At 42.2% G+C, this 117,836-nt stretch overlaps 2 protein-coding genes across 4 annotated transcripts; one reads left to right on the top strand and one right to left on the bottom strand.

Annotated features, from left to right (window-relative positions):
- The first annotated feature begins 3,696 nt into the window (after positions 1–3,696).
- b4galnt1b (beta-1,4-N-acetyl-galactosaminyl transferase 1b) lies at positions 3,697–45,699 on the top strand. Of its 2 annotated transcripts, none has more exons than XM_034166682.1 (11): positions 3,697–3,811; positions 21,683–21,978; positions 22,057–22,237; positions 31,090–31,196; positions 34,330–34,367; positions 34,453–34,633; positions 43,411–43,503; positions 43,605–43,792; positions 43,884–44,024; positions 44,115–44,352; positions 45,355–45,699. In XM_034166682.1, exons 2-11 carry the CDS (start codon positions 21,768–21,770, stop codon positions 45,570–45,572), a joined length of 1,596 nt encoding a protein of 531 aa, XP_034022573.1. In that variant the 5' UTR covers positions 3,697–3,811; positions 21,683–21,767; the 3' UTR covers positions 45,573–45,699. The 2 variants fall into 2 exon arrangements, with proteins under 2 accessions (XP_034022573.1, XP_034022572.1); XM_034166681.1 differs by having other exon boundaries at positions 21,683–21,982; positions 22,061–22,237.
- Positions 45,700–56,471: 10,772 nt separating this feature from the next.
- On the bottom strand, positions 56,472–65,725 carry arhgef25b (Rho guanine nucleotide exchange factor (GEF) 25b). 2 transcript variants are annotated; one of them, XM_034166677.1, is made up of 7 exons: positions 65,398–65,725; positions 65,243–65,320; positions 64,937–65,128; positions 64,676–64,850; positions 62,285–62,487; positions 62,077–62,202; positions 56,472–56,628 (listed from the first exon to the last, which is right to left on the bottom strand). In XM_034166677.1, the coding sequence occupies exons 2-7, from the start codon at positions 65,303–65,305 to the stop codon at positions 56,527–56,529; spliced, it is 861 nt and encodes a 286-aa protein (XP_034022568.1). In that variant the 5' UTR covers positions 65,306–65,320; positions 65,398–65,725; the 3' UTR covers positions 56,472–56,526. The 2 variants fall into 2 exon arrangements, with proteins under 2 accessions (XP_034022568.1, XP_034022569.1); XM_034166678.1 differs by having other exon boundaries at positions 65,243–65,725.
- Between the last annotated feature and the right edge of the window lie 52,111 nt (positions 65,726–117,836).

The raw sequence follows: 117,836 nt of genomic DNA, 5'->3' as shown, positions 1-117,836 counted from the left end.
TCTTCTTTCTCCTTCATCTCACAACCTACCTGTGGGGCATATGCATTGATGATATTCATCATCACCCCTTCAATTTCCAACTTCACACTCATCACCCTGTCAGACACTCGCTTAACCTCCAACACACTTTTAACATACTCTTCCTTTAAAATGACCCCAACACCATTTCTCTTCCTGTCCTCACCATGGTACAACAACTTGTACCCACCGCCGATGCTCCTGCTCTTACTTCCCTTCCACTTGGTCTCTTGCACGCACAATATGTCTACCATTCTCGTCTCCATCATATCAGCCAGCTCTCTCCCTTTACCAGTCATACTACCAACATTCCCCACTCTCATTTCCACCCTTCAAGTTTTCTTCTTCTCCCGCTGTTTGTGGAAACATTTTCCTCCTCTTCTTCGTCGTCTCTAATTAACAAATACAACCCCTGGCAAAAATTATGGAATCACCGGCCTCTGAGGATGTTCATTCAGTTGTTTAATTTTGTAGAAAAAAAAGCAGATCACAGACATGACACAAAACTAAAGTCATTTCAAATGGCAACTTTCTGGCTTTAAGAAACACTATAAGAAATCAGGAAAAAAAATTGTGGTAGTCAGTAACGGTTACTTTTTTAGACCAAGCAGAGGGAAAAAAATATGGAATCACTCAATTCTGAGGAAAAAATTATGGAATCATGAAAAACAAAAGAACACTCCAACACATCACTAGTATTTTGTTGCACCACCTCTGGCTTTTATAACAGCTTGCAGTCTCTGAGGCATGGACTTAATGAGTGACAAACAGTACTCTTCATCAATCTGGCTCCAACTTTCTCTGATTGCTGTTGCCAGATCAGCTTTGCAGGTTGGAGCCTTGTCATGGACCATTTTCTTCAACTTCCACCAAAGATTTTCAATTGATTAAGATCCGAACTATTTGCAGGCCATGACATTGACCCTATGTGTCTTTTTGCAAGGAATGTTTTCACAGTTTTTGCTCTATGGCAAGATGCATTATCATCTTGAAAAATGATTTCATCATCCCCAAACATCCTTTCAATTGATGGGATAAGAAAAGTGTCCAAAATATCAATGTAAACTTGTGCATTTATTGATGATGTAATGACAGCCATCTCCCCAGTGCCTTTACCTGACATGCAGCCCCATATCATCAATGACTGTGGAAATTTACATGTTCTCTTCAGGCAGTCAGTCATCTTTATAAATCTCATTGGAACGGCACCAAACAAAAGTTCCAGCATCATCACCTTGCCCAATGCAGATTCGAGATTCATCACTGAATATGACTTTCATCCAGTCATTCACAGTCCACGACTGCTTTTCCTTAGCCCATTGTAACCTTGTTTTTTTCTGTTTAGGTGTTAATGATGGCTTTCGTTTAGCTTTTCTGTATGTAAATCCCATTTCCTTTAGGCGGTTTCTTACAGTTCGGTCACAGACGTTGACTCCAGTTTCCTCCCATTCGTTCCTCATTTGTTTTGTTGTGCATTTTCGATTTTTGAGACATAGGAGGGCTGTCCGTAAAGTATAGGTCCTTTTTATTTTTTTCAAAAACTATATGGATTTCATTCATATGTTTTTACGTCAGACATGCTTGAACCCTCGTGCGCATGCGTGAGTTTTTCCATGCCTGTCGGTGACGTCATTCGCCTGTGAGCACTCCTTGTGGGAGGAGTTGTCCAGCCCCTCGTCGGAATTCCTTTGTCTGAGAAGTTGCTGAGAGACTGGCGCTTTGTTTGATCAAAATTTTTTCTAAACCTGTGAGACACATCGAAGTGGACATGGTTCGAAAAATTAAGCTGGTTTTCAGTGAAAATTTTAACAGCTGATGAGAGATTTTGAGGTGATTCTGTCGCTTTAAGGACTTTTCACGGTGCGAGACGTCGCGCAATGCTCTCAGGCAGCGTCATCAGCCTGTTTCAAGCTTAAAACCTCCACATTTCAGGCTCTATTGATCCAGGACGTCGTGAGAGAACAGAGACGTTTCAGAAGAAGTCGGTTTCAGCATTTTATCCGGATATTCCACTGTTAAAGGAGATTTTTTTAATGAAAGACGTGCGGACGGGTCCGCGCGTCGGGACGCAGCCGACGCGGCGCGGCGGCACAGGAAAAACACCTCCGTGTTGATAACCATTTGTTAAAATCCAGTTGGCTTTTGATGGCTTTCAGTGGAGTGAGTATATGAGAAATTGTTTATCAGCTGGAGATGTTCCAACTTGTCCTCAAGGCTTCCAACAGAGGTGTTTTTCCTGTGGCGGAGCATCGCGGCGGCTGCGAGCCGACACTGCAATCCACCCGCACGTCTTTCATTAAAAAAATCTCCTTTAACAGTGGAATATCTGGATAAAATGCTGAAACCGACTTCTTCTGAAACTTCTATGTTCTCTCACGATGTCCTGGATCAATAGAGCCTGAAATGTGGAGGTTTTAAGCTTGAAACAGGCTGATGACGCCGCCTGAGAGCGCTGCGCGACGTCTCGCACCGTGAAAAGTCCTTAAAGCGACAGAATCACCTCAAAATCTCTCATCAGCTGTTAAAATTTTCACTGAAGACCAGCTTAATTTTTCGAACCATGTCCACTTCGATGTGTCTCACAGGTTTAGAAAAAATTTTGATCAAACAAAGCGCCAGTCTCTCAGCAACTTCTCAGACAAAGGAATTCCGACGAGGGGCTGGACGACTCCTCCCACAAGGAGTGCTCACAGGCGAATGACGTCACCGACAGGCGTGGAAAAACTCACGCATGCGCACGAGGGTTCAAGCATGTCTGACGTAAAAACATATGAATGAAATCCATATAGTTTTTGAAAAAAATAAAAAGGACCTATACTTTACGGACAGACCTCGTATTGCTTTAAGTTTTCTGTCTTGACGCTTTGATGTCTTCCTTGGTCTACCAGTATGTTTGCCTTTAACAACCTTCCCATGTTGTTTGTATTTGGTCCAGAGTTTAGACACAGCTGACTGTGAACAACCAACATCTTTTGCAACACTGCGTGATGATTTACCCTCTTTTAAGAGTTTGATAATCCTCTCCTTTGTTTCAGTTGACATCTCTCGTGTTGGAGCCATGATTCATGTCAGTCCACTTGGTGCAACAGCTCTCCAAGGTGTGATCACTCCTTTTTAGATGCAGACTAACGAGCAGATCTGATTTGATGCAGGTGTTAGTTTTGGGGATGAAAATTTACAGGGTGATTCCATAATTTTTTCCTCAGAATTGAGTGAGTCCATATTTTTTTCCCTCTGCTTGGTCTAAAAATGTAACCGTTACTGACTGCCACAATTATTTTTCCCGATTTCTTATAGTGTTTCTTAAAGCCAGAAAGTTGCCATTTGAAATGACTTTAGTTTTGTGTCATGTCTGTGATCTGCTTTTTCTCTACAAAATTAAACAACTGAATGAACATCCTCTGAGGCCGGTGATTCCATAATTTTTGCCAGGGATGGTAGTAGTAGTTTTCGCTTCAGTCTGTTAAGCAAAGGTGGGAATCCTGTTGATTTCTTATTAAAAAATATGTCATGCAGCGAACACGCCCGTGAACGTGCACGCCACACCCACTGCACATGCACGCTGCTGTCTTCACGCGCGGGCGCGGTATGAACCGTGGCACACTGCGCGGTGTCGGGTGAACCCGGTCCTCCGGTTGCGCTGCGCTCTTTGCGGTGTTCTGCCTACGGCAGCATCTTTCCAGGATCCGCCAGGACCTGATCCACCACAGGAGATCTCCGTGACGGAGCCCGTGCGCGCGTCTGTGCACGCAGCCGGATGCTGAGTGTCTGTTTCTTCAGAAGCTACAGTCTGGTGAGCCTTTGAATTTTTTTCTCTCCAAGATACGACCTCGACGCATGACCGATTTACGAGCTAAATACAAACTGTGCAAGAGGGTTTTTTTTATTTTTCATTAACCCAAATTAGACCCATGAAGCATTTTTATTTATTTTTCTGCAGCCTTTTATTTGTCAGTTCAGGCTGATAGGCCTTCAGAGGATCACCACATATCTGCAAACAGGCTTTACTGTCGGAATTCTGGTGCAGCTTATTGAATCACTTTGTTTTTCATGAGGAAAGAAAGCGGGGAAAAGAAAAGAAATGCAGTGTTTTTGGACTGGGGCAGCGGATCAGTCAGGCACACTTTGGGAGGGACCGAAACAGCAGCACCGCCTCACACCGGCCTAGAATTGTATTTTTCCTTCTTTTTTGCAGCTCTCTTAAACGGTCCGGGTGGTTATACAACCGTTAAAAAATGTTAAATTTACAGGTTAGATGTTGCACCTGCAGAAAGCCTGCCAGCTGTGTTTGTGGAACTGTTATTTATTTATTTTCCCAGTCGACACAGAGCGGTGTTCGGAAATTTGCAAAGGTACATTTAGCTTGCTGATTCAATTAGAAAGAGGAAATGGCAGCGTGATTCTCAGGAGAAACGGCCCCAGAGAACGGCACAATAAAAACATCTGTGTTAATCAGGGAACAGCTCCCTCTGCTGCACAACACAATGTTAAAACAAAACGCTGTTCATGTGAACTAAAGGTTTATATAGATTCTATGGAGAACACACGAAAAGGAAGGTTTGGATGTAATGTTATACTGTTGTATATGTTAGGTTGCATTGTTCCTTAACACAGTGATTTCCAAGGTGTGGACCGTAGCCCCATGTTGGACCGTAATGGTACTGTGGTCAGGTCATTAAAAATCCATTTTAAAAAAGTCATTGTCTATTTTGTAATAAAGCTTAAAATAATCTATAATAACTAGAAATTTAAAACAAATCCATGAGATTTAAATGTGTTATTCTTCATTTATATAGCACCTGACAAGATCTTTGTCATTTGATTGGTGGTTTGTATGTCACGCGACATGCATTATTCATACCATTTGCCACTGTGTTTCATGTAACGTTAATGTTGGTGCTATTTAGCGTGCAATTTTGGTGCTATACATTTTGTGCATTTTATACATTTTGAGAATTTTGCCCGTTAATAATAATCGAAATCAACTTACATACATACACACACACACACACATATATATGCAGGGGTGGTGGTTAATGCACTTGTTTTCAGTGCAGAAGGTTCCCAGTTCAAACCCCATCCCTACCACATTTCTCCATGTAATGTGGAGTTGCAGCAGGAAGGGCATCCGGCATAAAACTTGTGCCAGTTAAACATGCAGATCCACCTCGGATTTGCTGTGGTGACCCCAACAAGGGAGCAACTGAAGGGACTTACGTTTACATTTTGTACTGCATGCAACAACCACCGGGCGCGTTCACACTAGCAGCGATGGCGCTTACCTTTAAAACACACATGGCGAGGTTTGTTTTGCTGAGAGACGACAATTTGAATGAGATTATTATTATTATTATTATTATTATTATTATTGTTATCAGTGTGCCGTAAACTGTCTGGAGGCATTTGCAGTATTTGCTGGTACATCTGTAGCTGAAGTACAAGCGCTGTCGAATGAAAGCGCTTCTGTCGCAAGTTTTCATTGGACTGAGGAAAGCAGACAGCAGTCTGTACATGAAGACATCAGTACACAGCATCAGATACGGACAATATCATCAGGATTGTTCTTGGATTGGACTGCTTTTTAAACTTTGTGTTGGACTATTTGGAACCTCTTGACCTCAAAGGACAGGTGATGCACACCAAAATGTAAGTCCATTTTCTCTTATTTATAAATTAATAAAATACCAAATGACAAGGATCCGTTTTAGGTGTTATATAAAACAAATAATGATTTTTTTTTTTTGTTCGTGTAATGGAAAGAATATTTCATGAGGTGAAATATGAAATGTTCCAGTCCACTCTGCTCGCCTCTTTCACCTCATGAAATATTACCATTGTCCTTGAAAACATTCATTATTTGTATATTATCCAACCTTTAACATAAACATATGATTTTCAGATGTCAAGTGGACTCAGGCATTTTCAATTTTGGAATGGCTGCTCGGTGGAGTGTCTTTGCCTCAAGTGGAGGAGTTTAAGTATCTCGGGGTCTTGTTCATGAGTGAGGGACGGATGGAGCGTGAGATCAATAGACGGATCGGTGCAGCGTCTGCAGTGATGCGGTCGCTGTATCGGACCGTCGTGGTGAAGAGAGAGCTGAGTAGGGGGGCAATGCTCTTGATTTACCGATCGATCTACGTTCCGATCCTCACCTGTGGTCATGAGATTTGGCTCATGACCGAAAGAACGAGATCGCGAGTACAAGCGGCCGAGATGAGTTTCCTCCGCAGGGTGGCTGGGTGCTCCCTTAGAGATAGGGTGAGGAGCTCGGTCACTCGGGAGGAGCTTGGAGTCGAGCCGCTGCTCCTCCATGTCGAAAGGAGTCAGTTGAGGTGGCACGGGCATCTTTTCCGGATGCCCCCTGGACGCCTCGCTGGAGAGGTGTTCCAGGCACGTTCCATTGGGAGGAGGCCTTGGGGAAGACCCAGGACATGCTGGAGGGACTATATCTCTCGGCTGGCTTGGGAACGCCTTGGGGTTCCCCCGGAGGAGCTGGGGGAGGTGTGTGTGGATCGGCAGGTCTGGGCGGCTTTGCTTGAGCTGCTGCCCCGCGACCTGACTCCGGATAAAGATAAGATATTTAAATGGCAAATGGACTGAATTAATGTAGTGCTTTTCCATGTGCATCAGACGCTCAAAGCGCTTTACAGTAATGCCTCACATTATGATTCACCCCAATGTGAGGGTGCTCACTACACACCAGGAGCAACTAGGGGATTAAGGACCTTGCCCAAGGGCCCTTAGTGATATTTATTATATGGTATGGTCATACAGCTTATGATCATGCCAAAAAGGTTTTGATCTCTGATTTAAAGGCTTTTCTCTCAAAAATTCTTGAAAGGGTAGTTGTAAAACAGCTAACTGATCATCTGCAGAGGAATGGTCTATTTGAAGAGTTTCAGTCAGGTTTTAGAATTCATCATAGTACAGAAACAGCATTAGTGAAGGTTACAAATGATCTTCTTATGGCCTCGGACAGTGGACTCATCTCTGTGCTTGTTCTGTTAGACCTCAGTGCTGCTTTTGATACTGTTGACCATAAAATTTTATTACAGAGATTAGAGCATGCCATAGGTATTAAAGGCACTGCGCTGCGGTGGTTTGAATCATATTTGTCTAATAGATTACAATTTGTTCATGTAAATGGGGAATCTTCTTCACAGACTAAAGTTAATTATGGAGTTCCACAAGGTTCTGTGCTAGGACCAATTTTATTCACTTTATATATGCTTCCCTTAGGCAGTATTATTAGACGGTATTGCTTAAATTTTCATTGTTACGCAGATGATACCCAGCTTTATCTATCCATGAAGCCAGAGGACACACACCAATTAGCTAAACTGCAGGATTGTCTTACAGACATAAAGACATGGATGACCTCTAATTTCCTGCTTTTAAACTCAGATAAAACTGAAGTTATTGTACTTGGCCCCACAAATCTTAGAAACATGGTGTCTAACCAGATCCTTACTCTGGATGGCATTACCCTGACCTCTAGTAATACTGTGAGAAATCTTGGAGTCATTTTTGATCAGGATATGTCATTCAAAGCGCATATTAAACAAATATGTAGGACTGCTTTTTTGCATTTACGCAATATCTCTAAAATCAGAAAGGTCTTGTCTCAGAGTGATGCTGAAAAACTAATTCATGCATTTATTTCCTCTAGGCTGGACTATTGTAATTCATTATTATCAGGTTGTCCTAAAAGTTCCCTAAAAAGCCTTCAGTTAATTCAAAATGCTGCAGCTAGAGTGCTGACGGGGACTAGAAGGAGAGAGCATATCTCACCCATATTGGCCTCTCTTCATTGGCTTCCTGTTAATTCTAGAATAGAATTTAAAATTCTTCTTCTTACTTATAAGGTTTTGAATAATCAGGTCCCATCTTATCTTAGGGACCTCGTAGTACCATATCACCCCAATAGAGCGCTTCGCTCTCAGACTGCAGGCTTACTTGTAGTTCCTAGGGTTTGTAAGAGTAGAATGGGAGGCAGAGCCTTCAGCTTTCAGGCTCCTCTCCTGTGGAACCAGCTCCCAATTCAGATCAGGGAGACAGACACCCTCTCTACTTTTAAGATTAGGCTTAAAACTTTCCTTTTTGCTAAAGCTTATAGTTAGGGCTGGATCAGGTGACCCTGAACCATCCCTTAGTTATGCTGCTATAGATGTAGACTGCTGGGGGGTTCCCATGATGCACTGTTTCTTTCTCTTTTTGCTCTGTATGCACCACTCTGCATTTAATCATTAGTGATCGATCTCTGCTCCCCTCCACAGCATATCTTTTTCCTGGTTCTCTCCCTCAGCCCCAACCAGTCCCAGCAGAAGACTGCCCCTCCCTGAGCCTGGTTCTGCTGGAGGTTTCTTCCTGTTAAAAGGGAGTTTTTCCTTCCCACTGTAGCCAAGTGCTTGCTCACAGGGGGTCGTTTTGACCGTTGGGGTTTTACATCATTATTGTATGGCCTTGCCTTGCAGTGTGGAGCGCCTTGGGGCAGCTGTTTGTTGTGATTTGGCGCTACATAAAAAAAAAATTGAAAAATTGAAATTGATTTGTTTGTTTTGTTTGGGCTTGTTTTTTTTGGGGGGGGGGGGGGTTAGTTGGGGTTGAAGCTGGGGAGTGTTCTAATTTCAGTAACTGATCTAGCATTAGTGCAGTTGTTATTTGGCTGGTATGGCTGGGATGCTGGTCTTTACCTCTATGTTGTCCTTTCAGGCTGTCTGTCATTGTGAACATTGAATTATTTTTGTTTATTTGGCTGCAGCATTTCTATTACTGCATGAGCTGACAAGTTTGTGTTATTCTGTTTTATTTTGTTTGTGTGGCAAAAGCAGGTGGTCACTCCACTGTGTCTGGTCTGCTTGAGGCTTCTCTCTGTAATCAAAAATAATATTTGAGGGCATGTTTCCTTTCCCATCTTATCACTGTGTGTGCTCATGGACAACTGGATGTCGTACCAGTTTGTAATTTAACCAATTATTTTGTGATACCATCATGAAGTGCATCACATTTTCATGACTGTCTCACAAAATTAATTAGTGGTAGTATCATGTAATTTGGGGAGTTTCAGGGGTTATGGTTAGGGTTTTGGGTAGGGTTAAAAATAGTTAACTAAACTTGACTGCATCACAAAAATGTGATGTATTTTTCAATGTTATCACAAAAAAAAAAAAAAAAAAAATGCGTGATTGGCTGTCATGGGATGCCTACAAAGTCAAATTGGCTACAAGCTACCATTAGCGAAAAAGGTAAAGCGACAACTTGTCATTTATTTTCAATCAGAGTGGGAGTTTTAAAGCAACAAGAGACAACCGTTGCTATGCCACCAGCTAGGCAGGTCCAAAACAAACCAGAAGTCTGTTTTATCCAAAAGGTGAGCAACTACCAATCTGAGTGAAGGCAGTGTGACGACAGCTGGTTGTTCGCTCATACAAAACAATCCAGGATGGTAGAATATGCTCAGAAACAGCTGTATTTCTATATAGATCTAAAATATTTGCCCTTTTTCTCATATATATTTTGTGAAAGTTAGCATGAAATAAACACTTCTAAATCTTCTTCTAAAATGCTGTTTTGTAATCAGATAATACCTTTGAAGTGGTTAATTATATATTATGCAGTTGTCAGCATATCAGTGCCTCTTTTCTCTGTTGTGGGAGCTGGTTAGCTTGGTACTGCAGCTAATGTGTAGCTAATGGAGAGCTAATCTATGGATTTTATTGCAGCACCTTACATACACAGTATACGAGGTCTCTTAGATAATAAACCGACCCTTTTATTTATTTTTTTTTTAACTATATGGATTTGAATAACGTGCGATTCCACCAATCATGCTTGAACCCTCGTGCGCATGCGTGAGTTTTTTCACGCGTGTCGGTGACGTCATTTCCCTGTGGGCAGGCCTTGAGTGAGATGTGGTCCAGCCCTCTCGGCTGAATTCCTTTGTTTCACACGCTGTTCGAGACGGCGCGCGTAGCTTTATCAAAAAATTTTCTGGACCTGTGAGGAATATATCCGAGTGGACACTATTCGAGAAATTAAGATGGTTTTCGGTGAAAAGTTTAACGGCTGATGAGAGATTATGGGGTGTTTCTGTCGGTGTAAGGACTTCCCACGGAGCGGGACATCCTGCAGCGCCTCCAGGCGCCGTCGTCGGCCTGTTTCGAGCTGAAAACATCCTAATTTAAGGCTTAATTCACCCAGGACGTCGTGAGAGAACAGAGAAGATTCAGAAGAGGCCGGCATGAGGACTTTATGCAGACATTCCACTGTTTAAGGACATTTTTTAATGAAAGACGTGCGCGCCAATTCGCCGAGTCATTTCCGTGATGACTCGGCGAATCTGTGTGCGCCGCGAAAGGAAAAACACCTCCGTGTTGAAAACCATTTGTAAAATTCAGGCGGCTTTTGATGGCTTTCAACAAGTGAGTAACTGAGAAATTGTTTAACAGCTTGGGCATGTTCCAACTTGCCCGTTAAGGTTTCCAACGGAGGTGTTTTTCCTGTCGTGACCCCCCGCGGTTGGGTCCGGCCCGACATGCAACTCTGCCCGCATGTTCTTTCATTACAAAATGTCCATTAACAATGGAATGTCCGAATAAACTCCTCATGCCGACTTCTTCTGAAAGTTCTCTGTCCTCTGATGACTTACTGGGTCAACAGAGCCTGAAATGTGGAAGTTTTCAACTTGAAATGGCGAGACACTGCCGCCTTGAAGCGCAGATCGTCGTCAGGCACCATGGGCCGTCCTTACGGCGACACTACCAGACCAAAATCTCTCATCAGTCGTTAAAATTTTACCGAAAACCAGCTGAATTTATCGAATGGTGTCCACTCAGTTGTGCCTTACAGTTTTGAAAAAAATTTTGTTCAAACAAAGCAGCAGTCTCTGAGCCATTCCTAAACAATGAAAAAAACGACAAGAGGGTGGGCGACTCCTCACTCAAAGACTGCCCACAGGCGAATGACATAACAGACAGGCGTGAAAAAACTCTCGCATGCCCACGAGGGTTCAAGCATGTCTGATGTAATCACACGTGATTCAAATCCATATGGTTTTTGAAAAAAATAATAAGGTTGGATACTTTTCTAATAGACCTCGTATAATGTTACTACTGTAACATGGCATTGTCTAATCACTAGCTGGGCATAACAGCCTCATGTTATCCATTTAGTACATAATGGTAGAAGTCATTATATGCTCACAAAGTTAGCCGACACATTTCGATGGCAACTACATGCTAACTAGCTAAACTCATGGAAATATAGACCTGGAATGGATGTGCGCGCCTCAATCTATTAGCGTCACTCAGGACAGGAAGGCGCCATTACTAAGGGTGGAGGTGTGCTGATCATCAATAATAAACTGACCACTTTTTTTGCACTAGTGTCGCTATTTCTTAACAGATTTTAATAAATGTAGGCTTGTTTTAAAGCCATTTGAAAGCTCTTTCCAATGAACCTATGCATGTGTGGGTGAAAAAAAAACTTTTATGTAAAATGCAGAAATTTGGGGAAATTATGACAAACTGTGCTGCTTTTCTCTCTGTCGCTATTTGTTAACAGATTTTAATAAAAGTAGCCTTGTTTTAAAGCCCTTTAATTGCTCTTTCTAATGAACCCATACATGTCTGAGTAGAAAAAAAAATGTTTTATGTAAAGTGTGGAAATTTGGGGAAAATATGCCATTCTGTTCATTTACTGTGATAGTTTTTTTTTTTTTCTATCATAATTCTCGATGGATTTTTATAAATGAAGCTTTGTAAGTTGTATTCAAGCTGATTAAAAGCTCTAACGAACCCATACATGCCTGGATAAACGATCCTTATGTATTAAAATATAAATCTGAAGTATGCTTAATATTCACCATGTTACTTTGTAGTGTATGAAAATTGCTTAGAATCTTATGTTTGTATTTCCAAATGTATTTATTATTTCAATTAATCTGCTTTATATTTCCACATGTATTTATTTTCAGTGGAGGTGCTAAGGGTTTTCCTGTGCCCATTGTTGGTTCAGTCACTGTCGTTACTCATATGTATATCTTTTTATGTTCTCCGTATTCTCTTTGTCTATCAGTGCAACAATTAAACAGTTGCCACAAAAGCCATTTGTTATCGTATAACCCTTCTAGGTCTAAGAGCTGATTAGTCAAAGGGAGACTGAAGGAACACTGTCACAGTGAAACATTAAGGTCCCTTTGTCACTAGCAGTAAAAGCCATATTGTTGTGTGGGCCGCTGAAGAGGAGGTACTGCTGGCCCACCACCACCAGATGGCGCCTGCTTGAACTGAAGCCCGAGGGCGTCATAGCAACCGGGAGTGACAGCTGTCACCCATCATCAGCCCCAGCTGTCACTCATTTCACATCATACCACCACCACCATAAAGGCCGGACTGCAACTCCACCTCCCCGCCGAGAAATCAGCTACCTTGGAGGTAATTTCTCTGCTGAACGTGAAACTGCATTATAGTCTGAACTCTTTTTGCAGCCGTATTCCTGTGGTGTTCCTTATTCGTTGGATTGGCGTTAGGTGTGATCAGCGACGGCTTCGCTCCACACTCCATCCAGATAAGTGGTTAGACAGGAGCTGCACGAGTGTGTGATTAGAGGTGGAGGTGCTCCCTCCCAAAAGAACACAGACGGTGGAATTACTGAGTGTGCGAACTCACACTCATCAAAACTGTTTCTGTTCTCTGCCAGCAGTACCCGGTCTGACAGCTGGAGACAGTGGCCACCTGGGGCTCCAGGACTTGGCGGCTCCGGTGTTCTTCAGATCCGTTGGCGGTGGAGGCTGTGTGGGATCCGGCTCGGTTCTAGACAGAGGTCTCCTATCTTCAAGCCTGCCCACACGTCACTTAACATTTAATTGTCTGTGGTACCAAAACTGTGTTTGTCTGTATTCCGTTGTGCATTTCACAACATTAAATTGTTACTGTTTGGCTTATCCATTGTCCGTTCATTTAGCGCCCCCTGTTGTGGGTCCGTGTTCCTACACTTTCACAACACACATCATCTTACAGTATTCTGTTCTGGCTTTATGTTTGAAAAGAAGATGTGGAGAAATCAACACATTGTATCCAAACAATTAATACACTCAACAAAAATATAAACGCAGCACTTTTGGTTTTGCTCCCATTTTGTATGAGATGAACTCAAAGATCTAAAACTTTTTCCACATACACAATATCACCATTTCCCTCAAATATTGTTCACAAACCAGTCTAAATCTGTGATAGTGAGCACTTCTCCTTTGCTGAGATAATCCATCCCACCTCACAGGTGTGCCATATCAAGATGCTGATTAGACACCGTGATTAGTGCACAGGTGTGCCTTAGACTGTCCACAATAAAAGGCCACTCTGAAAGGTGCAGTTTTGTTTTATTGGGGGGGATACCAGTCAGTATCTGGTGTGACCACCATTTGCCTCATGCAGTGCAACACATCTCCTTCGCATAGAGTTGCTCAGGTTGTCAATTGTGGCCTGCGGAATGTTGGTCCACTCCTCTTCAATGGCTGTGCGAAGTTGCTGGATATTGGCAGGAACTGGTACACGCTGTCGTATACGCCGGTCCAGAGCATCCCAAACATGCTCAATGGGTGACATGTCCGGTGAGTATGCCGGCCATGCAAGAACTGGGACATTTTCAGCTTCCAAGAACTGTGTACAGATCCTTGCAACATGGGGCCGTGCATTATCCTGCTGCAACATGAGGTGATGTTCTTGGATGTATGGCACAACAATGGGCCTCAGGATCTCGTCACGGTATCTCTGTGCATTCAAAATACTATCAATAAAATGCACCTGTGTTCTTCATCCATAACAGACGCCTGCCCATACCATAACCCCACTGCCACCATGGGCCACTCGATCCACAACATTGACATCAGAAAACCGCTCACCCACACGACGCCACACACACTGTCTGCCATCTGCCCTGAACAGTGTGAACCGGGATTCATCCATGAAGAGAACACCTCTCCAACGTGCCAAACGCCAGCGAATGTGAGCATTTGCCCACTCAAGTCGGTTACGACGACGAACTGGAGTCAGGTCGAGACCTCGATGAGGATGACGAGCATGCAGATGAGCTTCCCTGAGACGGTTTCTGACAGTTTGTGCAGAAATTCTTTGGTTATGCAAACCGATTGTTTCAGCAGCTGTCCGAGTGGCTGGTTCCTGATGATCTTGGAGGTGAACGTGCTGGATGTGGAGGTCCTGGGCTGGTGTGGGTACACGTGGTCTGCGGTTGTGAGGCTGGTTGGATGTACTGCCAAATTCTCTGCAACGCCTTTGGAGATGGCTTATGGTAGAGAAATGAACATTCAATACACGAGCAACAGCTCTGGTTGACATTCCTGCTGTCAGCATGCCAATTGCACGCTCCCTCAAATCTTGCGACATCTGTGGCATTGTGCTGTGTGATAAAACTGCACCTTTCAGAGTGGCCTTTTATTGTGGACAGTCTAAGGCACACCTGTGCACTAATCATGGTGTCTAATCAGCATGTTGATACGGCACACCTGTGAGGTGGGATGGATTATCTCAGCAAGGGAGAAGTCCTTACTATCACAGATTTCGACTGGTTTGTGAACAATATTTGAGGGAAATGGTGATATTGTGTATGTGGAAAAAAGTTTTAGATCTTTGAATTCATCTCATACAAAATGGGAGCAAAACCAAAAGTTTTGCGTTTATATTTTTGTTGAGTGTAATTGCACACAAGTCTTTAATCATGTAAATTAAGTAGAAATACGTATAACCCTTCCTTGAGTGTTTTATGTTTATGTTTGAGAAATGCACTAATATGGGAAAGTGAGTTTGCATTAACTAGTTAATTTTCATTTAATCAAGTACAGTTATTTAAATCAGACTTCAGATTTTGGTCTACAAGGAGGAACAAATCATTTAATCAACAAAAATACAATCAAACAAGGTCCAGTTAAATCATATCCACATTGTATCAAGTAAAATTCTACTTCTAATTAGTCCTGGGGGTGACTGTGTTAATGGCTGTATTAACACACGATACGTTTCTTGAATATTTCCAGCAGCATAAATGCAGTACAGAATATTAGCACACTTCCATGTGATTTTACAGAGGATTATTAGAACAAAAGCAACAATACAACTCTTAATGACTGACAAGTTACGTATGAATTTTCTCAGCTGGAGATTGAAACATCATTCATGGGGAACATTTGCCATTTTGCCAGTCTTTCATGAGCAGGGTGGAAAAACTGAAGTAAAACCCATGTTAAATATACCCAGGTGAATGAATTTGTATTTTATGTCTATGTTTTCTTGGAAAGTCTGGCAAAAGGTTTCCCAAATTTTTAAAGTAAATTTAACATGTTATAATCTGCAGTGTAGCATAAAGCTTTCCTCCACAACAGCATGTTTGCATCACAGCAAGTTCATGCTTCATGATCTAAGCCTAGACGATGCGTTGACACTACTAAAATGGACTGCATTTATATCGCGCTTTTCCATCTGTATCAGATGGAAAAGCATTTTACACATCAATGCCTCACATTCACCTGATGTGAGGCTACTGCCAAGGTGCCCACTACACACCAGGAGCAACTAGGGGATTAAGGACCTTGCCCAAGGGCCCTTAGTGATTTCCCGGTCAGGCTGAGATTTGAACTGAGGATCCTCTGGTCTCAAGCCCAACGCTTTAACCACTAGTCCATGTATTACTCAGCCCAGTCTCACGTTTTTTTGTTTGTTTGTTTTTTTGTGCTCCCATCACAAAATGAGTCAAATTTTTGTGATGGTTTTTTTTTTTTTTTTTTTTTTTTACTCACTATTACTAACCCTACTCCTACCCCCAACCCTAACCTTAATCATAACCAACCCTGACCCCCCCGCTTCACTTTTAATTTTGTGCAGCCATCATGGAATGAATTAGAATGAATTTGTGCTGCCGTGACGAAAATGAGGCGCTTTTCATCACAATATCACGACCCAATAGATTAATGTATATTTTGGGCTGCTGAATCACGACTTGCCGTGAGACCAGGTTGGTATTACTATCAATCAATCAATCAATTTTTTTATATAGCGCCAAATCACAACAAACAGTTGCCCCAAGGCGCTTTATATTGTAAGGCAAGGCCATACAATAATTATGTAAAACCCCAACGGTCAAAACGACCCCCTGTGAGCAAGCACTTGGCTACAGTGGGAAGGAAAAACTCCCTTTTAACAGGAAGAAACCTCCAGCAGAACCAGGCTCAGGGAGGGGCAGTCTTCTGCTGGGACTGGTTGGGGCTGAGGGAGAGAACCAGGAAAAAGACATGCTGTGGAGGGGAGCAGAGATCGATCACTAATGATTAAATGCAGAGTGGTGCATACAGAGCAAAAAGAGAAAGAAACAGTGCATCATGGGAACCCCCCAGCAGTCTACGTCTATAGCAGCATAACTAAGGGATGGTTCAGGGTCACCTGATCCAGCCCTAACTATAAGCTTTAGCAAAAAGGAAAGTTTTAAGCTTAATCTTAAAAGCAGAGAGGGTGTCTGTCTCCCTGATCCGAATTGGGAGCTGGTTCCACAGGAGAGGAGCCTGAAAGCTGAAGGCTCTGCCTCCCATTCTACTCTTACAAACCCTAGGAACTACAAGTAAGCCTGCAGTCTGAGAGCGAAGCGCTCTATTGGGGTGATATGGTACTACGAGGTCCCTAAGATAAGATGGGACCTGATTATTCAAAACCTTATAAGTAAGAAGAAGAATTTTAAATTCTATTCTAGAATTAACAGGAAGCCAATGAAGAGAGGCCAATATGGGTGAGATATGCTCTCTCCTTCTAGTCCCCGTCAGTACTCTAGCTGCAGCATTTTGAATTAACTGAAGGCTTTTTAGGGAACTTTTAGGACAACCTGATAATAATGAATTACAATAGTCCAGCCTAGAGGAAATAAATGCATGAATTAGTTTTTCAGCATCACTCTGAGACAAGACCTTTCTGATTTTAGAGATATTGCGTAAATGCAAAAAAGCAGTCCTACATATTTGTTTAATATGCGCTTTGAATGACATATCCTGATCAAAAATGACTCCAAGAGTTCTCACAGTATTACTAGAGGTCAGGGTAATGCCATCCAGAGTAAGGATCTGGTTAGACACCATGTTTCTAAGATTTGTGGGGCCAAGTACAATAACTTCAGTTTTATCTGAGTTTAAAAGCAGGAAATTAGAGGTCATCCATGTCTTTATGTCTGTAAGACAATCCTGCAGTTTAGCTAATTGGTGTGTGTCCTCTGGCTTCATGGATAGATAAAGCTGGGTATCATCTGCGTAACAATGAAAATTTAAGCAATACCGTCTAATAATACTGCCTAAGGGAAGCATGTATAAAGTGAATAAAATTGGTCCTAGCACAGAACCTTGTGGAACTCCATAATTAACTTTAGTCTGTGAAGAAGATTCCCCATTTACATGAACAAATTGTAATCTATTAGACAAATATGATTCAAACCACCGCAGCGCAGTGCCTTTAATACCTATGGCATGCTCTAATCTCTGTAATAAAATTTTATGGTCAACAGTATCAAAAGCAGCACTGAGGTCTAACAGAACAAGCACAGAGATGAGTCCACTGTCCGAGGCCATAAGAAGATCATTTGTAACCTTCACTAATGCTGTTTCTGTACTATGATGAATTCTAAAACCTGACTGAAACTCTTCAAATAGACCATTCCTCTGCAGATGATCAGTTAGCTGTTTTACAACTACCCTTTCAAGAATTTTTGAGAGAAAAGGAAGGTTGGAGATTGGCCTATAATCAGCTAAGATAGCTGGGTCAAGTGATGGCTTTTTAAGTAATGGTTTAATTACTGCCACCTTAAAAGCCTGTTGTACATAGCCAACTAACAAAGATAGATTGATCATATTTAAGATCGAAGCATTAAATAATGGTAGGGCTTCCTTGAGCAGCCTGGTAGGAATGGGGTCTAATAAACATGTTGATGGTTTGGATGAAGTAACTAATGAAAATAACTCAGACAGAACAATCGGAGAGAAAGAGTCTAACCAAATACCGGCATCACTGAAAGCAGCCAAAGATAACGATACGTCTTTGGGATGGTTATGAGTAATTTTTTCTCTAATAGTTAAAATTTTGTTAGCAAAGAAAGTCATGAAGTCATTACTAGTTAAAGTTAATGGAATACTCAGCTCAATAGAGCTCTGACTCTTTGTCAGCCTGGCTACAGTGCTGAAAAGAAACCTGGGGTTGTTCTTATTTTCTTCAATTAGTGATGAGTAGAAAGATGTCCTAGCTTTACGGAGGGCTTTTTTATAGAGCAACAGACTCTTTTTCCAGGCTAAGTGAAGATCTTCTAAATTAGTGAGATGCCATTTCCTCTCCAACTTACGGGTTATCTGCTTTAAGCTACGAGTTTGTGAGTTATACCACGGAGTCAGACACTTCTGATTTAAAGCTCTCTTTTTCAGAGGAGCTACAGCATCCAAAGTTGTCTTCAATGAGGATGTAAAACTATTGACGAGATACTCTATCTCCCTTACAGAGTTTAGGTAGCTACTCTGCACTGTGTTGGTATATGGCATTAGAGAACATAAAGAAGGAATCATATCCTTAAACCTAGTTACAGCGCTTTCTGAAAGACTTCTAGTGTAATGAAACTTATTCCCCACTGCTGGGTAGTCCATCAGAGTAAATGTAAATGTTATTAAGAAATGATCAGACAGAAGGGAGTTTTCAGGGAATACTGTTAAGTCTTCTATTTCCATACCATAAGTCAGAACAAGATCTAAGATATGATTAAAGTGGTGGGTGGACTCATTTACTTTTTGAGCAAAGCCAATAGAGTCTAATAATAGATTAAATGCAGTGTTGAGGCTGTCATTCTCAGCATCTGTGTGGATGTTAAAATCGCCCACTATAATTATCTTATCTGAGCTAAGCACTAAGTCAGACAAAAGGTCTGAAAATTCACAGAGAAACTCACAGTAACGACCAGGTGGACGATAGATAATAACAAATAAAACTGGTTTTTGGGACTTCCAATTTGGATGGACAAGACTAAGAGACAAGCTTTCAAATGAATTAAAGCTCTGTCTGGGTTTTTGATTAATTAATAAGCTGGAATGGAAGATTGCTGCTAATCCTCCGCCCCGGCCCGTGCTACGAGCATTCTGACAGTGTGACTCGGGGGTGTTGACTCATTTAAACTAACATATTCATCCTGCTGTAACCAGGTTTCTGTAAGGCAGGATAAATCAATATGTTGATCAATTATTATATCATTTACTAACAGGGACTTAGAAGAGAGAGACCTAATGTTTAACAGACCACATTTAACTGTTTTAGTCTGTGGTGCAGTTGAAGGTGCTATATTATTTTTTCTTTTTGAATTTTTATGCTTAAATAGATTTTTGCTGGTTATTGGTGGTCTGGGAGAAGGCACCGTCTCTACGGGGATGGGGTAATGAGGGGATGGCAGGGGGAGAGAAGCTGCAGAGAGGTGTGTAAGACTACAACTCTGCTTCCTGGTCCCAACCCTGGATAGTCACGGTTTGGAGGATTTAAGAAAATTGGCCAGATTTCTAGAAATGAGAGCTGCTCCATCCAAAGTGGGATGGATGCCGTCTCTCCTAACAAGACCAGGTTTTCCCCAGAAGCTTTGCCAATTATCTATGAAGCCCACCTCATTTTTTGGACACCACTCAGACAGCCAGCAATTCAAGGAGAACATGCGGCTAAACATGTCACTCCCGGTCCGATTGGGGAGGGGCCCAGAGAAAACTACAGAGTCCGACATTGTTTTTGCAAAGTTACACACCGATTTAATGTTAATTTTAGTGACCTCCGATTGGCGTAACCGGGTGTCATTACTGCCGACGTGAATTACAATCTTACCAAATTTACGCTTAGCCTTAGCCAGCAGTTTCAAATTTCCTTCAATGTCGCCTGCTCTGGCCCCCGGAAGACAATTGACTATGGTTGCTGGTGTCGCTAACTTCACATTTCTCAAAACAGAGTCGCCAATAACCAGAGTTTGATCCTCGGCGGGTGTGTCGTCGAGTGGGGAAAAACGGTTAGAGATGTGAACGGGTTGGCGGTGTACACGGGGCTTCTGTTTAGGGCTACGCTTCCTCCTCACAGTCACCCAGTCGGCCTGCTTTCCCGGCTGCTCGGGATCTGCCAGGGGGGAACTAACAGCGGCTAAGCTACCTTGGTCCGCACCGACTACAGGGGCCTTGCTAGCTGTAGAATTTTCCACGGTGCGGAGCCGAGTCTCCAATTCGCCCAGCCTGGCCTCCAAAGCTACGAATAAGCTACACTTATTACAAGTACCATTACTGCTAAAGGAGGCCGAGGAATAACTAAACATTTCACACCCAGAGCAGAAAAGTGCGGGAGAGACAGGAGAAGCCGCCATGCTAAATCGGCTAAGAGCTAGTAGCTACGCTAAGCTAGCGGATTCCTAAAAACACGCAAAGTGAATAATGTGTAAATAATTTAGAGGTGATTCAGCAGAAGGAGTGCTTTAGTTAAGGCACGTAAAGATTACACTGGGAAACAAATCGTAATCTAGATAACTAGATCAATCTAACTGCGCAGATTAAACAGCTAACAGATACAGAAAAACACCGCTGTGCTCCGGAACAGGAAGTGATACAATACCGCAGTGAGAGCCAACCACCAGTGGTTACTAGCCTACCACCTACTATTACTAGGTAATAGTACCACAACTATGAAGACAGTAATGGCTACGTCAATTTGACATTTGACCCCAGTGACCTTCAGCCACATGATTGACCTCTGGCTAAGTGCCAGCCTTAGTCCAAAATGGGTTGAAAATCAAATTCTTTAAACTTTTCCAAAATAATTTTGTTTTTTAATGGCGATTTTTATGTCAACCTTAATTGATATACCAAGTTCGTTAGACCTTTAACCCCAATGACCTTAATTCCAATGATTGACCTTTGGAAAATTTGACTTGATCCAGATCACCTCCAAAATTTAATGGGGTCTTCCGTGGCCTAATATCTATATGTGGTGAAAAGTTCGTCAAAATCTGTGCAGTAGTTTTGACGTAACAGACAGACAAATAAATAAATAAATACTAATGATTATATTACATCCTTGGCAGATGTAAAAATCTGAATTTTGCCCTATGTCCCCAGTGACCTTGACCTTTGTCCAAACAAGCCCTTTTAAGGGCATTTCTAAGGGTTGATTGTCATCCACATATTAAATTTGGTGGACCTAGGAGGATTAGGGAAACAAACAGATAACACAAAATGTAGATTTTTAGCTCCTGTGACCTTGACATTTGCCAAAACAAAACCCCTTAAGGGCAGTTCAGAGTTCAACCTACATGCACACAGCAGATTTGAAAGAAATTAACCAAAGCACCTCTGAGGAGTAGTGGAACACAAACACACACACAAACTAAGAAATGTTTCTCAAATTATCATAGTGTGGTTCAAAAGAACTCATATGAGTGAAATTTATGCAGCAACAATAAGGCTGTGAGAAAGACCAATCACCAAAATGGTGCAAGGCAGTGGGGAGTGGTGACATTATGCTAATCCAGTGTATGCTGATTACAATATTTAATTTGACTAAAATTGCTGTGTGTCTGCATCTCTTTAAGCTGTGCCACTAATTTTTTAATATCGTTTTACCAACAGAGTGGCTAAAGAATACCATACAAAGTAGGAGCCATGGTGAGGTTTACATCTTTTTTGGGCTTCGTCCACTACGGCAGATTTTAAGATGCGTTCCCTGAAAAAGAGGGTGCTGCTCGCCATCTTGGTGTCAGTGGTGCTGGTGTTAGCTGTCATCCATTCTTGGCCCACACATTCTTACACCACTGTGGATGTGTGGCAGCGACACGGGCCCATAGTACAGCGCCATCTGGAGGAGAGGCTCCTAGAACCAGACCACAGATTAGGCAACATCCCATATCGCATGAGAGACAGCGTGGTTGGGTAAGAGTTAAGAGAGAACATCTAATTGGCTTTTTTATTCCATGCATTTGTATCACATATGTCTCATTGGCTTTTCAGTTTATTGGCACGTAATGGATGTGTCTGTGAGGGTGAGAGTGGCGGCGTAAACTTTCCATTTGCTCAGCTCTTATTCCCACGAGTGTCCGCTCATCCACTGCATACCGCCTTTGAGGCCTCTGAGTTGGATGAATTAAAGCAAAGACGGGCCAAGGAGTACCAGAGCTTCCAGAAGAGGTAAGCAGCACCAAAGAAAAAAGGTCAGTGATGTAACAAAGCAAGAAGCATTTTTTTAATGACATGACATTAACAACAGAGACAAAAAAAATCATTTAGAAGCTGCTGATGAAGTAGCACCCAGAAAGCGATTAACCTCCCTGCTGAAGCTGGCCCTTGATCTAATGGGTGGAATTTGCGCAGGAAGAGACTTCCATAATAGGGCCGTAGATGGTAGAAATGATCTTGCATGGCTGACAAGGTTTGATCTTGGGATTGGGACAGCTGGCATAACAACTCAGGGGCCTCCCTGTAGAACATATGATGGAAGAGGGTAGCTGCTCCAACTGCCCTGCGTGTGGCTCAGTGGCTAAATATGGTGATCTGCATACTCATTTTTTGGCAGACCAATGACTCGCTTAGCTCTGTTTTGGATGGAGTCAAGCTAAAATGGTAAATGGACTGCATTTATATAGTGCTTTTCCATCCTCATCAGACACTCAAAGCGCTTTACAAATAATGCCTCACATTCACCCCGATGTGAGGGTGCTAACATACAAGGTACTCACTACACACTGGGAGCAACTAGGGGATTAAGGACCTTCCCCAAGGGCCTTAGAGATTTTCCGGTCAGGCAGGGATTTGAACTGAGGATCCTCTGGTCTCAAGCCCAACACTTTAACCACTAGACCAGGGGTGGCCAAGTTCGGTCCTCGAGAGCCACATTCCTGACACTCTTAGTTGTCTCCCTGCTCCAACACACCTGAATCCAATGAAAGACTCGTCTTGTCAGGAATATGGCTCTCGAGGACCGAACTTGGCCACCCCTGCACTAGACCATCACCTCCCCTAGTGAGCTAGTGAAATGGAGGTTGCACCAATCCAGGCACTGCTAGCATATTCCATTTTTGCTCGTATCGTGGCCTTGTAGATGATGGCTCTCTGGGCAGGTAGAATGTAGATGGAGAAACTCTTCTGAGGAGTCCCAGTCGTTGGCCAGCTGTCTTAGGCCTAATCTCAATTTTCTTTTGTTCCCCACCCCTTGGCCCTACCCCTTTATAACAAGAGGTAAGGGGAAGGGGTAAGCCACTAGCCCTATGAATTGAGACACCCCTCCGCCTTCCAGAAAAAAACTGCCTTCTCCACTGTTTGTTAACATGGCAACCGAGGCGCAACTTGTTGCAGTAGCCTGTTTGCTCTTTTCATGTTCTCGCCTTTCTGTGTAAATGCAAAGAAATAGAAGTCTCAGATTTCTTCGACGCATCGCAATCATGTCGGAGAATTTTGTGGTATTAATAATTAATTTAATTAATTAGTAATTTATAATAATAATAATAATTATTATTAGTAGTATTAATAATTAATTAATTAGTAATTAATTGATGTTAATAATACTAATAATAATCATTAGTAATAATTAATATTGTTAATAGATTAATCATTAATTGATTGATTAGCAATTAATTAATTAATGAACTAGTAATTAAAATAAACACTTGAAATATATCAGTCTGTGTGGAATGAATGTATACATTATACAAGTTTCACTTTTTGAATGGAATTACTGAAATAAATCAACTTTTTCATGATATTCTAATTATATGACCAGCACCTGTATGTATCTTATGGGCTGCATCTAGTTCTGTTAACCTTATATTTCTTTTTCACATTCTCCCATTTTTTGCATCCAGCCCTGTTTCCTTTAGAAATTTCCTTGACAAATAATAGCAGGACGTCAGGTTATGTGTTACACATATCCAGAGGTGTCAAGTAACGAAGTACAAATACTTCGTTACTGTACTTAAGTACACTTTTTAGGTATCTATACTTTACTCCTTTACTTATTTTTCTGCCTACTTCTGACTTCTACTCATTACATTTTCACACAAGTATCTGTACTTTCTATTCCTTACATTTTTAAAACAAACAGCCTCGTTACTCTTGCCTTCAGTTTAATGTTTATATATGCTATATATATATATATGCTATATATATATAGCATATCTATATATATAGCATATCTATATATATAGCATATCTATATATATTGCTATATATATATATAGCCATAATTATATATATATATATATATATAGACTATATATATCTATATATATAGCAAGATATTATAATATAATATATTAGCATAAGTATATATCATATATATAGCATATACTATATATATATTATATGCGGATAGCTATTATAGTATATATATATATGCTAGCATATAAGTATATTTATCTAAATGATAGCATATATATATATATATATATATAGCATATATATATAATATATATATATAGCATATATATATATAGCATATATATATAGCATATATATATATATATATAGCATATATATATATATATAGCATATATATATATATATATAGCATATATATATATATATAGCATATATATATATATATGCATATATATATATATATGCTATATATATATATATATGCTATATATGCTATATATATATGCTATATATATATAGCATATGCTATATATGCTATATAGCATATGCTATATATATATATATGCGCCTGTAATCAACTTTTCTGCAGCGCGGCTTTGCTTTGAACCGTGAACCAATCCAAGCAGTGGTTCGCAGATTGAAGCAATGCTTCGACCTATTGCTTCGTTTATTCTTTCGTTCTTTCGCTTAATTTTCCCCCGCTAAAACCCTAAAGAGCATACGTCTGTGAGTATTATTTACCTTTTCTATGTTAAACCCACCTGTTATGGTCTTCTGAAACAGTTGATTGATGTATTTTATAACTTAAAAACGGGAGCGACGCTAACGCGTTAGCATGTCTATGGCATTTTCAATGTTAAAACTTAGCATTAAGCAGTTGCAGCTCTCATCACGTTCAGGTGCATTTGTTTTCAAATTGTAATTTCTTAAATTTATTTTTGTTTATATATTAATAATCTAATGATTATTATATACAATTTTAGAGAAAGAGGCAAAAAGAACCTGAATAGAAACACAACAGAAAATATAAAAGCAACTAACAATGAACATACATAAATAAATACATACATACATAAATGTTTCCTGTGAACACCTAGTGACTCTTACACCTCCACTTCATCCCTGGCTTATTTAATGACAGTTTGTTTCGGTCAAACCATATTTTCAGTTTGTTAATTTCTTCAGTGATTTCCTCCAGAACTATCTGCCAAACTAGAAAACTGCTGCATCCTAGTAAGAGCAGAATACTACTGGAATGAATCTGAATAAGGAAAGTTGTTTTTTCTCACTAAATGGATGCTGCACTCACTGCAGTTTATTGTCTGAAATAGTCCCAGATTGCATTTCAGAGCTTCTAGAATTGAAACATTTTCGTGCAGGTGGTGTTGGGGGGTAATTTTGGGTTTTGGGTCTTGGGCCACATGTAGAACGAATAAGATTTTAAATTAAGCTTTCAATTCATCTAGTGGCATCTACTTTTTTTTTTTTCTTTTTTTTTAAGGTTACTTTATACTTTTATACTTTAAGTAGGTTTTGGAGCACATACTTTTTCACTTTTACGTGAGTAAAGAGGTCAAGTTGATACTTCAACTTTTACCAGAGTGTTTTTAAACTGCAGTATCTATACTTCTACTTAAGTAACAAATGTGTGTACTTTTGACACCACTGCACATATACATGTGGGTATATATTTTCCAACTTATTCCCATTGATAAAACTTATCATTTTCTGCCTGAAAGCTTATTAGGAGACGAGTGTGTTCAGGGCTCCCTGTTTGTTTACAAAATACACACACGTTACAGACCTTGAAATCCAACAGCAGGGATTGATATTATCCAAAGATGTATGAACATACAAATTAACGTGCTTATCCTTTATCCTGATTTTCTCCATTGTGAGATATAAAAGTGTCTTATCGTAGTGTTCGTGTGTATGTGCATTAAAACGCCTCAGCGCATGAGCGAAGTTATGATATTCTTCAGAATGAAAATATACGCAGCATGCATCCAGCAGCATACACGTTGCTGTTATAAACAACTGCCTGTAAAGATTTTTGGCAAGTTATAACTTTCTAAACACCGTATTTTGTAATGAAAGCTGCTTACATTTGTGCAGCTCTTTCGGCGCCATGTTTGTTTCTTTGGAGACAGCAGTAAGCTCCTCCTACCCCTCCAAACAGAGTGTGCATCCAGATTCACTGTTTGGAGGGGTTTGTAGCCCTCCACCTACACCTGTGCCTTGCTCCAAAAAGAGAATTGAGACACCCCTCTGTCTCTCTTGCCCGCGCAAAATGGAGGGGAAGGGGTAAGGGGAAGGGCCGAGGGGTAGAATTGAGATTCAGCCTTAGACATTTTGGTGACTACTTGGTTCCAGGACAAGTTGTTATTCAAGGTAAGACCAAGAACGTCCACGCTGTCAGCTTCTTCAAGAGTAACACCAAAGAAGTGGAGTGGTGGATGGTTCCCATCAGCATCTCTCTGGTTGGAGATGACAGTGCTTTTGCATTTTGCAGCACCAAACAGGACGTTCCATGTCTTAGCCCATGTCTCTATCTTAGCTAAGTCCTAATAGAGAGATATAGCAGCAAGAAGGTGGCATCATCTGCATACAGGATGGACTGGTTTTCCAGATCTTGCGAGATGTTGTCTATGAAGGTGATAAACAGGAGGGGGCCTAGTATGGAGCCTTGAGGTACTCCAGCATTGATGGTGCATAACGCCTTCCCAAGACTGATGAGTTAAAGGGAACATATTTGTCCATAATACATGGTGGCTATAATCCCATGGCCACATTAGCTGCAAGCGAGAGGCAAACCGACGAGCCACCATTCATTTTCAATCAGAGTGGGCGTTTTAGTGACAAGAAACAAGTGGACACTTTTCCGCTAGGTAGGCAAGGCCAAAATAGACGAGAAGTCTATATTAAGTATATTATCTATATTAAGTCTCATTTTAAAGCTGAGTAATACGACATAGTGACTGACAATCTGAGTTAAGCAGCGTGACATCAGTTTGATGTACATTTGTTGCTCACTCGGACAAAATAATCCAGTGTAGCAGTATACACTCTGAGACAGCTGTATTTCTATATAAATCCAATGTTTGACATTTTTCGCTTGTATTTTGTAAAAGTTAGCAAGAAATAAACATTTCTGCATCTAGAAATGTTTTTGTAATCCAATAAGACATATGAGGTTATGGAATGATACTTATGTTGATGCTAGCATGCTAACTATTGACACAAGAATGTCACCGTTACACACATTTATACTGAAACATGTGTTGAGTTGTGCCAGAAAAAATTTTATTTTAACGGCACAAATCAACACAAACGAAGCACTTAAAAAGTAGACCAGTCTGGTTCATTTTGGAGCAAGCCGGGGGGATGTTGACCTCTGAATGACCTAAAAAAATAATCTTCAATATCTCATCATCATCATCATCAAACTTTATTGCAGACTCCAACGTCCAAATAGACATACCATCACATACAAAACATAAAACAAACATATAGTATAAAAAAGGCATAAATAAAATAACATTTTATATATATATATATATATATATATATATATATATATATATATATATATACGAGGTCTGTCCATAAAGTATAGGTCCTTTTTATTTTTTTCAATAACTATATGGATTTCATTCATATGTTTTTACGTCAGACATGCTTGAACCCTCGTGCGCATGCGTGAGTTTTTCCACGCCTGTCGGTGACGTCATTCGCCTGTGAGCACTCCTTGTGGGAGGAGTCGTCCAGCCCCTCGTCGGAATTCCTTTGTCTGAGAAGTTGCTGAGAGACTGGCGCTTTGTTTGATCAAAATTTTTTCTAAACCTGTGAGACACATCGAAGTGGACATGGTTCGAAAAATTAAGCTGGTTTTCAGTGAAAGTTTTAACGGCTGATGAGAGATTTTGAGGTGACACTGTCGCTTTAAGGACTTCCCACAGTGCGAGACGTCGCACAGCGCTCTCAGGCGGCGTCATCAGCCTGTTTCAAAATGAAAACCTCCACATTTCAGGCTCTATTGATCCAGGACGTCGTGAGAGAACAGAGAAGTTTCAGAAGAAGTCGGTTTCAGCATTTTATCCGGATATTCCACAATTTCTCATATACTCACTCCACTGAAAGCCATCAAAAGCCGCCTGGATTTTACAAATGGTTATCAACACGGAGGTGTTTTTCCTGTGCCGCCGCTCCGCGCACGTCTTTCATTAAAAAAATCTCCTTTAACAGTGGAATATCCGGATAAAATGCTGAAACCGACTTCTTCTGAAACTTCTCTGTTCTCTCACGATGTCCTGGATCAATAGAGCCTGAAATGTGGAGGTTTTCAGCTTGAAACAGGCTGATGACGCCGCCTGAGCGCGACGTCTCGCACCGTGGGAAGTCCTTAAAGTGACAGTGTCACCTCAAAATCTCTCATCAGCCGTTAAAATTTTCACTGAAAACCAGCTTAATTTTTCGAACCATGTCCACTTCGATGTGTCTCACAGGTTTAGAAAAAATTTTGATCAAACAAAGCGCCAGTCTCTCAGCAACTTCTCAGACAAAGGAATTCCAACGAGGGGCTGGACGACTCCTCCCACAAGGAGTACTCACAGGCGAATGACGTCACCGACAGGCGTGGAAAAACTCACGCATGCGCACGAGGGTTCATGCATGTCTGACGTAAAAACATATGAATGAAATCCATATAGTTTTTGAAAAAAAATAAAAAGGACCTATACTTTATGGACAGCCCTCGTATATATATATATATATATATATGTATATATATATATATATATATATGTATATATATATATATATATATATATAGACATACATAAAAAAGTGCTTGTGCAAATTCAATAAAAGGGATCTAATAAATAGAAGCAGTAAAAGATGCCATTAAAAAAAAAAAAAGTGCATACGCATTCTATAAAAGGCACAAATACCAGTATTTCCACATATGGGATTGGTATCTGACAGAACTGCACCTGGGATTGGTGAGATTATTATGAGATTATTCTGGGACCCCTGCAGTCTACATATAAACTTGTACATCAGTCTTCTTAGGGTAGCCTGGAAGGTGTTTAACCCTAAATCACAAAAAAGCTTGCTGGCACTGCTACCCCTGGGCTTCTTGAACAGGATTCTGAGACAGTCATTATACGCAACCTGAAGTTTGCGTAAACTCTCCTTCTTATACCTCACCCAGAGGGGGCCGTGTACATAGGGGTACAGTACGCTCTAAACAAGTTCACCTTCACTTCATCAGAGCGGTAGTGAAATTTTCTCACTAAGACATTGGCTTGGACGTACAGCATTCTTCTCTGTCTGAGCATGTCAGCATCATCCTCCATCATATCATTAACAGTGTGACCTAGATATTTTACATTGGTGCACACAGACAGGGTTTGACCAGACAAATAGAAACCTGGGAAGTTAAGATGTTGATCCTCCTTGGTCCTGTCATTATCATGCTTTTTTTGGTGTTCTACTTGATGTCAGACTTGACCCCATAGTCAGAACATATGTTGAGAAGCTGTTGGAACCCTGCACTACTGGGAGATATAATCAAAACCATAACAGCACAAATTAAAATTTTAACGTCACAAATCTGCACAAACGAAGCACTAACCACTCAGTGTGTTTGCTTGGATATTTTTATGTAGGTGGGGGTCAGCTTCACTTGTAACCTGCACTGACGCCACCACTCACACTGGTTACTTCTTCTTTACTCAATTTGACGAGCTGCACGTATTGTTGGCGAGTAGATTGTGCAACGTTCACAACCACTTCACGTTTATTGCACGACATTTATGCGTGAAAGATTTTCTGAACCTTTCAAAATTCTATTTTCACAATTGTACGCGCCAACGCCCCTCTTACGTTCAGTCTCGTACACCCATTAACGATGAGTTTACTCTGCTGCACGACAGTGTGTGCAAATGCATGCATCAAAGTCATGCAAGTGTTGGGGGCCTAAACAGAAGTCTCTGCCAAGAGGACTTTAACTGACTTCTACTCTTTATTGCATTGCAAATAAAATAATACAACATGAAAATATAGCTACTGTAATAATAAAATCATGAATAAGTAAACTTACTCAGCTGTCCTGACCAGGTGATAAAGAGTGGAGCACCACAGAATGGTCTGTCCTCTGGGCAGAAACCAGTGTTTGTGTTGTTACTGCTGCCGTTGTGTTGTGGAGCTTTACAAAGCGTTTCTGTGTTTGGGGGAGTTGTGTGAATTTGCAGCAGACATTATCAAATTAAACTGTTGCAGTTGCAGTTACTGTGGGTTATATTTGTCTGTGTTCTCAAGAACTTTTTTATATGCAAATACTGGTACCAATTGTTAAATGGATGCAGATTTTTCTGCTTTTGCTGGTGTTGTCTTAATTTGTTAGAATGGGTTGATTTAAAGTATTATTTTACTGAAGGATTTTCAGGGAGGGGTTGTGGGGGGTGGGTAGAATTAAAGCAGCACACAAGAAAAAAACCCTGGTTTGTAAAATTTTTCTATTCTTTTCTGTTTATAATTAATGCTTATTTTTAATTAATTTTATTTGAATATTTTGTGCTATTGTATGTGTGTTTGCATTCGATGTTAGTTGTTTTATTATTTTAATTTTTATTATGTAATTTAAAAAAATATTGGTATTTTGATGTCAAATTGGTATTGTAAAACACATTGAAATGTATTTATCCTCAAAGTGCTATATAAATAAAGTTATTGTTGTTGTTTTATTATCTCCCTTGTGACTTCCAGTGAACATAATCAGGTCACACAGGACTTTTCAGTAATCACTTTGGAATTTCTTGGAATGTTTCAGCCCACTCAAAATTCCTAAAGACATCCTGTGATCACGGGATTTTCTCTGCCCTCAGGTCTCACACAGCTGCTGATGTTCTCATGATTGCAGAGGCCAACAACCCTCTCCAGTATCCAACACAGGGCGTGGAGGTACGGCCACTGAAGACAATCATCATTCCAGGTATCAACAGGTTGACTGATTATTGTTATTATTATTTTGATCAGTTTAACTGACAGAACCACAATCATAATGAATCACCAAGTTATTACTCATAAAACTAACATATCAATTACCAAGACAGAGATGACCCATTCTTACTGTATGTTGACTGTTAGTCAAATACATACATTGCAATTCTTAGGCTTTTGGAAAAGCCTTGACATATCCCCTGATAAATGTGATGAGTGAATTGTAAGCAATGAGTGTATTAATTGTTGCAGGGATTAATGAGTCATTCTAATCCAAATACATTTTTTCCGCAAATCTGATTGGTTAATCGTGTGAGATTTCAGACCATAAAATATCACGTGGACGGTGGCAAAATATTAAAACCGTTTCACATTTGAGGTGTTACTCCGCCCCCGACCGCGTTGCTGCACAGGTGTCACTAATAGTGCAGTGGATAACTGAGAAAAAAAAAAAAAGCTTCAAATGGTGATGCAAGCACCAAATTTGGCAGACATACTCCTTAGAGATTGCTCTTTTAAAAATGCTGAGTGGCCACATGAACTTTCAATAGCCGGCCAAGTAGGGGTCAATTGAAGAATTACACAGGGGTCAAAATTAAAAGATGCTCCAATCATATTGAAAGGTACTCCATATTATTTGTCTGATCATAAAGATTCCAAAAAGGTATAGTTTGGACTATCTGTGAATGAATGTTCTGGAGTTATGGGGTAAAAACAGCAAGAATGGTGACAAAGGTCAATTTCAATTTGTACAGGGGTCAAAGGTTAAAGTTGCTCCAAGTTTGGTAAAAAGTGATGCGAATTATTAGTTGAGTGAATATGGTTTTAAAAAGGAATAGTTTGCATCATGTATCATGCTTAGTTATCATGTTACAGGGTAGCATATGTCACATGTCATAGAATCCAATGGATGCCAACATTGTTTAACGTTTACTTTGCAAACCAAGCACGCAACACAGTCAAAACTATTCCATTTATTAATCTTATTAGCTCAACCAGTAATTTGAGCCACGTTTTACCCAAATTGGAGCAACTTAACTTTTAATCCCTGTGCAAACTGAAATTGACCTTTCTCAGTGTTTTGCTGTTTTTACCCCATAACTCCATAACATTCATTCACAGATAGTCCAAACTATACCTTTTTGGAATCTTTATGATCAGACAAATAATATGGAATACCTTTCAATATGATTGGCGCATCTTTTAATTTTGACCCCTGTGTAATTCTTCAATTCACCTCACTTGGCCACCTAGTATTGTCTAAGGAGTACGTGTGCCAAATTTGGTGCTTGCATCACCATTTGAAGGATCCCTCAGTAAATATTCACTTATCTGCTGCACTATAATGGCGCTGTCAGCTGAGAGCGACAACAACTAGTGCTGGAACAACAGTGCCGAAATGCGTGGATTTAATGGATTTAACTGGATTGATTGATGGATTTACCATGGAGTTAACTCAATGCAGCTGACGAGATGGAGAAATCTGTGGGTCTGCTCACAGAATTTCCAATTTTGCATGAAGACACTGTTGTTATGGTAAGTTTTGACAAGCCAACCACACCTTTTCACAACGATTCGCAGACCGATTTACTTACAGAAAAATAAACCGTGCAAACAATGGAATTGGATTAGAATGGGAATAACTCCCTACGCGTCGCCGGTAAAACTCAATTTGCTATCATAAAATCCAGCATGAACGTCCGCAAATCATCAGACACAACACAGTTATTCCCTAAATCCCCTCTGGATTGTTAACCCAAATTTTGGCTAAATTTGATGCATCAGATCAATCAAAAAAGCAACTTTGCTTCACTTAATATACCTGTCAGCCACCTGCTGGACATGTCTGAAAATGTTGTAAGAAATAATGCTATTACACAATGATGGAAATTAGGAGCAGGTGTGGTTGAAATTACATGAGGTTGTTTTCCAGTTTGTTTCATTTCCAAAGCATACAGTTGTATGCAAAACTTTACCAGGGAACTTTAATTTCTTTTTTTGTGTGTTTTGGCTCACATCAGCAGCACAACGCAACTCTGAACACCTCGATGGTTGGATTATCACAGGTGATTTATTTTTGTCGTGGTTGATTCCAGCACACAGCAGCCGGGTGAGAGGATTTTAACCGTCCCAGCTACACGTCCACACTGCACTCCTGGACCGCTGTTGGAGGTGATATTCATGTTTATTAATGCTGTCACGGCCTGGCACAACAGTTCCACGTCATATGTCTTACAGAGTTATAAGGTGATCACATATTACAACGGTCAGATCCATTCAGCTTCGAGCCCGATGCGTGCAATGACATGTTAATGTGCACCACGGAGAGGCGGAGCTGCCCGTGTTATATACAGTTATGATGGAGACAATAATTCACATTATTTACCTCGCCTATGGGAAGGAACAGACAAATAGCTGTACTGTAAGGTCTACTGTGGATATAGCAGCCTGTGCAGATTTGCGGCAACGTGCGCGCAGTAGCGCACAGTGCTTTTGGTTGATAGCCGCTGTTCGCATTGACTGTACATGATAATTCATAATTATTATCATGATGAAGCGTGCCACATACATTTCAACAGTTCCTTTGCACTCTGGTGGGGGGGCATTATTATACGTGGCACGTGCAGGTCATACCGGCAGGCTTTGCCGTATCAGATCCATCTCGAGGTTCCCTCGTAATCATTTCGGATCCTGTTTTGCCACCATCAGAATATGTAAATTGTGGTTAGATGATCCTCAGATTGCACATGGACCGACCTCGGATAGGTTTCCCATCTCATCAGCGCCCAGAGGGTTTTGAACATGTGCATCACACTCGGGGCTGCCAGCCGATTTTGACCAACTGTGTGGACTCTTGCAGATGGCTGTCAGAACGTTTTGGAAGTGAAATCCGACACTTTTCCGATGCGCGCCACTTCATCATTCTGACACCACTCAAAGAAGCAGTTTTTCTGTCTTGAGGTTTTAGTCCTGATGGACCTCAGCTGTCTGCCAGAGGGGAGGGTAACAAAAAGTTTGTGTCCTGCGTGAGAGGGATTGGCCACAATCTGCATTTTTCCATCTGCTGGCAGACAACTGATTGTGGCTGCAGTAAACATGACTAAATTGTTCCTATGTGTTTTCAGGTTTAGCTTTACAAGACCACCCCAGAGAGAATTACTTGGTAAGTATTTGACAAAATGTATCTGTACCTCACTGTTCCCCTCCACTGAATCCTCTGGGCTTCCACTTGCTGTGTTTTCCATCAGATTAACATCACTGCCACGCTGGGGACGCTCAACGTGGCAGCAGAGGTGGAGGCCGTAAAAATCAAAGGTGATGGTGACATGCACATGACTCTGTCCAGCCGCCTCCTGCCGAACCTGAACCGACAGCTGCAGTTTGTCACCTACACCAACACCCTGTTCCACCCAAACACAGCAGACACAGGTGAGGCCCACGGAAATGTTTACCTCCTCAATGGTGGACTCTCAGAGCCTACGCTTCAACAGGTGCAAGTGCCACAATTTAATATGGAACTAATTTATGATTAAAACAAAAAAGTGGTGTATGATGAATAATAATAACTGTCAATTTGTGACTAACAATTGTTTAGTGGGGTACCATTCTGGGCGACAGCACAAGGATGCGAATATCTGCAAATAATGTAATAATAATCATAATAATAGTAATAATAATAATAATATACTGTTTTGGAGATGACACTGACAGAACATTGAACCTAATCTATCCTGACGTACCTGAATGTTCCAACAAATAAAGAATTATGTTTTTGTATAACAGACTGCACAGACGGTTGAGTTGAGATGCTTCCCAGTAAGGAATCTGACGTGGAGATCCACAATTGCGCCAACTTTTTTTCTTTCTTTCCTTGGCGGGGGGGGGGTCCTCTTGAGTAGAAGGAGGCACTGGTTCTACAGGTCGGCCCTTTGATACAGCCTCATTTAATTATACTCTTATTATGCAAATCAGCCATTCAGGGACTTCTAAAAGGAGAACTTTTGTTCCTAGCTGAGGACTAGTGTTCCTAGTTCAGCCAATCTTGTTAACTACAACATTAGTTAAACCTCTGTCCCACCGAATAATAAGCTATGAATAATGAGTCACGCATGGGTGTGTCAGTGATTATTTGAAGAATGATCCATGTTTTAAGCCGTCACATATCTGCTACTAAGGTGCCTCTATGTGCCTCTCTGTACCTCACATATGCCAGGTCAGCCTCTACTGAGCCACGACCGACCTATCATTTGAGCCCCGTCCAGCCTCGAATGGCTCGTGTTGCCGCATATGATCCATGTAACATGACGTTGGTGCACGTTTAGGTATGGGTTTAGTCCAAACCTCCAGCCCTCCTACACTTGGTCCCTTTAAAGTGTGGGTTTTCAATTCACAGCATCCATTCAAGATGTTATCACTTTTTTTAAACGCAGCCCAAAAAAGATGCTCTAGTACAGTCTGGCCGGTGTGCACATCCATGCACCAGGCTGCAGTTTACCTGTGTTCCAGAGTCATTAAATGCACCAGACTAGCTAGAACTGAACCACAGGTTCCTGGACAGTCATCTCAGCGCTTCCTCTCGCTGGCTTCCTTTCTGTCCGTGGCTTCGCTGGCATTATTTCTTCCATGGCTTTAAACACAGTCATTTTGACACCAGGATCTAACTTTTAACTTTGTGTTCATCCGTTATTGACTGCAAAATCACTCTTTTGCACACTCGCGTTCTGTGTAAATGCTCGTCTTGGGTGCCAGTCATGGCGTTAGTGTGCACACACAGCAGAGCTCATCTGATCCACTAAAACAAGATGCTAAATCTATCATAAACATACTTTTACAGCTGCTTATAAGAAGAAATGAACATGCAACTCTTTTACCAAGCTATTACAATAAAAACATTCCAAATACTTACCTTTTAATCTGTTCCAAATATGTTCTCCACCTCAGTCCACGAGACAGAGACAGGAAAAAAGCTCTAAATGTCCTCTGTGATTCCAGAAGCGATTAGAGGTGTTTTCAACATCCAAGCTCTGACAGAACATGATTAATCTGTTACAAAATAATTATTTTATATACAGCGTCCAGCGCACAAAGCAGGTGGGATTGTAGTTTGAGGGCTGAGCCTGTCTAATATAGCCTGTCTGGTCCTTGTAGTCAGAAAATGGACCTTTAACAGCCTTGTCCTCACTACAAACATGCCTCTAAAATCCTCATTTGTCCTCGTAGAACCTCGTACACAAACTGCCCCACGCTGTTGTTGCTAAATTTTCCCTCATTACCCCATGCTCGTAGCACGGGCTGAGGCGGAGGATTAGCAGCAATCTTCCATTCCAGCTTATTAATTCATCAAAAACCCAGACAGAGCTTTAATTCATTTGAAAGCTTGACTCTTAGTCTTGTCCATCCAAATTGGAAGTCCCAAAAACCAGTTTTATTTGTTATTATCTATCGTCCACCTGGTCGTTACTGTGAGTTTCTCTGTGAATTTTCAGACCTTTTGTCTGACTTAGTGCTTAGCTCAGATAAGATAATTATAGTGGGCGATTTTAACATCCACACAGATGCTGAGAATGACAGCCTCAACACTGCATTTAAGCTATTATTAGACTCAATTGGCTTTGCTCAAAATGTAAATGAGTCCACCCACCACTTTAACCATATCTTAGATCTTGTTCTGACTTATGGTATGGAAATTGAAGACTTAACAGTATTCCCTGAAAACTCCTGTCTGATCATTTCTTAATAACATTTACATTTACTCTGATGGACTACCCAGCAGTGGGGAATAAGTTTCATTACACTAGAAGTCTTTCAGAAAGCACTGTAACTAGGTTTAAGGATATGATTCCTTCTTTATGTTCTCTAATGCCATATACCAACACAGTGCAGAGTAGCTACCTAAACTCTGTAAGTGAGATAGAGTATCTCGTCAATAGTTTTACATCCTCATTGAAGACAACTTTGGATGCTGTAGCTCCTCTGAAAAAGAGAGCTTTAAATCAGAAGTGCCTGACTCCGTGGTATAACTCACAAACTCGCAGCTTAAAGCAGATAACCCGTACGTTGGAGTGGAAATGGCGTCTCACTAATTTAGAAGATCTTCACTTAGCCTGGAAAAAGAGTCTGTTGCTCTATAAAAAAGCCCTCCGTAAAGCTAGGACATCTTACTACTCATCACTAATTGAAGAAAATAAGAACAACCCCAGGTTTCTTTTCAGCACTGTAGCCAGGCTGACAAAGAGTCAGAGCTCTATTGAGCCGAGTATTCCTTTAACTTTAACTAGTAATGACTTCATGACTTTCTTTGCTAATAAAATTTTAACTATTAGAGAAAAAATTACTCATAACCATCCCAAAGATGTATCGTTATCTTTGGCTGCTTTCAGTGATGCCGGTATTTGGTTAGACTCTTTCTCTCCGATTGTTCTGTCTGAGTTATTTTCATTAGTTACTTAATCCAAACCATCAACATGTCTATTAGACCCCTTTCCTACCAGGCTGCTCAAGGAAGCCCTACCATTATTTAATGCTTCGATCTTAAATATGATCAATCTATCTTTATTAGTTGGCTATGTACCACAGGCTTTTAAGGTGGCAGTAATTAAACCATTACTTAAAAAGCCATCACTTGACCCAGCTATCTTAGCTAATTATAGGCCAATCTCCAACCTTCCTTTTCTCTCAAAAATTCTTGAAAGGGTAGTTGTAAAACAGCTAACTGATCATCTGCAGAGGAATGGTCTATTTGAAGAGTTTCAGTCAGGTTTTAGAATTCATCATAGTACAGAAACAGCATTAGTGAAGGTTACAAATGATCTTCTTATGGCCTCAGACAGTGGACTCATCTCTGTGCTTGTTCTGTTAGACCTCAGTGCTGCTTTTGATACTGTTGACCATAAAATTTTATTACAGAGATTAGAGCATGCCATAGGTATTAAAGGCACTGCGCTGCGGTGGTTTGAATCATATTTATCTAATAGATTACAATTTGGTCATGTAAATGGGGAATCTTCTTCACAGACTAAGGTTAATTATGGAGTTCCACAAGGTTCTGTGCTAGGACCAATTTTATTCACTTTATACATGCTTCCCTTAGGCAGTATTATTAGACGGCATTGCTTAAATTTTCATTGTTATGCAGATGATACCCAGCTTTATCTATCCATGAAGCCAGAGGACACACACCAATTAGCTAAACTGCAGGATTGTCTTACAGACATAAAGACATGGATGACCTCTAATTTCCTGCTTTTAAACTCAGATAAAACTGAAGTTATTGTACTTGGCCCCACAAATCGTAGAAGCACGGTGTCTAACCAGATCCTTACTCTGGATGGCATTACCCTGACCTCTAGTAATACTGTGAGAAATCTTGGAGTCATTTTTGATCAGGATATGTCATTCAGTGCGCATATTAAACAAATATGTAGGGCTGCTTTTTTGCATTTACGCAATATCTCTAAAATTAGAAAGGTCTTGTCTCAGAGTGATGCTGAAAAACTAATTCATGCATTTATTTCCTCTAGGCTGGACTATTGTAATTCATTATTATCAGGTTGTCCTAAAAGTTCCCTGAAAAGCCTTCAGTTAATTCAAAATGCTGCAGCTAGAGTACTAACAGGGACTAGAAGGAGAGAGCATATCTCACCCATATTGGCCTCTCTTCATTGGATTCCTGTTAATTCTAGAATAGAATTTAAAATTCTTCTTCTTACTTATAAGGTTTTGAATAATCAGGTCCCATCTTATCTTAGGGACCTCATAGTACCGTATCACCCCAATAGAGCGCTTCGCTCTCAGACTGCAGGCTTACTTGTAGTTCCTAGGGTTTGTAAGAGTAGAATGGGAGGCAGAGCCTTCAGCTTTCAGGCTCCTCTCCTGTGGAACCAGCTCCCAATTCAGATCAGGGAGACAGACACCCTCTCTACTTTTAAGATTAGGCTTAAAACTTTCCTTTTTGCTAAAGCTTATAGTTAGGGCTGGATCAGGTGACCCTGAACCATCCCTTAGTTATGCTGCTATAGACTTAGACTGCTGGGGGGTTCCCATGATGCACTGAGTGTTTCTTTCTCTTTTTGCTCTGTATGCACCACTCTGCATTTAATCATTAGTGATTGCTCTCTGCTCCCCTCCACAGCATGTCTTTTTCCTGGTTCTCTCCCTCAGCCCCAACCAGTCCCAGCAGAAGACTGCCCCTCCCTGAGCCTGGTTCTGCTGGAGGTTTCTTCCTGTTAAAAGGGAGTTTTTCCTTCCCACTGTCGCCAAGTGCTTGCTCACAGGGGGTCGTTTTGACCGTTGGGGTTTTTACGTATTTATTGTATGGCCTTGCCTTACAATATAAAGCGCCTTGGGGCAACTGTTTGTTGTGATTTGGCGCTATATAAATAAAATTGATTGATTGAATTGATTAAATTTTGAACGTCTTGAAATTAGCACCACGCTCAGAGATGAGCCTCGTTAGCCAAATATTCAACCTCTAAAGCCCAGGTTACACATAGACGGTTTTGTCCGCGGGTAGTACGTAGACCGAAGTTTGCAGTAGTTCTGGCTGTTTTCGCGGTGGAAAGGGGCGGAGCATTTCGCCGGCGTTTTGAGCGCCGTACTAGCCGCAAATACGCGGATAAAACGCCGCTAAATCTGCCGAATAAAGTGGAGTTTTGACGCCGTAGCATCCGGCATACATCAGGCAATGGGGGTTAATACTCAGTTCTATCCTTTACAATCGCAGGTTAAGACGCGCGTGAGAACGGCGGTGTTCTGCTGCCGCCGATAATGCCCTGTGTACCGCTGGATTTATCCAGGCAAATCCTGCGTTACTCCAGCAACTTTTGCTTATAGGCACCGCCCCCAGAGTATAATAAGCTGAAGCAGCTGTCAGTGCAGGGGGAGGGAGTGACAGGGAGCTCACCTCTCAGCCTTTTCTTTTCTCTCTTTTTCCCCTCCTCAACGTGTTGCTCGTTTCCACCACAGGGCTACCCCTGAACCAGACCTCTTGGTAATTCCTTGCCGCTGCCAATTTTATTTTAGGAGGTATACTGGAGCTTCTCTGCAAAAAATATCTGGAGCTGGCCGTGAATGAGAGACCTGCATGCAGCGCGCTAGCGTTTTTATACTGACCGCCGCCTATCGGCCGTTTGGAACACCGTTAACCGGGAGGTGGCGTTTAGAACAGCGTACTGTCCGCTAGCGCCGCCGTTTCGTCTGCCTCTGTCGCCAGTTAAAACGCCTTTGAGGATGCCGATGTGGGCTCTGTCGCCGTTTTACATGCCGTTGGTTAGGGATACAACGCTGGCCGCCAATTACGGCGGTGTAAACTGCGGCACTACAGGAAGGGGCGGGATGACACAGCGATTAAAAAGTATCAAACGCCGTTGTTTGCGTTGTCTCCGTCGTCAGGCCACTTCTCCAGGAGCGCTCCCGGAATTATTCGACATGTTGAATAATTTTTTCGACGATTCCCGGTGAAGCCGGAACCAAACCACGCCCCCGTGCGCTGGCATTAACTACGGCGTTTGATCCCTAAAGCGGCCCGGAGGGGGCAAAATCTCTGCCGGGACGCTTCTGGGAGAGTTTACCGTCTATGTGTAAACGGGTCTAAAGAGCCTCTCAGAGCCACTATTCTCCCACAATTGAATAACTGAACCCGTAACAAAAAAAACATGCTACATGGCTCATTATTCATCCTTTATTATTCAGTGGGACCAGGGCTTTACAGACTATAACAGAGTAAAATCTAGCTTATGCCAAAAGACATAGATATAATGCTGCGTTTACACATAAAGACGACAAGTCACGAATGCCACGAAGTACACATTCTTGGCCACTGATCACAAATGTGATGATTCGGGGCAGAGGCATCAGGTGTCCTCAGGAACTGCTGCAACCTGTTACCACACGTTACGATTAATGGCACGTGTTGCTGGAGAATTATCAGGAACCATTACGCACGGTCAAGAATAATGTTCCGCGTTGTTGCACGCTATTGCGCGTAACAGCGCATCGTTAAGTCCTGTCACGTTGTGAACGAGGTGAATTGTCTCCACACACACACCCATAATCATCTATCCGAATTCAGATCGCTCCAGTTTTTCAGAAGAACTTTGTGACTGCATGCGTAATTGCGCTCTGTGCCATGGAGTGGCGCAGAAAGGAGGAGGAGGAGGAGACGGACAGAGCCAGATGTGTGGCTTCATGCGGCTCTCATCTCGCACGTTTTCCTAAACATCAGGCGCATGCAGCAGGTGCAGCAGGAGCGCACTGAAGAGCTTCAGCAGGAACTGCAGATCGACACTTGGCTGACTTTGCGTCACTGTTCTTCTTCGGCATACTGCATCAAACTGAACGCTGTGGAGCCGCGTTTAGTTGTGTGCACGTGACAGAAAACTGATTCGTCGTGGCGCGCAGTGAAATGTGACGCCACGTTACAAGTCGTGTCAAAACTTTACAGTTTCCGTGTCACTTCATAATAACGCGTGACAGTTTGGGCTCCAAGAACCATCACAGGAACCACTACGATCGTTGTCACATTCTATTAAGGATCACTACTCATCAAGACGGATCAATACGCTCAGTTGTGACCTCCACGACGTGAGACGAAATGAGGGTGGTGTGTGACATTCGTGGAAGATTTTTTTTGACAGGCAAAAACATGCTTCACGAATATCAACAATATCACGCACCAACACGCACTATTAAGAAACCTATTCAGATGCGTTAAGTCACGTTAAGAATGTCAGGAATGTGTCATGAATGATAGAAAAATGACATTCGTAACGCCTCTTGCTTATGTGTAAATGCACCTTAACATGCAACATACACATATTATTATGATACATTGATTTACATAGAATGTTATTTTCTGATACTTCAGTTGGTGGTGGCATGGTGGTTAGCACTGTTGCCTCATAACATGAAGGTTGTGGGATTGCTTCCCACCCTTTCTGTGTGGAGTTTGCATTTTCTCCCCATGTTTGCGTGGGTTCCCTCTGGGTGCTCCGGCTTCCTCCCACATCCAAAGACATGCAGGTTAGGTGGACTGGAAACTTTAAATTCACCGTAGGTGTGCGTGTGGGTGTGAATGTGTTTGTCCCTATGTGGCCCTGCGACAAACTGACGTCCTGTCTGGGGTGCCCCACCTCACCCAATATGACTGCTGGGATAGGCTTCAGCCCCCAGTAACCCTTAATTGGACTAAGCGATATAGAAAATGGATGGATGGACTTCAATTGGTCCAAACCAGCAGAACCCCAAACTGGAAATGTGTAAACTTTTATCCCATTGAAAATCTGTCATGGTCAATAAAACTGAAATATGTATTTGTTAAATATCAGAGGTGGGACAAGTCACCATCAAGTGACTCTCAAGTCATCAAACTGCAAGTCTCAAGTCATAATGACCACCAGTTGTTTGCAAGCTGACTTGAGAGTTGACTTGGGACTTGCAGATTGATGACTTGACAGTGACTTCGTCCTACCTCTCTCATTCATCTTCAGCCTCTTTTCCGGGTTCGGGTCGCGGGGGGCAACAGCTCCAGCGGGGGACCCCAGACTTCCCTCTCCCGTGCCACATTGACCACCTCTGACTGGGGGATCCGGAGGTGTTCCCAGGCCAGTATGGAGAAATAATCTCTCCACCTAGTCCTGGGTCTCTGTTAAGTAATATTGTAAAATAACCTTATAGGTATGTAAATGTTTGGCTTCAACTGTAGATGTGCACTATACATTGAAAAATCCTCAATGTTCATTTAACTTACACAGTGTTAAATTTAACACTATCCCACAGTTTATCAAATTTTCACCGGCTCTAAGTTAGTTACACTTTTGATGGTACAGTATTAAAATATTAACTCTTTAATAGTGTAAGCTTTACGACACTCATAGTGTTACTTTATAAGATATGAAAGTGCTATTTTCAACACTACAGAGAACATTTTAACACTTCGGGCTGGTTATGAGGTGAAAGTGTTGTCAACTGATGGACAGAGATAAAATGAGTCTTTCAGAGAGTTAAATTGTAGAGAGTGGAATCAACACTAATAAGATCCACTCTGACAAGCGTTGTTCAAAGTTTAATAAGGAAGATGTCACAATGACACTTAATAAAAAACAATAAATCAATTCTGAAATATTGACTGAGATTTTAACTCTCGTATTTCTCAATATAATTATCATCACAGGCATTATTACAAATGGGTCTTTTTCTTGTGCTTTCAGTGCAGTTAGAGACAGATGGACATCAAGCCACCTTCAGTATCAAGATCCGTCATGGAGTCACGCCCAAATTGTACAACACAGGATCTAAAGGAGGTACAAGGTTCTACTATTTTTTTTTAATACAGTTTCAATATTGATTTTTTTTTTTTTTTTTTTTTTTTTTTTTTACAAAACCTTCCCTGCTGTCTATGCAGATTACAACATCACTGCCCTAGTTACCATAGCCACCAAGACTTTCCTACGTTATGATAAACTTCAAGACCTTATCGACAGTGTCAGGAGATACTATCCTACTGTAACCATAGTGATCGCCGATGACAGTAAAAATCCCAAAACCATCTCTGGGCCTTACATTGAACACTACATAATGCCTTTTGGGAAGGTATGGACCCACAGAAAGCTTTGTAGAAATTCAAAGAAATAATGCAGGATTTGGCCTGTTTTTCATTCTCGCTCACTGTATCGTGGCATAGGGCTGGTTTGCCGGGCGCAACCTGGCTGTCTCCCAGGTGACCACGAAGTATGTTCTGTGGGTTGATGACGACTTCATTTTCACAGCGAACACCAAGCTGGAGAAGCTGGTGGATGTTCTAGAAAGGACCACTCTGGATCTGGTGAGAGACGGACCACTGTGATTGAGGCCATGTCTGTGTTTTGGACTTTGGACTGGTAGTGTAAGTGTGTGTGTGTGTGTTTGTGTTCAGGTGGGAGGTGCAGTGCGAGAGGCAACAGGGTATACTGCCACTTACAGGCAGACCATATCCATCGAGCCGGGGGAGGAGGACGGTGACTGTTTACACATGAGGAGAGGATTTCATCACATCATTCAGGGCTTCCCAAACTGCGTCGTCACTGACGGCGTCATTAACTTTTTTCTGGCTCGCACTGATAAAGTGCAGCAGGTCGGCTTTGACCCGCGTCTCACCAGAGTCGCTCACCTGGGTGAGTACAAAGTGGGATTAATAATTTTTTAAAACAACAAAATGTTAAAGCTTGTTACTCTATGTACACCACACGATGCAGGACGCGCGATTAACCTGAAACTTGGTCCAAAAAATTCCTGCATGAAAAATCATCTCGCACAGTGTAAAGCACGTTTTACAACATCATAAAACGTGTGCACATTCTCTCTACATGCAAAACATTTTGTGATGACACATCCAGGGCTCCGTAAAAATGCCTGATTTTACAAATAAAAAAATGAACACCAACACACGACAGACGTCACATTAATGTGTTGGTTTACATAATGAATGAATGAACCAATCAGTGTTTAGCAGAGGCACTTTTACCCAGAATCCTTTGCGATCTGTGTTTGTTACAAAACCTCAGAATTAGTGCATTATTCAACATTAAAACATGTATGCTATATTTTAACTTTGTACAAATGACAGAATTGACATTAATGGAGTTATTCTATTGGTATTAATGTTATTTATAAATCAAAACCATAAGTCAGCATGACTTTATTTTTCAAGACCTCCGCCTGACCGGAGCGTTGTAATTGATAGAGAGCTGGCTTTAGGGCTGCTCTCAGAGTGCCTCTGTGCTGGAAGCTGTGTAGTAAACAAGAGCTTTTAGCAGGGGTAGAATGTTCAAAGGCAAAAGTGTGGTCTCATTGTTTGGGTCTGTTGTTACTTTTAATATTAGAAGTTATTGTGGCATTAAAACTTAAATTCATTTTACTAGTAGTTGCAAATGTACCAGAGACAATATTAGAATTTATCGCTTATCTGTAACTTCCGATACATTTTTGGGTGGTTTGTTTTATCTTTATTGGAGATAACTTTTCAGTTATGATTATCTGTTATCGAAGTTAAATTTTTGGTTATCTGTGCCCACCACTGGTTGTAAGTGAGTCATTCTTTTGGGTTTGTTTTAATATAAATCGACTGATGTTTTTGACACACAACATTCGTCTCAGTCATTTTGTTTGCTTCACAGAATTTTTCATCGATGGCCTTGGATCTCTCCACGTAGGCTCTTGTGATGACGTGATCATCAATCATGCAACTAAAATCAAACTTCCCTGGGTCAGCCAGTCGGAGAGCGACAAGACTTATGCTAAGTTCCGCTACCCATCAGCCTCCTCTGATGCTACGCACACAAAGAATGGCCTCCTGTTCTTCAAGAACCGATTTCAGTGTTTGACTCACAATTAGTTCCTCTGCTCCTCCTGAGTTGCCAAAGAAGTTCTCCTCCACTGTTAGATAAGCTTTATGTTGGCATTTCCTGGACAACCCTGGCTTTGGTTTCCAGGATTCGCCTTTAAGAAAACTTCATCATGCCAATGGGGCAACTTTAATTAATTTATTCCACCCTCTGCAGGAAGCGTGAAAATCTTGGAAAGAGGGTAAATAGAGTTCAGGTGTTTCAACAAACATGTTGCTTTGTTTTACTAATGATTGACTCAAGCTGAGTGATATGTCCCCAAGTCATTGAGAAAACCCAACATGTAGCTGGAGTCATTTCTAAAGTAAGTCAAGGGTTGTGCATTCTCCTTCAACGTGCACATGAGATAATAGCCAGGAGGTGAAACCTCACTGTTCAACACCAAGAGGCTTTAGTCTCCGTCTTAGAGCATTCATCTTCCAAGCTCAAGGTTCTGATGTCAGGCCTGGTGCAAGACTGTGCAAGAAACCTTAAGCTTTTGTTTTTCTTCACCATACCCAGGATCCTTTTTTCATTTTAAGAGTGGCTTTGAGGAGAAGAAACATTGAGTCGTGTCCACCTGGAATCAGACCTGAAGTGGAAGCAGCCTTGTCACCCATCTGCTCTTTATCCCAGTCCAGCTGGACAAGCAAGAATCTAAGAACGTTCCCCTCCACGCACACTGACGGATGAAGCTCAACATGAGTACAATATTTTGTATGCTGCCTTTAAAAAAAAAAGTTAGACCAACCAAAATGCATGTAAATATTTCATAATGATAAAAGAAGGAAACCGATGTGAGCTGCACAGTTTGATGATCTTCATTGTAGAAAAGCATGAAAGGAAAACTGTAAATGGACCAGGTGAGATTTACTGACAGGCTATCCTTCACTCATACATCAGTTGAGGATGTTCTTTTATATCACAACCTATAGATGGCACTCTTGTTCTCTTCTCATTTGTGAATATTTCAGCAATGAGAGTGCAGAGATTTAACTGATTTTTTGCTGTTTGTTTGTTTGTTTTTTTACATTTTTCTTATGTGATATTTTGTCTGTTGTCTTTTCTTTGTAGTCTCTATTTTACATCAGCTCTGCAGACCAGGAACCTCATCTATAGACCCCGTGCAGCTCATGTCATTAGGTCATGTGACTGCTGTTTATGTATCATCTTTGGCACAGAAGGTTCCCGCTGGTTGTTCCCAGCAATATTCTTAACAACCTGACTGATTTCCCTCATGATAAATTGTTTTCAAGTTGTTTTTGTTTAACGCGCATCAGATAATGCAAGTAGAGCAAGAAAGTGGGTATATTTATTTTATTTATGTGCTGTATATGGTTCCTTAATGCTGCATTCACATGCTGACATTAGAAAAACAGTCAGAGCAGTTGTTATAGCAGAATTTTGCTGGATTAATGAAATGAAAAATTATTACACTCAATTGAAAGATGCAGCAGAATTATAATGGAAAAGCAAGAGTTGGCTGTGATTTTAAAAGGAATTGAGTTTTGTTTATTTTTTTCTTTGTCAGTTTCATTTCTGTGCACTGTCACACAACTCGCTAAAGCACTAAAACAATTACGTTATTACTGTACATCTTTGATCATTGTTAAGGACAAATGGACATCTTTTTTTTCCTTAGTACTGTTGCAAGCAGAAAAATGTGAACCTTTTTTTTATTTTTTAAGTCTAGACCGCACATACCATCATGGACATCCTTTGTCCTCTCATTGAAAACAATAGAATATCTGGTTTAATGTGCTCTACCCAACACGTGAATGCAGCATTGTCCTCAACATGTAGGTGTTGGGAAAGGCAGATTTGTGTTTTGTATTCTGGTTACAATAGGAGGCTGACATGTGCTGAGTGGAAAAAGTGTGGTCTGTTCTGTCAATCAGCATAAAGGCATTGTCATTGAAAGTCATGTGACTGTACAGGGTCTGTACGGTAACCCCACTGGTCGGGGGCAGAAATGCCTGCTTTAATTTGACTTGTTAGGAAACAGTTATGTAATCTGATCATGAAACATCTGTAATGCAAGATGGACAGATTATTAATTAGAAAGAGAAAATACAGGGTGACCCCAAAAAGTGCCACAAAATTCAGTTTTTGTTGTTGTTTTTTCAGACATCAAGATATATGTGAGGAATATCTTCTGATGTAGTTTGAGCCTGATGCAATGAGGACGCTGCTTACAATTGAGAGAAAAAAGGAAAGTGCTGGAATTTTATTTGAGACCAAGTCGATTGTGCAAACTCAACGACAATATCAGTCATTTTGTAGTTAGAAAAGCTCCAGACAGAAAGACAACATGGGGGATTGTAAATAAATTTCAAACTGATAGAACTGTTCACAATGTTAACAAATGGAGATGTGGCCAAACCAGAGGAGAGGTGCACATATTGAGCACATCTTGTGAATGCCAAAAAACTTGAGGTAAAATTAGAGATATCAGTATCCAAAAGTGTATAGATTTTCTATGGCTTCATTTTTGTGGCACTTTTTTGGGGGAACACCCTGTAAAACCAGTTGCTGTTATAGCTCTTTCTTGTCAATGGTTTGAAAACTATGGATCAGTCTGTGCAAATACAGTTTTCAGAATCCAGATTACATGAAAAGTAAACATGCAGGACATGCTCTGTTGTTTCAACTAAATCATTTTGGGTATTTCTTTCTGTTTAAATGAGTTTGGGGGTGTGCATCTGGAAGGACCTGAATGTTTTTAAGGCTCCCAAATACAGAATTATTGGAGCCACTGCTGTAACTCAAGATACACGTATCATATGAATATACGTATAACCGTTTTGTGTAACTGCAGACTTTTTTTTGGAAGAGTACTTCTTGGTCTTGCCCGCTTTACCCAGAAACCACTACTGTACCATGTTCATCAGCCTGATGAATTATTGTGACTTTTGCTGCATTTCAAATACCAACATTAAAAACTGTTTAATTTCCAACATGCCTGTTGTACTCTGATTCATGGATGATTTACAGTCAGAAGTGACAGAAGTGCAGATTTTCAGCTTTAAGGGACTTCACAAAAATATTGTGTTAACAATTATGGAATGCCAGTTATTTTTCTCTGGGTTCTTTATTTCCAGAGGCCATTAGAATCTGGACAAACAGGTATAATTCTGAACATAAGGATTTTTATTCATGAAGATCCTTTGCAGTCAATGACTGAATTCTGGTGTCCATGGACCAGTAAATCAATTTTATTTATATAACGCCAAATCACAACAAACAGTTGCCCCAAGGCGCTTTATATTGTAAGGCAAAGCCATACAATAATTACAGAAAAACCCCAACGGTCAAAGCGACCCCCTGTGAGCAAGCATTTGGCGACAGTGGGAAGGAAAAACTCCCTTTTAACAGGAAGAAACCTCCAGCAGAACCAGGCTCAGGGAGGGGCAGTCTTCTGCTGGGACTGGTTGGGGCTGAGGGGAGAGAATCAGGAAAAAGACATGCTGTGGAGGGGAGCAGAGATCAATCACTAATGATTAAATGCAGAGTGGTGCATACAGAGCAAAAAGAGAAAGAAACACTCAGTGCATCATGGGAACCCCCCAGCAGTCTAAGTCTATAGCAGCATAACTAAGGGATGGTTCAGGGTCACCTGATCCAGCCCTAACTATAAGCTTTGGCAAAAAGGAAAGTTTTAAGCCTAATCTTAAAAGTAGAGAGGGTGTCTGTCTCCCTGATCTGAATTGGGAGCTGGTTCCACAGGAGAGGAGCCTGAAAGCTGAAGGCTCTGCCTCCCATTCTACTCTTACAAACCCTAGGAACTACAAGTAAGCCTGCAGTCTGAGAGCGAAGCGCTCTATTGGGGTGATATGATACTATGAGGTCCCTAAGATAAGATGGGACCTGATTATTCAAAACCTTATAAGTAAGAATAAGAATTTTAAATTCTGTTCTAGAATTAACAGGAAGCCCATGAAGAGAGGCCAATATGGGTGAGATATGCTCTCTCCTAGTCCCTGTCAGTACTCTAGCTGCAGCATTTTGAATTAACTGAAGGCTTTTCAGGGATCTTTTAGGACAACCTGATAATAATGAATTACAATAGTCCAGCCTAGAGGAAATAAATGCATGAATTAGTTTTACTGAGTTTTCTCCCTGAAGCTGCTTTGTCAGGCCTATTAATGCAGCCTCCTTCACTTGTTGCTTGTTTGTGGGTCTTTCCGTCTTCATTAAGTGAAAATCATGCTCTGTTGGGTTGGTAGGTACAGTGTTGCCAAAATGCTTGTGTACCCTTGAGGTTTTACCCCTTTTGAATTTGGTAATATCAATTTAAAATAATAATTCAAGCTTCTTTGTATTAAAATTTCTTAAATGATGGCTTTTAAACTCACACTGAAAACTAATCTCAAATCCAATTACCTATGGCCGGGGGTGCCAAAAAGGGGAGACTAAGGAGAAGGATTTTAGGGGCCCAGAGAGGCCCCTAATACAATTATAATACCTACAAAATAATATGGGGGTGGATCAGTAAGCTTTCTTTTCATGGAGCCCAAAATCTCTGGTGGCACCCCTGCCTATGGCCTCTGGAAATGAGGTGGGGGGGGGCTGTGTATTTAGTAATTCCTAAATAGGTTGCATTATACAGTGAGGAAAATAAGTATTTGAACACCCTGCGATTTTGCAAGTTCTCCTACTTAGAAATCATGGAGGGGTCTGAAATTTTCATCTTAGGTGCATGTCCACTGTGAGAGACATAATCTAAAAAAAAAAAAAAAAAATCCGGAAATCACAATGCTGGTTGGTAGGGGGTCAAATACTTTTACAGCAGTAACATACAAATAAATTATTTAAAAAAAAATCATACATTGTGTTACTAACACAATACTAACAACTTTAATGTTTGATCCCTGTACAAACTGAAATTGACCTTTGTCACCATTTTTTGCTGTTTTTACCCCATAACGCCAGAATATTGCATCATAGATAGTACAAACTATACCTTTTTGGAATTGTTTTGATCAGACAAATAATGTGATATAGTTTAACATGATTGGAGCATTTTAAAATTTTGACCTCTGTCTAATTCTTCATTGACCCCCAGCTGGCTACAGCTACCACCCTATGATGGCTATCATACATTTTTGTGTAGGCCATGGTACACTGAGGCTGGATTCTAAGTGTCATTTGGTCACCATCAGTGGTACTAATCAGGTCAAAATTGATGACTGGCTCATAGACTATTAAAGGCATTTGTCAAAAACAACAAATGTTACCCGTGACAGATCTCAGAAGCCACCTGTGTAGATTTTGGACTTCATTGACCATAAGCTTAGATATCCAGGCAAATATTGTCTGTGCTCATGTAGTCTGTCAGTGATCTCTTCAAACAAAGTCATCTCAAGAAGACCTTAGGCAAGTTCAGATGTTCTATGTTTTGATTGTAACTGTGGTAATGATGAGACTTTGTATACACTAGGGGTGTAATAGATCATAAAACCTACAGTTCGGCTCGGATCACTGTTTGTAGTCATGGATCTGATAATTTTCTGCCTTAGAAACAAAAACGAGGGAGACAAATAACATTTCTTTTTATTTTAATAATAACTTAAAGAGCACTGAAACCAATGATGTTTGTCCATGTTCTTGGACGAAAACAATGTGCCCAATGTTTAAATATGTTCAAATAAAATAATTCTTATACTAAATTGCAATATGAACAGTACTAATGAATAAAAATGGACCAAAAGTATTAAAAATAAAAACAATATAATAAAACAAAGTAGACTTGAATTTATAACTTCCAAAGTCTTTTTTCAAAAGATGAGGATGGAAAAAGGAATAATAACTACATTTATGAAACACTTTTAGGATAAATATTATTTCTCTCAAGCAGGCACACCCCTTGACAAACTCTGCTCAGTGGCCTATCAGCCACATTGGCTCCACCCACGCTCAGCTCATAGGCTCAGGACAACATGGAGAAAATGCAGAGCACATACTACCTACTGAACTACTGAAAGTTCAGAGTGATTCTTTCTGTACTTGAACCCTGACATGTATCAAGGCTGCATGCTGAAATGAATGGAGTGCAAGGTAACAGCAAATACGAGGTCTGTCAATAAAGTAACGGTCCTTTTTATTTTTTTCAAAAACTATATGGATTTCATTCATATGTTTTTACGTCAGACATGCTTGAACCCTCGTGCACATGCGTGAGTTTTTCCACATCTGTCGGTGATGTAATTCGCCTGTGAGCACGCCTTGGGAAGGAGTGGTCCTGGCCCCTCGTCGGATTTTCATTGTCTGGAAATGGCGGAATGAAAAGGACTTTTTGTTGTGTGGGCCGCCAGAAGAGGAGGTACTGCTGGCCCACCACCAGAGGGCGCCCTGCCTGAAGTGCGGGCTTCAGGCACGAGAGAGCGCTGCCGCCACGGACACAACCGGGAGTGACAGCTGTCACACATCAACTCATGACAGCTGTCACCCATCATTTCATCACTCCATAAAAGCCGGATGTCATCTCCACCTCGCTGCTGAGATATCATCTACCTGTGAAGGTAATTCTCTGCTAAACTGAAAACATTGACTAACAGTCTGAACTTCTTTGCAGCCGTTTTCCTGTAACTGTTTCCTTATCTGTGGGATTGGCATTTGGTGTGATCAGCGACGGCTTCGCTTCGCCCCCCAACCAGATAAGTGGTTGACAGGAGCTGCACGTGGGTGTGATTAGAGGTGGAGGTGACTTTCTACCTTCTGACTGTTTTTGTTACTGGGTGTGTGAACACACCCACATCTCACTGTTTGTGCTCCTCGCCAGCAGTACCAGATCCGACAGTCGGGGACGGTGATCACCTGGGAATTCGGGACTTGGCGGCTCCAGTATTCTCCGGGTTCTCTGGCGGTGGAAATCGTGTGGTTCCGGCTCTTATCAGGACAGACGTCTTCTATCCTCAAGCCTGCCCACACGTCACCTTGGTGTATTGACTGCTGTCAGATTCTGTGATTGTCTGTATCATCGTTGTGCACATTCACAACATCAAATTGTTAACTTTTGGCTCATCTATTGACCGTTCATTTGCGCCCCCTGTTGTTGGTCCGTGTTACTACACTTTCCCCAACACTTTTTTCCATCAGAATTTTTTCAGAAGCTGTTAGAGACTGGCACCTGGAAACCATTCGAAAAATTTATCTGGCTTTCGGTGCAATTTTTACAGGCTTCACAGAGAATAAGGACTGTTACTACAGCTTTAAGGACAGCTTTAAGGACTGCTTTAAGGACGCTCGGTGCGCCGCGCTCCGAGCTGTGACGACGAGGCACAAACCACCGGACCATTTCTAAATGGATGGCTCTGTGGATACGAGACCGTCGTGTGCTCTTTCTCTGGTTATCACAAGAGCTGGACATCAGCCATTTTCCGGCAGATTTCACTTTTAACAAAAGATTTTGTCATGGAAAGCCGCGCGGAGGCTTCGCGCGTCACGACCGATTTGCTGATGAAGCGAGACAAAGGAACACCTCCGTTTCGGAGTGCCAGGGGACAAGTTTGGACATGCCTGTCTCGGCTTTCAGTGCTTACCAGTCGAGTGACTATAAGAGAAATTGTGGAGAGCTGGACAAAATCTTTTGTTAAAAGTGAAATCTGCCGGAAAATGGCTGATGTCCATCCGGTGGTTTGTGCCGCGTCGTCGCAGCAGCTCGGAGCACGGCGCGCCGACCGTCCTTAAAGCCATCCTTAAAGCTGTAGTAACAGTCCTTATTCTCTGTGAAGCCCGTAAAAATTTCACCGAAAGCCAGATAAATTTTTCGAATGGTTTCCAGGTGCCAGTCTCTAACAGCTTCTGAAAAAATTCTGATGGAAAAAAAGTCCTTTTCATTCCGCCATTTCCAGACAATGAAAATCCGACGAGGGGGCAGGACCACTCCTTCCCAAGGAGTGCTCACAGGCGAATAACGTAACTGACAGGCGTGGAAAAACTCATGCATGCGCACGAGGGTTCAAGCATGTCTGACGTAAAAACATATGAATGAAATCCATATAGTTTTTGAAAAAAATAAAAAGGACCGTTACTTTATTGACAGACCTCGTATATTCAGTCTATGGGCGGCAGAGGTTGTCTGCTTTTCACAGGCTCCACTGACATTAATGCACAGTTGGCTTTCCCCATTCAGACTTTAAATTCAGTGTAAATCTGCATTGAAATTTATGCAGTTACAACTTTAAAAACAAGTCAACATGAAATTAATAAATATTTCACACTGTTATGTAAACTTTGCAATTAATCTGCAGTTCACAAGTGTGCCATACTGTGGGGACGGTCAACTACGATCCATTACACAACTACAGTGCATCCAGAAAGTCTTCACGCGCTTCACTTTTTCCACATTTTGTTACAGCCTTATTCCAAAATGGATAAAATTCATTTTTTTTCCCTCAAAATTCTACACACAATACCCATAATGACAATGTGAAAAAGTTTTTCATTATTATTATTTTTGCAAATTGATAAAAAAAAACCCCAAAAAAAACTATGAAATCACATCTACATAAGTATTCACAGCCTTTGCCATGAAGCTCAAAATTGAGCTCAGGTGCATCCTGTTTCCACTGATCATCCTTGAGATGTTTTGACAGCTTAATTAGAGTCCACCTGGGGTAAAATCATTTGATTGGACATGATTTGGAAAGGCACACACCTGTCTGTCATGATTCACAGGTTCTCAGGGCACAGCAGGTGGTAGGGAGGAAAATGCAGACACACAGGCAGGTGGAGGAATAAGAAAAAAGGCATCAGGCAGGGTCTGGTACACAGAATGGCAGTCAGCGTTGCGGAGGTACAGGCAGGTGATAAGCAGAGGTGTCGTCACAAAACAGGCAGGGTTCAATAACACAGCAAACACTGTAACATGGGCAAAGACAAAATCCAGATCCAGAATACAAGTGAGGTCGAGAAAAACGTGAGAGCAAAAAACTGTGGCGAGAGGGCCAGGACGAAGATAACAAAATCAATGAGCAGGAAAAGGAAAAGAAAACACGCAGGGCTTAAATACACTGAGTTAATTAGGAAGTGATATGGAGCAGGTGTGGTGTGCAGGCAGGAGGAGGGCGTGGACTAAGACAGGAGAGGCTGTGAGACAAGAGAAGGCTGTAACAGGTGGACAAGGAGGTGACAAACAAAACTGGGCGTGGCCAACAGAGCTGAAAAGGTGATGGACAAGAGTGGAGTGAGCTGAGGACATGACTGTGATCCAAATTAAACTGGATGTGAAAATATGAGAACTGAGACAAAGGAGTGCAGTGACAAGATGGACATGACAAATGATACTAAAATATCCAAGACGGCATAGAAACTAAACATAAACAGAATCAGGTTGGACAACAAGAAAATCAAAAGCTAAAACTAGAATGGAACTGACATGAATAATATGACTGAAGACAAATGTGATAAACCTGACAAATAAACTAGAACTTGCGTTTCTAGTTTATTTATAATCAAAAGCAATCAAAAACAGTGGATCAAAACTAAACTAAACCAGAACAGAACTCAACATGTGACTGAAGTGTGGTGAACAGAAAACGAGCTGTGACAAAAGCAAAATAACAAGATTGTCAAAAAAGCAGACAAAAGGAAATCAATAAAGAGACTGACAAACATAATGGGTGAGGACCGAGCAGGGGCAAGACCTGACACCTGTCTACATATAAGGTCCCACAGCTGACAGTGCATGTCGGAGCACAAACCAAACATGAAGTCAAAGGAATTGTCTGTAGACATGTGAGACAGGATTGTCTCGAGGTACAAATCTGGGGAAGAGTACAGAAACATTTCTGCTGCTTTGAATGTCCCAATGAGCACAGTGGCCTCCACCATCCATAAATAGAAGAAATTCAGATCCACCAGGACTCATCCTAGAGCTGGCCGCCCATCTGAACTGAAGGATCGGAGAGAAGGGCCTTAATCAGGGAGGTGACCGAGAACCCGATGGTCACTCTGTCAGAACTCCAGCATTCCTCTGTGGAGAGAGGAGAACCTTTCAGAAGGACAACCATCTCTACAGCAATCCATCAATCAGGCCTGTATGGTAGAGTGTTCAGACAGAAGCCACTTCTTAGTGGCTTCATGGCAGCCCACCTGCCAATAGGCACCTGAAAGACTCAGACCATGAGAAACAAAATTTTCTGGTCTGATGAGACAAAGACTGGACTCTTTGGCTTGAGTGCCAGGCGTCATGTTTGTAGCAAAACAGTAACCATCCCTACAGTGAAGCATGGTGGTGGCAGCATCATGCTGTGGGGATGTTTCTCAGCAGCAAGAACTGAGAGACCAGTCAGGACTGAGGGAAAGATGAATGCAGAAATGTACAGAGACATGCTGGATGACAACCTGCTCCAGAGCGCTCTTGACCTTAGAGTGGGGCGACGGTTCATCTTTAAGCAGGACAATGACCCTAAGCACACAGGCAAGATATCAAAGGCGTGGCTTCAGGACAACTCTGTGAATGTCTTTGAGTGGCCCAGCCAGAGCCTTGACCTGAATCCAATTTAACATCTCTGCAGAGATCTGAAAATGGTTGTCCACTGACGCTCCCCATCCAACCTGATGGAGCTTGAGAGGTGCTGCAAAGAGGAATGGGCAAAACTGAAACTGTAATTGCTGCCAAGATGCATCAACAAAGTACTGAGCAAAGGCTGTAAATACTTATGTACATGTGATTTCTTGGTTTGTTTGTTTTTTAATAATTTTTCAAAAATTTAAACAAGTCATTTGTCATTATGGGGTGTTGTGAGTGGAATTTTGAGGGGGGGAAATGAATTTACTCCATTTTGGAATAAGGCTGTAACATAACAAAATGTGGAAAAAGTGAAGGGCTGTGCACTGTATGTAATATCTTGACAAAGATTTCATGGATTAAGGTGAAACATGGTATACAAGAGTATTTCATTTGTTCTGTGTATGTGCAGGTTCTGACCCAAAGAGATGCTCCGGTGTGTCCATGCATCACTACTGCTCATTGTCTGTCAGCTGGACCACGTTCTTTGGGCAATGTGCCAAGTAGCTTCCACAATTAGAAAATGTGATTGTCTGGAGAGTAGCGATCACATGCTGAGAGGGGAAAAGAGAAAATACTATAAACTGCTGTGTTTAATACTAATAGGAGTACTGTGTGGAGTGTACGTCTATGCTCAGGTGTGCATTTGTGTTTTTTGGTGCCCACCAAAAGTCACTTTAGGCCCCGTAACATTTCAAAAACCAACTACACTAATAATAATAAAATAGGAATGATACACAAATGGTTAGAGGCTACTCATAGCTTTTAGCATTTAATGTAATATGATTATTAGTCTCAATTACAAACATGAGGAATGTGTGAGATGATGCTTGGCAGTTGAGGAGTTTTCTTTCTTTCTTTTCAAATGAAAACCCTCCTTGATGACACATATTAGACATGTAGGACGTGTGGTGTGAGTTCGGCCTGGACATGTTGGAGACTGGGGGTTTGAAGGGTTGCTCGTTCTCCTACCTACCAACATTACGGTGCCTGTACCCCCAGCTGCACCACAGGTTTAAATGCAGCACTCATGGTTTACATTCAACATATATCTTTTCACTCACACTTCTCTCCACACCAGGTTGTCCTGTGGTTTTGGGTGTGAGAGGCTGATGGGCATGTGGTCTACTTGTTGTGGACCACCTCTTTGCTCCTGGCCAAGTATGCCTGTACTCTACTGATGTCCTCTTCCAAATATCCAGCACCATTACACTCAGTACATAATGCGAATGTAGGGGCTGGGAGGGGCCTGGTTGATGAGTGCGGAGAGTTTGGTCCTATTTGGGGTTGTGGGGTGGGGGCTAGCTGGGGACTATGGCCAAAGATCTATCTGTCCATGGCCCAAATTCCCAGGTAATGATTCACGATGTGGCCATGGGACCCTTGATGGAGTGTAATGTAGCAGGTCTACTGTTGCTTGTTGTGCTTGAATGAGGGGGGGGGGGGGGGGGGGGGGTGATAGGCCTGGGATTGGTTAGGGATGTTGCTGGGGGTGGCCTGTCTGTCCGTGGGCCTCTGTAGGTGGTATGGATTGCCTCCCATATGTCTGGAATTGTTGCATGCCTAGAGGTGGCAGCTGCGGGTCCCCTCACTGGCTCCAGTGCAGGGACCTTGGTGCCTGGGGGTGCTTGGGGGTGATGTCAGCGTGTGCCCCAGTGGGCTGGTCCAGGTGTGGCTTTGACAAGCTCTCTTTGTGGGTTCTCAAGCCTTGTCTGAAGTTGGGGCTGAAAGTTTGTGTCTGCATTTCAAGCCAGCAAGGCTGGTGCATGCCTACCTAACAAGTCTCCTCCCACAATCTGCCATGTGGCACTGCCATGGCTACAAGTCCCTCTATGCGCCTGTGGCGTTATGACTGCAGTTTTGGAGTAATGTGGCACGGATGCAACATCTCACAATTATTCATGACTCACGATATTGCACACCTAAATTACTGTGCACATACTGGACAAATTCCAATTTACACATGTACATTCATGTAATTCATGTTTACACAATATACTCTGTAACTGCAAAATTCTGCACATTCTTATTTTTGCTGTTATTATCGTGATCTCAGTCTCCATTTGTGTTTCCATGTTGTCTTTGCCCTCGGTGTTGTTGGTTCAGACATTATTTTTGTTGTCATCCACCACTGTCATTGTTATTGTCACTGTTATTGTTTGTCTAATACTTGTTCATGGCGGAAAATGGGGCAGCAAATTGCTGCTGCAGTATTAAAATTGTGTACAGTATATTCTTAATGGTATGCGCCAACATTTGTGCTACGTATTTCTGCTGTAAAGGTGGGCATTTTAACATGGTAGTCTATGAGCAGTGACTTTCTTTTTGGGGCCAAGTTTGTTACATCCATGTTGGCATCATCAAGTCACCATGCAAATGAAATATTAATGGTGTTATTTTAAGAATTAGCACAATAAATACACACAAATTCAAGAAAATATCTGCTCATGCGAGATATATTTCAACAATCATTGTTAGGAATTTTCTGATTGTTTAAATATGTCCTTCTCAAATATGAAAAAAGAAGGCTTGCAAAAATGTCTTCTTCTCATGTAAGGAGGTCACACAGCCACACTCCAACTAAAGGTTGGTGTTCATCAGTCAAATTTCACGTTTCCTGAGATGGAACAGTATATCACTTTCAGAAACAGGGATAAGTTTGACTAATGTTGCTCTCAGAGGAAGAAAGTCAACAGACACAATAAACTTCGGTACTTCTGTACTCTATCACACATACGGCAGTGTGGAAACACTATCCAGAGAGGGAGAAGCCGTGTGGAATCACGCCACATAATCACCTAAAAATAAGAGTAATGGAACCGTTTCCTCTGTGTGGAGGAAGTCTGGAAAAATAAGATAAAACAGCAGGTCACTTTTCTGTATGAATGACTGAATGGCAGGCAAAAGACAAGGTCAACCACTTTTGTAAATCAAGGCAGAAAAAAAAATACAACAAAATTTCACAAAGGTGACCAGAGAGTCAATTCCTGCCATCACCAAAAACAATCAGCATCAGAGTTGCTGAGAAATCGCCACACGGCCAATATGTGATGTACCTTTGATTCAGTCATGTCCTCAAGTAATTAGGTAGTGACAGAATTTTTGTAATTATCTCTCTGTACACCAACACTGTGGAGTTGAAATGAAACAGCCAAGATGCATTGGTAGTGTTGATCATTAGATTTAATTCAAGATAGTGTGACAAAAATATTGCATAAACCATTTAGGAACTGCAGCCACTTTTACAGACAATCTGTCAATTTTCAGAGGCTGCATTGGACAAACTAAATATTAGTTACATTAGATAGATTAGATAGAAGTTTATTAATCCCTTGGGAAGACTCCGTCCGGGAAATTGAGGTTCCAGCAACTTTGTATAGCAGCACACAAGGTAAGAAGCACACACAGCAGCAAACGTGAAAAAATATCTATTTATCTATTTAAAATAAAAATATTTGAGAAGTGAAATGAAGTTTCTAGTATTTACAGAAAGTGTGCAATAATTATTTAAACAAAATTAGGCAGGTGCATAAATTTGGGCACCCTTGTTATTTTATGGATTTGAATACATTTAGCACTAATTATTGGAACACATAATTGGTTTGATAAGCTTATTGACCCTTGACCTCCTTACACAGGTGAATCCAATCATGAGAAAGGGTATTTAAGGTGGCCATTTGCAAATGTTTCCCCTCTTTGCATCTCTTCTAATGAGTGGCAACATGGGAGCCTCTAAACAACTCTCAAATGACCTGAAAACAAAGACTGTTCAACATCATGGTTTAGGGGAAGGATACAGAAAGCTATCTCAGAGATTTCAGCTGTCAGTTTCCACTGTGAGGAATATAGTGAGGAAATGGAAGACCACAGGCACAGTACTAGTTAAGACCCAAAGTGGCAGGTCAAGAAATATCTCAGATAAGCTGAAGTGAAGGATGGTGAGAACAGTCATAGTCAACCCACAGACCTGCTCCAAAGACCTACAACATGATCTTGTTGCAGCTAGTGTCTCTGTGCATCGTTCAACTGTACAGCACTCTTTGTACAAAGAGATGCTGTATGATGCTGTAACACAGAGGAAGCCTTTTCTGCATACACACCACAAACAGAGTCGCTTGAGGTATGCTAAAGCACATTTGGACAAGCCAGCTTCATTTTGGAATAAGGTGCTGTGGACTGATGAAACTAAAATTGAGTTATTTGGACATAACAAGGGGCAGTATGCATGGCTGAAAAAGAACACAGCAATACAAGAAAAACACTTGCTACTTACAGTAAAATTTGGAGGTGGTTCCATGCTGTGTGGCTGTGTGGCCAGTGCAGGTACTGAGAATCTTGTTAAAGTTGAGGGTCACATGGATTCCAGTCAATATCAGCAGATTATTGAGAACAATGTTCATGAATCAGTGACAAAAGTTGAAGTTGCACCGGGACTGGATCTTTCAACAAGACAACGACCCTAAACACTGCTCAAAATCTACTAAGGCATTCATGCAGACGAACAAGTACAATGTTCTGGAATGGCCATCTCAGTCCCCAGACCTGAATATTATTGAAATCTGTGGTGTGATTTTAAGCGGGCTGTCCATGCTCGAAAACCAACAAACCTGAGATGTTTTGTAAAGAAGAATGGTCCAAAATACCTTCAACCAGAATCCAGACTCATTGGAAGCTATAGGAAGCGTTTAGAGGCTGTTATTTCTGCAAAAGGAGGATCTACTAAATATTGATGTATTTTTTCTGTTGGGATGCCCAATTTTATGCACCTAATTTTGTTTGAAGAATTATTGCGCACTTTCTGTAAATCCTATAAACTTCATTTCACTTCTCAAATATCACTGTGTTTGTCTGCTATATGATATATTTAACTGAAATTGCTGATCCAAACAACCAATGATTTATAAAGGAAAATCATGGAAATCATCTGGGGTGCCCAAACCTTTACACACAACTGTAGCTAGTTAATACAAATCAACATGATTACAGCCAGTTTTCTTTAAATTAGTCAGGGGACGGACACGTGAACATTTAAAGTCACTGAATATGTCTTGAATTCAGTTACAATAACATCTATCTGGAGCAGGCAATTCTCAAAAACTGTGGTGTGAGGGAAGCCACCAAGACACCCATGATGATTCTGAACTCTGCATGGTGCAACTTTTTTCTGTTGCACCTCCAGTTATACAGCTCCAATATTGAAGTGGAGCATAAAATGATTTTCAGATAAGAAAATCTAGGTTCAGGGCTCTCATGTGCCTTTTGCCAAATTGTAGCTGAAATTTCACATCTTTTTACTAAATCCTTCTGTTCTCCTCCTATGTGATGCTGAGTAACTGATGAAGCATGTTTATAAACTTAGCCACAATAGCTTATAACTCCTTTAGAGTTGTCTTGGGTATCTTGGCTTCTCTCACGAGTCTTTTTTCTCATACTGCTTAGTGCAGACAGATTTACCATACAGTACAATACTGTTTGTATTTAATAATGATTGATGTAGCCGAAGTCCAAGACATGTTCTAATTGTTCATATGTCCATCCCGACATGTCTAAAAAAAATTAAAAACAAAAAAAGCTATAAAATTGATGATTTATTGTGAATTCATTCAAATCTGCTAATCGCTGTCATACATTTTACTTTTTTCACTATATGAAAGCATTTATGTTGTTGTTGAATACATTTTGGACATTTTATTACTTATTTTGTTTATACAAAATTTGTACAGAAATATTTTTTTAATTAAGAAGGACTATGTTTTTTAATGTAATTCCTAAGTGGTTAATGTGATTTTTTTTGTCTTAAACTCTGAAATAACGCTAAAATGGTGTGCTACACACACATCTTGATGGTTTAATTTCAATTCCACTGTGTTGTGTACAGAGGCAAAATTAAAATGATTGTGTAGTTGACCAAATACTTATGCACTTTGTGAATTTATCATAATAGTCTGATAACTGTACAGAGTGCATACTGACGTTGCCATTACGCACAGAGGATGATGTACCTGCGCACTATGCTGGCTGCAGGTCGGCAGCCCGCTCTGCGTCCCGTGATTATATCTGATCCCTGGGCAGAAATTCAGCTGCTGCTGGGTGGTAAATGAGGGGAAAGCTGGCTGAGAACTCAAAACCTATGACAGAGACAGAAATTGGACAGAGTGTACGCTGTGTGTTACACATCACAATCTGATTTCAAACTCTTGCTCTCATCACCTCTGAGGCTGGCCTGTGGTGAGGCGGAAGCAGAAAGCATGGAGTCGTGTTGTAAAACTGCAGGCAGGGCTGTTGTCGTCGCTCCATGGATGAGGAGGAGTCAGGTCGGAGGTCAGAGGCTGTGAGAGCAGCAGGCATCACGGTCCTGCTCATGCTGTGTGACTTGTTTTCCTTGCGTTGATATTCTATCGGGGATTGAAGGGCTGCAGCAGGGATGACAAATTGGAGCGTAAATCACTTGCAATCCTCGACTGTATAGTCTGTATCGGGTTCCTAAACAGTGGCCACAAGACCTAGACATTAGAAATGAAAGAAACTGACAAACAAGCTCATTTCATGCAACATGAACATCAACCACACCTGCTCCTATTTTTTATCATCCATTCAACATCCACCTTATTTTTTAGATGTTTTTAGACTTCGGATTTTCACAAAGGACAAAAGTGATTTTCCCGACACTTAAAGAATGTCGTGGACTAAACAGCTATAAATGAATTTAATAGAGGAAAAGCTACCCCCCACCCCACCCCACGGCTTCTTGAATCAGAATCAGAAGAATCAGAAGTTTATTGCCATTGCCAATGAACAGGATTCACAGACTAGGAATTTGCTTCGATATAATGGTGCAACATTAAACAGAGAGCAATATAAAATGCTAAGATAAAATATACAATATGTGCCAAAATAAGACAAAATATAAGATAAAAAAATGACATATGAAATATGAAAGGCTGTGTGCAACAGAAAAACAGAAAGAAAGAGAAACAGAAAAAAACAGTGCAGTGGGAGGAGTGCAATTAAAACCAAAGCACATTGTCTAAAGTGACCCGTGATAAAATGATAAAGTGACAGAGTTAAGGTTAAGGTGACTGAGTTATGAGGTGTTCATGAGTCTAACAGCAGAGGGGAAGAAACTGTTCTTATGGAGGGAGGTTCTGGTCCGGATGGACCGTAGCCTCCTGCCTGAGGGGAGTGGTTTGAATAGACTGTGTGCAGGGTAAGAAGGGTCAGCTGTGATTCGACCTGCTCGGCCCAGAGTCCTGGAGACGTGCAGGTCGTGGAGAGATGGAAGGCTACAGCCGATCACCTTTTCAGCAGAGGCCACAATGCGCTGCAGTCTGTGTCTGTCCCTGGCTGTGGCCCCGGCGTACCACATCATGATGGAGGAGCAGAGGATGGACTCGATGATGGCTGTGTAGAACTGCACCATCAGCTGGACAGGCAGCTTGGCCTTCTTCAGCTGCCGCAGGAAGTACATCCTCTGCTGGGCCTTCTTGATGAGGGAGCTGATGGTTGACTCCCACGACTCCCACTTGAGGTCCTGGGTGATGGTGGTGCCGAGGAAGCGGTGACAGACTACAGTGGTGATGGGGCTGTTGGTGAGGGCGAGGGAGGGCGGGGGGGGCTGTGGCTTTCCTGAAGTCCATGATCATCTCCACTGTTTTCTGGGTGTTGAGCTCCAAGTTGTTGCTGCTACACCAGGTCACCAGCCGGTCCACCTCCCTCCTGTAGGCAGACTCATCCCCATCCGAAATGAGTCTGATGAGGGTGGTGTCGTCCGCAAACTTGATGAGCTTTACGGAGTCGTGGCTGGAGGTGCAGCAGTTAGTGTACAGGGAGAAGAGCAGAGGGGAAAGGACACAGCCCTGTGGAGATCCTGTGCTGAGAGTCCGAGTGTTCGAGACATTCTTTCCCAGCCTCACACGCTGACTCCGGTCCGTCTGAATTGCCACTGAATTGGTTGAAATGTCATTATAAGTGTCTGGTTGCTTGGACAGAATCTCTATGCATGTATACGTGTGTATGATTATCTCAGCAATGTAAACCTTTTAAAAGTACTAATTATATAGTTAGCACCTTACCTTAACTTCTGTTTGTTTTGGTGCCGCTTCTATGCACCAAGTCAGAGGTCAGAGGAATGACATTGTTGATGAGTGGCTCATTCTTATGCTTACAACGGGAATCAGCATAAACAGTCAGTTTGTAAAGTCTTAGTGCATAGCAGTGGCACCAGAACAAACAGAGGCTAAGGTAAGGTGCTAACTTTATAATCAGTCCTTTTTAAAGGACTGGGTTGTAGGTGTGCATCTATCAGGATTCTCCCCACGCTACCAGACACTTTTAATGACATTTCCGTCAATTTGATGGCAACAAGAAGAGGTTTACTTTGAGAGTTTTATCTTGCCCTGTATCATTACATTGTATCCCTGATTAGCCCGTGGGAGTGTCAGTGTTCTAAATCAAGACTGGACCAATTAAAATGATCTTTATCCTGAGCGAAGTGTTCGACTCAAAAACATTTAAAAATAAGACCACGTTGAAAAAATCCCATACTTCTCCTTTAAATTTAGATTTTCATAGTCGAAGTCCAACTACTGTATGTTCAAGTACCATTAAGGAAGTTCCTCTGATTATCTAAGATCTGGACCACATCCCTGAACCAAGTCTGCTGCTTCTCTGGAAAAAACGTCTGCATGATGAAGCGTGTCAGACAGCCGTCATTCTGACGAGAAGTCAGGATGAGACAGCACGGGTCAGCCTGTTCCTCCACACCTAAGCAGCTGACCTACAGAACGCAAAGGAGAACTCTTCTTCACTGAGAAGACATAGAAGAATCATCTCAACGGCAGGAAAATACCATGTTGGCTGCACCTTTATGCTGTTTTTGAAGGTGTATCCTGTTAAAGAGAAGCCTTTTTTCCTGTCCACTGGTTCACTGAAAATGACCAGCTGCTCAAACAAGAAGACCTCCCTCTCCTTGACACTGGATAGAAAACCAATCGCCTGCTCACTGACACAGAAGGTATCCTGCTGCAGCAGCTTCCCCTGAGCGGTGATTTTACCCTGAAACAGTTAGTCACAAACCGTAACTCATCTGTTATATGTGAGTCATCTGTCATGGTGGCAAGATTAATTTTAAAAAAGAAGAAGGGAAAAAAAACCCTCCAAATCACTCACGTCAAAGCCTTGGAGTCTGCCCACATTCATCATATCGTTGCAGCGTTTCGGTACCAAACACATCACTTCTACTGCCCTCTGATGGGAAAAGGTCAAAACAACTGTTTGCAATAAATGTTTGCTGCATATACACTGAATTAAAAATGAGCTTATACCTGTAGCTCGTCAACTTATTTTCCTGCTTTTCTGTAGAATTTCAGGAAGTCCTGATGGTGTTAAAAAGAAGATTGTATTGTTTTAGCTTTCTGAAAAAAAATTTCTTCCTCATTTTACCATTTTAAGAAAACCACAATAGCCGCTTAGACTAGGGCCTGGGTGAAATTTAGTCATGCTCAGATTCAAACTCAGCTTATACAGTCATTTTAGCCTGGGGGCCAGATAGGTTCCTCCATGCACACCCCCCCGCCCACATCTAAATGCCACCTGTGTTTTCATAAGCTGTGATATGTCCCTGATATGAAATGGGAAGTACAGTACATAAACTCATTTCCACTGTCTTACCTGATGATTTATTGATATACCATAAAATGACGCTTGCGGACCAAAAATATGTTGAGATTTACATCAACAATCAAGATGTTGTGCAATGGAAAATATTTTATCCATGAACTCATGTAACCCACCAAATTAACCAGTGAGATGTCTATTTTCATCCAAATACAAAAGTTTCTTTATATTTCAAATTCAATTATGATTTTATAGTACATCAACAACGGTACCGCTTCTAAACCACAATTTACGCCGAAACACGGTAAACGTCACATATCAACATTTCCATTTACTAAGTTGTCACATCAGGCAACCCACCCAAAAACAAAAGAAAGACACTGCGCCCTCATCCAGTCATGACCAAAAACCGTAACAAATGCTGCTTCGGTTTGAAAACACAATAATAACACGTTAACTTGCCCAGCCCTAATTATATTATATTATACAAATAATGAATGCTTATGAGTTCAATGGAACAAATATTTAATTCGGTAAAAGCTGGAATGTTCCATTCAGTGAAGTGAATGAAAAAACATCCATTATTTGTTTTATATAATGGCTAAAATAGATCCTTGTCATTTGATATTTTATTAATTTATAAACAACAGAAAAGGGACTTACATTTTAGTGTGCATAACCAGTGCTTTGACTTCAACCGTCCAACACGAACTTTAAATAGGACTCCAAAATTGTTCTCAGTCAACAGCAATGTAGCCCTACACACACACACACACACACACACACACACACACACACACACACACACACACACACACACACACACACACACACACACACACACACACACACACACACACACACACACACTTTTTTAATTATTTATTTGGATCCAAACTGAAATGGTTAATTATTTGACATGGAAACCTTGAAGATTGACACACCTGCACTATGAGTCCAAGGTCCTCCACATACAACCTTTCTGTCTCTATTAGTTCTTTCAGCACATATCTGAGATAAAGAAATTTTGGAGTAAGGTTTACTGCAAATTAATACAAGTAAAGGACCAGAACAATAATAAAACCTGAAAACAATATATATATATATATATATATATATATATATATATATATATATATATATATATATATATATATATATATATATATATATATATATATATATATATATATATATATATATATATATGTGTGTAGATACGCTTCAACTGTGAGAGACATATAATATAAAAAAAATCCAGAAAATTGTATGATTTGAATGAATGAATACATTGTATGATTTTTAAATAATTAATTTGCATTTTATTGCATAAAATAAGTATTTGAACACCTACCAACCAGCAAGAATTCTGGCTCTGTTAAATTTTTTTTTTTTTTTTTTAAGAAACCCTCTTATTCTGCACTCTTTACCTGTATTAATTGCACCTGTTTGAACTTGTTACCTGTATAAAAGACACCTGTTCACACACTCAATCAATCACTCTCCAACCTGTCCACCATAGCCAAGACCAAAGAGCTGTCTAAGGACACCAGGGACAAAACTGTAGACCTGCACAAGGCTGGGATGGACTACAGGACAACAGGCAAGCAGCTTGGTAGAAGACAACAACTGTTATGATTATTTATTAGAAAGTGGAAGAAACACAAGATGACTGTCAGTCTCCTTCGGTCTGGGATTCCATGCAAGATCTCACTTTGTGGGGTAAGGATGATTCTGAGTAAGCTTGGAACTACACAGGAGGACCTGGTCAATGACCTGAAGAGAGCTGGGACCACAGTCACAAAGATTACATTAGTAACATGATGCTGTCATGGTTTAAAATCCTGCAGGGCAGCAAGGTCCCCCTGCTCAAGCCAGCACATGTCCAGGCCCGTTTGAAGTTCACCAGTGACCATCTGGATGATCCAGAGGAGGCATGGAAGAAGGTCATGTGGTCAGATGAGACCAAAATAGAGCTTTTTGGAATCAACTCCACTTACCATGTTTAGAGGATGAGAACAACCCCAAGAAAACCATCCCAACCGTGAAGCATGGGAGTGGAAACATCATACTCTGGGGGTGCTCTTCTGCAAAGGGGACAGGACGACTGTGCCGTATTGAAGGGAGGATGGATGGGGTAGGGCAGGATGTATTGCGAGATTTTGGCAAACAACCTCCTTCCCTCAGTAAGAGCATTGAAGATGGGTCATGGCTGGGTCTTCCAGCATGACAATGACCCCAAACACACAGCCAGGGCAACTAAGGAGGGGCTCCGTAAGAAGCATTTCAAGGTCCTGGAGTGGTCTGGCCAGTCTCCAGACCTGAACTCAATAGAAAATCTTTGGAGGGAGCTGAAACTCCAAACCTGAAAGATTTGGAGAAGATCTGTATGGAGGAGTGGACCAAAATCAATTGTTAAGCTCTGGTTTTCTCAGGGGTCAAATATTTATTTTATCACTGTATATATATATATACAACCCCTGGCAAAAATTATGGAATCACCGGCCTCGGAGGATGTTCATTCAGTTGTTTAATTTTGTAGAAAAAAAAGCAGATCACAGACATGACACAAAACTAAAGTCATTTCAAATGGCAACTTTCTGACTTTAAGAAACACTATAAGAAATCAAGAAAAAAAACTGTGGCAGTCAGTAATGGTTACTCTTTTAGACCAAGCAGAGGGAAAAAAATATGGACTCACTCAATTCTGAGGATTAAATTATGGAATCACCCTGTAAATTTTCATCCCCAAAACTAACACCTGCATCAAATCAGATCTGCTCGTTAGTCTGCATCTAAAAAGGAGTGATCACACCTTGGAGAGTTGTTGCACCAAGTGGACTGACATGAATCATGGCTCCAGCATAAGAGATGTCAATTGAAACAAAGGAGAGGATTATCAAACTCTTAAAAGAGGGTAAATCATCACGCAATGTTGCAAAAGATGTTGGTTGTTCACAGTCAGCTGAGTCGAAACTCTGGACCAAATACAAACAACATGGGAAGGTTGTTAAAGGCAAACATAGTGGTAGACCAAGGAAGACATCAAAGCGTCAAGACAGAAAACTTAAAGCAATATGTCTCAAAAATCAAAAATGCACAACAAAACAAATGAGGAACGAATGGGAGGAAACTGGAGTCAACGTCTGTGACTGAACTGTAAGAAACCGCCTAAAGGAAATGGGATTTACATACAGAAAAGCTAAACGAAAGTCATCATTAACACCTAAACAGAAAAAAACAAGGTTACAATGGGCTAAGGAAAAGCAATCGTGGACTGTGGATGACTGGATGAAAGTCATATTCAGTGATGAATCTCGAATCTGCATTGGGCAAGGTGATGATGCTGGAACTTTTGTTTGGTGTCGTTCCAATGAGATTTATAAAGATGACTGCCTAAAGAGAACATGTAAATTTCCACAGTCATTGATGATATGGGGCTGCATGTCAGGTAAAGGCACTGGGGAGATGGCTGTCATTACATCATCAATAAATGTACAAGTTTACGTTGATATTTTGGACACTTTTCTTATCCCATCAATTGAAAGGATGTTTGGGGATGATGAAATCATTTTTCAAGATGATAATGCATCTTGCCATAGAGCAAAAACTGTGAAAACATTCCTTGCAAAAAGACACATAGGGTCAATGTCATGGCCTGCAAATAGTCCGGATCTTAATCCAATTGAAAATTTTTGGTGGAAGTTGAAGAAAATGGTCCATGACAAGGCTCCAACCTGCAAAGCTGATCTGGCAACAGCAATCAGAGAAAGTTGGAGCCAGATTGATGAAGAGTACTGTTTGTCACTCATTAAGTCCATGCCTCAGAGACTGCAAGCTGTTTTAAAAGCCAGAGGTGCTGCAACAAAATACTAGTGATGTGTTGGAGCATTCTTTTGTTTTTCATGATTCCATAATTTTTTCCTCAGAATTGAGTGATTCCATATTTTTTTCCCCTCTGCTTGGTCTAAAAAAGTAACCGTTACTGACTGCCACAGTTTTTTTTCCTGATTTCTTATAGTGTTTCTTACAGCCAGAAAGTTGCCATTTGAAATGAATTTAGTTTTGTGTCATGTCTGTGATCTGCATTTTTTCTACAAAATTAAACAACTGAATGAACATCCTCCGAGGCCGGTGATTCCATAATTTTGCCAGGGGTTGTATATATATATATATATATATATATATATATATATATATATATATATATATATATATATATATATATATATATGTGTGTGTGTGTGTGTGTGTGTGTGTGTGTATGCTACACAGACCATTGTGCTACGCACAGCCATTGACAGGATTAGTTAATCGAGATGATAGGATCCTGGGCTCATCTGTGTTTTAATTTGTCATTTTAGATAAGACATAAGATTGAAATTGCATCTAGATTTGAAAAGGCAAAATGACTGAGCTTCCCCCCTTCTTTAGGGGAACAACTCCCCGAACCCGCATCGCCCTACGATACCTACGATAAAATTACAGACCTCTCCATTCTTTGTAGGTGGGAAACGTGCAAACTCGACAGTGGATCATATACTTATTTGCCTCACTGTATATGCATTCAGAGTAGTTTGGAAATTGTTTTAATTCCAGCTAATTTTTTTCTGTGGTTCCCCTCTCAGAGCAAATTTTGGAGCCTGTGCTGGTGCTGCACTTTGAAGCATTTGCCACACAAAGGAACTGCTTTTGGTGTTGAATTTTGCACAGTAATTTATATGGATGGGTACATGATGAAGTGAAGGTCAAAACTTACATGCTTTTCTCAAAGGCAGCTTGTCTTTCATCTTCGCTGTCTGCAGCAGGAGACCACTGACTGGTGAGGTCATCCATCAAAGCAGTCATTTTCATTTTGGACAGTATTAATGTTGGATTTGTGGCTCTAAAACAGAGTTTACAAGGTGCAGGCCGGTAGGTGAAGCATTTGGTAAGCATCAAAGTGATATTATTAAAGAGAACTATGAAGAAATCAAGCATGAAAGAGTAGACAGTGATTGTGGGCATCAGCTGCACACACTTTATCATTTACCACTTCATCTGTTGCCTGTCCTGACTCAGCTTTGGAAAAGCTTCAACAGTACTGCATCTTATTCCTTAAATCCCTTGATCATGTCCTGTCCTTGATGCTGAGAAGGTTGCTGGGCAAATATTTACATTTACTTTGACCTCTCCTTCATTGCAAACAGTATGAACCCAAGATATTTCATGTTTTGTGTGGTCAACTTAATTTAATTTCTAATAATTTAATATACGATGCATCAGGAAAGTATTCACATGCTTCACTTTTTCCACATTTTGTTATGTTAGAACCTTATTCCAAAATGCAGTAAATTCATTTTCCCTCAAAACTGTACTCACAACACCCCATAATGACAACATGAATTATTTTTAAAATTTTTTTTTTGCAAATTTATTAAAAATAAAAACTAAAAAAAACACATGTTCATAAGTATTCACACCCTTTGCTCAATACTTTGTTGGTGCACCTTTGGCAGCAACTGTACATATGACAAATGCATTGAATGCATTTCAGAGTGTTTTTGAGAAATTAAGTGGATTTTTTTTAATCCCATCTACCCTCTGTCACTTTTGAAGGAGACCTGACCAAGTTCCACAGCACTGATTCTCACCTTGCCTCCAGGCCTCACTTTCCATTTTGGGTGTGCACGTCACATTCCCAACCCTGACACTTTTGCTCCTGCGTGACTACATCATTAGTCCCAGACATTGTCTTGAAAAGCTCACATGCAGAACTTACTACTCTCCAAAGGGTCTGGCTCTTCAGCACAGAGTTTCCTGAAAAGACCTATCATACATGCATGAGCATATATATAGAGGTGGAGGGGGGGGGGGGGGGGCTCCCCAGAAGCTGAGAGAACGTTCATTCACTCGCACATACATTGGTGGTGGTAAGCTACTAGTGTAGCCACAGCTGCCCTGGGGCAAACTGATGGAAGCATGGCTGCCATTCTGCGAGTACTGCACCACCTCATTCATACACAGGCAAAGCAGGTTAAGTGTCTTGCCCAAGGACACAATGGCAGCATGCAGATTTCTGACTGGTTGGGAGCTGGATTCGAACCGCCGACCATTCGGTCACCTCGATCTACCAACTGAGCTATTGCTGCCACCTAATGAATTTCATATGAGGTATAACCCAGCAGTTAAATGACAGGGATCTTTTTATGTGTCTTCTGGAATAGAATAGAATAGAATAGAATAGAATAGAATAGAATAGAATAGAATAGAATAGTTGCATTACTGGATTTAATGTGTGTCTGCCTTGCAGAAGGTCAGACATGTAGCTTTGACAGGACAGCTGTGGAGGAGACTGAACTTCTGGACCCAACAGGCCAGTTTCCCTCTTCTGCACAACACAAAAGCAACAGCTATTATTATCAAGCAAACATAACCATTTGCTCAAACTATAGATAGACAATAGGCTATATGTTAAAAGTTAATAATTCTTTCTCAGTGTCTTACAAGGTCTTGGTCTCTGCTGGGGCATATAGTGTAGTTGTACTGCTTGAAGTGTTGAGCTTCACTTTGGGAGAGGAGTGATAGTGACTGCTTCTCCTTTTTTCCCACTCCTCCTGTGGAATCAGAACTGAGCTTGCAGACAGGATGAGTGAGCCATTTTTTCAGGGTGCTGACAGGGTGCTGGGATCCTCCAGGTGAGGATAGAGAACAGGGGCTGGTGCTGCCAGACGCCTGGTGGGGAAGATGCCTCACTGATGAGCTAATACTTCCATCACTGCCCGCAACAGAGTACGGCTCTGCAAACCCAACACAAAGTGGGGAAAGAGGGGTTAAGAACTGGTTAGATGCAGTGGTTAACTGTGGAGTAAATAGGTAACATTTTACAGATAGGTCTCTGCACCAAAACCTTGTCAGTTGCAGCTACTCAGCAGGAGGTGTGATTCAGATTCAGATTCAGATTCAGATTCAATTTATTATTATACCCTTCGGTAAAATTAGTTTACAGTGAGTGAGTCATCTCATTCGGTAAACACACAGCAAAACACAGAACAAGACAAAGCGACAACAGTGCTAAAAAAGCTAAAAGAACCACAAGGACGGCCCCAAAGTAGAATAAAAGCAAGATGAGTTAAAACATCAGTAGATAAAAAGTCTAAACACATACCATACCAAGCCAAAAGGATAAAAACTAAATAAATAAAAAAAAATAAAAATGTGCTATTCATAAAAACAAGGTAAAAGAGACTATACAAAAAATAAATACATAAGTTATATTTAAGTTTCTGTTACTTGTTTACAACACTGATGGCCACTGGTACAAAACTGTTTTTGTCCCGTTTAGTTTTACAAGCTGGTACCCTGAATCTCCGACCTGAGGGGAGCAGCTGAAACTCACCATGAAGAGGGTGGGAGTCGTCTCTCAGAATGGAACCAGCGATCCTCTGTACCTGTTTGATATACAGGGGTTCTGGCTGAATCTGAGACTCTCCATTCAGCTTACTCGACCATTTCACAATTTGGTTTAAACAATTTTTGTTTTTGAGGGACACGCTTCCAAACCATGAAACAAGACAGAAGGATAAAACTGATTCTATAAAACCACGATAAAACAAGGTCAGCATAGTTCTGTCAATGTTAAAAGTGGACAGTTTCCTCAAACAATAGAGGTGCTGGTGTCCCTTTTTGTACACAGCGTCACAGTTTGCCTCAAAGTTCAGTTTGTCATCAATGACAGTTCCAAGATATTTATATGTGCTTACACACTCCACTGTCTGACCTTTTAAAACTGTTGCCTCTTGACTGGGAGCACTATTTTTACGGTTAGGCCCAGTGCTGGTGCAGTACAAAGCAATTGTGCCATGCACCACCAAAAAGCACCTGGTCTAAAGTAGCATGCGGGTTGTGATACAATATTTAGATATGGTGGGTTCACCACATGTGTACACTGTGCTTACTCCCACAGGGATGTGCCTTTGTTAGGAGGTGGTACTATTTTTTTTTAAATTAAACATTACCCCTTTAAAAGTATGGGGGCAGGTGTTCTGAACAGGAATGTTTTAAGTCTTGACAAATTGACCCAACCTAACCCCCATGTGCATCCCCTCTGAAAGCGAGTATGGTTAAAAAATGCTGCATATATTACTTAAAATATGACTTTTTTGGTCTTTTGCAGATATTTTCAACACAAGAGACAAGTTAGTTTGATGGTTATGTGTGCCATATGTCACTACAGACTCATTTTCATTTTCAGCAAAAGTGACAGAATTGACTAAAGGGCATAAATAGTGAAAAATAACAGTATATCATTGCTATCTTTCAGATGTTGGCCATTTGTAAGCTTGATACAGGTGAAAAATGGTTGCTCATAAATCCTTCACAAGATCACAGACCAAAAAGACACTTTGTGGTGTCGACTACATAGAGAAGGCTGAGTTTCCTTGTGGGATACTGCTGCAGTTGAAGAATATGTAGCAACCACTGACATAGATGAACCAAGGTAGGTCTTCTCTACCTGGAGGTTCACTATGCTCAAGATAGTACCTCGCTTTCCCTGCTGAAATCGAGTGACCTCCTTCACCTCATGAAGGACCACAAGAATATGTATGCAGTGAATCTGAAGCTCGACCTCAACATTACCTCAAATTCAGAGGTCACTTTGGATGGCTTCAGTCAAGCCATGGATACAATTCTGGCTGATCAATACTAGGGGCTTCTCTTTGCATGAACTATGACTGACATGTTCAGAAATGGACCATTATGGACATAAATGCTCACATTATTCAAACCTCACAAAATCTGCAATGCTCCTGTAATATTATTTTTGTGTGTGATAAAAGAAAATGCTACTAAAATGGCTTATTTTATTGGTTTACAAGCTCTTTGTCATGGCCAGACAGCATTTTGGAGTGAAAAATACGTGATTTGGGGGGTTTCGACTTCAGCGGGTATGTACAGGGGGGTTAGACTCGATCATTTGGTCAATGATTTCCATTTTCTTGTTCATAATAACTGTCTCCATGTTTTTAATGGGGTATTTCAAAATATTTGTGCTAACACCAACCCCTTCTTAGTACTCCCAATGGGCCTCATGTATCAACGTTGTGTACGGCGATATTTGAGCGTATATGGGGTGTACGCCAAAATGGCTGCGCTACTTGGCATTTATCAATGTGGTCGTTGGCGCACGGTGCGCTGAAAATATACACCAGGTCGAGAGGTGGTGTAAATTACACCAAAATGAACCAGCACTGGAATCCACATAAAAATGAAAATGATCAACATGATAAACAGTGCCATCATACAAATCAATGCATATGTTACATACGAGGTCTATTAGAAAAGTATCCGACCTTATTATTTTTTCAAAAACCATACGGATTTGAATCACGTGTGATTGCGTCAGCCAAGCTTGAACCTTCGTGCGCATGTGTGAGTTTTTTCACGCCTGTTGGTTGCGTCATTCGCCTGTGAGCAGGCTTTGAGTGAGGAGTGGTCCACCCCTCTTGTCGTTTTTTTCATTGTTTAGGAATGGCTCAGAGACTGCCGCTTTGCTTGATCAAAATTTTTTCAGAAACTGTGAGGGACATCAAAGTGGACACCATTCGAGAAATTCAGATGGTTTTTGGTGAAAATTTTATGGGCTTCAAAGAGATTACGGAGTGTTAATGTCGCTTTAAGGATGGCCCAGAGCGACTGGTGGTGCGCCGCGCTCCGAAGCTGCCATCGACAGGCTGAGCGAACATTTCATTTCTAAACGGATGGCTGTATGGATCCGTGACCATTGTGTGCAATTTGTCTGGTTATCACAAGAGCTGGACATCAACCATTTTCCGGCAGATTTCACTTTTAACAAGAGATTTTGTCATGGAAAGCCGAGCGGAGGCTTCGCGCGTCATGATGGATTCACTACTGGAGCGAGACAAGACATGTCGTAAAATGAGGGTGTGTGTGAAGCGGAGTCTGAATATTTATGGGTGTGTTCATTATAATTACAATTGTTTTCACCCGCCGCATTTATCAAGGTCACGTCGGGCGTACGCTGGAAATGGGCAGGTGCACACTGCTTGATACATGTCACGGCAACTTTGGTGTACTTCAAATTTACACCGTAAATTTATGCCACAAGTGCGCAACGTTGATACATGAGGCCCAATAGGCTGACACCTGAGTCTGACACCATTGCTTGGTTCTGAGCTTGGTGAATGTTTTTAAAGTACCTGGAATGCTAATCCTACCAACAAGCTGCACTGTGACAGATATCGAGGATAAATGTCGACATTCAGCCTCTATTTGAGACATCAATAAACACTCCTATAATTAGTCATTAGTGGATGTTGGCTTTAACCCTGTGGGGTCCGAGGGCATTTTTTGGACAGTTCACTTGCCTGGCATAAATGTTTTATTATTGCTGTTAACAGCTCTCCCTGCATCCCACAATCAAGTTTTATGTCTCTTTTTTGCAGGACAACCTGTGCTTTCAAAATATATATGCTTTTGTTGCGTTTTATAACTGTAATAAAGGTTTACAATCAAAAACAAGGAAGGAAAAAGTAAAGCAGAAAATAATTTTCCACACACATTTATTAAAAACAAACAGCAAACTATAATAAACAACTGTTTTGACACTTTATAAAGGTAATTTGAGGTCTTGTGTGAAAGACTGTACAACAAAAGGTTCAAACAATAAACACAAATGCACATTTTGAACAATATATACAAAATGGTCTATGTGTTTTTTTTTTTTTTTTGTCTTCATGGTAAAAGCAACAGAGTTATCCAGTAACATTCACATGCAAACTAGTAGAGCAATCCTGACAGTTACACACTCTTTGTTTGAGCATGTGAGATTGCCATCAGAGGCTCTCCGTCTGCTTTCAGTGATCACTGTGCATAATGGCGCGGGGCGTATCCGGAACCAAATAGTATGTGTTGTGTGTTGGGGGGGCGTGGCTGGATGTTTTGGTGTTCTTTTCTTTTCTTTGCTCTCCAGGTGGCATGAGGGCTGATTTGTCTGTGAAGAAGGTGCTGGCTGAAGAGTCTTCACCCTCATCAACATCATGGAAAGCACCTGTGATTGGTGCTCACGTGCAACCTGGACGACTTGCAGCTGAAGCAGATAATTGGATGGCGTTCTGCATTTAAGTCATGTGTGATTTGAGCAGAACTGCCGGGAACTCGACCTTGTGACGTTCGTTTGTGAGACGCTGAGGACCGCGCCTGGGTTTTGACACATCGAGCCCGTGAAGCAGGGAGGGGTGAGGACACATGCTGTCAGCACACACTAAAGGTAATTAAGTGTTTAAGTAATTGTTGATAGTAACTTGGTGTTTTGTTACACAGTATACTGGAATTGTGAAGAGAATTGTGCAGTTTGCTTCTCACTGCTGTGGCGTGAAGGATAAGTGATCCTCCACTTGTTGTGAGAAGCTGCTCATTTGCATAAAGTAAAAAAAGGACACTGACCTGAGTGTGTTGCTGATAGCGTGTGTTTATTGGAAGATATAGTTGTATCTGTTGACTTACCTCACCTTCTCTTTGCTTCACAGAGAATCAGTTTGTCGTGTCCACCTGGGGGGTGTTTGGCGGTGGTAGGAAGTCCAGGAGCGCCGGCTTTAATCCTTGCGGGCGCTGGAGAGCGAGCCACGAATCACTCCACCAGAGGGACGTTGTTTTTATGTTTTTACACTTTTAAGCACAGGTGAATAATAAATAGTTTCTGTTTGGAACCGCTTTCTGGTTATTTTTAGCGCTGGGTCCTGTCTGACGCAGGTCCGCTCCTCAACCCGCGTCGACACATAACAAGTATGTACTCATTGGAGCACCCAGGGGGCTATTCAAATGGGCCAACTAGTAACATATCACTCCTGAAAACGATCTTTGGCTTTTCACATAAGGTAAATCTGCCCTACGATTGGATTTTGGAAAACCATGTGACGGTGAACCAATTCTGATTGGACACTCACAATGCACACATCATCACACAGCTTTTATGAGGAGTACAAAGACTCGAAAGTCCGCGGAGTTACCTTTTCAGCAAAAAAAAAAAAAAAGTAAGTTTCTATCTCATATCATTAAAAAGTTATTTATAATTTCGTAAAGCTTGGTCTTAGCCGTCGTATATGACGGCGGCGGCCCCAGAGGGTTAAGTATATTACCACAAGTACTTGTTTGCGCTGGAAACTGTATGTAACATGAGTATGAGGATTCTTGGGTACCACTCAAATGACTGTCAAACAAGCAGTTACTTCAGTCCACTCAGATAAGGAATATCACTGCCATTGTGAGGGAATGTCACCTATGGCATTTTGGCCATGTGGTGCGTTTCTCTGTGCATGATCCAACACGTAGGTGCCTCAATGTTGAGGACCCGAGTGGCTGAAGAAGGTCAAGAGAATGCTCACATTTCTCCAGGCTGCAACAGATACTTTTGAGAGGTGTTGATAGACCGACTGTCTGCCTGTCTGCACAACACAGTGCATGTTCCTGGGCCTGACCTGACAGTATGTGTGTGTGATAGCGCAGTTTGGCTGCATGATTCCAGCAGGCCATTTACTTAATTTGCACCTGTATGGATCGAACCAAGGCCTTGCTGAGCAAGGCCTTGGAAGAGGAAGGCCTTGGAGCTAGGAGGAAGGAGCGACAGTGGCAGCCTCAGCAGGCATCACAACACGTGCAAAAAAATGCAGTAGAGATTGTCACTTATGCATTGGACTGATAAGTCATTCAGCAAGGTGCAGATAGGAACAAATGACAAAAATTTCCTTATATTTGTATTGTCAACTGTGTTGGTAGCATGGCCCAAGCAGATCAGAGGGTCTGATCTGCTTGAGGTTTCTTCCTCAAATCATCGGAGGGAGTTTTTCCTTACCACTGTCAGCTGTGTGTTTGCTCTGGGGGTTGGTATGGTTAGACTTTACTTGTGTGAAGCGCCTTGAGGCAGCTTTGTTGTGATTTGGCACTATATAAATTAAATAAATTGAAATTGAATTGGAAAAGTGTATAAAAAAACACACAAAGAAACAACAACAACAAAAAAAAGCAAAAACAAAAAACTGGACGCTACACCATCATCGCCTACAGACGGACGGATGCCAGGAGGAGGATCATAAGTAATGGGAGAAATTTGTATTAGATATTAGAAAATTATTTTGTACATTTATACACATCTAGTCATAAAACAAAAGCAAGAGACAAAAAAAAAAAAAGCCTAAAACTAGCCTCAGATGCAGCAGACAGACAAACACATCCTGTCTGGGGAAGTGACCCTTAAATCCTTTGGTGCTCCAGTTAAGGAGTGATTACAGAATGGCTTTTTCTGAGCTGTGTTGCTCTGATTGACTGCGCGCATACACACACACACACACACACACACACACACACACACACACACACACACACACACACACACACACACACACACACACACACACACACACACACACAAAGCAAATGAAAACTGCCTTCTGTTTATGCTTTGATTTCTCACCTTTGTTCACAACTGAATGTTTGTGACATTTCATTGGCTGTTACAGGAGCCATTTTCTGCAGCTTTGACCAAACAAAATGATCTGAATATATCTCTCTGTGTTTTTATAAAGCCAGGTCACAGTGCCCGCTCTGTTTTTGATCATTAACTTTGCTGAGAAATATTCACATTCCAGTGTGTTTCCCTCTCTGCTTTCCTGTTTACTTTTAATTTTCTGACATCCATCATCCTCCTCTGAAGACATCTCACTGATATTCTTCATCATAGTTCTTCTCTGAATATATTTATTTTGTTTTGGAACAACAGTCAATAGTTGTTTACACCCTCAAATTACATCAACAATATCCAGATGCTGAACACACAAACACATCATCACTCCTACTGAATATTCTGCTCCCGTATTCAATCCCAAATAAACCATGAGGCCACCATGTTGCCCTTACCCCCCCCCCCCCCAATGCCAGCATGTTTACAATTTCTCTTAAAGAGAACAGAGTATATCCACAGAAAAAGCACATCACCCAGCGTCTTTTTTTTCAGAGTATTCCACTGTTTTTGTACAGTCACTCTGACCACTTTAAGTTGAAAATTCTTCAGCTATTTCAGAAAACCACTGTGACATCACTGCAGAGCTTTTTTCAGGCAGCGAATCAACTGAGCATTTTTCCTTTCAAAAAAGCACTGAGTGTAGGTGCCGGAATGACACTTTTCTGACTGGCCTTTTCTGACAGACAAAAATGCACTATGCGGTGCATCCGGAAAGTATTCACAGTGCGTCACTTTTTACACATTTTGTTATGTTACAGCCTTATTCCTTTGTTATTCCCCGCAAAATTCTACACACAATACCCCATAATGTCATTGTGAAAAAAGACTCTTTTTTTTTTGATTTTTGCAAATTTATTAAAATAGTAATAATAATTAAAAACTAAGAAATCTCATGTACATAAGTGTTCACAGTCTTTGCCATCTTTTTCTTTTGGCTGCTCCCATTAGGGGTCGCCACAGCAGATTAACTGTTTCCATTTCACCTTGTCCTCTGTATCTTCCTCTGTCACACCAACCACCTGCATGTCCTCCTTCACCACATTCATAAACCTCCTCTTTGGCCTCCCTCTTCTCATCCTTGAGATGTTTCTACAGCTTAACTGGTGTCCACCTGGGGTACAGTCATTTGATTGGATATGATTTGGAAAGGCACACCTGTCTGTATAAGGTTTCACAGTTGACAGTGCATGTCAGAGCACAAACCAAACATGAAGTCAAAGGAATTGTCTGTAGACCTCTGAGACAGGATTGTCTTGAGGCACAAATCTGGGGAGGGGTACAGAAACATATCTGCTGCTTTGAAGGTCCCAATGAGCACAGTGGCCTCCATCATTCATAAATCGAAGACGTTCGCATCCACCAGGACTCTTCCTAGAGCTGGCTACCCGTCTAAACTGAAGGATCAGGGAGAAGGGCCTTAATCAGGGAGGTGGCTGAGAACCTGATGGTCACTCTGTCAGAGCTCCAGCATTCCTCTGTGGAGAGAGGAGAACCTTTCAGAAGGACAACCATCTCTGCAGCAATCCACCAATCACACCTGTATGGTAGAGTGGCCAGATGGAAGCCACTCCTTAATTAAAGTCACATGGCAGCCCACCTGGAGTTTGTCAAAAGGCACTGGAGGGACTCTCAGACCATGACAAACAAAATTCTCTGGTCTGATGAGACAAAGATTGAACTCTTTGGTGTGAATGCCAGGCGTCATGTTCAGAGGAAACCAGGCACAGTCCCTACAGTGAAGCATGGTGGTGGCAGCATCATGCTGTGGGGATGTTTTTCAAGGGCAGGAACTGGGAGACTAGTCAGGATTGAGGGAAAAATGAATGCAGCAATGTACAGAGACATCCTGGGTGAAAACCTGCTCCAGAGCGCTCTTGACCTCAGACTGGGGCGACGGTTCATCTTTCAGCAGGCCAATGACCGTAAGCACACAGGCAAGATATCAAACGAGTGGCTTCAGGACAACTCTGTGAATCTCCTTGAGTGGCCCAGCCAGAGCCTTGACCTGAATCTGATTGAACATCTCTGGTGAGATCTGAAAATGGCTGTGCACCGATACTCCCCATCCAACCTGATGGATCTTGAGAGGTGCTGCAAAGAGGAATACTTTCCACATGCACTGTATGGACACATGGGCCAGTAGTTAATTAGCCAAGTACATGCAGAAATCAACCTGAGTTGGCACAAAACTGTTTTGTTCTGCAGAATATCAATAACTTCATGTTGTACATTTGTTGCTTTTATAACAATATTGTGCTAAACCATGAACATGGTTCTAGTCGAGTCAAGACATATTTGTTGGTGTCGTGCATTGCTGCATCCAACACACCACAGATCTGTCTTGGGTCCTCAGGGGTAACCACCCAGGCAGGCAAATGATTTATCCCCACCTCTCAAAATAAATCATTTATCATGCTGCAGGCAGGTGAAACATGGGCTTCTACATGCTTTCTCCAGCTGCTAGGGTCCACAATATCCGTGCACCTATGTGCTGGATCATGAAAAAGGCACTACATGTCCAAAATGCAAAATGTTGTTGCTGTTCCATCACAATACAGTAGTATTCAGAATAGTAGTAGTGCTATGTGACTAAAAAGATTAATCCAGGTTTTGAGTATATTTCTTATTGTTACATGGGAAACAAGGTACCAGTAGATTCAGTAGATTCTCACAAATCCAACAAGACCAAGCATTCATGATATGCACACTCTTAAGGCTATGAAATTGGGCTATTAGTAAAAAAGTAGAAAAGGGGGTGTTCACAATAATAGTAGTGTGGCATTCAGTCAGTGAGTTTGTCAATTTTGTGGAACAAACAGGTGTGAATCAGGTGTCCCCTATTTAAGGATAAAGCCAGCACCTGTTGAACATGCTTTTCTCTTTGAAAGCCTGAGGAAAATGGGACGTTCAAGATACTGTTCAGAAGAACAGCGTAGTTTGATTAAAAAGTTGATTGGAGAGGGGAAAACTTATACGCAGGTGCAAAAAATTGTAGGCTGTTCATCTACAATGATCTCCAATACTTTAAAATGGACACAAAAAAAACCCAGAGACGCGTGAAAGAAAATGGAAAACAACCATCAAAATGGACAGAAAAATAACCAGAATGGCAAAGGCTCACCCACTGATCAGCTCCAGGATGATCAAAGACAGTCTGGAGTTACCTGTAAGTGCTGTGACAGATAGAAGATGCCTGTGTGAAGCTAATTTATTTGCAAGAATCCCCCGCAAAGTCCCTCTGTTAAATAAAAGACGTGCAGAAGAGGTTACAATTTGCCAAAGAACACATCAACTGGCCTAAAGAGAAATGGAGGAATATTTTGTGGACTGATGAGAGTAAAATTGTTCTTTTTGGGTCCAAGGGCCGCAGACAGTTTGTGAGACGACCCCCAAACTCTGAATTCAAGCCACAGTTCACAGTGAAGACAGTGAAGCATGGTGGTGCAAGCATCATGATATGGGCATGTTTCTCCTACTATGGTGTTGGGCCTATATATCGCATACCAGGTATCATGGATCAGTTTGTATATGTCAAAATACTTTAAGAGGTCATGTTGCCTTATGCTGAACAGGACATGCCCTTGAAATGGGTGTTTCAACAAGACAATGACCCCAAGCACACTAGTAAATGGGCAAAATCTTGGTTCCAAACCAACAAAATTAATGCCTCACAGATGTGAAGAAATCATGAAAAACTGTGGTTATACAGCTAAATACTAGTTTAGTGATTCACAGGATTGCTAAAAAAGCAGTTTGAAAATAATAGTTTTGAGTTTGTAGCGTCAACAGCAGATGAAACTATTATTGTGAACACCCCCGTTTTTTTTTGTTTTTTTTTTTACTAATAGCCCAATTTCATAGCCTTAAGAGTGTACATATCATGAATACCTGGTCTTGTTGGATTTGTGAGAATCTACTGGTACCTTGTTTCCCATGTAACAATAACAAATATACTCAAAACCTGGATTAATCTTTTTAGTCACATAGCACTATTATTATTCTGAACACTACTGTACATACTCTTCTTATGAGTCTCATAAAATAAACGCTCACTTTATACAAAGTGATTCTAATGTTACCCGAGGATCCTCCAAAGATGCCTCGTACCAAAGACATCTAGTCATCACCTCAGGTTACTGTTTAGAGTCCAAGTGTCTAACCATACAGTAAGACAGGCAGCACCAGGAACCAAAAGACTTGGACCTTCATTTTCTTGATAAAGATATTGGCATGAACAAACACCTCATGACAACACATCATGAGTCCTTCAACTCTTCCCAGTTATCTCCCAAACTCAAAGGCTTGAAGACGTACAATTGTGAATAAAAATCCAGAGGCTGAATTGAGGGGTAAGAGTTCCAGTGTCAGATTGCCTTTAAGATTTGACTGCCTTTGATATATATATATATATATATATATATATATATATATATATATATATATATATATATATATATATATATATATATATATATATATATATATATATATATATACGTGTGTGTGTGTGTGTTGGGGGCTTAGTGTTGATTTCTGCTGAAACAGATATCAGGATAGAGAGTACGTTAACCCACCTTTTGTCAAAAACTGATTTATGGCCCTGTCAGCCAATCAGAATCGACTACGTCACTAAGCCCCACCCCCTTATGACATCACAGCCGATCAATCAATCAATCAACTTTTTTTTTATATAGCGCCAAATCACAACAAACAGTTGCCCCAAGGCGCTCCATATTGTAAGGCAAGGCCATACAATAATTATGAAAAACCCCAACGGTCAAAACGACCCCCTATGAGCAAGCACTTGGCCACAGTGGGAAGGAAAAACTCCCTTTTAACAGGAAGAAACCTCCAGCAGAACCAGGCTCAGGGAGGGGCAGTCTTCTGCTGAGACTGGTTGGGGCTGAGGGAAAGAACCAGGAAAAAGACATGCCGAGAAGGGGGGCAGAGATCGATCACTAATGATTAAATGCAGAGTGATGCATACGGAGCAAAAAGAGAAACAGTGCATCATGGGAACCCCCCCACAGTCTACGTCTAAAGCAACATAACCAAGGGATGGTCCAGGGTCACCCGATCCAGCCCTAACTATAAGCCTTAGCGAAAAGGAAAGTTTTAAGCCTAATCTTAAAAGTAGAGAGGGTATCTGTCTCCCTGATCTGAATTGGGAGCTGGTTCCACAGGAGAGGAGCCTGAAAGCTGAAGGCTCTGCCTCCCATTCTACTCTTACAAACCCTAGGAACTACAAGTAAGCCCGCAGTCTGAGAGCGAAGCGCTCTAATGGGGTAATATGGTACTACGAGGTCCCTAAGATAAGATGGGACCTGATTATTCAAAACCTTATAAGTAAGAAGAAGAATTTTAAATTCTATTCTAGAATTAACAGGAAGCCAATGAAGAGAGGCCAACACGGGTGAGATATGCTCTCTCCTGCTAGTCCCCGTCAGTACTCTAGCTGCAGCATTCTGAACCAACTGAAGGCTTTTTAGGGAACTTTTAGGACAACCTGATAATAATGAATTACAATAGTCCAGCCTAGAGGAAATAAATGCATGAATTAGTTTTTCAGCATCACTCTGAGACAAGACCTTTCTGATTTTAGAGATATTGCGTAAATGCAAAAAGGCAGTCCTACATATTTGTTTAATATGCGCTTTGAATGACATATCCTGATCAAAAATGACTCCAAGATTTCTCACAGTATTACTAGAGATCAGGGAAATGCCATCCAGAGTAACGATCTGGTTAGACACCATGCTTCTAAGATTTGTGGGGCCAAGTACAATAACTTCAGTTTTATCTGAGTTTAAAAGCAGGAAATTAGAGGTCATCCATGTCTTTATGTCTGTAAGACAATCCTGCAGTTTAGCTAATTGGTGTGTATCCTCTGGCTTCATGGATAGATAAAGCTGGGTATCATCTGCGTAACAATGAAAATTTAAGCAATACCGTCTAATAATACTGCCTAAGGGAAGCATGTATAAAGTGAATAAAATTGGTCCTAGCACAGAACCTTGTGGAACTCCATAATTAACTTTAGTCTGTGAAGAAGATTCCCCATTTACATGAACAAACTGGAATCTATTAGACAAATATGATTCAAACCACCGCAGCACAGTGCCTTTAATACCTATGACATGCTCTAATCTCTGTAATAAAATTTTATGGTCAACAGTATCAAAAGCAGCACTGAGGTCCAACAGAACAAGCACAGAGATAAGTCCACTGTCCGAAGCCATAAGAAGATCATTTGTAACCTTCACTAATGCTGTTTCTGTACTATGATGAATTCTAAAACCTGACTGAAACTCTTCAAATAGACCATTCCTCTGCAGGTGATCAGTTAGCTGTTTTACAACTACCCTCTCAAGAATCTTTGAGAGAAAAGGAAGGTTGGAGATTGGCCTATAATTAGCTAAGATAGCTGGGTCAAGTGATGGCTTTTTAAGTAATGGTTTAATTACTGCCACCTTAAAGGCCTGTGGTACATAACCAACTAACAAAGATAGATTGATCATATTTAAGATTGAAGCATTAAATAATGGTAGGACTTCCTTGAGCAGCCTGGCAGGAATGGGGTCTAATAAACATGTTGATGGTTTGGATGAAGTAACTAATGAAAATAACTCAGACAGAACAATCGGAGAGAAAGAGTCTAACCAAATACCGGCATCACTGAAAGCAGCCAAAGATAACGATACATCTTTGGGATGGTTATGAGTAATTTTTTCTCTAATAGTCAAAATTTTGTTAGCAAAGAAAGTCATGAAATCATTACTAGTTAAAGTTAATGGAATACTCAGCTCAATAGAGCTCTGACTCTTTGTCAGCCTGGCTACAGTGCTGAAAAGAAACCTGGGGTTGTTCTTATTTTCTTCAATTAGTGATGAGTAGAAAGATGTCCTAGCTTTACGGAGGGCTTTTTTATAGAGCAACAAACTCTTTTTCCAGGCTAAGTGAAGATCTTCTAAATTAGTGAGACGCCATTTCCTCTCCAACTTACGGGTTATCTGCTTTAAGCTACGAGTTTGTGAGTTATACCACGGAGTCAGACACTTCTGATTTAAAGCTCTCTTTTTCAGAGGAGCTACAGCATCCAAAGTTGTCTTCAATGAGGATGTAAAACTATTGACGAGATACTCTAACTCCCTTACAGAGTTTAGGTAGCTACTCTGCTCTGTGTTGGTATATGACATTAGAGAACATAAAGAAGGAATCATATCCTTAAACCTAGTTACAGCGCTTTCTGAAAGACTTCTAGTGTAATGAAACTTATTCCCCACTGCAGGGTAGTCCATCAGGGTAAATGTAAATGTTATTAAAAAATGATCAGACAGAAGGGAGTTTTCAGGGAATACTGTTAAGTCTTCTATTTCCATACCATAAGTCAGAACAAGATCTAAAATATGATTAAAGTGGTGGGTGGACTCATTTACTTTTTGAGCAAAGCCGATAGAGTCTAATAATAGATTAAATGCAGTGTTGAGGCTGTCATTCTCAGCATCTGTGTGGATGTTAAAATCGCCCACTATAATTATCTTATCTGAGCTAAGCACTAAGTCAGACAAAAGGTCTGAAAATTCACAGAGAAACTCACAGTAACGACCAGGTGGACGATAGATAATAACAAATAAAACTGGTTTTTGGGACTTCCAATTTGGATGGACAAGACTAAGAGACAAGCTTTCAAATGAATTAAAGCTCTGTCTAGGTTTTTGATTAATTAATAAGCTGGAATGGAAGATTGCTGCTAATCCTCCGCCCCGGCCCGTGCTACGAGCATTCTGACAGTTAGTGTGACTCGGGGGTGTTGACTCATTTAAACTAACATATTCATCCTGCTGTAACCAGGTTTCTGTTAGGCAGAATAAATCAATACGTTGATCAATTATTATATCATTTACCAACAGGGACTTAGAAGAGAGAGACCTAATGTTTAATAGACCACATTTAACTGTTTTAGTCTGTGGTGCAATTGAAGGTGCTATATTATTTTTTCTTTTTGAATTTTTATGCTTAAATAGATTTTTGCTGGTTATTGGTGGTCTGGGAGCAGGCACCGTCTCTACGGGGATGGGGTAATGAGGGGATGGCAGGGGGAGAGAAGCTGCAGAGAGGTGTATAAGACCACAGCTCTGCCTCCTGGTCCCAACGCTAGACAGTCACAGTTTGGAGGATCCAAAAAAATTGGTCAGATTTCTAGAAATGAGAGCTGCTCCCTCTAAAGTGGGATGGATGCCGTCTCTCCTAACAAGACCAGGTTTTCCCCAGAAGCTTTGCCAATTATCAATGAAGCCCACCTCATTTTTTGGACACCACTCAGACAGCCAGCAATTCAAGGAGAACATGCGGCTAAACATGTCACTCCCGGTCTGATTGGGGAGGGGCCCAGAGAAAACTACAGAGTCCGACATTGTTTTTGCAAAGTTACACACCGATTTAATGTTAATTTTAGTGACCTCCGATTGGCGTAACCGAGTGTCATTACTGCCGACGTGAATTACAATCTTACCAAATTTACGCTTAGCCTTAGCCAGCAATTTCAAATGTCCTTCGATGTCGCCTGCTCTGGCCCCCGGAAGACAATTGACAATGGTTGCTGGTGTCGCTAACTTCACATTTCTCAAAACAGAGTCGCCAATAACCAGAGTTTGATCCTCGGCGAGTGTATTGTCGAGTGGGGAAAAACGGTTAGAGATGTGAACGGGTTGACGGTGTACACGGGGCTTCTGTTTAGGACTACGCTTCCTCCTCACAGTCACCCAGTCAGCCTGCTTTCCCGACTGCTCGGGATCTGCCAGGGGGGAACTAACGGCGGCTAAGCTACCTTGGTCCGCACCGACTACAGGGGCCTGGCTAGCTGGGGCCTGGCTAGCTGTAGAATTTTCCACGGTGCGGAGCCGAGCCTCCAATTCGCCCAGCCTGGCCTCCAAAGCTACGAATAAGCTGCACTTATTACAAGTACCGTTACTGCTAAAGGAGGCCGAGGAATAACTAAACATTTCACACCCAGAGCAGAAAAGTACGGGAGAGACAGGAGAAGCCTCCATGCTAAATCGGCTAAGAGCTAGTAGCTGCGCTAAGCTAGCGGATTCCCCAAAACACACAAAGTGAATAATGTGCAAATAATCCAGAGGTGATTCAGCAGAAGGAGTGCCCCAATCAAGGCACCAAACAGGCCATGAAGCAGCACAGGCAACGCACGACAACAGCGAACGCACGACAACGGTGCTAAAATAAAATAAAAATAAAAAAAATAAAAAAATAAAAACGAAAGCGTTAGCAAGCTAGTTAGCTTGCCAACGCTAATGAAAGTTAGCTGATAAAAGTACTCCGTCGCGATGTTTCGACCGTTAGAGGTCTTCCTTAGGCGTTGGAGCACAGTAAAAAAGTTAAAAAAAGTAAAAAGGTAAAAAAGTAAAAAAGTCTTGAAAAAGACTGTTAGTTCAAGTCCAAAGCAGCAGGTAGCAGTCTCTGTGTAAACAGTCCCAACAGAGATCCAAAATTCTCAGATCAGAATCGATGACGTCACTATGTCCCGCCCCTAAGCCCCTCCCCTAATCCCGCCTCCAAGCCCCACCCCTTATGACATCACAGCCAATCAGAATCGATTATGTCACTATGTCCCGCCCCTAAGCCCCGCCCCGGCTCCTCCCCTAATCCCGCCCCTGGCTCCTCCCCTAGCCCCACCCCAAGCTCCTCCCCTAACCCCGCCCCAAGCACCGCCTCCAAGCCCTACCTCCCCTCCCACCCGGGTCTAATATTTTAATGTCATTTTATTTCATGAATTAAAGAACGATTAAAAATACCTAGATCTTTTTAATGTATTAAAGAATTAACTAATTCTGAAATAATTAAACATAAATCAGTGTCTATTATTTAATACCCCTTTAATATTTTTAATTCTTAAATTAAAGCGCCTCCTTTTATGGTTTTTAATGCCTCAATTAAAGAAGGAATAAAAAATACCGTATCTTATGCATAATTATGGGAGGTTTTCTTCAATTTAGTGATTAAACACAAATATTTTAATACGCCTTTAATATTTCTTAATTCTTAAATTATCGCGTTTCCTTTTCTGTTTTTTTTAATTCGTAAATTAAAGAAGGGAAACAAATAGCCGTCTCTCATGGCTGTAAGTCTTTGCAGCAAGACGGTCAAATACCGACGCATAGAGCTGCTCGCGGAAACATGACCCCACGGCTGTAATACCTGTTGCAGACGCTAGCTGTGTCTGTGTGTGCGTGCGTGCGTGCGTGTGTGTGTGTGTTTCTGTGTTTCGGAGGGGTGTGTGTGTGTGTGTGTGTGTGCGTGCGTGTGTGTGTGTGTGTGTGTGTGTGTCAGGCCAGATGGTCTTTTATAACATAGTAGAGAAGCGTTCGTCGCGCTTGTTGAAAAAACAAAGCTCCTTCTCACTCACGCCAAATGGTGTTTCTTTTAACATATTAGCCGATCGATCATGGGGCGCGGGACACCCGCTGATCGGAGATGCTGCCCCGAGGTGATGAACCCGAAAAATCAACAAACTTTGGTCTCACTCACGTCCCTGGGAAGGAGTCACCGCGCATTTCCACTACGACCGGTGAAGAGTGAAGATGCCTGGCCCCCCAGCTATGGGTATAAAATAGAATAAATTTGCAGGAAAAAAAAAAATCTGAAAAACCATGTTGTTTAATTAAGTTTTCTTGTCTTCGAGCAGAGTGCGAAAACCGCATCAGCTTTCAGGGTAAGTGATTTAAATAATCTGTTTTGATAGAAATGACTGTTTTTAAATGATGCACGCCGTCTGAAACTGTGTCTTTTTTTTTAGACAAAACCACGCAGACGGTCCAGAGCGCGTTCGGACCCGTCCTCGGTAATATATTTGAAATATTACAGAATATCCGCTTGCGAGGTGGTGCTTTGTATTCATTTATTTATGTTAATTCTAGAAATCAAGTCAGAGCCCCCTGAAGAAGTTCGAAGGCTGGAAGCCCCGACTTCACCACGCAGATGTAAGTACAGCGATCGAAATTAAATCACGGTTAAAACTCTGGAATAACCCGATTTTTTCTGTCACAGCCCATGGAGAAGCGGGTCAGCGGGAGAGAACCGTAAAACGATCCACGGATGTACACGGTAAGGAGTCGGAGTTTATGTATTTATTTATTTTAAATATTTAATAACTAACGATTTTCTCTTTTTTCAGCACGCGGTGGAGGGAGACCGTCTATTTTCCACCGACACGCAAGGCTCGAAGATATTCTGAGCTGGGATTAACCTCATCTCGCAACTTTTTTGAAAATGTGTATTCTGTTTTTATTTTTTATTTTTTATTTTTTTTCTTATTCCGATGGAACGGGAGAATTCATTTTGAAGAGGTATATTAATTGATTTTCTTGAGGTAGATTCATCCTGGTACGAGTTTTAAAAGATCGGGAAAATAACTTCGGACGTGTATTGGATTTAAACGCTTCAATAATCGACTCAGCGGGGAGCGCTCCTGGAGCAGATGGCCCATTACCCGAGGCGTTAAATTCACCGCCTCGAAATAACATCGAGTCCGGAGAGAGACTTTTAAGCCGTGTTCGTTTAACACCGTTAAATGAGGCTCTTAACAATTTGGCGGCTGAACGAGAATCGGAAGAAATTAACCCCTACATCATTTCTGCGATTAATGCTATAAATTCGACGGTCCAGTCTGATACTGAAGAGCCCCCTGACCCCCGCACACCCTGCCTCCAGACGAGTCCGGTACCGCGGCGTTGAACCAGGTACGCCTGACTCCACTAAATAACGCCGTAAACCTCCTCGTGTGTGAAGTTAATCCTCACGTCCAATCCGCGGTGGATGAATTTAATCAAACGCCTAACGACGCTCGCGTTTTTTCACCTTTAAGAAGTCCCTCTCCGCGCAATGCGCACGGAGAAGAGATTTTAAACAGAGCGCGTTTAACCCCGATAAACGCGGCGATCTCTGTTTTGATGGAAGGCGGGGATGATGCACAACCGGGACCCAGCCGACACTCTCCCATGACGGGCGGTGGGGCTGCTAACGTCATCAGGAGACCTGCTTTTAACAATATCGAAATCAGGCAGCCTCTAAATTTCCAGCGCGCCGACGAAATTCCCGACTACGCGGAATTTTATCGTAACGTCGTAGGGGCTCTTCATAACTCAGTCGAAAAGGCTTTAACACACGCCAGGGCCGGGGACTTTATCCAAACGGAGATTCGTGGGGACTCAGTCTACAACGAGGCCGCTTTGATCAGCTCATATAACGACGCGGGCGATGTGGCGGGCTTCGAGAATCTGCTAGAACGATTGATACAATCGAATTCCAACGTTTTATCCGACGAGTCTCTGGAATTAGTGGTCCAAGTCATCCGCAACCAGAACGGCGCGGGGAAGCGCAGAATAGATGACCTCCTCCATCACGAGGTTCTGAGGAAAAAATCCAAATGCCTTAATATCGTGTATAATCCTGACAACAGTTTATGTTTCGCGATAAACCTCGTTCAGTTATTGAATCCTCATCTGACTATGCACGAGGCGGAGCAGCGCGGGCTGGCGTTACAAAATAGCGTCGGATTAACGGCTGCTACGCCGGTATCCTTAGAGCAGGTGGGAAAATTTGAAAACGTTCTGGGTTGTAAAATTGTGGTGTTTTTCAGAGCTGAAGGGGAGAGAAAGCTGACAAAATTCCAGACAGGAATACCGGCGCTGCAGAAAACTCTTTTCGTTTTTCTGTTTAATAATCATTTTTACGGAATCATCGATTTAAAGAGATTTTTGGGAGTGAAATATGTATGTAAGTTTTGCTTTGAGGGGTACAATAACCACGCCTCCCATAATTGTCCGTCATATTGTAAAATTTGTGAATCCACGCAGTGTTACGAGAAAAATAACCCTGTATTCTGCAGCGAATGTAACAAGAAGTGTCGCTCTCCCACCTGTTACAGCCTGCATAAACAGCCGAAGTATCGTCCTTCCACCGGTAAGTTCGTTAATGTGTGTGATAACAGAAAAAATGCTCTCGATGTAAACGCGAGTATTACATAGCATTTTCTAAAAACAGCGCTCCGCACGTGTGTAAACAAAAGAGGTGTCATATATGCGGCGAGGCTCTCCAGGAGCCGAGCGGGTCACCTCTGCTATATGACGCCGCTCGAAGCTGAAGAGACGCATTCAGAGAAATATGTTTTTTATGATTTTGAAACGTATGTCGATAATAACGGGGAACAGGTACCGTTTTATGTCAGCGCTGTAACAAAGACGGGTGATTTTTGGAGCGCATGGGGGACAGACTGCGTAGCCCGCTTCTTTAAACATTTTAGAACGAGAAAATTCAAAGAATACGTGTTCATCGCTCACAACTCAAAAGGTTTTGACGGCTATTTGCTTCTAAAGTATTTAGTCCAGCAGGGCGTAACCCCCGCTGTGATTATGACCGGGAGTAAACTATTACTCATGACAGACGCCGCCTTTAAACAGAAATATATAGATTCGTTATCTTTCCTTACAATGCGCTTATCTCAGATGCCTAAAGCCCTGGGAATCCGACTGAAAGACGAAATCATCCGCAAAGGTTACTTTCCGCACCTGTTCAGTTCAGAAAAAAATCTGAACTATGTCGGTCCGTACCCGGACTTAGCGGCTTACGGGGTCGCAAATATGTCAGAGGGAGAAAGAGAGGAATTTAACGCGTGGTACGTGCGCAAAAAAATTGCAATTTTCGATTTTAAAGCCGAGGCCGTTATGTATTGTGATAACGATACAAAAATCCTGGCTGCAGCCTGCTCCAAATTTATGTCTGAATTCATCGCTGAAACACGCGTGGATCCTTTTACCCGTGTTACAATCGCCTCGGCGTGTATGAAAGTCTTCCAAACTAACTTTCTTGCTCCAAAAACGCTAGCGATCCCCTCCGCCGACAATTATAGAACGATGCATAAAAAATGTTCGGACGTGGCCGTGCAATGGTTAGAATGGGTTGCTGAGACGCAAAACATTATCATCGATCACGCTGTAAACAGGGGCGAGAAAAAAATAGGAGGTTATTATGTTGATGGGTATGCTCAGATTGACGGCCGGATAAAAGTGTGGGAGTTTCTCGGGTGTTTTTACCACGGGTGCGCAATGTGTTTTACACAGCACGAAATAAACCCTCTCACAAACACCTCATTTGGAGAGCTCCATGCAGCGTGTCAGGAAAAAATAGCCTTTCTGCGGGCTATCCCCGGCGTCACCCTCAGCGTAATTTGGGAGCATCAGTGGCTTGAAATGAGGCTGAGGGATGAGAGCGTTCGGTGTTTCCTTGCCCGCAGGGGGTTACCGGGGCCCCTCGAACCTCGCGACGCTTTATACGGCGGTCGGACTTGCGCCTCCCGTCTGAGGTACACGGCTAAGCAAGATGAGAGGGTCTATTACGTCGACGTGACCTCGCTGTATCCTTACGTTAACGTAAATTTCACATATCCCACGGGGCATCCGGAAATTATCGAGAGAAATTTCCGAGACCCCAGGACTTATTTCGGGCTCATCAAAGCCATCGTGTATCCGCCCCGGGGGCTAAAATTCCCCGTCCTCCCACACAGAACTCCTCACGGTAAACTGGTGTTTACTCTGTGTCGCACCTGCGCTGATGAAAATAATCAAGCTGCAGCGTGCAGACACAGTCAGCAGCAGAGAGCTCTGTCTGGGACTTGGACGACCCCGGAATTCCACAAAGCTCTGGATACAGGCTATGTTGTAGCTAAGATTTTTGAAGTCTGGCATTTTGAGGAAAAAAGTGATAAAATCTTTGAGGGGTACATAAACACCTTCTTAAAACACAAGCAGGAAGCCTCTGGTTTCCCTCCCGAAGGTACGGCCCGCGGTACGTCAGCCGACCGGGTAAAGCCGTCAATATTTTCATCGCAGCCTTTACAACGGCGTACGTGCGTTTGACCTCGTGCGGTTTTATATGCGTAACTTTTAGGCCCCGCTGCTGCAAACTCTGTGATGACGTCGCCGTTCAACTCGTCGGTGAGCTGCCCCAGATAATTACCGGTAGGCAGCGGGGTGAAACGTAAATCAGGCTATCGGTATCATAATACAGAATCCTGTCAGGATTTGCCACAGCCTCCATAAAACCATACAAGGTCAAACGCGCGTACGCCGTTGTAAAGGCTGCGATGAAAATATTGACGGCTTTACCCGGTCGGCTAATGTACCGCGGGCCGTACCTCCAAGGAACCATAGCCACCTGACTGCTGAGGAATGTTAGATATGTGACCTCGTACTCTTCATAAAACAGATACCTGAACAGATCGTCAGCGTTTTTAACGAATGCGGTCTGCGTCAGATTTGACCTCTGGGCGAATTTCCCCCAGAAGGAGTTGAGGCAGATCTTAGCCATCTGTCGTTTTGCCGGATTGTGACTGATTTTTTCTGGGTCTAAACGAATCTTCTGATTCAGCCAGTAGTCCGTGATATATTTTTCTCTGCTCTCGGGGTCTTTATCAAATTCGGGAGGGAAACCAGAGGCTTCCTGCTTGTGTTTTAAGAAGGTGTTTATGTACCCCTCAAAGATTTTATCACTTTTTTCCTCAAAATGCCAGACTTCAAAAATCTTAGCTACAACATAGCCTGTATCCAGAGCTTTGTGGAATTCCGGGGTCGTCCAAGTCCCAGACAGAGCTCTCTGCTGCTGACTGTGTCTGCACGCTGCAGCTTGATTATTTTCATCAGCGCAGGTGCGACACAGAGTAAACACCAGTTTACCGTGAGGAGTTCTGTGTGGGAGGACGGGGAATTTTAGCCCCCGGGGCGGATACACGATGGCTTTGATGAGCCCGAAATAAGTCCTGGGGTCTCGGAAATTTCTCTCGATAATTTCCGGATACCCCGTGGGATATGTGAAATTTACGTTAACGTAAGGATACAGCGAGGTCACGTCGACGTAATAGACCCTCTCATCTTGCTTAGCCGTGTACCTCAGATGGGAGGCGCAAGTCCGACTGCTGTATAAAGCGTCGCGAGGTTCGAGGGGCCCCGGTAACCCCCTGCGGGCAAGGAAACACCGAACGCTCTCATCCCTCAGCCTCATTTCAAGCCACTGATGCTCCCAAATTACGCTGAGGGTGATGCCGGGGATAGCCCGCAGAAAGGCTATTTTTTTCTGACACGCTGCATGGAGCTCTCCAAATGAGGTGTTTGTGAGAGGGTTTATTTCGTGCTGTGTAAAACACGTTGCACACCCGTGGTAAAAACACCCGAGAAACTCCCACACTTTTATCCGGCCGTCAATCTGAGCATACCCATCAACATAATAACCTCCTATTTTTTTCTCGCCCCTGTTTACAGCGTGATCGATGATAATGTTTTGCGTCTCAGCAACCCATTCTAACCACTGCACGGCCACGTCCAAATATTTTTTATGCATCGTTCTATAATTGTCGGCGGAGGGGATCGCCAGCGTTTTTGGAGCAAGAAAGTTAGTTTGGAAGACTTTCATACACGCCGAGGCGATTGTAACACGGGTAAAAGGATCCACGCGTGTTTCAGCGATGAATTCAGACATAAATTTGGAGCAGGCTGCAGCCAGGATTTTTGTATCGTTATCACAATACATAACGGCCTCGGCTTTAAAATCAAAAATTGCGGGTTTTTTGCGCACGTACCACACGTTAAATTCCTCTCTTTCTCCCTCTGACATATTTGCGACCGTAAGCCGCTGAGTCCGGGTACGGACCGACATAGTTCAGATTTTTTTCTGAACTGAACAGGTGCGGAAAGTAACCTTTGCGGACGATTTCGTCTTTCAGTCGGATTCCCAGGGCTTTAGGCATCTGAGATAAGCGCATTGTAAGGAAAGATAACGAATCTATATATTTCTGTTTAAAGGCGGCGTCTGTCATGAGTAATAGTTTACTCCCGGTCATAATCACAGCGGGGGTTACGCCCTGCTGGACTAAATACTTTAGAAGCAAATAGCCGTCAAAACCTTTTGAGTTGTGAGCGATGAACACGTATTCTTTGAATTTTCTCGTTCTAAAATGTTTAAAGAAGCGGGCTACGCAGTCTGTCCCCCATGCGCTCCAAAAATCACCCGTCTTTGTTACAGCGCTGACATAAAACGGTACGTGTTCCCCGTTATTTCGACATACGTTTCAAAATCATAAAAAACATATTTCTCTGAATGCGTCTCTTCAGCTTCGAGCGGCGTCATATAGCAGAGGTGACCCGCTCGGCTCCTGGAGAGCCTCGCCGCATATATGACACCTCTTTTGTTTACACACGTGCGGAGCGCTGTTTTTAGAAAACGCTATGTAATACTCACGTTTACATCGAGAGCATTTTTTTTCTGTTATCACACACATTAACAAACTTACCGGCGGAAGGACGATACTTCGGCTGTTTATGCAGGCTGTAACAGGTGGGAGAGCGACACTTCTTGTTACATTCGCTGCAGAATACAGGGTTATTTTTCTCGTAACACTGCGTGGATTCACAAATTTTACAATATGACGGACAATTATGGGAGGCGTGGTTATTGTACCCCTCAAAGCAAAACTTACATACATATTTCACTCCCAAAAATCTCTTTAAATCGATGATTCCGTAAAAATGATTATTAAACAGAAAAACGAAAAGAGTTTTCTGCAGCGCCGGTATTCCTGTCTGGAATTTTTTTGGAACGCGCTCTGTTTAAAATCTCTTCTCCGTGCGCATTGCGCGGGGAGGGACTTCTTAAAGGTGAAAAAACGCGAGCGTCGTTAGGCGTTTGATTTAATTCATCCACCGCGGATTGGATTATTGAAGCGTTTAAATCCAATACACGTCCGAAGTTATTTTCCCGATCTGAATTCTTTCCTTCCATCTTTTAAAACTCGTACCAGGATGAATCTACCTCAAGAAAATCAATTAATATACCTCTTCAAAATGAATTCTCCCGTTCCATCGGAATAAGAAAAAAAAAAGAGAAAAAATAAAAACAGAATACACATTTTCAAAAAAGTTGCGAGATGAGGTTAATCCCAGCTCAGAATATCTTCGAGCCTTGCGTGTCAGTGGAAAATAGACGGTCTCCCTCCACCGCGTGCTGAAAAAAAGAGAAAATTGTTAGTTATTAAATATTTAAAATAAATAAATACATAAACTCCGACTCCTTACCGTGTACATCGGTTTTACGGTTCTCTCCCACTGACCCGCTTCTCCATGGGCTGTGACAGAAAAAATCGGGTTATTCCAGAGTTTTAACCGTGATTTAATTTCGATCGCTGTACTTACATCTGCGTGGTGAAGTCGGGGCTTCCAGCCTTCGAACTTCTTCAGGGGGCTCTGACTTGATTTCTAGAATTAACATAAATAAATGAATACAAAGCACCACATCGCAAGCGGATATTCTGTAATATTTCAAATATATTACCGAGGACGGGTCCGAACGCGCTCTGGACCATCTGCGTGGTTTTGTCTAAAAAAAAAGATTACTTAAATCACTTACCCTGAAAGCTGATGCGGTTTTCGCACTCTGCTCGAAGACAAGAAAACTTAATTAAACAACATGGTTTTTCAGGATTTTTTTTTTCCGCAAATTTATTCTATTTTATACCCATAGCTGGGGGTCCAGGCATCTTCACTCTTCACCGGTCGTAGTGGAAATGCGCGGTGACTCCTTCCCAGGGACGTGAGTGAGACCAAAGTTTGTTGATTTTTCGGGTTCATCACCTCGGGGCAGCATCTCCGATCAGCGGGTGTCCCGCGCCCCATGATCGATCGGCTAATATGTTAAAAGAAACACCATTTGGCGTGAGTGAGAAGGAGCTTTGTTTTTTCAGCCTTCAAACAAGCGCGACGAACGCTTCTCTACTATGTTATAAAAGACCATCTGGCCTGACACACACACACACACACACACACACACACACACACACACACACACACACACACACACACGCCCCTCCGAAACACAGAAACACACACACACACGCACGCACGCACGCACGCACACACAGACACAGCTAGCGTCTGCAACAGGTATTACAGCCGTGGGGTCATGTTTCCGCGAGCAGCTCTATGCGTCGGTATTTGACCGTCTTGCTGCAAAGACTTACAGCCATGAGAGACGGCTATTTGTTTCCCTTCTTTAATTCACGAATAAAAAAAAAACAGAAAAGGAAACGCGATCATTTAAGAATTAAGAAATATTAAAGGCGTATTAAAATATTCGTGTTTAATCACTAAATTGAAGAAAACCTCCCATAATTATGCATAAGATACGGTATTTTTTATTCCTTCTTTAATTGAGGCATTAAAAACCATAAAAGGAGGCGCTTTAATTTAAGAATTAAAAATATTAAAGGGGTATTAAATAATAGACACTGATTTATGTTTAATTATTTCACAATTAGTTAATTCTTTAATACATTAAAAAGATCTAGGTATTTTTAATCGTTCTTTAATTCATGAAATAAAATGACATTAAAATATTAGACCCGGGTGGGAGGGGAGGTAGGGCTTGGAGGCGGTGCTTGGGGCGGGGTTAGGGGAGGAGCTTGGGGGTGGGGGTAGGGGAGGAGCTTGGGGGTGGGGCTAGGGGAGGAGCCAGGGGCGGGATTAGGGGAGGAGTCGGGGGCGGGGCTTAGGGGCGGGACATAGTGACATAATCAATTCTGATTGGCTGTGATGTCATAAGGGGCGGGGCTTGGAGGCGGGATTAGGGGAGGGGCTTAGAGGCGGGACATAGTGACGCCATCGATTCTGTTCGGCTGTGACGTCATAAGGGGCGGGGCTTAGTGACATAGTCGATTCTGATTGGCTGACAGGGCCATAAATCAGTTTTTGACAAAAGGTGGGTTAACTTACTCTCTCAGGATGTTGACTGTTTTTCCACGGTTTAGTGATTAGCAGCATATTTGTATTTCCTGCAGAAATCTGTGTCTCTTATTGGTGACTTTTTGTTTGGAATATGAACCACTGGCTGTTTTTGTTTTCCATCCCATCGTACTAATCAATTAACATTTCTGCTGAAGAGGTTTGCTTGTAGTTCATGACCAGACCTCATTCACCACAGTGGAAATTTATTTTCCTGCAAGGACTGATGGATACCAACCAAGCATCTATATGTGGCAGTGCAAGAGTGAGCATTCGGTGCACGGCCATCAGCAGCGTGCAGCGCTGAGGGACAAGGAAACTGTCTTCATGGAAGAAGCATAGACAGTCAGCCACACTGTAAAAAGTGTCACTGGGTTATTTGTTATGGCACTGGAGCTGCTAGAATATGCAGGGGATGTTTAGTCACAATCATTCATTCAGAAATACATTATCTGCCAAAATGCATATTTAATGAAAGGCATCAGAGGGCTGTTGCATATCCTGCCTACTCTACACACCATGATATAAATGTACAGGTAAATATACCTATGTCTTTAATGGTCTTTTTGACTATGTTGCTATGTCATTAGGAAGTCATTCATACCAATCAATCCCAGCTAATTTGCTGATCAGTATATGCTTTAGCTCATCCAGCTCGACTTCTTGGTTGTTAAGATATACAAAAAAATAGTGCCACAAGACATCACAGTTTCAGGATATATTTTGGAGCTACCTACTAGCTACCCTTGTACGAAATTTCAGCTCAATATCTTTAAAAACTGCTGACCAATGGCTCTAGGAGACATTTTCAATATGGCCGCCATGGCAGCCATGTTTGACATAAGATTGGAATGCCTTGAACAAACTTTGGCGTCCTCATAGGATGGAACATGTATGTCAAGTTTCAGCTTCAGTGGTTCAGCAGTTTTGGAGAAGAAGATATTGACACACACCGACACCGATGATGACAGACAAGGGATCCCAGCATAAACCCACAGATCCTTTGGTCCAGGTGAGCTAAAAATTCACAAAAATCATCAGATTTCATTTTTGAGTTTGCTGATTGCTATTCATGGAGCATGTTTTAGCTTTAAAAGTACTTCATAAATGTCTAACAGATGGCCATATATGCGATTTTCAAGATGGCCACCATGGTGGACATATTTGAAATCAGACTGGAACGCCTGAATTAAACTTTGGTGTCGAGTATCAACATGCATACCAAGTTTCAGCTCCATTGATTCAGAGGTTTAAAATGACAACTGGAGAAATGGGTGTGGTCACAGTCCAGAGGTCACATCAAGATCAAAATTGAAAATTTCGCAAAATCCATCAGATATATTTTTGGACTTGTTGATTGATACCCATGTAGCAAATTTTAGTTCAATTGTTGCATAAATGGCTGACAAATGGCTATGCAGTGCGAACAGAAAATATTCAAAGCACTTCACTTTTTCCACATTTCAGCCTTATTTCCACATGTTACAGCCTTATTCCAAAATATATGAAATTAATTTTTTTTCCTCAAACGTCTACACACAATACACTATAATAAATTTTTATATAAATATAAATATAAATTTATATAAATATAAATTTTTTTAGATTTTTGTAAATTTATTTAAAAAACAAAACAAAAATCACATGTACATAAGAATTCACAGCCTTTACCGTGAACCTCATAACTGAGCTCAGGTGCATCCTCCTCCCATTCATCCACTGTTCCTTGAGATGGTTCTGCAGCTTAATTGGAGTCCAGCTGGGGTAATTTCAGTTGATTGGATGTAATTTGGAAAGGCACACACCTTTCTACAGTATATGAAATTTGTAAAATGGCCACCATGGCTGCCATACATCAAATTGGATCTTGTTGGGAAAGTGTAGCGACACGGACCCACAACAGGGGGCGTAAATGAGCGGACAATAGATGAGCCAAAAATACAACACTTTACTGTTGTGAAAAACGCACAACGAGAATACAAACAAATGCAGAATTTGGATCACAATCAAACTGTACAAGGTGATGTGTGGGTAGGCTCGAGGATAGAAGACGTCTGTCCCGAGAAGAACCGGATCCCACACGATTTCCACTGCCACCAAACCCGAAGTATACTGGAGCCACCAAATCCCGAGTCCCCAGGTGGTCACCGTCTCCGACTTTCGGATCTGGTACTGCTGGCAGAAGAACAGATGTGATGAGTGTGTGACAATACACTCAGTAAACAGTCAGCAATTTGTTAGTCCAGGTGGGAAACAACACCTCCAGCTTTAACACAGAACACAGGTAAGCAGAGCCAAAGAGCTACTTAGCGTTTTGGCGTGAGGGTGAAGAACGTCACTCTTTCACGGAACCACAACACGCTGCACCCAGCAGACAGCAGCTACAGCAACTCCTGCAAACACTCAGAAAGGAATCACGTGCATAACGGCACAGTCAAAACGGCTGAGAGTTTACCATAGAGGTAGATGATATCTCGGCGACGAGGTGGAGATGTCGTCCGGCTTTTGTGTGCGTGGTTGAAGACCTGGTGATTGGTGACAGCTGTCATAGCTGATGAGTGACAGCTGTCACCCCGGCTGTTCCTGTGAGGCGGCAGCGCCCTCTCGTGCCTGAAGCCCGCACTTCAGGCAGGGCGCCCTTTGGTAGTGGGCCAGCAGTACCTCCTCTTCAGCGGCCCACACAACAGGACCCCCCCCTCAACGGGCGCCTCCTGGCGCCCAACCGGCTTGTCGGGATGGCGATGGTAGAAATCGACCAGGAGGGCCGGATCCAGGATGAAGCTCCTCTTCACCCAGGAGCGTTCTTCGGGTCCATAACCCTCCCAGTCCACCAAGTACTGGAAACCCCGGCCCTTCCGGCGGACGTCCAGGAGCCGACGCACAGTCCAAGCCGGCTCCCCGTCGACGATCCGGGCAGGAGGCGGTGCCGGTCCAGGAGCACAGAGGGGTGAGGTGTGATAGGGTTTCAACCTGGAGACATGGAAAACTGGGTGGATCCACAGTGAAGCTACAGCTCCCAGCTTCACTGCGGATCCACCCAGTTTTCCATGATGAGGAATGATGACATTGAGGATCTTAAATGGTCCAATGTATCTGTCTTTCAGTTTCGGGGAGTCCACTTGTAGCGGGTCGTCTTTTGTGGAAAGCCATACCTCCTGCCCGGGCTGGTATGCAGCGGCCGGGGAACGCCGGCGATCTGCATGGGCTTTGGCCCTCATCCGGGCTTTCAACAAGGCAGAACAGGCGGTGCGCCACACCCGACGGCACCTCCGCAGGTGGACCTGGACTGAGGGCACACCGACCTCTCCCTCCACCACAGGAAACAATGGGGGCTGGTACCCCAGACACACCTTAAATGGGGAGAGGCCGGTGGCAGAGGACACCTGGCTGTTATGTGCGTACTCGAGCCAGGCCAGATGTTCACTCCAGGCCATCGGGTGTGAGGACGTCACACAGCGCAGGGCTTGCTCCAGTTCTTGGTTGGCCCGTTCTGTCTGTCTGTTGGTCTGCGGGTGATACCCGGACAAGAGGCTCACGGTGGCCCCCAGTTCTCGGCAGAAGCTCCTCCAGACTTGAGAGGAGAACTGGGGACCACGATCTGAGACAATGTCTGTTGGTATCCCATGCAGACGCACGACGTGGTGGACCAGGAGGTCTGCTGTCTCCTGGGCCGTAGGGAGCTTTGGGAGGGCCACAAAGTGGGCCACCTTGGAGAATCGGTCCACTATCGTGAGGATGGTAGTCATGTCCCGGGACGGCAGGAGGCCCGTGACGAAGTCCAGGCCGATGTGTGACCAGGGGCGATGGGGCACAGGTAACGGTTGGAGAAGTCCCTGTGCCCGTTGGTGGTCAGCTTTTCCCCTGGCGCAGGTGGTGCAGGCCTGGACATAGTCCCGGATGTCGGCTTCCATGGACGCCCACCAGAAGCGCTGCCGGACCACTGCCACGATCCTTCGCACCCCCGGATGGCAGGAGAGTTTGGAACCCTGACAGAAGTCCAGGACAGCAGCTCTGGCCTCTGGTGGGACGTAGAGGCGGTTCTTCGGTCCGTTACCTGGGTCCAGGTTCCGTGCCAGGGCCTCCCGGACGGGCTTCTCAACGTCCCAGGTGAAGGTGGCCACGATAGTGGACTCAGGTAGAATAGATTCCGGTGGATCCGACAGCTCGGTTTTGACTTCGACTTCGTGAACCCGGGACAGAGCATCCGATCTTTAGTTCTTGGTCCTGGGGCGGTAGGTGATCCGGAAGTCAAAATGCCCAAAGAACAATGACCAGCGGGCTTGCCTGGGGTTCAGCCACTTGGCGGTCCTGATATACTCCAGGTTCCGGTGGTCCGTGAAAACCGTAAATGGTACCGTGGCTCCCTCTAACAGATGTCTCCACTCCTCAAGAGCCTCCTTCACCGCGAGGAGTTCCTGATTGCCCATGTCATATTTCCGCTCAGCGGGGGTCAACCTGCGTGAGAAATAGGCACAAGGTTGGAGAATCTGATCGGACTCCCCGCTCTGGGACAGCACGGCTCCTATCCCTGAGTCCGAGGCATCCATTTCTACCACAAACTGGCGGCTAGGATTGGGCTGCACCAGAACTGGTGCAGTCGAAAACCGGCGTTTCAACTCCCTAAATGCGGCCTCGCACCGATCCGACCAAGTAAATGGTACTTTGGAGGAGGTCAGAGCTGTCAGGGGGCTAACTACCTGACTGTAGCCCTTTATGAACCTCCTGTAGAAATTCGCAAAGCCGAGGAACTGTTGCAGCTTCCTACAGCTTGTCGGTTGGGGCCAGTCTCTCACCGCCGCGACCTCGGCCGGATCAGGGGCGACGGAGTTGGAGGAGATTATGAACCCCAGGAAGGACAAAGAAGTGCGGTGGAACTCACACTTCTCGCCCTTCACAAACAGCCGGTTCTCCAACAACCGCTGCAGGACCTGACGTACATGCTGGACATGGGTCTCAGGATCCGGGGAAAAAATCAGAATATCATCTAGGTATACGAAGACGAATCGGTGCAGGAAGTCCCGCAAGACGTCATTTACCAAAGCCTGAAACGTCACGGGGGCATTGGTGAGGCCGAACGGCATGACCATGTACTCAAAGTGACCTAATGGGGTGTTGAATGCCGTCTTCCACACGTCTCCCTTCTGGATCCGAACCAGGTGGTACGCGTTCCTAAGATCGAGTTTTGTGAATATTTGGGCTCCATGCAGGGGCGTGAACACCGAATCTAACAGGGGTAGAGGGTACCGGTTGCGGACCGTGATCTCGTTCAGTCCCCTGTAGTCAATGCATGGACGGAGGCTGCCGTCTTTCTTGCCCACAACAAAGAAACCTGCACCCATCGGGGAGGTGGAGTTCCCTATCAGCCCGGCAGCTAACGAGTCCCGGATGTAGGTCTCCATTGATTCACGTTCCGGACGTGAGAGGTTGTACAGCCGGCTGGACGGATACTCAGTGCCCGGGATCAAATCAATGGCGCAATTGTACGGATGGTGTGGGGGGAAAGTGAGTGCCAGATCTTTGCTGAAGACGTCAGCGAGATCGTGGTACTCCTCAGGCACCGCCGCAAGATTGGGGGGGACTTTAACCTCTTCGTTAGCGGTCAAACTGGGCGGAACCGAGGATCCTAGACATTCCCGGTGACAGGTTTTGCTCCACTGAGCCACAACCCCAGACGGCCAATCAATCCGGGGATTGTGTTTGATCATCCAAGGGAAGCCCAAAATCACGCGGAGGTAGAAGGAGTCACAAAAAACTCAATCTCCTCCCGATGATTCCCAGACACTATCAGAGTTATAGGCAGTGTCTTGTGTGTGATTAAAGGGAGAAGGGTGCCATCTAGTGCCCGCACCTTCAATGGCGAAGGAAGCACCACCAGAGGGAGCCCTACCTCCCTTGCCCATCTGCTGTCCAGCAGATTCCCTTCTGACCCCGTGTCCACCAGTGCGGGGGCCTGAAGGGTTAGATCCCCACTCAGAATCGTAACTGGGAGTCGTGCAGAAAGACGGGTTTGTCCCACTTGTATTTCTTGGCCCACCCTTAGCCCAGTTTCTAAGAGCGGGGCGTTGGTGTTTAACCGTTTGGGGCAGTCTCTCTGCTGATGCTCGTTTGAGCCGCAGATAAAGCACTCTCCGCGGACCAGTCTCCTTTGTCTGTTAGTGGCTCTGACTTTAGCCCTGCTCGTGTCGATAGCATCGTCAGCATGGGGAGCTGTCGCCAAACGGAGCGCTGAGGCAGTGGAGCATGGGGAGGGCGGTACCTTTTCGGATCCGGAAGGGAGAGGGACGGCGCGTACCCGACCACGCCCTTCATCTCGCTCCCGACGGCATTCCTCTAACCGATTGTCTAATCGTATGACCAGATCAATAACCCATCTAAATCCGGCGGCTCATCCTTAGCCACCAGATGCTCCTTCAGGACTGACGACAGTCTGTTTACGAAGGCGGCGCGGAGTGCAGCGGTATTCCAGCCGGACCTCACAGCCGCGATGCGGAAGTCGACCGCATACTCTGCTGCACTCCGATGCCCCTGTCTCATTGACAGCAGCGCTGTTGAAGCAGTCTCGCCTCTGTTTGGGTGATCAAATACTGCTCTTAACTCCCTCACAAACCCAGTATAAGAGGTAAGGAGCTGTGAATTCTGCTCCCAGAGCGCCGTAGCCCAGGCGCATTCCTCACCTCGATGCAGATTAATCACATAAGCCACCCTACTGGCGTCGGACACGTACATCACGGGACGCTGTGAAAAGACGAGCGAACACTGCATTAAAAGTCTGCGCACGTCTCCACACAACCTCTGTACGGCTCTGGGGGACTTATGTATGCTTCAGGGGATGGTGGGGGGGTTCGTTGAATGACCAGTGGAATGTCTATATTCGGCACCGGGTCAGCAGGAGGAGCTACAGCAGCGCCCTGAGCGCGCGCTTCCACCTGCGTGGTGAGAGCCTCCATCCGGTGATTGAGGATGATGTTCTGCTCGGTCATTAGATCCAACCGAGCAGTAAAGGCGGTGAGGATTTGCTGCAACTCACCTAACATGCCTCCTGCAGACGCCTGTGCACCTTGCTCTTCCATTGGCTGTTCAACAGATGGTTGACGCCCCTCGGGATCCATGACGATGGCCGAGATATCCTGTTGGGAAAGTGTAGTGACATGGACCCACAACAGGGGGCATAAATGAGCGGACAATAGATGAGCCAAAAATACAACACTGTACTGTTGTGAAAAACGCACAACGAGAATACAGACAAATGCAGAATTTGGATCACAATCAAACTGTACAAGGTGAAGTGTGGGTAGGCTCGAGGATAGAAGACGTCTGTCCCGAGAAGAACCGGATCCCACACGACTTCCACTGCCACCGAACCCGAAGGATACTGGAGCCGCCAAGTCCCCAGTCCCCAGGTGGTCACTGTCTCCGACTGTCAGATCTGGTACTGCTGGCAGAAGAACAGATGTGATGAGTGTGTGACAATACACTCAGTAAACAGTCAGCAATTCGTTGTTCCAGGTGGGAAACAACACCTCCACCTTTAACACAGAACACAGGTAAGCAGAGCCAAAGAGCTACTTAGCGTTTTGGCGTGAGGGTGAAGAACATCACTCTTTCACAGAACCACAAAACACTGCACCCAGCAGACAGCAGCTACAGCAACTCCTGCAAACACTCAGAAAGGAATCACGTGCGTAACGGCACAGTCAAAACGGCTGAGAGTTTACCATAGAGGTAGACGATATCTCGGCGACGAGGTGGAGATGTCGTCCGGCTTTTGTGTGCGTGGTTGAAGACCTGGTGATTGGTGACAGCTGTCATAGTTGATGAGTGACAGCTGTCACCCTGGCTGCTCCTGTGAGGCGGCAGCGCCCTCTCGTGCCTGAAGCCCGCACTTCAGGCAGGGCGCCCTTTGGTAGTGGGCCAGCAGTACCTCCTCTTCAGCGGCCCACACCACAGATCTTAACATGTTGAACAAAGTTTGGTGTCCTCATGGGTAGGAAGATGCACACCAACTTTCAGCTTAACTGCTTCAGTGGTTTCTTAGAAGAACATGTTTAAAATGACAACTGGAAAAAGTAAGCATGATCACAGTCCACATTAAATTCGAAGTTGAAAATTTCACAAAACCTGTCAAATATGTTTTTAGACTTGACTGCTACCCATGTAGCAAATTTCAGTTCAACTGCTGCATAAATGGCTGACAAATGGCTATATATGAGATTTTCAAGATGGCTGCCATATTGACCATCCTTGAAATCGGGTTGGAACGCATCGAACAAACTTTAGTGTCCTCATGGGTTGAAACATGCACACCAAGTTTCGGCTTCACTGGGCTTTCGGCTTCATCTCAGAGGAGATGTTTACACACGCCGCCACCAATGATGGACAGGTGACCCATGACATAAAGTCCAGGTGAGCTAAAAGACAAACCATGTCTTCCTTGACTTTTGGCTTTTGACCAGACTACTCCAAAATCTAATCACCTCTAGATATCTATCCAAGTAATGTTCCCAGCAAGTTTGAAGGAAATCTATCTGACCGTTTTTTAGTTATTTTGCCCCCCACCACCTCACACACACTCCTGTTAAAACAATAGTCTGCTTATCTGGTGCACAGAGTAAAAAAATATTCTGTCAGACCAAAAGCAAAGGGAGTAAAACAACTTTCTGAATTTTGACAAATAGACTACTATAATATACAATAATCTAAGGTTGGAAAGCAGAAGAAGTCCTACCTGGGACAAAGCAGCAGCCACAAGTGCCCAGCATTTTTATGAACAGGTGTCGACAGCCACACCCACGCTGGTGGTGGTGACCCCTCCTGCGATCCACTCCTGCTGCTAGATTTCAGACTACCGAAAACAAGCATACTTGAACATCCACACACAGATGAGCTGTGTGCTGAGAGACGAGACCCAAAATGTGGTGCTGCAACACAACGTTCTGCTGACATGTTCCACATTTGAGCAGAAAATCCAAATGCTCTCACTTTCCCATGGATCGAATCCAAACAGGACGGAAAAAAAACAGACAAGCCTGTCCTGCATATCAGGCACAGTGTGTGCAGATGGTTTGCAAAGATTACAAGAGGGATAAAAAATAAGTGAGGGCACTGTCAACAGGCAAGGGAGGAGCTGTGGTGAGGGAGGAGACAGCTGCTGTGCCAGCATCTGCTTTCCAGTCCCATCTCACTGCTCTCCACTGTCACTGAGATTTAGATTTTTCCAAAGCATTATGTTTTGTTGATTATCATCATCTGGGATTTTCTGAGGGAGGGGGCTCTGTAATCAGCAATCTGACCCATAAATGTGTGCACCTGAGCAAAACACCATAATTTTCTACAAAGGCTTTGTTGTTATGTGTGCAGACCTGCATTTACTGAATGTGTGCATTCACTGACTTTCAATCTGATCTTCTTCCTCTTCCTTCATCATGAATTCAGTGATATCCATCACAGCGTCATGTTTTGGCATTTAGTTCTGATCTCTGAAATATTCTATTTCTATATTATCCTCTGTATCCTTATTATTGTCCTATGGTATGTCACTAATCAGCAAGTCCCAAGTCAAGTCTCAAGTCATAATGACCACCAATTGTTTGAAAGCTGACTTGAGACTTGACTTGGGACTTGCTGATTCATGACTTGACAGTGGCTTCATCCCACCTCTGCTACCTACCACTTTTAATTTGATGTTTCTTCTGTGTTCATTTTGTGTAGCTTAAATTCCTGTTTCTGGTCTTCCGTTTTCACACATTCCCGCTCTTCCCCATTTAAATGTTTGGTAGCCTACATAACCCCTGTTAGAGCATTCTATATACACTCAACAAAAATATAAACGCAACACTTTTGGTTTTGCTCCCATTTTGTATGAGATGAACTCAAAGATCTAAAACTTTTCCCACATACACAATATCACCATTTCCCTCAAATATTGTTCACAAACCAGTCTAAATCTGTGATAGTGAGCACTTCTCCTTTGCTGAGATAATCCATCCCACCTCACAGGTGTGCCATATCAAGATGCTGATTAGACACCATGATTAGTGCACAGGTGTGCCTTAGACTGCCCACAATAAAAGGCCACTCTGAAAGGTGCAGTTTTGTTTTATTGGGGGGGATACCAGTCAGTATCTGGTGTGACCACCATTTGCCTCATGCAGTGCAACACATCTCCTTCGCATAGAGTTGATCAGGTTGTCAATTGTGGCCTGTGGAATGTTGGTCCACTCCTCTTCAATGGCTGTGCGAAGTTGCTGGATATTGGCAGGAACTGGTACACGCTGTAGTATACGCCGGTCCAGAGCATCCCAAACATGCTCAATGGGTGACATGTCCGGTGAGTATGCCGGCCATGCAAGAACTGGGACATTTTCAGCCTCCAAGAATTGTGTACAGATCCTTGCAACATGGGGCCGTGCATTATCCTGCTGCAACATGAGGTGATGTTCTTGGATGTATGGCACAACAATGGGCCTCAGGATCTCGTCACGGTATCTCTGTGCATTCAAAATGCCATCAATAAAATGCACCTGTGTTCTTCGTCCATAACAGACACCTGCCCATAACCCCACGGCCACCATGGGCCACTCGATCCACAACACTGACATCAGAAAACCGCTCACCCACACGACGCCACACACGCTGTCTGCCATCTGCCCTGAACAGTGTGAACCGGGATTCATCCGTGAAGAGAACACCTCTCCAACGTGCCAAATGCCAATGAATGTGAGCATTTGCCCACTCAAGTCGGTTACGACGACGAACTGGAGTCAGGTCGAGACCCCGATGAGGACGACGAGCATGCAGATGAGCTTCCCTGAGACGGTTTCTGACAGTTTGTGCAGAAATTCTTTGGTTATGCAAACCGACTTGTTTCAGCAGCTGTCCGAGTGGCTGGTCTCAGACGATCTTGGAGGTGAACATGCTGGATGTGGAGGTCCTGGGCTGGTGTGGTTACACGTGGTCTGCGGTTGTGAGGCTGGTTGGATGTACTGCCAAATTCTCTGAAACGCCTTTGGAGATGGCTTATGGTAGAGAAATGAACATTCAATACACGAGCAACAGCTCTGGTTGACATTCCTGCTGTCAGCATGCCAATTGCACGCTCCCTCAAATCTTGCGACATCTGTGGCATTGTGCTGTGTGATAAAACTGCACCTTTCAGAGTGGCCTTTTATTGTGGGCAGTCTAAGGCACACCTGTGCACTAATCATGGTGTCTAATCAGCATCTTGGTATGGCACACCTGTGAGGTGGGATGGATTATCTCAGCAAAGGAGAAGTGCTCACTATCACAGATTTAGACTGGTTTGTGAACAATATTTGAGGGAAATGGTGATATTGTGTATGTGGGAAAAGTTTTAGATCTTTGAGTTCATCTCATACAAAATGGGAGCAAAACCAAAAGTGTTGCATTTATATTTTTGTTGAGTGTAACAACTGTTAGAGTGCTCCCTCGTTGCCAGATTGTCTAGGTTTATCCTGTTCTCTCACATTATTACCTCCACCAACAAAGTCGGAGGAGGATATGTTTCTACCATATCTCATGGTATTTTGTGATTCATCATCACAATATATACATTTATTTATTTGTTTGTAATATTGTCACGAAAAGTGCCACATTTTTGTAACGGGAGCACAAATTCATTCCAGTACATTCTGTGACGGGAGCATGAAATGAAAAGTGATGAGGTGGGGGGGTTATGGTTAGGGTTAGGGGAAGTGGTAGGGTTAGGTTCCTAATGTTTTTGCCTCTCTGTTACAGACCTTTGCTGCCGTTCCATGTTTCTGATTCTTTGCCTTCCATCTTGGATTTGTTCATTTAGTATGATTCATCATTGTGCACTGACCTACTGTTTGTTTGCTTATTTATTTATTTTGATAATTCCTCTGCTATTCCCCTAGAAAACCTGGTACCTGTTGGACTGCTCAGCCATGTCCCTGACCTCAGCCTGTACTACAACCATACCTGCTCTCTGACTACAGGCTGTTATTGACAGGCAATATCAATACAGATATCTATATGTTCTTTATTGCAAATCCTCTGCTACTGGGATCATGTTTTTCTGAAAACCATAACCTGTTTAAATTAATCAACACCAAACACAAAATGAGATACTCTTGGTGGTTGAGGGGTATATTTTTGCAAAAATTAACGTAAGCTATCGTGGGAGCATCTGCAACTTATTGCTCTGACTCAGATGTGTGTAGGAGCAGCATTTGTTATACAATCATTAATCAGTTTCAGTAGCTATTTGAAGGGCTCAGACAGGATTACACTGAAGTTAAAAAATGTTATTTGTGTTTGAATTTTATTTTGAAATGCAGTCCTGGTCAGAATTATTGGCACACCTTGAATTTTACAGAGAGAATTTAAAATATTTTCAGAGGTAAATGCAAATGAACCATTTTATATAATCAAAATATTTCATGACTTGTCCAAAGTTAGTGAACAACAACAACAACAACAACAACAACCCATAACTGATTCTATTTCTTAAAGCTACATTGTGTAGGATTTGGTGCCATCTGCTGATGAGGTTGCAGACTGCATGATGCCATTGCAGATCTCGATTTTGTATCCCTTCACGTTTTCGCTTGTTTGTTTTCATGCTCCCTTGCCTTCCATTGTGATACTGATAAGCAATATGTACGAGGTCTGTTAGAAAAGTATCGGACCTTTTTATTTTTTTCAAAAACTATATGTATTTGAATCATGTGCGCTTGCATCAGCCAAGCTTGAACCTTCTTGCACATGCGTGAGTTTTTTCCACGCCTGTCGGTTGCGTCATTCGCCTGTGGGCAGGCTTTGAGTGTGCACTGGTCCACCCCTCTCGTCAGATTTTCATTGTCAGGAAAATGTCTGAATGGCTGGAGCAGCGCTGCATCAAATTTTTCAAGAAACTGTGTGAGACAGCCAGGTGGAAACCATTCGGAAAATTCAGATGGCTTTCTGTGAAAATCCTATGGGCATCACACAGATTAAGGAGCATTACAACCGGATTAAAGACGGCCCACAGCGGCTGAGGGCGCGCCGCGCTTCGAGCGGCCATTGACAGGCTGAAATGCCAGATCATTTCCAAAGTGAAGGCTGTGTTGATCCGGGACATCGTGTGACTACCAGAGAAATGGCAGAAAAGGTGGACATCAGCCATTTTTTGTCAGATTCCACTGTTACAGGAGATTTTGTAATGAAAGACGTGTGGAGGCATTCGCGCGTCGGGACGAAGCTGCAATGGCGGAGAACAAAAGCAAGTCCGTGTTGGAAGTCTCACGGGACATGTAGTGATATGCCCAGCTCTCCACAATTCCTCGGATACTCACTCGACTAAAAAGCCACCGAGAGCCGTCTGAATCTTCTGAATGGTGGAAGACCTAACGCCATTGCGGCTTCGTCCCGACGTGCGAATGCTATTCCAAAATAACTAAACACATTATAAATCCCATTGCTCACAATGGAGGCACTCAGCTCATGCTAATGTTCAGTGCGATGTTGTACAATCATTCCACCCTGGCAAAAGAAGACTTCAGGGACATCATTAAAAGCCCAGAATTACGTGACATCCATGCCCTTGATGAGCGTATGGTAATTTCCAACCACAATTATAAATGGCAATGTGCAAGCACCAGGTGCACTTTTTTTGTACAGTAAAGGTTATAACAGGTGACATCCTGAATGATAAATTACATGTTATTCCCAAAACATAATCCTTTGTGCTCTGATAATCCACCATGTAAAGAGCCAAATGGAGCTGGACATGACCCAAATACATGTGTGCTGTGTGCTTTCAACTGTATGCCATAGATTGCCAAGATAGGTCCCTACAAATCACATAAATCTCAAAATCATGAAAGATGAAGCCCGTGAATGCAGTGTGTTACCTTTGGATACTGCTGCCTTACTGGACTTCTTCTCCTGTATGAAATTCATGCCAGTGTTATGATTATTTTCACTGCTGATGTCTGTAATCTTTACACAAAACAGACCTATGAGTGAGGTGGCGACGACAGGGAAAAAAAAAGAAAAACACAACAAAAAAACAAAACCTTTTTCGCTCACTCACTCATCTTCAACCTCTTAGTCCAATTAAGGGTCGCAGGGGGCTGGAGCCTATCAGTTTATTTGTGGAAAGTGTGATAGATCCCACAGCATTTCCTCTGTTTGCACTGGCTTTCCTCACTCTTCTCCTTCTTGCACACTCACTGAGTTTTTGAGAACTGTCTACTCCACACAGATTTACCATAGAGTGTCATACTGCTTGTATTTCTTCATAATTGATGTAAAAAAGTTCAAGACATATTCAGTGACTTGGAAATGTTCATGTATCCATCCCCTGACTTGTCTGAAGAAAACTGGCAATTAAACTGATTATTTACGGGTATTATACCAAAGGGGCTGATTACTTATGCAACCCATCATCTTGACTTTTATATTTTTAATGCATTTATCACATTTTAGAGATTTACCTTCAGTTTCAGTCTAAGGAAGATTTTTATATTGAGAACCCTGATTTACTTTTTGTATTTGAAATGCCATAAATAAATTAAAATATATGAAATACCAAGGGGCTGAATACTTTTGCAAGCCACTGTATATATATATATATATATATATATATATATATATATATATATATATATATATATATATATATATATATATATATATATATATATATATATATATATATATATATAGTTTCAGTATTTATCTGTGCAGCAACCTGATTTCTTTTGTGTGTTTTTTTTTTTTCTGAGCATAAACATATGAAGAATTGTATTCTCATCACCTCATTTGTGTAGGTCTGATATCGAGGAGTAAATAAATTCACTTCATCTGCCACAGATTCCACAGGTTGTCCAGTCCTCATTGGCACATTTGATGGAGTTTTCATTGCACATCCTTTGTTCTTCCCAAGTAGTATACTTTGATTTTTTTTGGGGGGGGGGGGGGGGGGGGGTCTCTCTCTCTCATTCTCTTCACAAATCAAACTTCCATGCTGTTATCTTGTTACTCCTTTGGAAAAACAGAATCCAAGACAAACTGTCAAAAAGGAAAATTCTTAATAATGCGTTCTTTTCACCAGGACAGAGGTTGAGAAGTGTGTGGACCCTGTCTGTTTGTGGCAAAGCTTTTACTGGACAGATCAAGACAGCTGTTCAAAAGTAGTGGGTTTTTACCAGACCTTGTTTGGGAGAAGAGGGTCAAGTCCAGACAGGCCTCGGTCGGGTCAGTCAGGTCCCACAAGAGCCTACGAGCAATGTCAGCTTGTGACTGTTCTCAGCAAAAAGGATTTCTTCAACCATGTTTTGGTCTTTGCAACAAACAACCTTTATTTCAGTTTCTACATACTTAAAAACAATGATAGAACACTTACACAACTTAGGCATATAGTAATTCATGTTAACAAATGTTGCATTTTACAGTACATATTTATTTCACAATATTAACACATGTTATTGTTCAATGATCACATTTTTGCAGATATTCAAATATGCAAATAGTATATTTGCATTGTTTCTGATCAAGTTTTAAATTCCGGACTAAGGGTACCAATCACACCAGCCAGTTTTCACCCTGTGTTGTTTTTGGTGGGACATATTTGCCACATGTCAGTTACAAGACCTCCACAGCAGCTTCCCTGTAGAGAATTACAGCTGTGAAAGAGCAGGAGGAGGCCAACGGAAAAGAATGAAGGAAAGTCTTGGCCTTTGAAAAACCTCGGAATCTGCACAAACTCGTCGGAAAGCCCGACTCGTGAATGGTCTTACACATGGAGCTCCAGAGGAAAGATAAAATTGGCAAAACAAGAGCAGTGAGCATGGAAAACAGCCTGGCACAGCCTTGGGTCTGGTTTACCAGGTTACATGCCTGCAGGTTCAGTTATTGGGCAAGTTGTATTCCTGGGGATTAGTTTTATTGTTAAACAAATACATTGGTCTCAGTCTATCCAAAATGGTAACAAACCTCAAACCTGAATATATAACAAACGAAGAGTGAGCAGTGGCTTTCTTAGGAGAATGTACACTATGTGTACACAATTGTATATGTATGCAAAATTAACAAATAAAGACTTTTGATATTCCAAAAATATTCAGTGACCAATGAAGTACAAAAAATACATATGACAACAGGATCTTAATAATTAATTAAACACACAGACACACCCTTATTTCCAATAAATTCCATGAGCCTTCCATCCATGGAGCCCGTCAGCTTCTTGATTTGTTGACGATCTGTCAGCGACTTTTCATACAGAAACCTCTGTTTCCCCTCCCACTGTAAATCTCATGTTTAAGAAGGGCCCGCAAGTTCTTAATAGGGTTTAAGTCAGCTGAGGAAGAGGTCATCATGTTGTCATTCTTTCTTCTTTGAGGCCTTTGCTGGGATGCATGTGATAGAACATTGTCCTGCATAAAAATCATGACCTTCTTGAATGATGCAGATTCCCATCAGATGAAAAAAAACATATGGATTCAGATTATGGCCCAATGACTGTCTGCAGAAGGCTGTGCCGGAGCAAGTGAAGGAACGTGCATAAAAGGGGATTAGAAACGAGCACAATCTCACACATCCAACCATCCTCTCAGTCGTCTCCAAAGAATCAATTTCTCCATTCCGCTGTCTACACTGCACACTGAGGCAGTTTCCTAAATGACCTCCACTGACAGCGAGAGGAACCGTGTGTTCCCCTCTTTCTGTTGTCCCCTCTGATCAACATCAGTAGGCCTTCAGATACAGCATCAAACAAAGAATAGAAGAAGAAGGACCAAGAATAGAAGAAGAAGGACCTGGAACCACCAGAGTGTGCATACAAGGAAAGACAAGAAAAACTATGAAGAACAAGAAGGCAGTGAAAAAGAAAAAGGGATGGAAAACAACACCAATGATTTTTAAATAATATATGTAGCAAAACAATACATTGCAGTAACGCATACATTTGACAAAATATACTTTTTTTTTTTTAACATTACAACTGAGGATCTAAACTGAACTAAATCACATCAAATCCTGAATCCAAGGATAAAAAAAAACTGCAACAACATTTGAGTGTTAAAATCCGAGAGTCAAGTATTTAGAGGTGATTTTACCCCTTAATGTGTTGCCCCCCCCAATACATTGCAATGAAAATATCTGTTATATGAAAGGAGCTGAGTGCGTAGGTAAGGTAACCCATTAGTTCATTTATTTTTAATATAGAACGTCATGTAGATTTAGTTTTACTTTGAGATTTAAAAGTTAAAAGAACTTAAAATTTTTGCATTAAGAAATTAAGAAACGTATATATATATATATATATATATATATATATATATATATATATATATATATATATATATATATATATATATATATATATATATATATATATAGACAGGATCAGGCTTACACAGAGCAGATCGCCTACAAATAAATAAATGAATAAACTACATTTCTAATTTATATAAATGATATTGTCAATGTTTCCAAAATATTAAAATTAGTATTATTTGCAGATGACACAAGCATTTTTTGTTCAGGGGGGGATTTGCAGGAGTTACTGAGGAGGATCAGTATAGAAATGGGAAAATTGAAAATATGGTTTGACAGAAACAAATTATCATTAAACTTAAGTAAAACAAAATACATGTTATTTGGCTATTGTAATACAGACATACAGGTTCAGTTACAAGTCGAGGGGGTAGATATTGAAAGGGTACATGAAAATAAGTTTCTGGGGGTGATAATAGATGATAAGATAAACTGGAAGACTCATATAAAACATATACAAAGTAAACTGTCAAGAAGCATTTCAGTTCTAAACAAAGCGAAACATATTCTGGACCACAACTCACTCCGCATTCTTTACTGCTCACTGGTTTTACCATATTTACAGTACTGTGCAGAGGTATGGGGTAATACTTATAAAGGTACAACACAATCACTATCAGTAATGCAGAAAAGAGCTATAAGAATTATTCATAATACTGGCTATAGAGATCATACAAATCCACTATTTTTACAATCCAAATTCTTAAAATTCACAGACTTGGTTCATTTTCAAACAGTACAAATTGTGTATAAAGCAATAAACAATTTACTTCCAGCAAATATTAAAAATATGTTTTTTAACAGATCAGGGGATTACAGTCTGAGGGGGAAATTTAATTTAAAGCATCAGTGGGCACAAACAACATTAAAAGGTTTCTGTATTTCTGTCTGTGGGGTGAGGATGTGGAACAGATTGGGAGTGGGGCTCAAGCAATGTCCAAGCATGAACCAGTTCAAACAGCGGTACAAAAATATGTTTTTTTCTGGGTATAGGGAGGAGGAAGGGTAATGAGGGTTAGGGTGTTTTTGTTTTTTGCTTCGGCTTGTAAATATATAGTATTTGTATGTAAGTAGGTATGTGTAGGTGTATATTTATGTTTGTGTATATATATGTGTATATATGTATATGTGTATATATGTGTATGTATATGTGTATGTATGTTGATGTGTGTATGTATATATGTATGTGTATATATATGTATATATATATATTGATATCGGTTTAGGTGTGTAGGAATCTATGTGTATATGTGGCAAAGGGTATTACTGGTTGTGGGGAAGAAGGGGTAGGGATAAATAAGCTGATGCTTCACCCTACCCCTTTTCGGACATGTTGGGTACACAGTAGGAACTTTTTTGTTGTTGTCTTTACTGATCTATCTTGTAATTGTTGTTGTATCAAATGTTCGAAATAAACAGTTTTCATTCATTCATTCATTCATTCATTCATTTCAAGTCACTTTAAACGGGTAATGTTAACAACGCAGCGGATTCT

This window comes from Thalassophryne amazonica, chromosome 3, assembly GCF_902500255.1.
Source record: "Thalassophryne amazonica chromosome 3, fThaAma1.1, whole genome shotgun sequence".
NCBI lineage: Eukaryota > Metazoa > Chordata > Actinopteri > Batrachoidiformes > Batrachoididae > Thalassophryne > Thalassophryne amazonica.
This window is presented reverse-complemented; position numbering and strand designations above follow the sequence as displayed.

What these genes read in the sequence shown, in the direction of transcription:
- b4galnt1b (XM_034166682.1), top strand. Translation starts at nt 21,768, where the DNA reads ATGCGTTCCCTGAAAAAGAGGGTGCTGCTCGCCATCTTGGTGTCAGTG. An exon ending in GAAGACAATCATCATTCCAG is followed by an intron (nt 31,197 to 34,329) that starts GTATCAACAGGT and finishes ATGTGTTTTCAG; the next exon opens with GTTTAGCTTTACAAGACCAC. An exon ending in CAACACAGGATCTAAAGGAG is followed by an intron (nt 43,504 to 43,604) that starts GTACAAGGTTCT and finishes CTGTCTATGCAG; the next exon opens with ATTACAACATCACTGCCCTA.
- arhgef25b (XM_034166678.1), bottom strand. Translation starts at nt 65,305, where the DNA reads ATGTGTTTGGTACCGAAACGCTGCAACGATATGATGAATGTGGGCAGA. An exon ending in TCAGAGGAACTTCCTTAATG is followed by an intron (nt 62,488 to 64,675) that starts GTACTTGAACAT and finishes TCCCTGCTGCAG; the next exon opens with CCCTTCAATCCCCGATAGAA. An exon ending in GCAGCCAGCATAGTGCGCAG is followed by an intron (nt 56,629 to 62,076) that starts GTACATCATCCT and finishes TTCCCCTCTCAG; the next exon opens with CATGTGATCGCTACTCTCCA.